Raw genomic sequence first — 135,300 nt, 5'->3', positions numbered from 1 at the left:
CTTTTTTTATTTCAGATAGCTTTTTGCAAATTGTATAGTACCCCATGCCACGAAGAAACTAACGTGGCCAATAAAGCGAGAGTCGCCTTCATTTACAGTCCCAAAAGCCAGGAGGTGAGTTTATGCCGCGCGAAGGACATGAAAAATTCAGCAGGCCTCCAGTGCTCCACTGCAAATGCCGTGCAAATGCCAAAATGTCACTTGGTATATGGCTCTTTAGGCTGGAGCGCCGCCTCATTTGTTGCTTTTTGATGCTGGTTGCACCTACGGCCTATGGGTTGCCTGCTCGCTGTTGCACTGCAACTTAAATCACATCCTTCCCGCTGCAGTAGAACATGTGATTTTCGGTCGGACAAGTTGCATGGTGTGATGGAGGGGGGGCGCAGGGGCAGGATGTGCAGGATATATAAGCATGTATCTGCATGCCACTTGCACTCTGCTACTTTCTTGGCATTTTACGTGCCCCGCCCATTCATCCCGCCCGGGGAAATCCCCTGGCCATTTCTCATCGCCTGAAACAAAGTCGCGCGTGGTTCCTTTCCTTTCCTTCCGCTGCTCCCCCTCCCCCTCCCCAACCCATGACTACATTTTACTGCATGACAATTTATTGAGTTCCCCTCGTGCTTTCCTTTGTCTTTAGGAGGTTTTCCCCCCGTTTTCGGTTTGGTAACTGCTTATTTCGCCTGTTTTGGCTGGTTGTAAATTTTTATTGTTCCCCTTGTTTTTCCCACCAGATACTATTTTATTTGCCAAGCGCAGTGGCTTTTTTGGCTGCTTGGTAACGAGAGATCCTTCCCGAGTATCAGCCACAAAGTATGCTGAAAAATGCAGCTAAGGATGCTTTGTACTCATTTTTCCTTCGTAAATCAGCGTGTTTTCAATGATTCCTGCGAGGTTTTAAGACTCGCTTTTCCTAAATACTTTATCGACGTGTAAGCACTTTCTTAATATTTTTAACTAAGCTGGAATCATTGAATTTTATCTAGAGATACGCAGCGAAATCATACCTTCAATATGTGCCTGTGCATATCCTTTCTTAATTTCATTAGCATTTTTTTTTACTTTCTGCTAGTAACATTTGTTCTTCCAAGATGCACAAATATATGCTTCATCCTCTACTACGAGGCATCTTGTAGTCCGAAACTTTAACAATTTGTACTTGATTTTGTTTATGGTTTCTACACCGTTCTCTTTCTCCCTCATTCCGGTTTCCCTTTGTTTTATATGCAAAATTTAGTAAATAACGCGAGTTGCCGCTGCTTGCTTTAGTTTTATTTGCACGCTTTTATTTGCCGTTGGCGTTGCTGCTTTTTACTGCTGTTGGGAAACCCCTTCGTTCTGGGGAACTCCCATTTTCCCCACTTTCCCCATTTTCCCCTTCTGTCTGCGGCTTGGCACACATTCCCACATTGTATTCCCAGCGATTTTATTTACATTTGCCGTGTGTTTTTCCATTGCACTGCCGCAGTTCGTGAGCAAATAGTGCCCCACCTGCTCCCGTTTCTCGTTCTTGCCCAACATTCTCGTGCTAAAATTACTTTGAGGATTTGATCCATAATGCAGGCAGCAACCGCACTTGACGTATTTATGAGCTGACCGCCGCAGACAACTCCTCGCCCTAAACTCCATTTATAACTTTTCCGACGAGCGCCCGAAAAAGCCAATCAAAAGCCACAAAATTCTGCATGCTCCGACACCTGATGGTGCATGGTTGAGGGTGTGGTGATGTTTCACCGAAAAAAAAACGCAAAAAGCCTGCCCAACAGCTGTGGATATGTGGGTGCATAAAAAATGCACACGCCACCGGCCCGAGGGGAGTGGCACCCACCCACTGCGTCCTCCTGCCACCCGCGACCAGCTTCAGGAACTGACCAGCCACTCTGCCACCCACCAACCACCACCCACCGAAAAGCCACCCAATCTCACCTACAGCTGCGGTCACAGCAGCAGCGCTGAACACAGTGGACCGTAAATTACTAGCTGAATGGGAAATTACTGCATTGCCTACCGAAAAGAAAGTCCCTTTAAACGGGAGCTCTTTGCGATTGGAAGTTTATATATTATATAATCTTTCATAGAATAGTAGAATAATAAGAATATTTATTGATAGTGCAACCAGAGTACTCAATACACGTCACAATTTATTTGAAAGACTGCTAGTCTAAGTGGGCTGTGACAATTTCTAACCATTCTGAGAACCACTCGGATAAATAAAGCCTTTGCTATTATTTTAACCCAAATTGTGTGCACTCGGAGCACATGGCCAGATTTTAAATACGACCAGCATGGCCGATGTCGTGCGCCCTGACTTTATATCCGGTGGGAAACTGGAAGTGGGAAATGGGAAGGGAAAATCGGGGCTGCACAAAAGCCTTCTGTGTGAACCTGCACACATTGCAATTTGCAATTGGTAAGGCGGGTCGGGTTCCAGCATTCCTTCCCCTGGAGCCTGCTGCGGTCATTTGGCGGTAAGCCGCCTTGTCATCCACCTGGCAGGACATCTTCGATTTGGGCATTACATCGCCCCCTTGCCCCATGCCCCTTGCCACCTGCCCCTGTGCCCTCCACCCAGCTTTAAACAAAATATATTGTTTTATTGCATAAAACAAAGTTTAAACGTCGTCCTGGCCACACAAAAAGGATTTTTGTTGCATATTGTCGACTGTGGCTGTGGCAGTGGCTCTCTGGGTTTTGGCCAGTGTGTGCGCCTTGGGTATTTATGGCAAGTGTGGCATACTTTCCGGGGCGGCATCAAGTTGCCTGTTGGCACGTTCAACTAATTCGGAATTAATGGAATTCCCTGAATAATTGAATTCGAATCGCTGGCATCTGTGCAATTAGTCGCCGCTGCCATCAGGCTGCAGCCACACGGACACACACAGAAAACCTCATTATATGTCATGTCATCTCATTATGCTTGCCCCAAAACTCCACATTCCCTCACCAGTTGGTTGTGTGTCCGTACCCCGTCCGTACATTATGTAAGGCCTCAAGCCATCCCATATACATATATGCACATAAATGTGTGTGGCATGCAGATTTCGTGGGCCGTTATTTAGTGCATGACAGCTAAATGAGTTGTGACCTTTATCTGCTTGAGCCCAAGAGAACTCGAGGCTTTAAGTTTAATGGCAAACCATTCTGGTCAAATGCGGAAAGCCAATTAAAATCCGAACTCTCGCATAATTATCCAGGAAGTTTCGCCATTAAGTTCGATGCGATTAGAGGTGGAATGGTGGCCGCTTGGTCCCCGAGTTAATCAGAAATTGCTCCGGAGGAAAGCAAATTGAAGTCCGCGAGGACTGACATGATCCGAGGACATGGAGCAGCCAGTTATTGCTCATTATGCATCCTCGTGTCTGCGGCTGGGGAAAACACAATAGATACTTTCGCTCGCCACTCATGCGCCAGTTGCTATGCGTCCTGGCCAAGGACACCCAGTGTCCTCCGTCACGCATATGTGCTCGCATTTGAGGCAGGTCTGTATGGAAATGCAGTTAACTTGCGAATACCCTGGGCTCTGACGGCATCTACTTTAATATTCATTATTGCCTGACAGTGATGCAGACTTACCATGGGCATTTTAAGTTTAAGTGCTCGAGACTTTGCTTTCAAATTGTGTAAGATTAGGTTGTGATACATATTAGATCGAATCCCTAAAACTTATCGTCTGAAACTTAAAATATTGAAAGGTGAAACTATTTTAGTTGGTAGTCCCAGAACTGCCAGTACATCCCATTTCCATTCAGTACCCGCAACGCGTGATAATCAGTGGCGAGCAGAGCGAATGGAGTCGGGAAATTTTCCATTTTGCAACCGACACACCTTTAATCGACTTCATTTGCTCATTAGGCAGATGGCAGTGCGTGTTTGTGGGCACATGGAGCAGCCCCAATCTGGAATGGGAATGAGAATGGGAACGGGTACGGGAAGGGGAACTGAGAGCCCCTAATGCCATTTGCCCTCCCTTTCCGCGCGTAATTGTTTCCTTGTTAGTTGCCACCTGAGCCCAGATCCTGAGCCCTGCGATTCAGCCTCAACCTGAGCCACGACACGTTAAATGCATTTATGAATGGGTAGCAGGTTGCAGGTTGCAGGTGGCAGGTCGCTCCTGGCAGGCTGCATGTTGCACGCCGCCGTTGCCGTTGGCTGGCTGATGGCAGAGTCTCCACATCCCCATCAACGGCGGCATCGTCAATTGCAATTACTTGCAAGGTCCTGCGAACTCGGTTCTCGGAACGGGGACATTTAGTCCCCGCATTCATGGGCCCAAAAGAACCAGGCCAGGACATTAACGCTGCAAATTGTGTGTCCTTTGTTGCGGTTAGCACAGCGACAGCAACAACAGCACACCGAGAAAAATCACTGATCCTTCTTTTCGGCACTTCTAATCAATAGCATTTGGTTTATAATCACTTTAAACTTATAAGAGTATTGCAAGTAGTGAAACAGCTTAGAGCTTATCCACAAACAATTTGGATTTTGATTACCTTGCTATTTCGATTACCCAACTTTTATCCCATCATCACAGTCGTTTTAATCCTCCAGATCCACAAAAACCAGTTGATTCTTCACCTGCTAGTATTGTGATTTTTGGCAGTGGACCACCAGTGGAAACGGCAGTCGAAACCCGACACAGTTTCCCCTATCTGTTTTGTCATAGAACTGAAGCTGAAGAGACCAGTTCGCATTACGCATACGCCGCGTTACCCGTGGCAGGGCTATTAATTTAGTGGCCCAGTTGGCCGGGCAGTAATTGCATTTTATTTGGCCATAGTCGCTGCTTTGGTTTAATTGGTTTTCGGCCGTGTGCAAATGCCAGTTTGTTTTCGTTTCGTTCGGGCGCTGAAATCTATTTGGAGCTTAATTAAAATGCAACAGTGCGTATGGGCAAAGTTGCAAAAGTCAAATGGCCAACCGAAATAAAAGGGCATCCGAAAATGTTTGTTGTCCCTCCTGTCCATCCTGTCTGCTGTCCGCTGTCACCTGAGGTGCAGTTTTCTGTGGGCGGGCTAAAGATAAAATAACTGCAAAATGTTGACAATCTTCCCGTCTCTGTTTCGGCCACAATTTTATTGACAGCAGAATGGCCCGATTGCTGTTGGCCTGGCCGAAACGAAATGAAATAAAAAGTCCTGCCCTGTCAACACTCGGAACACACGAATCGAGGCGAGGCAGGGAGCTCGGAATAAACGTTCGTTTTGCTTTCATAATTTGCATTGTTTGCGGTGGTCCAGAAACCATTTCGATAAGGGACTTCAGGCCTGTCCAACTGCTGAATACCCTTTGAAATGCTCTCGAAGGTTCTGAGAGCTCGTCCTGAGCGGCGCCAGAGCTATATGAAAGTTCGAGACCGCTTTTGTTTAATTCTGAGGCTTAGATGAATGCAGAGAAAACCCAATTTAAATGTACTTGTCACAACTTGGCGGCTTTAGAAGAATTAAACTTAAATAACGTAGGATAACACTACTTTGAATATTTTTCAAAAGTTACATTTATGTTTTCCAGTGCCTGAGCAATATATAGAGTGGGCGGGAGGTCCTTCTGCAAGGACATCGAAGGGAGGTGGAAAGGGGGACTGCCGAAGTGATTGATGGCTCAGGGGCATGTCAATCGCCGGTTCTCGACTGGCGCTGCAGTTTAAACAGATTAGAGCCACTTTCAGTGGGGCGAAAGCGGAAAAAAGGGGCGGAGGGGCCAAAATAAAAAAGGGAGTGGAAAAGTGGCAGCGCGCGTTTATTGCCGCACGTTGCAACGAGCCTTGCTCAATTTGATGCGACACCTGGCCGAAGTAGCGAAGCACAAAACAACAAAAGGAGCGCGACCGTTCGGGCGGCAAATGTTTTACACGGTGTCCACTTTTTATTTGCCTTACAAATTAAAATCCAACACATGTTGTTTAATTAAAAAGAATGTCGGGCACGTGTACATATTTATGCTGGCACTCGCGCCATATTTATATTTATATTTATGCATATCGCACACGGTCACAACAAGGTCCTGCTGACTGCAGGACACTTGCAACACAATACTTCTCGGCTAACGAGCGTGAAAAATCATGCGCCAGCAGATTGCAACACATTTTGTATGTGCTGCAAGTATGGGAAAACAGCTGCCAGAGTGAAAAAAAGGCAAATGAAAAGCGGGCGTGGGTGGCAACAGTTCAATTAAAAGTTTTGCAAATTACGAAAGTTATCCCAGAGATGAATAATAAACAGCACGGACTCGTTAATGAAAGAGCGCAAAGAATTAAAAGTAAATACGCTAGTTTTGTGCAAGATTCCATTTCATATTGTTACGTATATGGCATGCATAAAACCGTAGATTTGCGTAGATTTAAGTAAGTATTCTTCGGATTGCCAGTTGGAGAGTTGGTTAACATCTACACTCACACCAATTGATTGCAGCCCGATAAAAAGAGTCATCTCAAAAATGGGGTAATCCGTCTTCATCATCAGCTGCTCCATTAAGTGCAGCGCAGTTGAAGTTCATTGGCCGTATCAAAATAAACCCAGGCCGCAGACAAACTTTTCACATATGACGACAAGTTTTCTTTGCTGCCACTTAGCCTGCGTCCCTGTGTCTGTGCCACCCCACTTTTCAGCACTTTCTTCGGCTACTTAACTGCAGCAACGAGAAAGCGAGGAAAAAGCCAGGGAAGTGGCACAGCGGAGATACTTTTGGGTGCGGAAAAACGAGGATAAAAATGCTACAGCTGCAGCTGGCAAAGGGAAAATTACTAATGAAGTTTGCAACTCGGATGCGGAGCGGCACACAAAAGTAAATTGATTGCAATTGGAATCAGTAGCAGAAGCTCGTAACGTCAATCAAATTGAATTCACGCAGCGGCGAGGAAATACCCCAGTAGATCCTGGCCAGAACATCAAAGGCGCCGCCAGGAGCCGCAGGAGCTGGAAAGTGGGTGCATGCATCGTCAGTGTGAAACTTTGTTAATGAAATAGGTGTGAGAGAGCAATGCAATAAAAGTTAAGTGAAGTTGAATGCTGATGTCAGAGCTGCGGAAATGCGGCCGAACCGAAGGGGTTTCCTGGGAGTCCGCCCGCGCTCCCTTCGACAAAGTGATTTAAGACCAGGAGCAACTGCATCTTCTGATTAAAAACGTCAATAAAAATCGCCTGCGAATGCGAAATTGCAGCTGAATGCGAGCGCCAGCTGAATGCCAAATGAGTGCAACTAATGAATTGCGATGCGATTTTAGGAGCTGCATCCTGGTTGCATAAGAGTTTCCTCTGCTGGCACATGTGTAAGCAGAAAAGCTATCAAGCATCTGTTGGCCAAGAAAAGCAACGGGATCCTTTTGAAGCCAGTTTCAAACTTTATTATATATCTCAGGTGTTTTGCGGATTTTTGTTATTTGTGCAGCCATTGAGCTATTGGCAAGATTTGTAGAAAGGAGAGCAGTTGGCGAATAAATCAGTAATCAGCTAAAAATTCTGAATGCAACCTGCATTGCATCTAAACCTGCGACGTTTTGTTTCTAAATATTTCAAGTAAATGTTTAGGAAACTGCATTTATCTGAAGAAATCCTAATCCATTGCTGCCAACTGTTCCTCTTAGATAGCTTACGGTTAAGTGCCCTTTACTACAACAAAAAAATCGCCCTAAGAATAAGTGAAATAAAGAACTGCATAATTGACCTCCATTCGACTTATTTCGCTGCACAGTAGATATCAATCAGTTGACCATAAGCTTTTGCTGAAATTTTCATGCTTCAACTTTCTTGCTGTTGCATTCTTCGTGTCTCCATTGTTTCTGGCTTTGATAATGTCATTGTTGCAAAAGTTTTCAGCACTATCTGAGGGGGGCGCGGGTGGAGCAGCAGGGGCAGCGGGAAAAGCGGGAAAACCACCCGAAGGTTGCTGCAGGATGACGTTCGCATTAAAACGAACGTCAGCTGGGGCCAGCTTATCACGCTTCGAGCATTAGAAACTGTAGCACGCTTTTAAGCGCAACTAAAACTGTCTGCCAGTGGTGGCGAAACGAGGAGGGGGGAGGGGGAGGGGACAGGTGGGGGCCAGGAGACGGCGGGTGTGGCGTGGGGGCGTGGCAGGCAAGGAGGTCAGCTCCAGGTTGATGCTCATTTGTGGGGAAGCTGCAGCAGTCTCTGCACCATTTGTCAACATGCCAAGCGTGTCTCACTCGAGTTTCATCCCCACCACCCCCTAACACACGCTTTTGTTTCCCTGTGGGTGTGTGTGTGTTCGGGTGTGCCCGCGACCCTGTGTGTGTGTGTGTGTGAGCCAGTACGGTTGACCTGGCGCTGTTTTAACTGTGGTTAACATATTTTTCAACAGTTCAATTAAAAGTTTTGCAAATTACGAAAGTTATCCCAGAGATGAATAATAAACAGCACGGACTCGTTAATGAAAGAGCGCAAAGAATTAAAAGTAAATACGCTAGTTTTGTGCAAGATTCCATTTCATATTGTTACGTATATGGCATGCATAAAACCGTAGATTTGCGTAGATTTAAGTAAGTATTCTTCGGATTGCCAGTTGGAGAGTTGGTTAACATCTACACTCACACCAATTGATTGCAGCCCGATAAAAAGAGTCATCTCAAAAATGGGGTAATCCGTCTTCATCATCAGCTGCTCCATTAAGTGCAGCGCAGTTGAAGTTCATTGGCCGTATCAAAATAAACCCAGGCCGCAGACAAACTTTTCACATATGACGACAAGTTTTCTTTGCTGCCACTTAGCCTGCGTCCCTGTGTCTGTGCCACCCCACTTTTCAGCACTTTCTTCGGCTACTTAACTGCAGCAACGAGAAAGCGAGGAAAAAGCCAGGGAAGTGGCACAGCGGAGATACTTTTGGGTGCGGAAAAACGAGGATAAAAATGCTACAGCTGCAGCTGGCAAAGGGAAAATTACTAATGAAGTTTGCAACTCGGATGCGGAGCGGCACACAAAAGTAAATTGATTGCAATTGGAATCAGTAGCAGAAGCTCGTAACGTCAATCAAATTGAATTCACGCAGCGGCGAGGAAATACCCCAGTAGATCCTGGCCAGAACATCAAAGGCGCCGCCAGGAGCCGCAGGAGCTGGAAAGTGGGTGCATGCATCGTCAGTGTGAAACTTTGTTAATGAAATAGGTGTGAGAGAGCAATGCAATAAAAGTTAAGTGAAGTTGAATGCTGATGTCAGAGCTGCGGAAATGCGGCCGAACCGAAGGGGTTTCCTGGGAGTCCGCCCGCGCTCCCTTCGACAAAGTGATTTAAGACCAGGAGCAACTGCATCTTCTGATTAAAAACGTCAATAAAAATCGCCTGCGAATGCGAAATTGCAGCTGAATGCGAGCGCCAGCTGAATGCCAAATGAGTGCAACTAATGAATTGCGATGCGATTTTAGGAGCTGCATCCTGGTTGCATAAGAGTTTCCTCTGCTGGCACATGTGTAAGCAGAAAAGCTATCAAGCATCTGTTGGCCAAGAAAAGCAACGGGATCCTTTTGAAGCCAGTTTCAAACTTTATTATATATCTCAGGTGTTTTGCGGATTTTTGTTATTTGTGCAGCCATTGAGCTATTGGCAAGATTTGTAGAAAGGAGAGCAGTTGGCGAATAAATCAGTAATCAGCTAAAAATTCTGAATGCAACCTGCATTGCATCTAAACCTGCGACGTTTTGTTTCTAAATATTTCAAGTAAATGTTTAGGAAACTGCATTTATCTGAAGAAATCCTAATCCATTGCTGCCAACTGTTCCTCTTAGATAGCTTACGGTTAAGTGCCCTTTACTACAACAAAAAAATCGCCCTAAGAATAAGTGAAATAAAGAACTGCATAATTGACCTCCATTCGACTTATTTCGCTGCACAGTAGATATCAATCAGTTGACCATAAGCTTTTGCTGAAATTTTCATGCTTCAACTTTCTTGCTGTTGCATTCTTCGTGTCTCCATTGTTTCTGGCTTTGATAATGTCATTGTTGCAAAAGTTTTCAGCACTATCTGAGGGGGGCGCGGGTGGAGCAGCAGGGGCAGCGGGAAAAGCGGGAAAACCACCCGAAGGTTGCTGCAGGATGACGTTCGCATTAAAACGAACGTCAGCTGGGGCCAGCTTATCACGCTTCGAGCATTAGAAACTGTAGCACGCTTTTAAGCGCAACTAAAACTGTCTGCCAGTGGTGGCGAAACGAGGAGGGGGGAGGGGGAGGGGACAGGTGGGGGCCAGGAGACGGCGGGTGTGGCGTGGGGGCGTGGCAGGCAAGGAGGTCAGCTCCAGGTTGATGCTCATTTGTGGGGAAGCTGCAGCAGTCTCTGCACCATTTGTCAACATGCCAAGCGTGTCTCACTCGAGTTTCATCCCCACCACCCCCTAACACACGCTTTTGTTTCCCTGTGGGTGTGTGTGTGTTCGGGTGTGCCCGCGACCCTGTGTGTGTGTGTGTGTGAGCCAGTACGGTTGACCTGGCGCTGTTTTAACTGTGGTTAACATATTTTTCAAGCGCTTTTTGTGGCCAGCAGCAGCGGCAACAACTTCATTCTTGCTTTTGTGTGGTTTTTATGGCAGCGGTTGTCCAGCTGCCGTAGCTGCCACTCCCCCTGTTCGCCAGTCCGCCCCTGGGCCCTCCTTTGTTGTTGCCACAAAACTAAAACCAGAAGCTGCGTGTTAATTTTACATTTTTACGCTTTCATGGCCGTCACTTGCGTGCGGCATTGGAATGCATTCATCTGGCTTCCTTCTCTTTTCCCTGACAGTTTAGCTCATTGTTTCGTTAAGATTTAAGCAGTTGATTCCCGGCTTTTTCAACTTTTCCAGCTTTTTTCAGCCTTTTTCGCTCGGTTGCCCATTAACCTTTATGGCCGCAACAGTTTAAGCCGATGGCCGTTTTACGATTGACTTTTCACGCGACCTGACGGGCTAAGCGCGGATTACGCATACGCCACGTATGCCGCCCAACGAAACAACCCACAAGGACTTGCGAATCCGAAAAGAGGCAATACGTTTTTGCCAATAGTGAAAAATTCAACAACATAAAATAAACATTTGGGGCTGTTTGGGAACTAGTTAGACCAAGTTGTTCATTTAAATTTCGCTCAATAATATTTTATTTTACAACAAACAAAGCAAAAATGAAATTATTTTTCAGCTAGGTAAGCGAACATATAAAATAAATGCAAGCAATGCAAATGATTAAAAAACCAAAAGCGAGAAAAAGCATTTAAGCCCCATTATGGAACATATATATATTGTGGCAAATAAAAGCCATTTCCTCACATTTAAAAATCATATTTAAGAGGCTTTTATTTAAGATTTAAATCAATCAATTTACCCGCACAGATTTTATCGATATTTCGATGTCATAATTTCGTTTTTAAATCAAACATTTCATGAATAGCGATTCCAATGGCTTCCGCTGCATTTTTTCGCCATCTCGCTATGCATTTTTTCTCTGTTTGCTCAGCGTGCGGTCGTCTCCGGCGTGGTGGTCCAAAGGGGCGTGGCCAGGGGCGCTGCAGGGGCAGTGGGCGTGGCCGTAACGGCGGCACTTGCAATTGGCACTTGGCAGCACTCGCGTTGCTTTTGCTGCTCGACTGGCTTTTTGGCCGTTAAAACCGCTCGAGTGCCATAAGCTGCTATTAATTTGAATTATACGTCCATAATTTCTCCGCTGACAATTCGAACGGCAACTGTCAATGCAATTTATATGTTATGTGTGCCGGATTTCTTGTGGCACAATAAAAACGTGGCCCACAAAAAATGACAGTCAGCCAGCGATGGGCGCATTATCGGCGAACAGCTGGCTGGAAATGGGCTCTTTCCTGGGAAAGATCGGCCTAAATGCTCCCCTGAATCCCCTTCCAAGTGGCTCGCAGGCCACGCAAAATACTTTGATCGCCTTGGCCAACACGAAACGGAGTAAAATCAAATGATTTCCGTGCTGGCCGACAAACGGGAGCAGCAAAAACGAGGGCAAGACATGGCAGCGGAAGTGTTTTCCCCGATTCCACAGAAGGAGGAAAGCCAAGCAGGAAAATACTGTGCAATTTACCTTTCAACCATTAAACGTCCGTGGCAAGAGCACAAAGCGAAATCAAAGTGGCATGAAAGCGCACCAAACGACCAGGTGGTGGATGGGGCAACAGGGGGCGGGGTAGGAACATGAAAACGATAGCTTAACCCCTTTGCAACATGCGGCTAAGCTAATGCTATTAGCAGAAGGGAGAATCGGAGGCGACACAAAGGACTGAATTGCAAAAAAATATTATTGTATGTGGGGCTTGGTTTCGGATTTGACCATCAAAGGTGCCAGGAGACAGAAGGAAAAGCTCATTGAGCAGTTGGAAAACGTGCACTCGAAAAAACAAGGTGAACTAAAGACAATTTATTCGGATTCAGTTGGATTATACCCCCCATTTTCCGTTACCAATTCTTCTATGAATATACAGTTTGTGTTGCAAACATAGGGCATATATTTTTTCTGTGTGGCTTAGGAAAGTGTGTGCCTAATGTCCTTTGAGGCATCCGAGTGCGAGCTGTCACAGACAGCTCTTCTCTCTGAAGAAGGGAGAGCCTATCGAACAGCCTTAATTTGCCTATCCTGCTGAAATTTGTAAGGACTCCCCGCCTCGTTGGCACATCCCTCAGATTTGCAACTCCAGTCACCTTTTACCAGCCATCGATGCTTTGCTTATTAGCACAAATTGATTTCTCCTGTCGGCAGCTGTGCTTATTTATTTTGCATTAGCACTTTTAATTAAACTCTCCCTCCTCGGGCGCCACTTGAAAGTACCGCCGAGTTTGGCACTTGCCACTTGCCACTTGGAACTTGGCACCTGAAGCCAGGGATCTGTAGCGTGGTATCTGGAGCCTGGAACCTGGCAACGGGCACCTGGCACCTGCAGCTCCTGTTGCAATCATTGTAATTAAATCAATGAATGATTCATGTGAGTGCTGCATTAATGCAAAATCCGTGTACTTAGAGCGGATGGCAGAATAGAGTAGGGCCGCGGGGCCAGCACACTACTGAGCGCAGGAAGCCAGAAGGACACGCAGTCAGCTAAATCAGCTGCCACCGTTCGGGAATGGAAATGGGGATGTGGCGGGGTGGGGTTAAGGACACGGATGCGGATGCGGATGCCTCGTGCTAATTTCAGTGCCAATTAATTTGATGGCAAACACTTGGAAAGAGCTGTCCTGCGGAATGCACTTCGCATCCAGCCATCCAGCTAGCCAGCCAGCCAGTCAGCCAGCCATGCAGGCGGCTAGTCCTTTGCTCCTTTGCGATTCTCATTTTGCAAAAAGCTTTGGCAGGACCAGCGAGTCCAAGCCAACGTGCTGATAATCATGGCGCCTTTGGGCCTCGGCATGAAAATGAAAATAAATTTGCCGTGTTTATTGCATTTGCATTGGGTAATTGCCTATACAATTTAACACGAAATTAAAAAAAGCCGCGCTGGCATTTTATGCAACACTTAAATGGCCGTTTAAATCGGAAGTGTCACACAGACACCGAGATGAAGGATAAAAAGTTCTGAGAACGGCAATGGATGCACTTTATTTCCCTTGATGCAATTGTAACTTAAATTGGTGCTTTTTTTTAACAATTTAACTATGTTTCACATTACTTTCAAAAAGAATTTAAATTTTACAATTTGCAAAATTGGCTTAACTGAAGGGCTTCTTTAGTGGACGCACAAATATCCTCTTACTTACTTAGGAAGACAGGACGAAAAGTCCTCTCAAATTCATTTCAATACGTGTCCCAGGCTTCTTCTCCGAAATTGAAAAATGAACAACTAGCTGAGCAGATTCGGTTCCATTCACTTAGCAGATTCATCTCCATAAATTGCAGCCCCTTGGACTTTTTACTTGCCTCATATCTCGGTGAGGCATTAGTTGCAAAACTTTCGTTTCTATGCAATTTTCTGTGCGACATTTCTCTAATCCTCACCTTGCATTTCAAAACAATTCTCGTGCGTGGCGATGCTTTCTCCCCCATCTTCTCCCCTACCCACCAGTATCCCCCTTCTCCGGCTTCCCATTTCTCCATATCTTCATCTCTTCCTCGAGAAGAGCTGTCAGAGTTGCTCCCAGGTTGTCAGTCAAGTGGCATCGTCGTCGTCGTCGTCTGCTCGTTAGCACACACCTCATGGGCCTGGGCCACCGCAAGGATCCACCGCCCACCTTCTCAGCCAGCCCACCCAGTTGGTATCCACCCCCACTCCCCCCGAGTCTGCAGCTGCCTGTCATTTCTATAACTACTTTTGCTACTTCTAGTTAACCGCGTCTTCTGCTCACACATACATACGCAAATGTTGGCAGGCACCGAAGAAAATATATATTTATTTCTTAGATAACCCAATAAGTGAGGATGCTCTGATGCGAGATTTTCCCCTATTAATTTTCTCAGTGTACAGCTTGCACTCTCCTTGCCACACCCACGTAAACTACACTCTTGCACAATTACATACAATTTTGAGTGCGTTCGTGCCTGGCTCCTTTTGCCAGCTGTCTAACTGTTGTTGTATTCATAACTACTTTATGCCACGCCCCCTCCCACACACACACACACACCGAAAGAAGCAAAGAAGAAGCACAGGGGGATGCTGGGCTGTACTGGCTGCCTTTATTAAAGTTTTATCGCATTATAAATTTCCGCCACCCCTCGCATTTCCACCTCTTTTCCTGGGAAAACACCATTTTTCGAGGGCCAAAAACGCAGTTACCCGAAAAGTGGGGGCGGGCGCCCGAAACAGGGGGCGGGGCAGAGACAATGATGTCGTTTCATGTACACCTGTTCCGAGTCGTTTTATTGTTGTTCCTGCTGCATATTTGAATACACTTTTGCGTTTGGTCGCTTAACTTTAAATCCCTTTTCGTTGAAAGTTTGCCACTCGGACAAGCAAATGACAGTTTTGTCTATAAGTTTTCAGCCAGCTCCTATATCCCTATATCCCTTTATCCCCATATCCCCACATCCCTGCATCCCCATATCGCCACCCACAAACGGCCGCACAGGCGAGCTCACTTCAAATGCAGCCTAATGCAGCAAAAGTTTTTATTGTTTTACACCAAAAGGGGAAAGGGGGATTTGAAAAAAAAAGGCAGCAGACAGAGGGAGAAATAATAATGAAAAAGTCTTGCACATATGAATATAATATTTGTCTGAAAGGGCTTTTGGCTTTGTGAAGTTTGCAATTCATAAAATATGAAGAGCAAGGCGGGCAAATGCTGTTTGTATGCGCCCAGCATTCATTAAATTTAGTTTTCACATCCCTCGGAGCCCCAAACTTTTTGCACTTGCCTCGTATTTAAGTAGCAAATTTTTGTGCTTTTTCAAATATTTGTGCAACGCTTCAGCCCAGTCTGTCAATCGGACAGTTTGTCAGTCTGCCAGTCTGCCAGTTGGCCAGTCACTCATTCGGCCATTCGGCCATTCAGGTGCTTCTCGGCCCTTCGATAAGGACGCCAGCGAACTTGTTAGTTGGCAGCTATCTTGCTGACCACGGCCCTCTTTGGCCCACTCTACAACAATTTCAATTTGAGGAGCACTCACCGAACAATTTCACAAAAATTTCTCTGCCTGCCAAAGATACGCAAAAATGGCAGAAAATGCTTGGCGTACACTCGAAGAAATGCCGATCGTTATCACTTTGAGTGGCACTGATTGAGTTGAGGAAATGTGGGGGAAACATCTTTTAGTATGAATCAATCAGAATGAACGATGTTGCATCGTCCCAAGTGATTTTAGTATATAACCACAAATATCTTCTAAATCCTTACAACACATCTAAATACTCTGAATCCTGTGAAGCGATACTTAAAATAAACCAAAAAATGGGGGCACCCATCAGAAATATCATTATTTTCTGTGTGTGTAGCTCTGTTTTTCTATATTTCTCATTTATTTTTACGCAAGCTGAATTTATGGCCCACTCAGTGCCCCTCTTTACGGGCCTTTTTCGTGTTGCGCGTACAAAAAGCGCAACATTTATGCAATTAAAGCCAAATTAGCAATGAATGCAAGTCGAGTGCTTTGGCTCTACAAAAGTTGCCATCAAACTTTTGGCCTTTTGTAAAGTTTTCGCCTTTCAGCTTACAGGCAGGCGGCTCCCCATTTTCAGTTTTTCAGCTGGTCTGCTGTTTTGTGCATAGTTTTGCAGCTTCAGCTTCCAATTAATTTAATGCCAGGCCGTCTAATGAGCGTTTAAGCTTCGGCTTCAGCGCCCCATTAAGCGCAGCAAAAGTTCTGGCCATGAGTGAAAATCGTGTCACCCAGATTCAGGATCCTCCAGGAGTAAGGATACAGGATGAAGGACTTCAGTCTACAGACCCTGGACAATGGCACATCTGGCCAACAATGCAGTCCGGCTAATAAGCTGGTTAGACCCTTGACTGCCACTTGGCCCCCTGGCAACATAATCAGCTGCTGCGATTAAAGCACTTGTCCCATTGTTTATTATTACAATATTAGCCCAGCTTTTGTTGCCGCAAAAGCGACCCTCCGACCAACTTGACTCGCCCCCATTGTTTGCCCCACATCAAAGGCCCTCTGCCTTTGTGCTGCAGTCTGCGGAGGCACTCAGATCCATCCGGATCCGGATACGGATCGTTCATCAATAATCACATGCCTGAGGACTCAAAGTGAGGCCACAAAAATGTGGCGCCAGCCCCCGCTTCGCCCTCGTGCTTTGCGAAACTAATTTATGCCAGACTAATGACACTTTACAAACGGGCTAAAAGGGGGGTTGGCCAAAAGCGGTGGCTAAGAGTAGGGGGGTTGGGAAATTGGCAAGGCAAAGTTTTCGGTTCGCTTTTGGAGCCGGGCTGGCTGTCAGGCCGCGGAATGTGGAACTCGAACGGGAAATGATAAATACGCTTAGACCTAATTAACTGGCGACTTTAATTAATTTTTAATGAAAAAGTTAATGAGCCGCGAACATATTAAAGCAACTAACGCGACCTGCGCATGGCTAAATCAACTGGGCAGATTTTAGCTGCACAAGAGTTATTACTGATTACTTTGCACCAAAATCGTATACTCTTTTATAAATATTTATTTTCTAAAATGCTGTTTTCCTTTGAAGTGACCCCTGGACAACGAAATAAAGTTCAATTGACCGAACCCTTTGCTTGTTTTTAAAAACCAAAACCAATTAGCTTTGACTTTATATCTTGGCATTCTGTTTCTCGAATCACCACATCCAATTACGAGGGAACACTCGAGGAGTGAACACCTTTTATTTTGGCCACGAGTGCGCGAATATGAAGGATATGCAATATGAAATTTTGACAAAGGATATTTCAGCTGGAAGACTTTTCCATCTTTCCGCTCGGCTAAGCTAAACAATCTCCGCTTTATTACACATACATCGCCGAGCGTCTGACATTCAATCAGGGTGAGTCCTGATCCCAGTTCTCCGCATATCCTGCCGTACTACCATCCGACCATTCTGCCGCCCCCGCCACGCCCACCAGCGACAGCGGCTTTAATTGGATTTTCGTTACTGCGGCCGCAGAACAAAAATAAGAAAAAAGGGGGGCGGCGGGCAAACGCGAATAAAAGAACCCGCGAAAGGAGAATTGCAATTTTCGACAGGCGTCTGTCGCTTTGGTTTTGATTCGCATTTTGCTGCCCTTCCCCGACTTTCCCCACTTCCACCACTTTTCCCATTTTCCGACCCATCCCCAGCAGAACTGAGAGCTGAGCTTTCGCCGCTGTTATTCGTCGGTAACAAAGTTTACATTTCACACATTCATCACTTCTGGCAGCTGCAACTAATAGTGTGCAATGCTGGCTCAAATGGGCGACCCCATTTAAGAAGCCGAAACGAAAAGGGGCCGATATGGCAGGGGGTGTGGCAGTATGTGGCACGGCCTGCCCGCTTTTATTGCACTTTTTGCCATCGGACCCTGCCAACTTGGGGACCCGGCCACTTGCCAAAAACGGATTAGTGTCTTACCAATCAATGTTCGCACTTAAAGCCTTAACGGCGGATTGCCAGTTATCTTTATCGCGTGGCACTTTTAAAATAAAATGGATGTGGTTGTGCTGAGTGAACCTGCGGATTTATGGAGTAGGTTAAGTGGACTGGCACCATAAAGCGCTTCAATTCAATTTAAACTCATATCATAGTTAATTTAGTGGGTTACATATTAAGGTTTGATACTTTCATTGTTTCATTACTCTGCTCACAGCTGGCTGACTCATCGTCACCTTTTCCACTTTGCCAGCGGAAAACACACACTCCATGATGAAGCTATTGGCCCGACACTTTCTTGTCCCTTCTCGATTGGACGGATGGAGACCCAGTGCACCTTCCCTAAGTACTTGTCAATCTTGGTACTCGATTGCGTCCTCGATACGTGCCTTCAATCTCCTTCAATCGCCGGTCATTGATCATCGAAGCCGAGGGGATGGATTCTGATTTATGGAGCTGGCATCGGGATTGAGTTTCTCATCGCCGCCTCGGGAGCAGACTCATAACTCATCTTAATTTTAATTTCCAAGTGATGGAGTGGCTGCCACTGCAGTCAACTCATCCGCCCCGTTGAACTTGTAGTTTGTAGTGGCCCCTCTAAGCTGCAGCTTCATTATCTTAATCTACTCCTTTTTCGAGGAGCCACAAAAGTTTGCCCAGCCCAAACAGAGGTTGGAAATTTGCGCCCAATTGCACTTTGGGTCCAGTTTAATCTGCGGAATTGCCAGCAATTTCCGCAAATTGCTTACATTACGTAAATGAAGAGGCGAATGCAGCCGCATCCATTGTCCTGCCAGGCTTCTCCTGTCCTCCTTGTTCCGCTTTCTATCGCCGCGTGTCATAAAGGCGCTAGAATATTACGTATTCGCAGCGCTGGCCCATGCAAAACTTATTGCAGGGCGATGGGCATGAATGCCCTGGAAAATTGCAGTACAATTAATTTATGACACTCCAGCATGATAATGCCACCAGAGTCACGTTTTGTCTCGCTGGCAATGTGCGAAATTTTAATTAAAATAAAATATTAAATCAATGCCAAATTACGGTTTCACTGTTTAGTTCCAGCGAGTCCAGAGTCCAGAGTCCTGGCACTGGTCGTGGTCCTGGTCCTGGGAATTGGGAGCAGGCACACATAATTCATTTGGCAGAGAGCAGAAAGGGGCCGGCGACAAAGTCGCTTAATTACCAAACGCCGTCGCTGTCGACGTCGCATTAACCCATTAATTAAGGTGACGTCAAAGGCAGCACAGCGCCAAAAGGCGATAAAGGCAAGCGAAATGCGAACGGAGAAAGGCGAAAGCCGAAGGAGGCAGCCACACACTGAATCCTTCGAGCAGAAGAAAGCAGAATGCAGAGCGGCGATACTTTCTCCGCTGCCAGTTCCATATTTATGGCCATTTTTCCAAAGGCTGCAGCTGGAAACGCAGCATATGGGGCGCAGCAAGCGATGCGATACGATCACTAAATCAACCAATGGCACTTGGAAACGGGCACTAAGCCATAAGAACTCTGCAGCTAAATGAAATATTTATTTAAATAAAAAATAAGGAAAGAAATTTGATGCTCTAACTAATTCTAGTACTTCTTTTTTCACATTCAACTCCCTGATTTAGTGCATGTATTTGAAAACTCATAGTGCAATCAGAGCCCACTTAGCAAGCCACATCTGTGCGCCGTTCACTTCCCGTCCGCTGCATTATTAACTGCTTTGTTAGTTGGCTGCCATTAAGGCCAAAAATTGGATGTCAGCGGACAAAGTTTTGTGACCACTTAATGGGCTCCCCCGCCCCGTTTTCCCACCACGCCCCCCGCCCCACGCTGATGAGCAGTCAGCGTTCAATGCCAAATAATTCGAAATTAGTTTTAGCCTTGCGCTTTCAAAATTAAACCAACTAAAAAATCAATGCAGCGGAGGACAGTGGTAATCGCATTTTTCAGTTCAGTTCAGTTGAGTTTGGTCTGGGTTTGGGTTTAGGTTAGCCAGCTGCCCAGTTGCCCAGTTGGCCAGTTGGGCGTTTTTGCCATTTTGCGCATTTTGACCAGTCGGTCGCGTTCTCATGGCGTTTGTCGTGTGTCAGGCCAAACTGGCAGTTCAATAATGAATAATAACGGGCCGAGTTAAAAACTTCTGCCCCTCGTTTCGTTTTCGGCTCTCTGTTTTCAGTTTCAGTTTTCAGTTCGCCAGTGGCCCGCTGGGCTGTCACAACAACAAACAACAGCGAATGGCAAAAACTTTGGCAATATATTTGCAACGCATTACGTGGCATGTCAAGCATTTTATCGCGCGTATTTTTCAATTTTGCTGGAAAGTGGAGACGTGGGGGGGCAGCCGTAGGGGGTCTGCCAATGACAACGCCAGGACGCAGGATGCAGGACTCAGGACGCAGGATGCAGGAGGTGCAGCGAAGAAAGCAGGATGCAGGCAATATGCTAGCTGCAAAAATTAAAAGGGGCAAAAAGCAAAGCAGTATAAACACTGGATAGTTGACGCCGCTTTCTGTGACACCTCCTTCACCTCTCACGTCTGCTCATTTCATATTTTTCACCCACATTTCTAAGCTATACACGTGGAGAAATTTCTTCAAGTTACTTGGCTAACTGGATTGGCGCTCATAGAGCCCTACTCAGTCGCAATTTTTCGCCGTGTACCCGTTTTTTCTAATGCCCTGGTGCCTGGTCATATATTTCTTGGTCGACGCAAAGATAAGAGGACAGCCAGCAAGTCGAGTGCTCCTTCGTGGCAGGCGAATGCAACCTTGCCGAAAAAAACAAAATATGGAAAAAATTCGATGGGGAAGCGGGGCAGTGGGGGGATCTGGGGCCAGGAACACCCATTGAAACACATTTCCGATGGACGCCTCATATCCGGTGGTGTGTGAGCGTTGAGCACAAACAGGAAACACATTATAGCAGCTGGTAGACAGACTTATGTGTGGCACTGTTTGAGAAATTGTTACACACGCTGGTTGCTGTCAGTGACACAGTTGTTGTTGTTGTTGCTGCCAGGATTGAGGATCTCGGATTGTTGCTTGTTTTGCTTGCTCGCTCGCCTGTTGTTATTGCACCATTTTTTACTAGAATTTTGTACATTTTTGGGTAAATAAGTAAACAGTGAGCAATGTGAGTTATGCCAAAAGAACCGCACCAACTCACAAACACACACACACCGAGGACAGATAAACGAGGCAGCGCGAGTATGTGAGTATGTGTTGGATAATGGCCGCCAGGACTCATCTATCAAAATGCGCTACTGGCGAAGTGCAAAAAGTGTTGCATACTTTGCAGCGCAACGAGCTTGAGTCTGAAAAACTGTTGTGTTCTGTCCTTTCGAGTCCAAGCCCAAAAAAATACGTATGTTACCTCCCCTGCCACCCCGGCGTATAAAAAGCTTTTGACAATTCGAGATGGTGGCAGAGAAAAACAGCAACAACCGCAAAAAGTGTTGACTGCCCACTGAGGAATTGGTAATTCGCAAGGATAACAAGACCAGCAGGACGCGGACAGCAGTTAGGTACAAATCGAACTGGGTCGCCTCGGTTTAATTACTGTAATGCCATTAGATAGGCAACTTTGAGGTAGTTTACATACGGGATAGCAGGTAAATTCATAACTTTATTAGCCAAGGAAACATGGGGAAAGCTTAATATCCAACAGTTTGTTTAAGTCTACGAATTTTCCAACATTATTATCCTATTTAGATGCAATATGTGTGCTTTTAAAATTCCCTATTTCACTGAAATATACTGGCCACTTATTAATAGCAGCCAATTTGTTGATGTTTCGGAATCAATGGCTATCAATTCCGAACGAAAATATTTACTGTTTATGGGTAACTTCTTTGCAAACACAAAATACCCTTGCCAGCCCAGCGAAGTGGGCATACGATTTCAGCTTGAAGAATGCTAAATTTAGCACAGGCAGCCAAAGAAAATGGCCCCCGGTAAATTGCTCATTTATTTGCAGCTGTCAATATCAATAACAAATGGTTGTTCTGCCTCGAACAAGCACACATGGAAATGAAAGTGGAAATGGACGTGGGCGGGGAAAAAACCGAGAAAAACCGACACATTCACACGGCTTGGCTTACTAATTTCGTTCCCGGAAAATGGGCCACTATCCACTCACTATCCACTGACGGCTGGAACGAACATTTGCCTTTCCGAGACACTGGTAACTTTAGCCCTCGGCCGCACTTGACGGGACCAGTAATAAAATAAATGAGCCGCCATTCTTTTAAATTGAGTTTAATAAACGTCACACTTCATCGACGAGAGCACTAAGGACCCCGAAACACAATCTGCAACCCAAAAACACGCTTGACTGACCCCTGCGAAAGGAGGCTGCCCAAATGAACTATGAAAATGCTGGGACAACATGCATACTTGGGCTTTTTCTATTTTTTGGCACAAAGGCCGCACACCCGAACACACATACTTATTTATTATTCCCCAAGCGTTTGACCACCGCCAGCAAACTAAGCCCGAACAAAAAATAACACGAAATTTACTTTTGGGCCAAGTAGAGGACGAGCCGCATTCAAATGCCGTCTAATTTAGTTGCCTGCTGCATTGTGCGGTCCTGCCGCCACCTATGCCCACTATATATACCCGGCTATATCCATATATCCATATCCATATCTGGCCAAAAGTAGCCGTCTTTATGACCTCCGAGTTGTGCAACAGCATCGCGCGAGTCGCTTACATGAGATTGTAATTACGATAAGAGGGTCGAACAGGAGCTCGGAGATGTTCTTGCCCATAAACAGCCAAATGAGCCAAATAAATGTTATTTATAAAATCCAGGCAACTGCAGAGGGAGCAGCAGCCGTAGTCAGAATACCAGATACCCATCACTGACATCACAATAAACGGAAAGTTATTTTTGTGCACCTATTTCAGAGCCATTTACTCAAAATGACTCGCTATAATATGTTCCGTTGTGCGACAAGATGGCCTAGAAGTTGGCCTACCCTATCACTTTTGAGCTAGAGGGTATACAACGTTTGAGAATTTGCCGCGAAAGGCTGAGCTCGCCAATCGCTTGAGCTTTGTTCGCAAGCCAATTGCGATTTATGTTTATTTATATGCCCTTCCGCATAAAATTCATGCGATATCAAATCATGCTCGCATATAGGTAACTAAAAATGGCAAACACACACACACACACGTAAGGCCAAGACAGACACACATACACACACACATGCAGACAGATGGCGACCATTCAGGCGTTCGACTTTTGGTTTTGGCTTACAGCTTTTGTGCCACGGCGTTATGTAAACATTCAGGGCATCGGATCGCTTGCCAGCAATGAGCAGGCATGCCATGCATAGATATATCCATCTATATAATAGGAGGGGGCAGGAGGTGCGGCAGGTCGAAGGCGCCGTTTGCCGCGCTCAGACGATTGAGATATATTTATTAAGCGCTCATTCGCAGAAACTCAGTGGGGAAGGCTTGTTTATGGCCAAAAACAAATCTCGCCAGCTTTTTGGAGGGCGGTAAGGTAACAAAAGTAGAGTTGGAATAGCATCGTTCAAAACACATAAATAAAGAGACAATTTGGAGGGATTCTGTAAGCAAACATGCAATATTTATTTATGGTCAAAACGCAAAAGAGATGCAGAAGTAACATTAAAAACAAAAAATAGTTAAGTTAACTTAAGGTATGTGTAATAAATAGGTTTGTATATAAATACGAATTCAATAGCGCCCTTTGATTGCTGTTGACCTCGCTGATCAGGACACTGGGTCCTTTGATTGGTGGCTAATTAAAGTGGCAAATCAACGACCTAGGCCGAGCAAATGTTGACGCAGCACGGTCACAATGGAGAGCCCTGTTGGTGGGGCCGCTGTTTTGGGGCCGCTCAAAGCGGCATTAATAGAGCGTGAATTTTAGCGCAAACACACACAGGCTCGCACACCCACAAGCACACACTGCAGGGCGTTGTGTGTGCGCATTTATAGCCCGCAATGTTTTGCCAATCAAAACCCCAAAGTCATTTCATTATTGGCTTTGCGTAATCGTCGTCAAAGCGTCCCCGACCAAAAGTCAATAGCGGAGAAAAGGAGACCCGATCCGCGGAGCCAGGACCTGGATATCCGAGGGCGTGGAGCCGCCTGCAGCGTTTGGATGGAACGCTCCGGAACGCTGGAACGTGCATGCAGTGAAGCGAATGGAAGGCAAATATTTTTACTTTGACACGGCGACCCAGGGATTGGGAATCGCTCCCGCTGCTGCTCCAACTCGCCCTGCATCCCGCAGCCCCGCAACTCGTCCTTATTGTCAAAAAGTGTAAATGACACAGTTCGTTAAACGCGACATCGAGACATCGATGCTGGATACAAAGATACATAGAACTGGGCTGCGCCAGATGGCAGGAAGGAGTTCTCGGGCCAGATCCGAGGATTATGCACGCTGGGGCGTGGCCCACAGCGGCGGCCGAAAAGGATTGCAGGCAAACATTAATGGAGGGCACAGTCCCATTTGCCCTGCCGATTTTCGTGAAGAATGTATGACAAATATTTTATGTGCCCATCATAAAGGAACCGCAAAAGGGTTTCCAAAAGGGGCTCCACAAACGGATAACTGCAGAAGATGGCGAGTATCTCGCAGATAGCCAGATACAAATCGCAGGACCCAAAGAACACACAGCCAAATAAGGCAAGGGCATAAAAGTCCACAACGAAGGCACTAAATAACAACAAAAGGGAGTCGTGCACCGAGAGAAAATATGAAATACTTTGCCATTCGTGGAAAATTATATGAAATAAAATACTAATAAATATTACTGTAAAACACTTATGTGTGGATAAGTCGAGCCATAATATCATTTTTCGCGGTGTAGAGTGAAGCTTTGATGTTTCTGGGGAAGCCCCAAAAAGGAGAGTGCGGAAGGCAAGCGAAAAGGATGCCAAAGGATAGCGAAGAGCGGCGGATAACAAAAGAGGCGAAAGGTGCAAATAATGCCAGGCCCCAAAAAGTGCGCTACAGATGTTGACATTGCCCGTGCGTGCATGTGTGAGTGTGCGTTGGCCGTGCCTGTGTGTGTTTGCCTGCGCGCAAATGCTTTATTTGTCTGCCGCACACAAACAAACACAAAAAGACACACACATGCGAAGATGTCAGGGAGATACCCCCAAATGCACTGCGATTTCTGCTCCAAATTCGTTTCGATGGCAAAGGGTTTCCCCGATTTGGCCCCAGCTTTTTTCTGTGTGCACACAAACTTTGCGGCCTCCTTTAGTTGTTATAATATAACGAAAAAATATATGTATAAACAGGACGAAGTGAGTGTGTGTTTGAGGTCGAGTTGATTGCTTAAGTAAACGCACTGGGGCAGGCAAAAAAAATGTTCGTGGCCAAGTTGATTCGCTGAAGTTTGCTGGCTGGCTAAGAAAATTGCTCGCTGGCTTTTCTTACTGCGGCTCAATTTCGGACGCCCAGTGATTTTTGCTCATTTTTATTAATAGACTTTTTTGTGAAACGCCAAACAATATTTTCGGCCGTCGGAAGTGTGTGCACTTCAAATTATGCTACATGCTTCGGAAAACCCTTTTCGCAGGACCAGCGGTTGTTTAGAAAGGATACAGTTGCTGGCAAGGATGCCTAATCCGCAAATGGACATTTCGACCGGGGAAGGGGCTGGGAACTTTTCACAACTTTTTATTCTCGCTGATTGCTGATTGAAAACCGAACGGAGACCCAAATTCGGGTTGATTTTCGGCTCGGAGTGATGGTCCTGGAAAGTGAGTAATTAATTCTTGTGTTTGGCTTTCAGGGGGCTGCTGAAATGGGGTCTATATTTATTTCTATATGTGGTTTTATTTAGAGAAGCTGCCTTACACCTTGAATAAGTAATTAAAAGCCTTCAAAAACGCAAATAAACAGATCGTCAGTGTAATTTAATAGATTGAAATCAGTCTTGAGTTTATCATAAAGTATACTTCGTAAATAGCTAGAAAAAAACCAAAATTATAAGAAATCAGTGAGTAGTTTCTTCTTGACGGTTGAGCAACTAACCACTTTGTTGCACTCCTGGATTCAGAGCACAAAATACCAGCTAGTTTCCCCGCCGCTTTCCCCAATCCTAATATGAACAGACAGTCGGTTGACTCACCTTTTTTCCAGGCAGCGGAGACTCCTTCTCGGTTTAGCTCGCTCGATTCGGCAGGCAATTGGGCACACACATCAATCAAGTACTTCAACAAGTTTTTCTCTATTTTGTTTGGTCTCTGGCTTGGTTTAGTTTTGGATTAGTTGAGCTTAGTTTAGTTTGGTTTAGATCGAACTGCAGTTGGCATAGTTATGGTTGAGGAATTTATTAATATTATTGCGGCTCACTCGAGAGAATAGTGTAGTGTTTTCTAGCACATTGCTAGCCAATTAGTGGGTTAACTTTCGGGCTGAAATTAACGCAGTGGGTATGCGGGAATTCGCAAGCGAATGAGCCAAAGGAATGTTCAAGGCAGCGTAAAGGGACAAAAGGACGCACATGTGGCAAGCTTCTCTCTGCTCTGCGGCATTTGCGACCATGTCTGGGTGAGCATTTAAGACCGAGAGACAGATAAATGTCAGAAGGTTATGGTGTTAATGTCGCTATTATTTAAAACGGATATTGGGCGAAGAACAAAGGCGGGCCGGAGCAATAAAAAATAAATTAAATGGAAAATGCACGGAGAGTGCTGCGGACAATGGGGAAAACGGGGAAGAGAGAGATAGAGAGCTAAGGCGCGAATGTGTCACGGATTTCATTGCTCATTGAATACGCATTCATTTCACAAAGGAAAAAGGAGCACAGGACCTGCCAGCCATTCAGGCAGCCGCCTCAATCGAGTCACTCAGTCTGCGTACGTAAGCAGCGAAGGACATTCACACAGATACCACACATACACACACACACAGCACTCTGAGAGCCACACGCACACATACACAAACCAATACAGACAGAGAGTAAGCCACAGAGCCCGCAGAGAAAATCAAAACTACGCGCACACACTGCCCAAATTTCTGTTCAGACAAATTTCCATGTGTATGTGCGCGTTTTGTTGTAATTTGCCATTTTGGCAATTGCAATCCTTTGCATTTTATTGAATTTTACAAACACAAAGGAGCCACGCAGACACACAAGCACACGCACGCGTTTAAAAGCAGGCCACACACTCAAACAATAACAACACTTTTTGTCATAATATTTTCATACATTATCCTGCGTGCCTTTCGACTTTCCACATTTTCCACATTATTTTCGAGTTCTTTGCGGCAAATGTTTGCTTAATTCGTTTAATTTTGGCTCAGCTTGTGTTTTAATTTCCTTGGGGTAAACGGAATTTTCATACGCGTTCGAGTTGAGTGTGCTTAAATCGCAGGATTCGCTGCTACTTGCGGAACCGCCCTAAAACAGTCGGGAGAAAAACTGAAAATGAAAATTGCTGAAAAATTTACCCAAGGCAGGCAGCAGTGGTAGCGGGAAAACGGACAAAAGCTTTTCCGCGCTCCGCAAGCAAAAGTACCCGTATTTTGGCACAGAGAGCGAGCGTGGAAAGCTCAATCAATAAGTCGAGCTGCTCTCTTTCACAGGACATCCCCATCCAGAACCACCCACCCAGTCACCACCCCCTGGGGCCATAGCACATGCTGCGACTTTGAACGAACAGTTTTCTCTGTGCTTTTCCAATTTTCGTAGAAACTAACACCTCATCTCGACTCGCAAGCCACTATTTCGTGTCACTATTTACCGGATGAAAATCTGAGACGCGACCCGTAAACCGCAACAGTAAACCGTTCACGGACAGCGAATCTGTTTGAGACCTTTCCTCCACTTTGCACTGGGGCTACGGCTCTTGGTTTTCCGGACTTGCGATCCACACGTCTGACTGCCAGAATGGCCACAACATGAATGTCAGGTGTGCGATTCCGGCTGAGACTCCAACTCGGCACTCCAAGTCCTCCTCTGTGTAGGCATCTCTCCGCCGGAGAAAATTTCCCAATAACCGTTATTTCCTCGGACAGTCGAAGCTGCCAACTTAACGCCGGGTTGCATTTCGATGGCTGCCAGGACCTGCGACTTCGCAGTGTTGCACGGGCGCGCTTTCGCAATCAGTTGGAGCTTTTGAAGCTTTCGGGCCTTATAAGCAGCTTCATTAGTTTTAAACATCTAAGAGCCTTTCCACGTATTGTTTGTATTAAGTAAATGGAAAAAATATTACAGTTATTCAAAGTTATTCAAATTGAAAAGGCGTGGGGCAACTTTAAATAGCATAGCTTCAAAGGATTTTCGCAGCATTGTAAATGAATTTTTTTAGGACTTTAAGTGCCATGATCAAATGGATTTCAAAGATCGCAAATAATTACCCAGCATGTTAGTATGAAAATATCCTTTCATATCATCTGCAATATCTCCATCTTTAACAGCAACATACATAATAACAATTTGCATATTGAAAAACCCCTTGGGCGGGCAATTCAAAGTGGTCTGCCGATGATGATGGTAATCAAATGGATTACTCGAGTGGTCGGCACTTCAAATCTGCCAATCGCGCTCATCAATCTGTCAACTCCTTGGAGGAGTGCCATTAGAACACATGGCCACTTGGGCCAACAAAGGACCTGCATAAGGTAGTCTCAAAACGGATTTCAAAACCTCCAAGCCTCTCAAGGTGCAAATTAGCAGAGCAGCAGGATAAGAGCCCAGAGGATCTGAAAGGTAGTAAGATCCTTCGAGCAGCTGCCTTTGACCCGCAGAAATGGAGACTTGTTGGACATCGAGCCACCTAATGCGGGTACCACAGTACTGGAATGCCCCGTGCCAAGGTGCAAACTGCAAAACGTATCGGTTTCGAGAACATTTTATTAGTACTTTATGTTTTTTGTTTGCCTCGGGCCTTCGACACAGATGTTGGTGACTTACGGCTGCTGCATCACCCTCTTGAAAACATCGACAGGGTAGTTTTGCGGCATGATTTTACACAATTTTCGCTGTGCGAGGGGAAGGACATCCACATCTTTTGACGCTTTAAATTGATTCACACCGCGCACGCAACTGCCACCCCCGCATCCTTTAGTTGTATTCCGCTGCACCCTCGCATCCCGTACTATCCTAGGATATCCTGGCATATCCTGTTCGGCTTTTTTCCGTGCTGTCATGCATTTGTATTTGATTAAACATTTTTTACGCGTTTCCGTTGAGGGCATCATTAGTTGGGCCCGTTTAGAGTTTCACTATGGACCAGAGACTGAGTTGAAAACACCCTGGGATTCCACCCCATCGACATCAAGTTTCCTCGTCCTTAGCCCAGTGCCCAAATGCATCTGTCCGATTCGATGGTCCACTTCCGCTTTTCCACCTTGGCAGTTAGTGTGTTTTGGTATTTGTTTTAGTCGGTCCCAGATCGATGGACCATGTCAATGGCCCTTAATGGCATTTCATTACTGCAGTTCGGCGCTATTTGGGCATGATTATGAGGAATCACCCAAGGAGCACTCATCATTATTGTTTACCAGACTTGCAACCCCCGCATAGATGATATATGAGCACCTCGCCACAATTATAAAGCAATCATTGGGGGTTTGTTTTCCCTGACAACCCAAAGAGAACCCAACAAGAAGTTTCCATTTTCAGTTTTGCGTTTTTATTCAAGAGCTTTTATAATTTACAATTTTTATGGGTTTTCCAAGATTTGGTTTTGTATAAAAATATATTGGTTTCAGATAAATATATGTCGATTACATCTTAGACTTCATATAATTAAAAAGGGTCTTCAAGAGTTTGTTCTTGTATAAAAATAGATGGTGTATATTACGTATAAAAATACTTGGTTCAAAGATCTGTTTCCTCTTAGCTTATTGTTAATGCACAATCGAGCACAACGATTCTCTTGTAAACTTGAAGCTTAGACTGTAGTATCACAAAATCTCAACCGATATGGTTACATATGATATAGCTTAGAGTTAGTTAATTCCTAGATTGAGCGAAAGTTTCCCTTTTCGTTGTACTCTGCGGTTACAACCAATTTACACATACTGATGCTAAGGAACAATAGCGCTGTGATATTGTCCCGATATCGGGGATTACTTATTCTATTGCTTTAAGTACACAACCGCCGGTTCTGAAGCCTGGGGCCCTTATAGCTAGGTTGTACTGTTCAATACTTTGACTGGTAGTGAGACGCTGGTCCAATGTCCGTTTCTATGCCTAACTAAACTAACTAAACTAAACTGAGAACAAGCTGATTCCGCTGGTATCTTAGGTGGCTAAAATGACTAGAGCTCACACTCGACTTTGGTTCACCAACACTGGGCTTGGATTTGCTATAAACTAGGATTTGGTTTGCTTTTTGGTTTGATTCGAACTTAAACACTATTACTGCACAATTTTGCCTGAATTTTGGTTTCGGTATATAACCAGAATATGACTAAAGCTGTATCCGAAATTGAAGAACGATATATGTTTGTACAAACTTAGTAAGATCGAACTGAAGCTGACTTATAGAGATGATTTACCCTAAGTGACTAGAAGGAATGCAAGAACTTGTGACTAGAATGACGAGAAGTTTCCAGATTGAAAATCTTGTTAAAGGGTTGAATTTTGGGTAGAATATTAACTGGAAAATGATTTGCGAGAAAGGCAAGGATGATACAGGATGAGAGTGAGTCATGAGGTAATTAGTATGAAAGTGTGAAAAGCTATAGAATGATTAGTAGTGGAAAGGATGAAGGATGATAGGGGTGATGAATGATGCAGGATGATGTCGGAGCAAAAGGATTGAACGAGGAGTATATAGAATAGTATTAGTTATAAATCTTTGGTTGGTTGCTTTGGCTTTCGTTGTAGGTTCATTGCACTCCCAAAAGTTCCTAAACTAGCTAAACCTAGAGACTAGTAGAAATGCGTTCCTGGTACACAAGAGACACCCTTTTCGAGATCGTATTGAAGCTGACTAGTGCCAAGATTCTTTGGATTCACTGACTAGAAATTAAGTTACAACTAAATTACCTGTGGAATGTGGGCCGAAGTACGGATACAAACTAGAGTCTGACTAGAATTGAACTCATTTTGCGAACGAAACTGAATCGGTTAAGAACTAAAGTGTATAGCTAACTAAGTATACGAAGTGGAAAACGAAATTTCCGTGGAATAAAACTAATTCTTTGGTCTGTTTTAGCTGCATCGGGTTTGGTGTTCAACTAGAAACTAAACTTAACATTAAAAATAAATCTCACTCGATTTCAGTGGGCCATGGTGGTGTGCTGGATGACGGAGGCGCAGTTCCTCAAGTTGGTCAGAGCCGCGGCAGCAATGCTTTCCTCCTCCGTGAGGCCATGTTCCACAATCTGGAGCCGTCCGTATCCCGCAGATGAGGCAGAGGAGCTGGAGTCCGAGAGGTAGTCGTTGTCATAGTCGTAGTTCTCCCTGGCATTGGACCCCACCACGTAGACGCCCTCATCGGAGTGCGAACTGCTGGCGGAGGAGGAGGTGGACACCGCTTGGTTAAAGTGAAAACTGCCCGTGATAGTTGTGGTGGTGGGCTTCGTTTCCAACTGCTTGTCCACCGGCTTTTCCTTCTTCTGATGGGTCAGCTGGTGCTTCCTCAGGTAGGCGGCCCTCTTGAACTTCTTGCCGCACTCCTGGCAATCGAAGGCCAGTTCCTCCTCCGACTTTTTCTCGACGTGCTGCTGCTTTTCCGGCTGGTTGGTGGTGTTGCGATTCTCCTTTTTGGATGCCTCCTTCCTCGGCTTATGCCACCGGCGATGTGAGGCCAAGTTAGCAGGACAATTGAACTGCTTGCCGCACTCGGGACATCGGTACTCCAGCAGAACGATGCAGGCGCACCTGTGCCGGGCCAGGCCGAAGGCGTCCTCGAACTTGATCTTGCACAGCCGGCAGACATAGTCCCCGATCACGTTCTTGATGGCGGCCAGTTCCGCCTTGGTCTCCTCCGTGATCTCGACTATGTTGTACTTGGGGTCAATGTCACCGTTGCTGTACTGCATCGATCCATCGGTGATGTCTTCGAGCGGTCGGATGACGGTGCCCGAGACTGGGGAACTGGTCTCCTCATCGAACTTCAGCTTGCGAGTGGCTTTATTGCGGGAGGGCTTTCCCGAGGAAGTGGTGGCCTTGTTGGTTTTAGGCGCAGATTCTGCCACTTTGACGGGTTTCGCTGGTGTGGCTTCTACTGTTTCCACCGGAACGTCCTCCTTTTTGGCCATTTTAGCCGGCTGTTCGCCGTCATAGCTCTCCCGGCTCAATTTACGCTTCCCTGCTGGACTCTGCGGTGGTGTTGGAGGTTTCACCGGCAGCTCCTCCACCTTGGACACCTCCACCTGCACCTCGCTGGAACTAGCACTCGTATTTTCGCTGTACACCTCCGCGAATGTGGCCGCCATGGGCACATCGCTGCTGGGCAGTGGTGAGGGCAGCTTCAGCGTTAGATCCAGCGGTATTTCGCACCTGGTTTTCAGGTTCAGGTATCGACTGCGGTACTTGGGGGGCAGCGAGGCCACGGTGGTCAGCAGGCCCAGGCCATGGGGCATCCCCTTGTGCTGCAACTGGATGCCAATGCTGTGCGGGTGGCTGAGCTTTTCAGTGGGCTCCGCGGGGGCTGGAATCGGTATCGGTGTCTGTATCTGGGCCATGGCATCGATGGGACTTTCAACTTAAAACTTCAACGTGGCAAAACGAAAACGGAGTAGAACGGGGAACGTAGAACGGGAACTAAGCAAACTTAACAACAAACTGATAACGCTGATCCTCGCGGACTGGGACTCTATGCAGAAGACCTCCAGTCGGCTCGACGTTTGTGCTGCGAATGACGTTCGGTGGACTCGGTGGCGGCTATTTATGTGTACCACAGGCCAAAGGAAAGCGAAACCGAAACTCGAAATCATTGTTTGTGCCGGCGTCCTGGAAATACATTTCAACCCCCTTTTCGGCCGAAGTCGTTGTCCTTTTTCGACGCCGGCAGAGCCGCAAAAGCCGGAATCTTTTGTTAGCAATCACACACACATTAGTCACCCTTTTTTCCACAAACATACACGCGGAGTGAAAGTCCTACGCACACACACACAGACACACATTCTCCCGTTTTGCGGCCAGGACAATGCACTCGGAGAAATCGGAGACAGCTGTTGTTTCGGGACCCGAAATTGCCACGCACCAAAATCGCAGCACCTTCCTAGGCAAATGTGTATGTTTGTGTATTCAGCGGAAATCTGAGCAGCACATTGTCCGTATTTTTGCCAAAAACAGCTGACACCCATGGAGTCGTTAATTGAGCATGTAACCATAAGGTTCATCAATAGATCGGGGATATCCTTGCGCCAAAAGGTGAATTGTTTCTATGTTGCCATTTGGTGCAAAACAGCTGTTGGCCAAGATGGTTATAAAAGTAAACAATGTAACAAGTAATACCGGCTGGAAAGTACATCCACCTAGAGCACAGTTTGGATTGCTATCTGTTTTTTGTATTTTTCATACATGTTACACACAAATTTGGCGAGGTGTACTTTGCGGCACTGCATTTATCAGCCTCAGACGACTAAGCTCGTCAAGTTCGCTTTTGGTGGGGTAGGTAACAGACTAACAGACTAGCAGACACAACTTGGGTTCGAACTTCGAACTTCACCACCGCGGAGCATGGCGCACAATCGCTTGTATCCTCGTATCCTTGTTGCTGTAACGGTGGCTGTGTCTGTGTGCGAGTATCCTGGACACTCGTCCGTGTGAGTGCTTTGCATTAATGTAATCGAAATGCGAAGCCGACTGAGCTGACTGAGCCGACAGTGGTTGCCATGAAAGGAATGCACTTTCGATTCCCGTCGAGGGCTTTCGTCGCAGGATTCGCAGGACTCTCGCTCTTGGAAAATATGGCATATTATGTTGAACACGTCGCCATTGTTGTTGTTCTTGTATTACGGTAGGCACGTGCATGGCAACGATTGCCACCCCAAAACGGGCTGACAATGTGAGCACTAAAAGAAAATACACCCAAATTGCACCGTTAAACTAAAATTTATATTTATATTTCAGCTTTACATTCAATAGTATAGCAGACTTCCCCAGAAGGTTACAATATAGATAGTACAATCAATGCAATGCGCTACTCGTATTGATTTTCTCTAAGTGCATGGTTGAAAGTGCAGAGAGTATTCCCAAGGCGATCCTGTCGCAGCAGGGTGGCCTTTTGCCAGGGGAATCGATGTTTGCCATGCAGCTTAGAATTAAAATAGCGCACGCATCCGAGGCCAAATCCTGGCCCAAACTTCGGATCGAGTGAATCGGCGGAGAAGGCAACAAAAGTCTCAGAAGTGCGTCAGCCACGCGAGCATTGTCCTGAAGGTCCTGTCGTCCTTCGGCCGCGATGGCTGCCATCCGAAGGACCTGAAAGGCATCGCAGATACTTTGATTCAAAATCCATCCCCGTGCCGGGTGGCGAAAGTCCTCCCCTCCAGAGCTTCGGTGACGCCTTGCCAACTTATTCCTGTCAGTCACAAATGCCGCCTTATTTGCGATTCACTAAAGTGAGCGAAAAAGGAAACGGGAAATCAAGCCATCAAAAAGGACGAAAATTGATTAATCTGAGACAAGCCCATCGAAACGGATTAGTGCGCGTTGGTTAGAGGCTTCTCTGCGGTTATCATCATCCATCAGATCAGAGTGCACTTTTGATATTTCCATTCTCTGCACTTCTCTGCACTTGTTTCTAAAGGGGAACTCTTAAATCTCTAGAAGTTTCCATCAATGGGTAATACATTTCTCTGCGTGTATCCTTCAGAAGTCCGCTTTGACTGCTCCGATTTCTGCGCTCCAAGGCGTTCTTGGCAAAAATTTGCACTCGACAAACACCCACGACAGCCCGTGGAGAAGTTCCCCGACCACTGGGATATGGTCTCTGTGTCCTACCTCGTCATTTCGCCCACATAGGAGGTACGCATTCTGTTTGTTGTTCGGTACATTGCTAACCCTTAAGTGCATCTTTTTATGGTAATTTCAAGGGCTCGGCCCCACCTCGGATCTGTCTGCGTGTCCTGGGCGGTATCCTTGCTCCCTGTGGCGGCTGCTTGGCAATAATTAATGTTCGAAAAAGCATCGTTTATGCGGCATAATGCACTTGCATTTCCATTCTCGTTTTCATCTGGCTGTGTGTGTCTCAAAAGGCTTTTTAGCCTTTCAGCTTTCGAGCCTGCAAGCCGCGTGCACTTTTGCTTGGGCAGCTCCTTAAGGATCCACTCCACTTGTAGCACATGTTGCCCATTGTGGCGATGAGGCTGCCTTTTCGGGGTTCAGTCCTGTCAATCCTTTCCACTGCCACTGAGCTGTAATTAAATTTTTCGCTTTCATAATTTTATGCAAATTCTGCTGCTCGAACGGGAATGTGATTTGGTTTCCAGGGCGCGAAGGTTTTTAATTGCATTTCATTTGTTTCTGGCAGAGGGGAAGTCGAAAAATCTGCTAACAATTTGCCTTACTCCATTGGGTATTAAAATTGAAAGCTCCCAATTTGCCGTATCTCCGGGTGATTCAGTCGCCAATAAGCCAGGCTCAGCATGTGTGGTTTAATAGTAAATACCCCACTGAGATATTTTGGTAAGCTAATCTACAGTGAATAGAAAACAAGTTGCCATAAGATCCAATCATTTTGTGCTTGCCAAAAGCCGATTACCAAAATCTATGCCTTTTGGTAGGACGGTTTTTTGAAGGACACATCCACCAATTACAGTTCTCCCCCGAAATAAGAATTTTAATAATAGTCCTTCAGCTGTGCGTCATGCTCAAATTTGAATAATAACAATTATAATTTTTAGCTGCCATAAGCGTATGCAATTTGCCAATGCAGCTTCGTTTTTTAGGGGTGTGAATATTTATAATTGCATTTCTGGCGAGTGATGACGGGGTGCCTCACCAGTCCGTAAGTGACTAACTTTATTTAGCAGCATCTTAAATTGAAATCCCAATAAGCCAATTGCAGCATGTGTGTGTTCAAAGAAAGTCCATCCACCGGGCTTAAGGAATTTGCTCGCAAATCCCACTTTGCAGCCAACAAAACTCCCCGGAATATGGCAAGTGACTAACCCCGGGAAAAACTGGCATAATTATGGTCGAGCTCGTATTCCTACAGTTGTGCGGCATGCTTAAAAATAAATACACACAATAAAAACGCGCCGCAGGACACAGAAACCCACAGAGCGAGTGAGACGGAGAACTGGCAATTCGCAGAGGGTTCAAAACTGCGAAACAAACAGAGAAAAGCAAAACAATCACAATTCACAATTCTGTCGGGTGTCGAAGTGCTCTGGGCACGCGACCGGCGACCAACGTTCATTTGCCGCTGTCGCTAATGTCCTGTGCCAAGGATTCCAGGCTGCGAATTGGTCCGGTGCACATTCGAGCGAATGTGTATTCATACGGCGGCATGTGCGGCGAGGAAATCACAATGCAACCACCAGAGTCCTCCATCCGAAATCCCAGTTCCTAGTTTCCAGTTCCCAGTTCCCTCCCCGAAAGTCAAAGGCTGGCAATCGAAGCCGAAAATTTAGCCAGGTGCATTTTCAAACACCAAACACAACACACAAGCCACATAGCGGCACCACTGTGAAAAGTGCGACAGGGGTCGACAGTGATGACTGGCTATGGTGCACGCTGGCTATAATATATATAAAATGTTATTAAATATGAAGGTGTTTCTAAGGAATCTATTTTATTTTTGTAGTTTTAAAGTTATCAGACAGATAGATGATTGTGGATTTCCCAACATACTACAGATATTGTGATTTTGAAGTAGCCGAAATCATCCATCCATATTTTCACTGTAAACGCTAGAAAGCAGAGCTCAAGCGTGGCGCGATTTGGAAACCGCTCGAGTCTGAGGCTGTTGCTGATTTCGAATACGGTTTTTAAAGCGCTGCACCCTCGGGGGTGGCAAATGCACCCAGATTGGAAGGAGGGCTGCTCCGCTCGCATATCCGCATGTCAGTCACAGTGCATGAGCGTCTAGGGAGGGTTTTAGGTTTTAGAGGCGGCGGCGAAATATAAAATATTTCATTTTTACCCCTTGGCTCACTTATCAGACTATGCATATAAAATTCCAATTGGACGCGTTCACCGCAGAAGGACGAAGGAAAAGGTGGTGGGGCGGAATACTCCCTTCGCGTTTTATGCCTAAGCCTGCCAAGATCCTGTGCAGGATTCCCCCTCAAGCTGAGGCTCCACTGCGAGAAATAGCGCAACTTTACAGATGTAAATAACACATCAATAACATTTGAGGCATATATTTTGAAATTTAAATAAATAGGATGTCCTCATATAATTATACAATTATGAACAGAAAGTTCTATCATATGTTCAATGCGAACTATGTGCTAGAGCTTGTGAACATAACTGCTGCCAATTTCTCTCAGTGTCCTTCTGCTGCTGTGCGAAAATTGCACGACTTGCGCTTCTGCTTTTGACAATGGCCTCACATTAACTAGTTTCCGCTGCACTCGCAGTCGCAATCCCAGCTCCGAGCCCAATCCCACTGCCAATGCCAATGCCGGTTCCACTTTTAATGAGTAACTGAGCGAAATGGGAACTTCATTATAAAAGCACCCCATTCGCAGGACCCACTCCGACTTCCCGCGACGCTTCCTGTTTGGTTTGTTTCAATTAAATCGCATGTGCGACCCACGAACAGGCGCAGGACACCAGGCAGGCGGCATTAAAGCCGAGGCCCAGGACACCATTCGCCGGGACACATTGCAGGACACATGGCTCATCTGTTACTTAATCATGGCATTGCCATGGATACGCGTACCTCGCATTGCGAGGGTGCCGCCTTTGAGCCCGACCTTTGAGCAGCCAGTACGGATATTTATTGTTATTGCCCGGGGGGAACGAGATTTCTCCGTCTGTTTGGAGAGCGGGAACACTGGCTTAAAGCACTGGCCATATTCCGATTCGGTGGTATTTCCCAGGGCTTCAATGTGCCATTCACGTGGAAATGGTTCTGTGATTGACTTGCAGTTCCATGTAGCAAATAAATTGGGGATTGAAAATTGTTTGATATTAAATGCTAAATTTTAAAAGAATTGAATTATGTTCTTCACGCCTTCGGGCATGTATTTTCAATCAATATATGCTTGTTAAGTAATGTTAAATATACTGGACCAGAATTGCCACACCTACAACAATAACCATGATGTATATATTCATTGCACACATTAATATCTTAATATGATAATACTTCAGAGGTTATAATGGTTTGTTCATAGGGACCCAGTTCCACATTGAACCTCTAGTACAGGTAATCCGTGTAATCGTAGCTCGGAAAGGTGACGTTGCTCCAACCGAACTGATAACGGATAAGGGCGTCCACACCACCCACATCCACGCCCAGCCTCTGGAGTTCAGCGGTGATGGCCTTGCCGGGTGGAGTGGCCAAAACTCTTTCGTAAACTGGACGCAAGGCCACCAGACGACGCCAGAGTTCCGAGAGAAGAGGACTGGTTTGGGTGGCACTGGGTTCCAGAAGGGATCGGATCAGTTGCACTGGGTAGATCTGCACGAACTCTGTCTGGAATCCCTGGATTCCACTGACGATCTGCGACCAGTAGGGATACTTATTGAAGATCTTGATCTCCAGTTCCAGGTAATCAAAGATCTTGGGTCCACCGCCGGACAGGATCAACTGCTGCGTGACCCACTGCTGAAGTTGGCGCACTTCGGGTTGGTTGATCAACTGCCGGTAGAATCGATAGGCGGGTAGGGAGTTGATGGCCCTGATCACACCCTGGAACTCGACGTCGTTGAGGAGGTAGGTCTGCACCAGCTTCTCGATGTTGCCCACCGGTATCTGTCGGATCACCGCCTTCAGCTCCAAGGCAAAGTTGTTCTGCAGAGCGAGGGTTCCATTCTGACCATACGGCCGGAACGGAGCCAAAAAAGCGGGTGTGGCAGGGGTAAAAGCCACCAGGCAACAGACACCGAAGAAAGCACAACCGATGAACCGCATCCTGATCTGTGTTCACTCCAAGAACTAGCCGACTTTGCCTATTCCCTCGCCGCTTTTATAGCGAAGTGCCATCTCTGTTATCTGACTTTCTGTTTGTGACTTAGCTGCCTCTTATCGGAAGCAGTTTGCTTTACAATCTGAAGTGGTCCACACAGGTGGAAAACGGGAATATCTGACAAGATTAAGGGAGTCTATTTACAACCCTTAGTCACTTGGGTTTGCTTAGCAGGCGACCATTCTCATTAGCACGACCAACTGGAATCCAAAAAGTTAGTACCAGGGTACCAGGGTAGAAAAGATGTTCATTCATACATCTGCAAAAGCTAAGAAAGCTATCAAAACAAATCGGTCGGATGTGCATATAAAAAACATTCTATTTGATTTAAGTAAGCACTTATTTATTTATTTCTCCAACTTTCGGACACGTACTTGAGATAACAGGGAATCACAAAAATACTTAACAAATATCTAACTATTCGAGGCAGACGATTTCACAGTCCATAAATCGCAGCTTTCTTACTTGGAAAGAATTCGGTCAAGACAGACAACATTTTATTATTTTTATAGAAACAATGATGTCACTTTTAATTAAATTAAGAGTTTGAAAAACAAATGGAATTCCAGCTGGCTGGGGAATTGATCAAAGCTCAGATTTGGTCACAATCTGCAGCCTAGATCTCCAACACACAAATTTAAAGGACTCCCTGGGTCAAGTGTAGTCCTTTGGATTCTGGAATAAAATAAGCAGCATGTGAGTGCGTAATTAGTTAGTTAGTTTCCTTCACCCGATCGCATATCCGGTCCATGCGACATTAGTTCCACTCGAGGGAGTCCTTTCGGAATGTTTCATTCACGATAATTAGCATTGGCCAGGACACGCCTCCTCTTCAGAGCCAGAAAACAAAGAAGAAAATTCCAATCGAGCAGGAAACTGACAGATTTGCTGTATAATTTGGAAATTATAAAACTTGGCCAGAGTCTGCAGAGCCGGAGAATCCAGAGAGATGCAGGACGAAGCCACCCCAAAAAAAAGAACAAGAGCTGGGCGGTTAGGGAGATTTAGGGTGATTTCGTCTAGGGGGTTGGTTTTAGTCCGCCCGAGCATAAGTATTTCGGTTGGCCAGGGGCGATCGCATGTTTGGTTATCGGAATCGTAAGGGGAGTTGGGCTGGCAGCTGCGAAAAATTGTAAGTATTGTTGAACGAACGAACCCCTTGCAGTGCTTGATAAATCATGTGTAAAGGTATTTGTGCCAAGTTTTCGGGTTTTATTTCCTATCTTCGATTTGCGGCAGCTGCAGCAGGAAATCCCGATGCTGGCGTTGGAAAAGTGGGAAATAGGAAAATAGGAAAAGCCAGTGTTGCCATGGAAAGCATTTACAAAAACGAATGGCTTGCAGAAGGAAAATATTTCGTTTTTAATTGATTTGGCATGCTTCAATTTAACGCTTGGCTGCCACTTCCTCTTTTGCATGCGAGTCCTGCACGTGTCCTTTTTAGTTTTCTATAAATTTCAATATTTTTACAAGCATATATACTATATGTGAAATGCACTTCCGCCGCATGACATGCCAATGAGTCAGAGGCCTGCAAGGAATCCGGGCCTAAGGTCCTTTCCCCTCCTCTCCTTTCCTTGCCCAGCTACAGGTATGTCTTGGGGTTAGTCCTTCGCCTCAATACAACACCCCTTCCCTTCCCCGTTTGGCACGCGTCAAAAAAGCGAAGGGCGAGAAGTCAGTGAATTATTCTTAGGGGTTGCTCATTGGGTTTTTCTTATAAGAAGCATTCCTCAGCCGGAAGGACCAAAGCAACACGTTCAAGACATTGTTGAGTCACCACTGAAATTATTATTATTACCCCCGGAGGTCCGCAGTCGTCCTCACTTTACCCCAGTGTGCTGGCATTTATACCCCTCAAAGGAGCACCGCGAACCTCCAGGATCAGCGTTCTTATCGAAGGCGCCTCCTTCGGGGCTTGTCCTTTTAGGGTCCTTTCATTCAGCAATCCATTCATTCATTCCCTCTAATTGAGATATGGCGCAGAGGAGAGGAGGAAGACGACAAACCAGAACGAGCCCATAACAGGGCCAATTCCTTTTGCCGTCTAAGTGCCAATTGTAGGTTTCACTTTAGGCTACAAATTGAAACGCCCCTTGCCAGGACCCTCGTCCTTCTTCTGCCCTCGTCCTTCTCCCCTTGTTTACCTTTTCTCGGTCTGCCCGGGCTTCCCTTGAGGAGAAGCCATTAAATTGATTATAAGACATTGTTGAAATGTGTAAACTGTTCCGTCTCAGACATTCGGTCGCCGAGGGAAGTCCCCTGTCTGAGTCTCACTTTCTCAGTTTCTCCCTGCTAGTGTTTGGGTTTCTCCGAGGGCGTGGCATCGCTGAGTGAAGTCGAAGCTGAGGAATTCAACTAATTAGAGGGGAAGAACCGGAGTTGCTCGCAATAAAATATGTGTTGAGGGACCATTTCGCTTGGTAATGGGTTCACCTCAAGGGGTTAACGAAGGCAGCGGAGTTCTTGCTATTTTATTGAGCCAAAAAGGTGTGTCTGAGGTGGTTACCAAGGAGTTCCCTCCGAGAAGTCAGCTGAAACCACAGCATTGTTCCTGGGGTTAATGCTCGGAAATGACTTAAGGTGTCAACAAAGATCGTTTTGTAGGGGATTTGGGTAATAATGCTAATGGGTGAAGAAGTAAGTAAAGGGCTATGTGGAAGTAAATAAATAAGTAAACCAAATGAACAGGGACACAGTTAAGCAAAGTTACTTGTCCTTGTTAACCTTAGAAAACTTGTTAGGGTATGAGTCATCTAAAGCAGACACGATCCAAACAATTATATACCCAAACTTAGACAGTTAAACAAGTAAAACCAAATGGAAATTTTATACGAAGGTCCAATGACTTTCCCCGCCCCTAGATCCTGTCTAGCTGAAAAAGTCAGCAGCTGCCGCAGGCGAGCCTTTATCGCAATCACTGATAGGAGTTACGATCCGGAAATCTGTAGGGGACCCGGTGTACGGCCCGTTAACCAGGACACGTGTGTAGTTGCATTAGCATATACACACATATGTGTATATGTGTATGTAGGAATTACAAAAGATATAGGAGCTCCGTTTCGAAAGCTCCCTGCACAAAAAGCCGAGCAAATGGGCGACTATTAGGGGAAACAAAGCAAGCAGCGCAGGCGCGACTGGGGTTCGGAATTCAGATACAGATACTGAAACTGGGTTGGGCACGTTCCAGAGGTTTTTTGGACCAGGACCACCACCCCTGGCTTGGATAGCGGCACACAGGCAGTTCGGGGTACCAGCTGCCTTGCCAAAACGAGTTTATCCTTATCCAAGAGCCCATGGCTGTCTGAACTCGCGTGCCGTCAGTCCGGTTTTAACTCCCCTCCGAGCTCATTTCGTTGCTCATAAATAACAATGCAATGATCCCCAGGTATTTTTCACGTGTTTGGCACGTTTCGCTCGATTTTCCGGTTCTCGATTCCCTCAATTCCCTCACTAATCTCCCCTCGGAAAACGGGCACGCGTCCTTTTTGATAAATTGTGCTTTAAAGCGCAGGGCTCCGGTTTTGGATTCTGTTTCTGGAGCAAGCGCCCTTGACAAATGGCCAAAACAACTCCGGACGACAGGACGACACTGCCAAGAAAGAGACGAACCATTGTCTGCCTTATTGCTGGAATAAATCTTCATCGCTTCCCGGCTCCTGGTTTATTTATCAAGGTGTAGCAATTACATTAAGTCTGGCATGGTTATTGGACACAACCCGAGACCAATATCGCAGCTGAGCATGCATCTTCCGGAAGTGCAGACGTGGGGCGGCTTCAGTGGCCCCATCGGGTAGCCAAAAACCCTTGCGTGATGCAGGAGGAACTCCCAGAGGTCAAAGACATTCCCACTGGCTGGGCGAAAGTTGATCTGGGAACTGGACCAGCAGGCGCCGAACTGAAATCCAACGAATGTTTCCAATTGTGTTTCCATCTAAGAACATAGCCTGATTTCCCTGATTTAGCATGTGAGTTCTTTCCATAACTCGCATTTTCCAGCGGTAAAGTATCTCCCGATTGAACTCTCAATTTAATGTAGAAATATATTTTCTTATGTTCCATATCGTTGATAAAGTATGTAATGCTTGTTAATGAAGGGTTCATAGGCAGGACTAAATGTATCCTTGGATATCCTTGGTTAGTTCTTGTTGTCGGTGACTTGTTGGGACCAATGCTGCAGACGCTCGTTCATCTGACGGAATCCCAAGCGCGACGGAAGAGCCCTCGGCGTCCTGTGCAATCCAAAGACTCTCAGGTAGTACAGGAAAAATTCGAAAAGCTCGAACTCAAAGTCTTTGACATAATGAAAGGATATAGCCGAAGCAGCACAGCAGTCACTTCTCTTAAAAGAGCAAAATATTACTCATGAGCATTGTAGTTATGTGTATAAGAATGCAATCCTACATTTGGCTTGTGGAAGAAGTAGCCCTCCAGCCAGGAGTTAGTTAGGATGGTGGGGAATACCGTGAAGGGATTGACGGGCAGGAAGCGATGGTGTCCCTGGAAGTCCCGGGTGTCTCCCGCTACAACACCCACATCCTGCAGGCAGTGACCGATCTGTACGTCCTCGGGCTCCCCGTTCAACTTGCAGATGGTGGTGCTGTTCAGCGCGAACAGATTCAGACGGCGCAACGCGTCCCTGCTGAGCACGTAGCCTCCGCCACCGGACATGTAGCCCTGGGAAAAATACGCTTTGAAGCGACAGCCAAAGTACACAGACGATTCCGGATCGTAAGGGTATAGGAACAGGCGCAGATTCTCCATTACAATGTAACTGCAAAGATACATTTCTTAGGCTGTGTGCCCAATGGCCAAATTGCATCACTTACGTGTCATCATCGGCCTTCAGAAACCAGTCGTACTCGTTGAGGTAATGCTCGTGTACGTAGGCCATTCCTGTCCGCACTTTGGCATATAGATTCTTCCGGGATTCGGATATGTTTATCTGAAGTATGTTCAGGTTGGGATCTGTTTGGCTGCTCATGAAGATCAGCCTGTTGCACCGGGCTCCCCATGTCCGATTCACCAGTGCCGCTTTTGTGGCATGCGAAGATGGCATCGTGAGCACAAGGCAGAGTATGCGCACCTCCCTTCTCAACCAGGTAGCCAGGTGCTCCTCCGAGGCCACTGGATACTTAAGTAGAGCCGCCTTCTCACTCGCCCGCAAGTCGTTATTCCTCCACAGCTTTAGGTAGCCTATAAAATCGGTCAGTCGAATGCCCAACATAATGCCTAAGAAGAGGAAGATAATGTTCCGAACCATTACCAGGATCATTGTATACTGCGATTGCAGTACTTTCTTAGGTGAGAAGAGATCCCATGCTGTGTCCAATTGGCGCAGCAATTTCGTTTATACATTTCGATTAGAGAGTCCGTGAAACAATACGATTTGTTCGTTGGTAAACTGCTGATGGCAGTCAGTATCAAAGTCTTGGAAGTATGAAAACAATTGGTATTTACTTAATGATATTCTTAAGAGTTTAAAGGCTAATTCTATTTGACTGTCGGTATGCTAATATAAGTCTTAAGTATGTACTATATAGACAGAAACATCTGTTAAATTAACCACGCGTTTGAATTAGTGCTATTTTCTTGAGCCCACTGATTGAGCTGGTTCTGCAGTTCATCGGGACTCAGTCTGGGTGGCAGCGATCTCTGGGACAAGGGAGTTCCAAAAATGTGCAATCGATATAGCAGGTATTCATACATTTCGAACTCGTGGATTTTGACATAGTGAAAGCTAATTCCCGAAGTCGAGCCAGTTTCATTCACCTGAAACAAAAATTTATTAGGGATAATGAGTACATTTTTTGATATACAGTACTTACTGGTTCATAAAATGTCAGTTTGGGCAGCCAATTGTCGGTGGGAAAAGTGGGCAGCATAAACTTGAGGGACAAGGGCAGAAATCGATCTCGGCCTTCCTCATCCCGCGAATCGCCTGCAACTACTCCCACATTTTGCAGGCAGAAGCCAATCTGCCTGTCCTCTGAATTGTTGTTGATCGGGCAGAATTGGCTGTTGTTGAAGGCAAAGAGATTGAGTCGACGCAGTGCATCCCGACTCATGACATAGCCGGCTCCTCCGGACATGTAGCCCTGCGGAAAGGTGGTGCGGAATCTGTGGCCAAAGTAGAGCGCTGCCTCGGGATCATAGGGATAGAGCATGAAGCGCAGATTTTCCATTATCACAAAGCTAAAATATGGTTAAAGTGAATATATGATTTTGGAACTAGCATGATTTCACTTACGTGTCATCATCTGCCTTGAGGAACCAGTCGTAGTCCTCCCCATGGTTCCGGTACACATACTCCAGGGCCTTCCTCATTTTGAGATACAGGTTGTTCCGTTCCTCGGGCACGCCCACATCGATGACGCCCAGTTCCCGATCCTCCTGGCTGCTGATGAAGATCAGTTTGTTGCAACGCCTGCCCCACGTCCCCTTCACTCGTTTCACTCTTGATTGGTGATTCTTCGGCAGTGTCAGCACCATGCAGAGTACCCGTGTTTCATTATGGAGCCACAGCGCCAGCTCCTCCTCAGTCGGCAGCTGGGGCGTGGCCCCTTCCTCCAGCTGCGTGATGGCCGTGCTCGCGAACTGACTGTCGGTCAGCTGGAAGTACTCTAAGAAGTCCGTCAGTTGAATGCCAATGATGAGGCCCAGCGCCAGGCAGAGTATATTGCGATACATGGCGAGAGTGTTCCAGGCTGAAACTAACCAGCTCCAGCTGACATTTGGCGATTCCGCTGAGGGGAACTGGAGGGCACTGGAGTGGAGCTCTTACAAAACGAGCCGGGGGCACAGCGAATGCATTTCGCGGTGTCGCTCATCGCCGCCAGCTGATCGTCGACTGCTCGATGGGCTCGCATCGCAAACGGCTTAAAGAGTCTCCCCCAACTGAGAAAAATGTCGGCAATTAAAGTCACTGAAAGAAACAATTTCATAGTAGCTTCCAACAAAATAATCTTTATAAACATATTAAAGGAAACGGAACCAATTTGTTGAAGGCTGTAAACAAAAACAATTAATCAAGTATATTAATAGACTAGCAATATTTAGCTTGCCGGATACGATTTTGTTTCAAGTGCACCTCTCTCAGCCCGGTCAAAACGAGTTTTCAGCTTTGGCTTGTGAAAGGCATTTGTAATGAGTCACACGTGGTGCGATGAGTTCGTCTTCGCTGCCATGTCGTCGGTCGTCTTCTTCAGCAAATCTTTCCAATACTCAACAATTGGAAACCAAAACAAGACTAAATTTGCTCCAAAGTGGCTGCCCATTATCGGCCGACTAGACGCCGAATGGATTCCCTTTCCCTTTGGTGGGCCAAGAGTATCCGGAGCAACGCACCGGCATCTATTTTTGGGCCCAACCGGTTTGGAGCCTCCTCTTGACCCACTCCGGCACAAGTTAGCGCCTCTCGCCCACTGAAATCCCAGTTAATCCAGAGCACCGGGGCGAACGGCTATGTGGCAATGAAATCACTCGTTTATTTTATTGCTAGATAATGTTCATTTCATTTCGTTCGTTTATGATTTAGCTTTCCATGGTACATATCCGCTTGTTATGTTTACTTAGTTTAACTGAATTCGCTTTACTTTGTAGATTTACTTTAGCATGGTTTCTTTAGACTAAATGTGGACTAATTATTTCACTTCAGATTGTGTTGTTAATCGTTTCGCATTGTTAAACATCTAGTGTCTTGTTATTCTTTGCTGTTCGACCTTTCGCCATTCATACACTCACCTCTGGCCTTAGAAAACTTTGTTACAAAACTTGTAATATTAGTTTGTCAGCTGGCTCAGCGTACTTAGAGCAGCTCCATTACATCCTCCGATTACACGCTAATCCTCGTTATACGTTTAGTAAGTGCACTTGCCAATTTCTGTTTATCGGAGGAGCCTCTGGCCAGAGGCCTCAAAAAGAAGGAAAAGGTTGCGAAATAAACAAAAATTGTCCGGCAAACTTCATTACAACATTCGGGGACGATCCCTCTTTATACCAGGCCATACGCAAAAGGGATTTTTACTTATGTTAGTTAGTTACACAGCCTTAGAAACTACTTAAAACTAAAACATACATAAATCGGGGTCAACAGAATGTGACAAGGGTATTACAAAAATTATAAAAAGTTAAACAGAAAAATCATGTTTTGGTTATACAAAAATTAGGACACAGAACAGTGCGTTTCAAGACCATCAGGCAGTTGGAGCTTACAAAAAAAAAAGGATACTTGGTTAAATATGATATAAATTCAGTTACCGATTCCATTTCCACAATGGCCTTAAAACACACTTTTCGTATTGGACATAACAATAAGTGCTGATTAAAACATACAACTATTTTTGGAGTATTCCACAAATTATATAACAATTACAAAAAAAATAAAATATTTTTATATAAGCGAAAATTTTACAATTTTACAGCTTTAGTTCTATTCTAAGTGTTTCATTCGTTTATGTTTTACATTCTAATTTCGCTTGCAAAAATATATTTAAATGGTAATTCAACATGTTTCAATCTTTTCATTTTGTTTGCTTTGCGTGGTTTTTGTATAAATTGGATTTATAAATTTATATGTATTTGTTTGTTTCAGTTAAATTTTACTGTTTACGGTTTAGCTTTGCTTTAAACTACATATATCAGTAATAATATTATTGTTTTTCAATATTCCTTTGCTTCTACATTTTTCCGTTTTGTGGTTGTATCATATTTTTCGTTTAGTCTTAGGAACCTATTTGTAACTAGCAAAACGCAGACGCGTACATGTTTCTATAAAAATCCTATAATTTCGCTTAAAATTAGTTCATATATGTATAACATCAAAATATATGTATATGTAGATTTATATTTATGGATTCGCTTTTGAGTCCTATTCATAATATATGCGAAATAAGTCAATGCATTCCATTCCACTATTATACAATTATCCCAAGATTATTTGAAGATTTTAGCTTATTCCCTCACCATTAAAGACCTGGTTCTTAAGTGCATTGAATTATTACAATACATTAGAGAACGACTACTTGTCGGGTGAATCAGCACGCATTTCAGTATCTTTGAATGTTTTAAAATGATTAAACTCTTTGAAATCAAAGCGTAATGGTCGAAAAGCCTGCAATGACTTTTTCGCTTTTATAATGTTTAAAAATTGAATTCATCAAAAAAATTATAATAGAAGTTATTAATCGTTAATTAATTGTATTATTCTCTTTTTGTTTAGCCACTGACAAAGCATTGACAAGTTCTAATGTCTTCTTATCGTAATATTTTTTTTTTTTTTTTTTAAATTTTTTAGATGTTTTAACATTGGCACGATACCTATAAATAATATATATGCGTTTAGATTACATAGCTTAAGAAAATATATATGGGTGTATACGTTTGTAAGACATCTATTAACTAGTATGGTTGATTAGCATTAGTTCGTACCCGATTACATTTAATAATTATTCCAATTCAAATCTTACGTTACAATCCCAACACTTTTCTCTAACATGATGTACAAACTAAATGCTCTAGGTCTGAGAAAAGAAAGTTAAGAACTCCAATATCATGAAGGCAAACATCGCATCCAAGCCGGGGAGACAATCCCCAAAAAGTTTCTCTAACTATGAATAACAAGTTCCGTTTGTGTATATATGAATCTGCTCGCCTAACTGATTACGTATAAAACTAAACAACATATAAAATAAATTACAAAATGAACGCGTTGTTAGCTTACTTTGCTGCTTATATGCAATGCAACACGCAGTAGTGGTCTATAAAAGCCGTATAGATAATGTGTTCAGCTCGTTACTTTCATGTTTAAACTTCCATCTACGTGAGCAAAAATTGTTAGCAAAGGAAGTATCTATTTGATTTGGTCTTCGAGACCATTACAAAAGTAACCCAGTTTGGCTTTTAGATGATGAAATGCTAGCGGCTATTGCTCTGACCAACACTGCCTGTATTTACTCTTTGTGTGGAAAACACCTTGGTTCTAAATGTATAATTCTTTAAAGCATATTCAAAGCATTCGATATATATTGTTGCTCGGTTGGTTTGTTTAAATGCATGGTGCATGCCGCGAAACTGATCAACTACAATATATGATTATTTGTGTATATATACAGCTGTAAGCGTTTGTCATAACATATCGCCAAACTCCAAAGGTATTTAAGGGCAGTTCTAACATCCACTACTTCTAACATCTGGGAGGGCTTTTGTGCCACAGATATTTGGGGGTTTCGCTACGCTGAAGGATTTTGTAAATTTAGCACTAAGTTATATGTTAATTTACTCGCTGTTTAGTTTACAGAGTTTTTTCGTTTCTCTTTGTACAAAGTTTTCGCGTTTCCAACGAGTTTCTTTTGCTGCCTATTTTTCTACTCAACCTTAATTCTAGTCTAGCTTAGAGCTAAGTTTCTTTCTCACACAATCGTACTCTAACACACGGTCATGCGCTTTGGACTTTGGGCTTAAATATATACCGCTCGAATATATCTAATTGTTAATTTGTGTATGTATATGCATATAAAACCAATTTCGCATTCTCGCTCACTCGCACTGACACAAAAATATATGCAGTATATCGCTAGCACTGAAAGTTCTTATGTATTTTTACAACGCCCCGTTGTGGTTAATTTTCACTTGTTATCCCCGGCATTCGATGATGAGGAGCTGCTGCCCACGACTCCACCTGATCCTCCGCCATTCTGCTGCTGGGTTTGCTGCTGCTGCGGGGGCAGGGTGTCTGAACGGCGATAGTACAGCAGGTAAGGCACACGGGGCGTGTGCGGCTGGAGGACGTGCTTCTCGCTGACCGGCTTTACCGAGCTGTCGTCGTAGCGCAGCCAGCTGCTGTAGCCCGTGTGGAAAACGTCCGTGATGTAGTGGCCCTTCGATGCCTCCTTACCATCGTGATAGACAACCGCAAACAGGCGATAGGCGCGCTGCTTCTGCGAGGTCTTCTTTGAGCCGAGGATTTCTGAAACGAAGTCGAAAATGAACATCGGTACGGTAATGATGATTTCATGGCAACATACTGGCATCGATCTTTAGTTCCACGGGGAAATCCACCTTCTTCAAAATCTTTGTGCACCCATCAGAGCGGTAGTCGAAGTACTTTAAATGCAATATCAGGACGACGGGTAGTTTCTCCAGCGTCATCTGCTGCCAGGCCACAACCTCCTGTTTTGTTTTGCTGCCTGTGACTCCCTCCAACTGATCGCGACCCACAAGGATCTCCAGTGCCTCCTTCACAGATGCAGCTTTCTGTAGAGATATAACATTTATGAATTTAAATAGCTGATATGGGCAAAATTATCTAAGTAATAATTCTTCTACATTTATTGTCTGTGCCCACTGTTGAAAAAACTATTGAATACAATTATCTCTATTAAAAAGCGGAGCACGTGCATCAACCTCAACGTCTGGTAACCATCGCCAGAACGGAAACAATCACCAAACGCAGGCGAGACTGAGCATTTCATCTTCCACGAACGTAACACAGACGCCGGCTGGGAAATGGTGCCGAAGTGTCTGTTGACTTGTCTGTGGTGATTAAATGATTTAATACCGATAAGGCCATGACATATTTTTTAAACATAAAAAAAATTCTAAAACGGGTATCCATATTCGAAACTCACTTCGATATTCAGTTGAAGCGTAAAGAAGGGCTGAATTACATCCGTGGAGTGTTCTCCCTCACGCTGCAGCCGGGAGCGCAGTTCTCCCCGGAAGATATCGCTTACGGGAGTGCGTCCGAAGTCGGTCTGACGGGTTACGCTGCCCTTATTACGATTGTTGCAAATCATCTGGGGAGTAAAACATTCAATTAAGCGAAATGACATCATAATAAAGCAATTAACTTACCTGCCAGACATCGCCTCCATCCTCTGGTTCCGCGGGTTCCTGACCATTTTGCTGGGGTGTGGGCTTATCAATCAGCTTAATCACCTGCAACAAAGCCAACAAGACAATGAGAAATTTGGAACGCCAACTTTTGCCAAACACTTACCTCCAGCATCTCGTCGTTCAGCTTGTTTAGAACGTAGCCCAAGAATTCTTCGGCGTCCTCTTGACGACCTTCGACATGCTCCTCTCGACTGTCGTTCCACAGCTTGTAGATCTCAGTGGGTTCAAAGGCCATGTCGCATTGCAAATCGGAGCCCACAAACTCGTCCTTGCCCTTGCTTTGCGATCCCTTGTTGAGGTTGTTCAGACGCAGGCGAAGACCGCTGGGCAGCGATGAAAAGTTGGTCATAAAAGACATCCTATAGGCAAAACAGAAGGTTATAAAACAGAAGGTTATAAAACGTAAACGGCTGTGTACTTAGATGTAACAAAGGATAAAATAATAATAGTGTTTGTGCCGCATTTGGCGAAGAAATCCAAAAAACGTGATATCTTCTACTTAAAATCGGAGCACGTGCACCAACCCCAACACTCAGCAGCTACCGTCAAAACGGAGGTAACCAAAGAGCGTAGGGCCGGTGGCATTTCATCTTCCACAAACGTAACACAGACGCCGGCTGGGTAATGGTGCCGAAGTGTCTGTTGACTTGCCTGTGGCTTGACTTCGAATGATTTGATTGAGCTAAATATAAGTTCTATTCCTATTCCCAGTTCGTGCTATAAACTTACATGGCGTTCACAGTGGGCGTTTTGACCTCGCTCAGGACAGCCGCCTGCTTGGGAATGGAGCGCAGCAGGTTGTAGAACGGCGAGCAGCCGAGCAGGGCCTGCAGGATCGAGTTGATGTAGCAGTAGTTGGACCTGTTGGTCAGTCCTCGGGGACGCAGGCTGATCGGCGCCAAATTGGTCTTGTGGCGCGTCAGGTACTCGGCGTACTTGCTGGTCCACTCATCCAGTTGCTGCTGCACAGGACGCGGCGGTTCCGGCTTGAGGGGCTTGACGGAAGCCGACGCGGGGCTGGGAGCAGGAACTGCCTGAGCGGATGCAGCAGAATAGGAGAGCGCTCCTGGGGTGACCAGCGGAACCGTGGGCGCCGGCACAGGTGCTGGCAACTGTGACTGCTGGTGAGCCGTGGGCAGGGGCAAATTCTGAGGAGGCGACGACGGCTGAGCAGCTGGGGCGGCAGCCGCCACTTGAGCTGGCTGCGGCGGAGCCAATTGGAGCACTGGATGGGCTGGCTGCTGCTGTGCAATTTTGCTGGCCTCGTAGGGCGCCACCTTGGCCACGGGCTTGTTGCTGGCAAACAAACTGGCCCACGAAAGCTGCGAACTGTCGCTGCTGTTCTGCGAGGCTGGTGGCGCAGGTGGGGCAAGATTCAGTTGCGGCTGCGGGTTGGCTGATGAACTGGTGGCCACCACGGAGCTCAGCACTGCTGGCTCATAGCTCTGATGCTTTTTAGGAGCATAGTTGCTGTAGGACTTGCTTGGTGCTGCTGCTGCTCCTGTTTGTGCGGCCTGCGCATGTTGCTGTGCTGCAGACTGCTGTTGCTGCGCGGCAGCCACGGCTGGTGATGCACTACTGTTGCCAGTCTCCGGTTGAAATTGATTTGGGGTAGCCGTAATGCTCGCCGTTGAGGTAGTTACTGTTGTGATTGCCACGGGAGCTGCAGACGCAGACGCAGTTGCTGCTGCCGGTGCCGCTGCTGCCTGTTGGCTGTTTTTGCGCTCCGGCGTTGGCGCTGCCCAAGCCACCGGCGAAGAGGGCATCTTCATGGTGCCGTAGTTGCGCACCTGTGGCTGGTTGTTGCTGCTGCTCGAACTGCTGTTGCTGCTGCTTCCGCCGCTGCTGTTGTTGTTATAGCTGTTCTGGGTGTGGTAGTGTTGCTGCTGGTAATGCTGCTGGTTGGTAAAAGTCTTAGTGGTGTGGCTGTAGTTGGCTTTGCCCGCCGGTCCACTTGCAGCACCCACTCCAGGTCCATTGTTTACACTATTGGGAGAAGCGGTGACCGAAACCGACTGCGTGGACTTTTTGTGCTGAGCTGAATTGGTCCAGGACATGGTCTTGGTAGTTTGGATGCCCGTGTCGCTGCTGCCGTGCTGGTGATGATGGTGATTGTACTCTGAGGAGTACTTACGGCGCACCTGTTGCTGCTGCGATTGATTGTATTGCTGCGAGGGTTTGCGCTGTGGCTGCGGTTGCTGCTGCTGCGGTAAATGATGCTGATCATGATAGCTATTCTGGTGCGCAGCTTGTGGCTGCTGCTGCTGCTGTTTTGGCGACACCACCACCGGTGATGTTTGCTGCTGCTGATGTTGCTGCAGCGGTGCCTGTTGCAGCTGAGGTGCCACTGTAGCTACTACAAGGTTTGGCACTTTCGTTGGCGGTTTTTCGGTTTGCAGCGGCTGTAGTTGCTGCGGTTGCTGCTGCTCTTCTTGCTGCTGCTGCTGCTGCTGTGGTAGTTGATGAAGCTGCTGCTGCTGTTGCTGCTCTTGGAACTCGATTTGCTGCTGCTTCTCGTTGGCCAACTTCTCATCCAAGGCCACCACCTCGTTGTTGTTCTGTGTCAAACTCTTGTCAGCTGCAAAGAGCAAGAAAGTTGATTACAATCAATAAAAGCTTTTACTCTGACCTTAAATGGCAATTTCCCAGCACCCGCTGTTGAAATGTGAGAAGAAATTCAATTGCCGCATGCAAACTAATTTACAAAATCAACATAATTGATGCCAATTGAAGCTAAATGCTTAGAACTCCAGCGATCACTGACGGAATGCTTGGCTGTCTGAATTGTAAGGGAATTTTGGGAAGCCATAGGCAATTAATGCTTAATTAAACCCCAAATTGATTCGATATTATGTGAAGAACTGGCAAATATAACAAACAATATCCACAGCAAATACGGATAAGCCTACTAATCTGTCTGCATATTCGAATGCACAGAGCTGATCCAAAAAGAGAGCACGCATATCTTTCCCTTTTCCGGCTCCATGGGGGTTTTCGGTCTACATTTGTGTATGGATGGTCCAATAACTGCCGGCAGGCAATGTTCTCATGTCCCCCTTCTTTCTGCTTCATTTGTTCTGATACTGATAAGCGGGCCATCGATTGCAGCTATCAGTGCAAATAGAAAACATAACTAATCCATGTCAAACTCAAGTAGGGAAAAAACAGCCGAAGCTGGTGGAGAGTAGACCCCATTTGGCCTGTTGCTAGGTGTTTGAACTTCGCACTCGACCCTGATATGAGCCACCAGATAAACCAGCATGGCCACTCGTTCCCAACTCGATAAGACCCATACAATGTAGAGCCGGAAAAAGGTTAAGCCAACACGGGCGAATGGCAGTCAACATCCATGTGATCTCCCATCCCAGATCCAGTTCAAACAGATCGCTCCCTAATTTATACAAAGCGGAATCTGGGTCGGGATCAATATTGGGAAATTTAAACTATAGATTTCGAGAGCATACCTCAGAAATCACTCACTATATGCCTGATAAATAAATCAGTTCAGTTTGACCTCCCTTTATAAGAGCAATGGCGAAATATCAAAATGTTTATGAATTGTTATTCTTGTGTACTACCTACTACTACTGTGATCAGGTTACATACCTTTCCCGCTCTTTTCTCGATTCAAAATCCCGCATGAGTTTTCCCATACACTACAAATTTATTCCTCGGATTGGATCTCATTTCCAAAGACAACTTTCCCAGGGCAGCCTGTACTTGTGCTGCTATCATTATTATTTATATCCCCCTACTGGCCATTTTGAACATGCTAAAATGGATATTAGCGCTTGAGCACTAACCAAGTGCTCTTCTATTCGGAGTTTTGTCCATTGCCAGTTGGTGTTAAACGCCCATTTATTATTGGAAATATTTCCGCCCCCGCGGGCTCCATCGATTGAAGGCATCATATGACAATGAGCCCCCTTCCGCCTCTTCCCTCCGCGGAATTTCGAGTGCGCTAATTAATTTCAATTAGCGACCAACAAGCCGAGAACTAAGTGTGCGCCGTGTGTTGTTCAATAAATATAAATATAGGAGAAATCGAGCAAATCGAGTGCAAATACTGTATGGAAATGTGTGGAGATTAATGCATGTAAAATAGTGGCAAGTGGCGCGCTGAGGGGGCGAAATCTGTGCCAGGGTGTCGTCGGTTTGGGTGCAATAAAAACCGCTTTGGAACGTGTTGCCATAACGATTCAATAGAGAGGGACGCACTGAGCCGGGATTGTGCGAAAGAGAGCGGCGATCCGCACTGTCACAAGGTTGGATGGATAATTACAGAGCTGAGTGCACAGGTAAATTGCAATGGCTTGACTGCTGCAACAAAAGCAAACAGGGAAATTGTCAGGCACGAAACAACAATATAATACGTAAGGCGGCGGAACTGTACTCAATTTCCATTTGTTATTCCATGTTCCATGTGATAAATGAAAAATCAACCGGGGCTCGGGGGTCGGGACTCGCTCGCAGCAATGTCAATCCATTAGAATACTGGCATTCCCATGTTGCCCCCCAAACCGAGTCGTCTTCAAAAGTCCGCTTTCGGTTTCATCTGTATAACAGTTGGCCCGCCAAGCTTCATTGGTTCAAATGAATTTGTTTTCCAGTCTCAAATTCCACTTGATATATATATATATAAATATTTGGAGAAAAGAAGAAAGATTTCGTAATTGTTTCCGTTCCCTAACCAAACATAAACATCCAATGAAAATATGTCGCACTAGGTTAAGTCGCTGGCATTCCGAGATCCTCCCCTTTTCCACAATTCATTTGTTGCTGTTATTGAACGCGCGATTTTATTCAATTTTTTATTAGCTAGCAACAGAAATCGGAGGAACCGGTGGCCGAGACCCGCTCTATGAGTAATTTATGCTTATTGAGCTTCGATTCGATCCGAGAGTCACCAATTGTAAACACGATGTGGACGCCTTTTAATTGAGCGAATCAGCAACAAAACCATATTTTCACATATAAAAGTCGCACCGCAAACAAATTATCAGGATCTAAATATAAAGTCATAAAAATTAATTATTACCCTCATCTAACAGAAGCTTCATATATATATGCTTCACCGATTTGAAATATACTTTCAATATAATAGTTGGCGTACAAAGTAATAGTTATTTAAACAAATGAAACAATAACACCATGTACACCAATCTATTCAATAAGAAGTTATTCATTTTGTTGATTAGTTATTTTAATCAGCTCCCTGACTCACAAGCAAAATGAAAACAAACCAAAGTGCGTGGCGGCTAAAGTTTATTTTGGAGAACAAAGAATCCAGTATAAAGAATACAGCAGTATATGCAAGTATGGCACATATAGATAGCAAGAAATTGCTTTCTTGTGCTTAAATTATACAAACGCTGCACTTCTCGATATACATGGATTTATACATTCACCACATATCGAATGTCCGTTTAGTAATGCTTTTAAGTTTTAAGTTATAAAATCTATACATCATTTAATGAAATTTCGTTCTCAAAAATATATGTATAATTTACCTTAAACGCAAAGGCATAATAGAGAAGATGACACTTTTTCATTTTTCAGCCCACGCGTCGTATGCGTAACGTGAGTCGCACACATTCACACACATTCATTGTTGATTGAACTGACCCGTATGCAATGAAACGACTGGTCTTCCCATAATGGAGCTCACTGCCCATTGAAATTGATAAGTAATCTGCTCAAGCGTTGGATAATTCATGGCGGATGCGAAGCAACGTAGAATTCAATGAAGAATGAGCACAGTTTCCACCGCCTGGCAACAGGGCCAAAAACGAATTGTTGCAGGCAATTCAATTGAATTCATTTGTGTCAATTTGAAATAAATAATACCCCGCGCAAGGAAGACAAGCGGGAAAAAGCTTAGAACAATAAGTGAAATTGAATGCGAACGAAAATTGCATAATTCTATGAGCCACGCGACCTTCGCCGCAGAAGAAAAACAAAGTATTTGGTGCGGATAGCAACGGATAGAGGGGTTAGTCAGGGTTCCTGGCCACCTTATCGCCAAGTTATTTACAAGCTGTTGACGGTTTACTTCGAAGTGGCTTTAAAGCATCAACTGATAGGCATCGATGGTGCGGCGACGAGCGACAGAAGTTAACGTGAACTGACAGCCGTGGAATACAAGGACACGCGCTGAAATGTATCCTGTGCCCACCGCCCCCACACGCCCACATTAACATATAAATGCGAGTAGCAGATTACGAAGGAGCGGAGCTCGCTTCAGTGTAACCCGTACATACAGTAGAACTCTGGGGAGAAGTCCGAGCACTTCACGAGATAAATTTAAACGTACCGACTTAACTGGAACAAAAAACATGTCTTGGAATCGGTAGTTCCGCACATCAAAGTCTTTTGATATGACAATTTCCCACAATTCGGATTGATTATGGACCAAGTTCGACTGTAGCTGCCAGATAGGCAATGTATCTGACAGATACTGAGGCAAGGCTCATCGGCAAAACGGGCGCCGCATACCAAGCAATGCAACAAGTTGAACAAGCAAAAAACAGCAAGGTAAAACAGTCGAAGCAACAAACTGCGTCATTTTGAAAACACAATATTCTACAATATTTTCGTATCTGTCGCCGTGTATCTGTATCTGTATCGGTACCTGAATCGGGGCAATGGCAATGGCAAGGAAAGCGTTGTCAGCGTATAATAAAACGCTTAGCAGCCAAACAAAGCGAGAAAAGCATTGACTGCACAACACGGCGTATGCGCAATTTTCATTTTCATTAACAAAGAAGGCATGGGAACTAGCAAGAAAGGGGGTGGTGGACATGAAGGGGTGCTCTTAGTGGGGTGCTGCGAAGAGGGTGGGGTGACAATAATTGAAGAGTCATCACTGGTTCATTCAACCTTTCAGCAACGAGGAAATAAAGAACTGAGGAAAGCTCTTGGCCTGGAGAAATCTTTTGTGTTCTTGTCTCTGCAAAGCTCTGTTCCCTCAGCAAAAAATGAATAGTTCAAGGATAGTTTATTCGTTGCACAAAGTGAACATCTGTGACAGTGCGAAAAACAATTTACGCTCATAAAGAGGAAAGAAGAAAGTCCCTTTTATCAAACTTGTCACGTTTACTTAAAATATTTAAATTAAAACTTAGTATGAAGCTAAATCTTATGGCATTTCATATTATCTTAAGTAATTTTTCTTAGTGCATTGCCCTATTTCACCCACATTTCACTCGCTTGCGTTTGGTTTTTTGGCACACTGTTTTAAATGGGCCAGCTAATTTCCCAAAGACACCTGGTGCAAACGGCCACTAATCCATCCCGCTCAGTTTGGCCCCTAAAACTTTGGAGATCGGGTGTCACGGGCTACGTCCTCGTTTTCCAAACGTCCTGGGTGCATTGCGTTTTGCGGCACATGCAATTTTAATAAGAAGAACTCTAACCGCACACATTGCGGTATAACAGTTTTGCTGCGATTACCGCTATTTCGGATTAAATTTCAGTTAGGTTAAGTGTGATTTGCAGGCACACGCAGTTTGTTAGCCAAGATTGGAGGCGTTGGCCATTTGAGGCCCCACATAATGCGTTAATAACACAGCAGCAAATCGAGTTAGCGAATCGGAACACAAAAAAAAAAAAACATGAAAGAATCGTGGGAAGAGCCAAAGTGGCGCCCTCTGGCGTTGACCCACAATATCGGAGGGGTTTCATTTTCCTTCCATGTGAGCGTGTGTTTGCCATGGAATTTTTATGAATGACATTGACCAACCACCCAAGAAGAAGGAGAAAAACTCCTGCTCACATCCCCCCGAAGGAAAGAGAGAGCCCAAAGAGAACGAAAGAAGTCTCTTACGACGCCTCACCGCAACAAATACTACGAAAAAGTGCTAACCAAGCCGAAAAACTGTTATAAACAACCAGAAGACGAAAAGCACATTTTTACGATTTTACGACCTGGCAACAGTCGAAAAAGTTGATAAACAAAATAACTAGAAATATCTCAAAAGGCCTTCTTATCAGCTGCGTGTCGAATGCATTTTATTATTAAAGTGAGCCAACTGTAAAGATAATGCGCGGATTATACAATGGTCGGCGCCTAAAAGGCGGCAGACAAACGTAACACTTTCACCCGAACACGCACTTAGAATGACAGTAGAACTTCCCTAAATGAAACTTACAGTTCGGAAGTTGCACTGTTACTAATAAAAATAATTAAAAATATAAATATCTACACTATGAAAGTGATTTGCCTTGATATTTTGAATGCGCAAATATTTTCAGTAATGCATACAAGAATAGGAAAAATATCCGTATGTTCAAAATGTTCAAGATGTAATTTCCGTGCAAGGTGTCCTGTAAGATTTGGCGTAGCTTCTGAAAAGTAAAAGTTAACCTTTAACCTAAATCGGCAGTAAAGAGCAACAGTTTCTGCGCTCTTTGGTTTAGGAACATTATGCAGTATAACAGTTTGAACAATTGCTGTGGCCATGTGGCAAAAGGCGGTTACCGGTTTTTCAGGCTTTACCTTTTCAAATTCAAATCAAATAAAAGCCAAGATAATAAAAAGAAGGGAGAAAGACAAAAAGGCAACCCTTGGGCAAACAAAGAGGGGTTGTTTGGCGTGGCTCTCCCTATCTCTGCCGCTCTCTCGCTCCCGCGGCGATTTGTTTTTGTTTCAATCAGCTGTTTTTTGCGGACGAGAGCGCGAGTGGAGCTTGCGCTCTGTGAGCTTGAACTTCAAATGCAACAAAACGGGCGAGAGAGCGAAGGAGAGAGGGCGAGTGTTTTTACAGAAACTTAGAATTTGTCTTTGTACATCGTATAACAGTCGCTTTTTGCTGCCGTTACGAGGAATTTTCATTTTCATTTCGCAGCGGACGGCGCAGCAGTTCAGAACAATACTCGGGGAATTCAAAATCGCAATCGGAGATTGTTAATTTTCGCCAGATTCGCAAAAAGCAAACGAAAATGTCGCCCAAATGCAACTGCAGCTAAAAGTTATCGAGTAGTGTGTGTGCCGCCGAGTGTGTGCGTGGTGTGCGCTTTTTATCGATCACACTCCGCTCTTCTTCTTCCTCCTTTCCACCTCACCTCCCCTTCCGCACACAGACACTCTGCCACGCTCTCCAATCGAATTTCAAAGCTGAAAATCGGAAAATTATACAATTGCATTCGCAAATTACGACGTACACACGTACGTACGTACGTACAGCACCCCCAAAAAAGCTGAGGAAATCACAGAAACGCAAAATCAAAGTCAAAGAAAAATCAAAGCAAAGAACCAGCGAAAATCGGGCAAATTTAAGGAAAACAAACATTATCTAGTGACCTCAGCTGCAGCTGCAAGTGTAAGTTAAAAATAAACAAAGCGGAAATAATCGAAAATAAGGCACAAAAACCGCAAGGAAAATAGTAACGGTTAAACTGAAACCAGCACAAAATAAAGTCAAACAGCCCAACTGGAGCTAAAATATTAATAAACAGGCCAAAGGCAGCCGTCGTCTAATATTTGTTTAAATACAGGCAGCCCACGCCTTTTATCGCTAGTGAATTTATGAATTTATCAAACTAAACGAAAACAAAAACTCAATAACAATTGACACACACTCACACAAACGACAACTGCAGTGGGAGAGCAGCGAAGAGTGAGCTTGCAAAGAGCGAGAGTGAAGAGATAAACTTGGGCTCTCTCCTTCGCATTTGGCATTCACACGCGGGCAGCGACGCCAAGCGGACGTTCCTCCTCCTTCTCCACCCTTCGCGCATCACACTTTCTAGCCCACTTTTTCAACTCCACCAAAACCGCGTGTGTGCCCGGGAACCCTAACCCTTCGTCCCGCCAACATGGTGGATACTAACAGTTCAAATCCCGGCATCGTGGGTGGAAACTCCGCCTCGTCCGCCAGACTAAGGAGATTCGAGCGGACGGACAGTGAGCTGGCCTGTGAGGAGGCGGCCAGGCTGACGGCGGAACAGAGTCCAGAGGACGAGGACAACCAAGATAACGACGAGGATGACGACGACGAGGAGAGCGTCTACGGGGAACTGCCGCCTCCGCCGGACGGAGGATACGGCTGGGTCATCTGCTTCGCCAGTTTCATGTGCAACATGATCGTGGACGGTATCGCCTACACGTTCGGCATCTTCCTGGAGGAGTTCGTGGCCTACTTCCACGAGGGCAAGGGCACGGTGGCCTGGGTGGGCAGTCTTCTGTCAGGAGTCTACCTTAGCGCCGGACCCATCGTTTCCGCCCTGGCCAACAAGTACGGATGCCGAGCCGTCTGCATAGCTGGGAGCATAATCGCCTGCATAGCCTTCGTCTTGAGTACCTTCAGTACCAACGTGAGCATGCTGATGGCCACCTATGGCTTCATGGGAGGATTCGGCTTCGGCATGATCTATCTGCCAGCTGTAGTGGCCGTGGGCTATTACTTTGAAACCAAGCGGAGTCTGGCCACAGGAATCGCGGTCTGCGGCTCTGGTTTTGGCACCTTTGCCTTTGCCCCGCTGGCCACCTATCTTCTGGAGGAGTACGGCTGGAAGAACGCCCTGCTCATCTTTGCTGGCCTGATACTCAACTGCGCCATCTTCGGAGCCATGATGCGACCCCTGACCTACCCGAAAAAGAAGAAGCAGAAGCCCTTGATGCAGAGGATGTACGAGGAGAAGCAGCTGCAGCTGGAAAGGGGTTCCTTTGCGGGCTCCCACTTCATGGTGCAATTACCGGATGGAACCATCGAGCGGAAACTGAAGATGCCGCTCAATGCGGATCCCGGCGTGCATTCCAGCTTGAATTTGGAGCTGCTGGCCCAACAGGCAGGCGGCGGAGGTTTGCACCCTGTCTCCACCCTGCCCACCATCACGGAGTCTAAGGTGGTGGATGTTCATCGACAGAACGGCGCGCAATCTCCACCAAATGGCGACAGCAATGGACAATTGTCCGCTCGATCCGCCGCAGGGGCCGTCGGCCGCCGCCCTCACAGGAACTCGGAGTCGGAGAACAGCCCGTACCACTCGCAGGATGCCATGACGCGGAACGCATCGCAGCCCGCCTTCCTGGCCGGAGATCATCAGAGTTTGCCCAAAAACGGTTCCGTGCCAGCATTCAACACGCGAGTGAGGAAAACATCCGCCTCGGAGCGCTTCCAGCCTTCGCTGGCCGCCATCAGGGCCACTTCTCGCGGAGATTTGGAGGCAGGAGCTGGCGGTGACTTCGCCTCCTCGAAGTTGTCGCTGTCACAACGGCAGGGCGGCAGTCAAACTGGCAGCAGCGGCAGGATGGTGCGACCCATGTCCCGCAAGGATATCTTCTACTCGGGATCCGTGACGAACCTGCCGCAATATCAGTCCCAGAAGTCCCTGGCCAACTACAGGAATTCGGTGCTGTCGCTGACCAAGTACGAGAAGAGCATGCAGAGTGTGGCTAAACTAGATCCCTTGGCCGAGGCCGAGAAGCACCGCGAGGAGTATGACCTGTGTCCCTGCCTGGGCATTCCCGATTCCGTGAAGTCCGTGGTCAACACCATGTTGGATGTGAGCCTGCTGAAGGATCCCGTCTTCATGCTGATCGGCGTCTCGAATATTTTTGGAATGGCCGGGCTGTACGTGCCCTTTGTCTACCTGGTGGATGCGGCCAAGGAGCACAACATACCCAAGAACGATGCGGCCATGCTGCTGTCCATCATTGGCATCACCAACACCGTGGGCCGTGTCTTCTGCGGATGGGTGGCGGACCTGCCGCAAGTGAACTCGCTACTGCTCAACAACTGCTGCCTCCTGGTGTCAACCATAGCCGTGACATTGACCCCATTGTGCTACAGCTACGCGGCCTACATAACCATGTCCATATTCTTCGGACTGGCCATCTCGGGCTACATCTCTCTGACGTCAATTATCCTGGTCGACCTGCTCGGCCTGGACAAGCTAACAAATGCCTTTGGACTGCTGATCCTGTTCAGGGGATTTGCCGCCCTGATCGGAACACCCTTGGCGGGAGCCATCTACGACATGACGCACACCTACGACCTGCCCTTTTACATGGCCGGTGCGTTGTTCGGCATCTCCACGATAACCAGTTTCCTGGCGCCCTGCTTGAAGAGGTGCAGTCCCTCGGAGGAGACTCCGGTGCATGTGGAAACCCTCACCCCCATCGACGAGGAGCAGGGCGAGGATGCCGAGGACGACGAGGATCAGCCCATCACCATAGTGCCCAAGATCATCAAGACACTGGCGAGTCCGCAGCAGGAAGAGGGACATCCGCAGTTCCACCAGAAGACAAACGAATCGAAGCTCTAAGGAGATTCGATCGGTTGGAAAGGAGAGAGAAGTGAATTTACAGGGGGCAGTGCGGAGCTTAAGAGGATCCGGTGAGATATTTTTCTATTTACTTATACAGCAGAGAAGGAGATCAGAGATCGAGCACACCTATATACAAAGTGGAGAAGACGGATGGATATATATAGCCAGCCCCACACCATATATACCTTTAAGCCTAGGCAACAGCGGAGTATGAAGTGCGGAAAATTCACTTTTCTACCAGGAGAACTCAGCTTAGCTTGCGATAAGATATAGAGAAACCTTCGGCTATATATAAAGTTATACTACGCTCATAAATTAACGATCGAAAACTGATACCGATCGCTGGTAGATTGCAACTGTTATACAGCAACCACAAAATATTGTAAAGTAAATTCTATTATTATTATTTGTTTGTTAAACCCTACGATTACTATAATTACCATTATGATAACTATTAAAGATTATTGTGTACTTCTAATAGTTGTTGGCCAGGCGTTATAAATGTGTCATACCGTAGCGATATAGCGATAGAACTATACATAGCGTGTGTGTAACTAAAGTGTAGCTAAGTAGAGGTGGCCCGATCAACTTAAAGAACGGCAGCAGCAACTATTTCGAGAAATAATAAATTGTATATTTTTTAAGAAGGAACGCTACACAGCAAAACTCAAAGGCGAGAACACAAAGGACCGCAGTAAGAACTAAAATTGTTTTCAATTTTACACTAATCGTTTAGGTGGCAAACTCAAATACAAATTTACGGCTCATTTTTGTAAGTTACTTACTAAACTAAAGTCCAGCAACAGAAAAACCAAGAGCTAATGATTTTTAAGGCTTGTGTGTGTCCGTTTTTAACTATCCAAACATATAGCCTAGTAGCTACGAACCATAAGCAATACGGCAAGTGCAGTTCTATACAAACGAAATTGTTCACGCGGCTAAACTAATTAAACAGTATAATATGTACCACAAACAATATTCTAAATCTGTTTTACGCATAAGAACGGGACAGCAAACAGTGAGCGAGTGGGAAACACATCAATGTAACATTTAGAACAATAAGTGTTGAGAAGGAATGAGAAAAGCAGCCAGAATAGTAATAAAAGATATTGCCATACATTTTAAAAACCGTCGAAACCAAGGCGTTTTTGTGGGTGCATCTGGGGGATATGGAGTTTTTCACTCGCGACCTTCGCAACGTTCGGGGAAACCGAGAGACATGGACTCAATGAACTGCGCTCTCTTTGAATAAGTGTAAGTACTTGTATAAAGAGGTAGCTCGTGAAAGCTTTAGCACAATTATAATCTCCCTGGGGAGCGTGTGCCGCTCTAAAAGCCATCGATCAAAAGTTCGCCTTGGACTTAAGTTAAAGCGTTTATCAGGGAACGTGAAACCCTTTCGATGTCGCGGAAAATCAGATCATAACGAGCTTACTCGTAAAACCCTCGACCCAAATGATTAGCCTAATCAATTTGCCACGAAGAGTTATGGCTTCACTAATTGTGGCGGGCCAGGGGAATAGTGTAGTGTGTATCATTCCAGTCAGTGGACAAACACTTGGCGATATCGCCATATGAAAGCCGTCTGCAAAGCCAAGTGCTTCGAAAACAGCCAACGAGCACTCGACTAGACGGTGCTCGTTGAACCAACGTAGATACAGATACGGTTATGAAAACAACTGGAACCCAATCAGTTGGCAAGACCTCCTCCATTTCGTGAGAGATTCCCAATTCCCAGTTCGTGTGCATTCAAACACGAGAGGCAATAAAAAAACCAATTAAATATCGCTAGAATAACCTTAAATCAATCGAAATCTTGCAATCTACTGTGTTAATAATCAATGGAGTAATACCTGCTACCTCTGTTCAAGTCAACTTGCTTCCATAAGGAATTAGGTGCCGAGCCAATCTATCATATTTTATACAATTCTTCAACTGAAATGAATCTGCAGTGGTCAAATAGAACCGAATAAATACCCTACATCTTCCCTGTCCACTTGTCCTTTTGTTTAGCAATTAGGCTTGACAACAGGCAAATAGAATACGCCAGGCGAACCGGTTTAGATGAATCCCCTGCATGGGCATATGAAACTCTCGATTACGATTAGAATACGAGTGGTTGGGAGTGGGAGACGTCCACTCCGGCATTTTCACTCGGATTCGTCCGCCCATTCGATTGATAAGCGTGAACAATGCACACAAGAAACGAGCAAACTAAATAATAACAAAGAACTGGACGGAAGCGACTTGTGCTGCTGATTAGAGAGTGGGTTGTGGGTGATTCAGTGGGTGGTTGGGTGGTCAGCAAGTGTAACACCTGTTGGCGACTACACGACGGTAGATGAAAGCCAAGCCCAAAGCAAAAGAGCAGCCGAAAACAAAGGATAATTAAGGCCCAGAAACTGTGGCAAAATGTGATCACATCATATATGTACATATATGTCATTTGACACCTTAGAAGAGTGTAAGGCAACTGAAGAGAATATAGTTAATGAAAGCGTGCAAAAGCAAAGCCAGCAAAAACTGCATATGAACACGGGACGAGGCAACGCTATCGAAGGCACGCCATGACGAATTCCAATATAGTCGTACAAAATAGAAAGAATGCCTTTGAATAGGTGTAAACACGAACCCCAGATACTCTGTGCTAAATTCGGGTTAAAAGTCCACAAAATGCTCTCGCCGCCTTTATCGCTGAGCTTGCTCCAAAACAATAATAAGACAAACGCAGAGTTACTTTATAGTTCTGATAAAAAACATGGAGCCATCGTAAATGGTGGGCTTATGTACCCAGATGAAGAGAGAAAAACACAACATACTTCTAAATCGACTATAGTTAAGAATTAGTTGACAACGAAAAATCATAATAATAAGTTAGTGAAGTGGCAGTGAGAAAAGTCATTGACCTACAAGGAGGAGATTATTCAAATGCTCATGACACTCAGTCAATATACAATATACATTTTCCAACTGCTCTGTGCAAAGTCTTAGTTTTAATTCAATGATTGATTATTCCTTATCAAGCACCATCGGATGATGCAAGATTATGAACGTTCGGAATGAAAAATGGGAAATTACACCAAGTGCAACTCGGCTCGCATAATGAATTCCAATTCCCAAATGAATCACTAATCAATACTGAGCACTAGCACTCACCCGTTTGCTCCTGATGTGGTTGTTGGTCCTGCTGTTGGGGAGTGGGTGTTGGTGGCTGCGGAGGTTGGGCCTGAACCAACTGGGCTGGCTGTTCGATTAACAGGGGCGACGTTTGCTGCAAAATGTGATGCGGCGGCGGCGGCAGCAGGGCTGGCTGGACTGCATCCGGAGGGAGGGGCATGGCAGTAGTCCAGGTCATCGGAATAGCGCCTGGCGGCGGTGCTCCGCACTCGCCGAGCTCGTCCTCGTACTATTAACGATAAGAAATGTTTAGTATTGCGATTGTCTTTAGCTTCACGGTATGCCAGGCCAACTTACCTGCGGCAGCGGACCCGCTCCTGGATGGATTGGCTGCAGGGCGGCCATCTGACCATCGTCAAAGATCTGCATCACGCCCATTTGCTGCTGCATTTCGTGCATCTGGGGATCGTAGATGGGGTAGTTCGGACTGATCATGCTCGACGTCTCCGAGGAGGGCAGGGATGTGCTGTTGTGGTTGAGCTCATCGGCTACACTGACAGCACCTCCATTGGGATGCACAGCCACCTGTTGCTGTTGTTGCTGCTGCTGAAGCGCTTCGAAGTCCTCTGCGTACATGGGGGCCTGGTGCCAGATCTGGGTCATTCCGCCGTCCGGCTGAGCTCCGCGTTCATCCACTCCCGGCTGGCCAGCGTCTTCGGGTACATACTGGTACTCGGCCGGGTGCATCATGGGGTAGATGTACCCACCGTGGTTGAACCACGCAGGATTATACATCACCGGTCCCGAGATAAAGAGCGGCGTCCCAGTGGCCTGTTGGGCAGCCGTGGCATTGGGGGGAGGCTGCATATTCGCATGTTGCGGTGTGAAGTAGGGAGAGGGATACGGCCCGTAGGCGTAGGTAGGCGGCGCCGCGTAGTACTGCTGTAGGTGCTGCATGTGCGCCTCCGGCGGCGCCAGCTGCTGACCCATCTGATCCGGCTGAAGCTGCAGCCCGGGATTGGTTCCGTCCGGCGGTGGCAGTTGCTGCTGCGGCGGAAGGGTGATCAGTTGCTGCTGCTGGAGGTGACGTGGCCCATGGTAGTCATTGCGTCGCGGTCCACCTCCACGGGGGCGACCGCGTTCCCGCGTCCGTCCGCCCATTCTAGGACCATGGGGATTCGGAGATCCGCCCTGGGGCGCCAAATTGATGGGCACTGGCTGCAGGTGCGGCATCACCGCGTTGCCCTGTGCGGAATAACAAGTACGAAAGTCAGTAATGTAGAAGAAGGCACTATCTAGTTACATTGCTTAGTGATTAGCGAAATTATCGAACGGATTATTATAGGATCCTAGATCCTAGATCACCCACCTGCTCCTGGGGCATGTCGCCGTGTCCAATGTAGTGATGCTGACCTCCGGGTGGCATATAAGCCGGAACCCCGTGCGGCCAGCCATGCAGGTTCACATTGGCAGTGACGTTGTTCACGTAGACGTGGTTGCTGGGCATCGGAGCGGGGATCATGGCCGGGTAGTGGGCTCCGGCGTGCGGGTGTCCTCCGTGGGCGGACATGTAGACGGGTGGATTGTACACTGGCTGACCGGTTGGAGTGAATGCCTGGACGGGCGTCATCAAGTTGTTGTTCCCGGATGGTGAGACCAGGGTGCTGTTGTGATGGTTGTTGTTGTTGCCATTATTGCCGGGTCCGCTGCTCACGCCAGACGGCTGGGGCGTCGAGGGCGTTGAGATGGGCGTGGCTGCTCCTCCGCCTGCAGCTACGGAGGATCCCGCCGTCGTGGAAGCCGACGACGACGTGGACGCCATGGCTTTGAGGCCAAAGGTGAGAAACTTGGCTCAGATCCCGGTTGGATGTACTTGCGGATTTAGACGAGTCTCAAGAGTCGCAGCAGGCGCCAAACATTGAAATTGGTTTTTGCTGATCGGGAAGAGAGCGCATACCAATTCATTATTAGTACAGTCAGGAGATAATTATATAAGACTGGGCAATCAATATTCATTAAGCACGGAGTCGAAAGATGAATAGACCAATTATTAGTGTCCCCTAGTTAAATATATTAATATAAAGTATAGGAGCACATAAGGGTAATGATTCAAAACAATTTCTATTGACAAGACTAACTGTTGAATACTATGGCTGGTACTACAAAACTTGAGCCGCACGTTTAGAAATATCACATCAATAAAAAAAACTTAAATTCCAACACTAACTTATGCAGCTGGAGCGCACAATTTCATTATATTTTTTCCGACACAGGTTAAATTCTAATTAAATGCGATTTTCAATTCACGTCACTCCGCGTGCCGCAGCCATAAAAACGATCTGGCAAGGCCGCACAGCTGTCGGTGTAATAAGAAAATCAAATAAACAAAGCAAAAGAGATTCATTATTTAAAGAAGGCGTACAAGGGGATTATCGCAAAAGTAGACGCATTATAAATGCATACTTATCAAACAAAACTAACTGCCGACCATTGCATTTTACATTGTCTGAACGATTTTATGGTGCCACACGCCGCCCGCTAGAGATGAGTAATTGCGACGATTTGCCGGCTCACGTAAATATCGGTCACGAATGTAACAGGTTCAAAGGGCTCTTTTAATAGGGTTTTTCTGGATTAAAAGTTGGCCGTGGAAAGCGAAAATGACTAGGGCATGGAAACTGGTCGTTCATCGTGAAAAATGCCTGCTTTTAACAGGCATTCATTGCTGTTCATTGGGAGTTTTAAAATTACTCATCTCTGCCGAACACAACACATACACTAGCGCATGCACGCACTCACACACACGCACACATGCACACACGGAGAGGCAGGGCAAATGAAAGAAATGGGAAAATAACGTTCGCTGGAAGCAAAAAGTCCACGATTCCCTAGTAGTTTCCAGGTTTACTTCTTCCGAGTTTTATGTAAATGGAATAAGCCAGGTGTTCGGTGTTATTATTGGGCTAATTTCGTGGGCGCCGGGGCGGGTGTATCGAACGTACCTTTTGTTGAGTGGCCAATTGAAATCAATTTTGCAATTTGATCATATTTTATGCGTGCGGCAATCTCTCTCTCTCCTGCTCTCTCTTTCTCCGCGGTGCCACGATAATTCCGAAACTTTTTACACGCTGCTGCTCCAAATTCTGCTGCTTTTGAAGCCACAAATTAACATTCAGGCGGACCGTTGCGCGGGGTCACAGGTCACGGGGCACGGGCGAGAGGTCACCGGTTAACACGGCACTCGGCGATCCCTATTTTGCTGCGGGCCACAAACGTTTTATTGTTCTCTATTTTTCGGCCGAAAAACCTTCCTGCTCCCAGGGTTGTCGCAATTCGATGACAGTGCGATTATCGTCGGCGCGTGCTATCGATGGCCAGGGTGACCACCCGTGGCGCCATCTACTGCAACATGTGGCAACGCTGTGGAAAACTGGCGGGTGGTTTGAATGCTTGACTATGTTATCAAAACCCATTTCGGACACATTTGACAATAAAAAACCAAGACCATATATTAGACACACATTGTTTGCTTTTATTTATGCAATATTAAACATGCAATGAACAATTATATAAAAATTCGCTGCACATCAACAGAGATTCGTGTTCGGCCTTCCATTTAAACCAACTCGGGCATTTTGAATTTTCGGATTGCTGTGGGATTTTCAACATCTATTATGGAACGAGAAACAAATAAACACTCAGATATATAATCGTAAAGGTACATATAATGCTGTAATGTGGGGATTAACACTGAGAGCGTACAACTAATTATATTTGTGCATCGAACTTAATCCGTGTTCCGATTGCTCTTCATTGACATGTTTTCCATTCGCCGTTGACCAATTTTGTAAATCAATTTGCCTAATCAGTCTTTACTATAAGCTGATTGTACTTTTTACAGGGTATGCACAAGTCAGGCATTTATTTGGCCTCGCCCTCGTATTTAGATCGTTGTGAGTACACATCCTCGTAGAGATTAGCATTAACAGTAACCGATAAATAGTATTGATAACAACGGTACACCCACAAGGACCTTTCGGCTCCAGATATGGGATGATAATAACGTGATATATCTCATATTCTAACAATAGGAAGACTAGTGACGACAGCTGCGATCAAAATAATATCTCAGTGTGTTTTCCAACCATCTGCACTTCCAAGAAGAAGAAGATGCTTTATTTTGATTCACAAAGATCGTTTGATTCTTCAGCTCTTTGAAATATATGCACTAAAAATCGTTAATCAGTTGGAAAATATATATTTATGCTGAAAATAAATCTGGAATTGTTTAAGGAAATCCAAAATATTTATACCAATCCTCCGGAGAATACGTTTCATACTAACACCTATAATTATTTCGATCGCAACTGAAGTTATATGTTTAATAACATCAGTTTATCAAGTTAATAGACGTCGTTGAAGTTAGTTCGTTAGTTGATTGCTTAGGCCCGAGGCAACACAGAGATAATTGCTGGTATATATATATACTCGTTTAACACTTATTTAGGTACGATCTAGGGGTTATAAAAAAAAACGACACGCACACGCACAAAAATACATATACAAACATCAATCGAGTTGCTAAAGTAATTGTCGATGGCTGCTGGTTAAACGCTATGAAGTGGGTGTATCCATTCGATCCTAGGGATCTTGATCCTGGATTGATTCAGTTGCTTGGGGATTGACCGGTGGTGGAGGAGGCGGGGGAGGAGAAGGCGGGCTACTTGGATGCAGCTCATCCGCATCCATTTCGATCTCAATCGAGTTCTCGCGCTCCGTGATCTCCGGCATTTTGAGGGAGAAGCTGCTCAACTTTCGCTCCGCAGATCCCAAGGAGCCCTGGGAGTCGGCTTTCAGCAAAGTGGTCCTCCTCTCGTTGATGACCTTCAGGGAATCGTACATCTGCTCATCCGCACTGCCACACGCACCGTTTCCAGCCAATCCCCTTTCCATGGATCGTATGTAGAACACGGAATCATCCCGCTCGTTCGGCACTCCTTTCTTGGGCCTGTAGAACTGGCGGGAACTATTGCTCCTGTACAGCGGATTGGCCACTGGTCTCGGATCCTCCTCCTGCTCGCTGCGCGCGAGGGGCAGGAATCCCGGACGAGCCTTCTTCGGCGGCAAGCTGCTCGTGTGGTGCTGCAGTTCGGTGATCTCCTCGTAGGACGTCTTGGGCTGTGTGTTCTCCTCCTGGTCCTCCGACTGATCCAGACTCTCCTCGGGAACGGCCGGCTCCATGCTGGACTGGCCCGACAGCTGGTGCACCGGTGGCGGTGGCTCCGAGCATACTGATAACTGACTCCTGGATTGAAGGAAAAGGAAAACCGAGTTAAAATCTCCGGTATTGCCGGCAAAAGCTCGTCGTATTTGGAAACTTGATTTGGAGGGGTACGACAAGGACATACCGAAACTCCTTCTCCACGGAGGGCGTGGCCGATGGACCCGAGCTGTAGCGCTTGGGCGAACGGAGAATGGATTTGGGCATCACCTCGGGACTATGAAGATCCACTTGAACTCGCCGAGACTCGATACTGGATGTTCGACTGGCAATGGAAGCACAGCGAGCCGTCCAGCGGCCGCTATACGAGGAGTCCGACATTGTGGAGTTCCTGTAAGCAGTGGTATATGGTATTAGCCACCTAGAGAATCTATTGGATGCCTAGAACTCACCGTCTGTGTCCCAGCGGACTGCGACTGTGATCCCGCGCCTCCTCCTGCTCGATGGGTCGTTGCCGGGAGAGAACGTGCCGTTTGGCGGTGTCCGACCGCTTGTTCCGCTCACTGCGCTTCTCCGCGCCGGAACTCATGCCCAATCCGGGCGGATGATTGCTGCCGCCGTCAAAGGAAGAGGCCTGCCAGTAGACACGACTGGCAGCGGGGGGCTGGAGTAGGGAGCACTCCCTGGTGGCCCTCTGGATCAGGCTGGAGGAATTGCTGATGATGCGGGCCGACGAAGAGGAGCCAGCTCCTCCTCCTCCTCCACCGTAGGGTTGCGATCCCGATCCCAAGCCCGGTCGCACTGGGCGCACTCGTCGCACACTGCTGCTTGAGGATTTGTGGTGGTGGTGGTGGTGGTGCGAGTGGCGGTGGTGGTGACGACGGTGACGGCGGTGCGAGCAATACAGTTCCCAATCCAGCGGCGACAATCGATTCAGTGAGAGCAAATTGTAGTAATTAGTGGTGACTGTGGTGGTTGGGTTTTGGTGGTTTGTGGCATTGGTGGAGTTGGTGGTATTAGCATGAGCATGGGATCCGGACAAATCCGGAGCGGAACCTGCCCCCGAAAGGCGGCGCCACTGGGGACTAAAGCGATTGGATGCACTGATGGTTGGCGGAAGCGGGATGCGGATTTCAGATTTCGGAAAGCGAAAAGCGGGCGGTAAGAGCGAGAAACAGCCAATCGTATAAGTGAATTTCGATATATACATATATTTTGGGTCCTGTTCCCAATGAGGTGATCTCCCCTAATAGCCCACAACTGTACCTGAGTGACCTGGAGAACTGGACCAGTTCGGCGGTGAGTGCCTCGCGATCGAATGGCTGCTGCGGATGCGAGTGCTGATGCGGATGTGTGGTGGAGATGCAGGCGGTCTGCGGCTGCTGGTGAGGATCGCCCGGCGAGGAGCGGAACACCCCGAAGTGCTGATCCCAACGACTCGACTGGTACTGGGCACCTAAAGATCATTACATCAGAAGCAGTACTATATTTATGAATACTTTTTTCCTTTCACCCAAGTGTAAAGGTGTGTGAAGTACTTACCCATCCCGCGACGCTGTGACGCGGAGCTTCCTTGGTTGCTCCGCGAGGGATTCTTGCTGCTGCCGCCTCCTCCAGCTCTCAACCGTGCTGGAACGACCTTAGCGGCGGAGTCCCGTGCCTCGAAGGTCATCACGCAGGAGGCCACCACGATGAAGCCTCCGAAGCCCATGACAATGGGGCCCACATACGCGAAGTTGTTCAAGTGGAAGCCCTTGAGGTCGTTCTTCACCCGCACCGTGACATTCCCCCGCAACTCGGAACCCATCGAAAGGTGATCCGCGTAGTAGCCCAAAGTGGCCATGCCGGCGCCGAGGAGCATCAGGGTGAGACCCAGGATCAGGGCGCGACAGGCGTGCCACAAGCACTTCGAGGACATCTTGCCCCGCACCACCTGGACGTTCCATGTGGCTCCGGAGGCGGGATGAGCCCGTCGCAGGTTACCCAGCGAGTGCTTCCTCTTGGTGGTGCCACCACCACCGCGACGAGAGGGCATCGCGACTGCTGATCAATTCCCTTGGCCCGAATCGGGTGTCATCAATTTGTGTCCTGGAAAAGAGCATTTTTGGGATTCTCAAATATGTTCCTCGATTATCTAACAATAATATCCTATGAATTCTTCATGCATAACCACACAGAAAAAGTGGAGATTTTGGGGAGTAGGCACTCCCACTCCCACTTCCATCGCCCCACCTGTTGCCCGAGGAAGGTCACAATGCATTCTCTATGCGGTGCTCACGGCTGTTTGCAGAAGGGGAGGTGGCATCCTGGGGAGGTGGCATCCAGAGGTGGAGGACCACCGGTGCAGCCTGCGAGTGCCGAACAATTAAAAGCCAAGGCACAATGCCAGCGACGAGAATAGCTGAAGCGGCTGACAACCGCGTGACGGGGCTCAAGGAATGGCCAGGAGAATGGCCGACGCTCCTTCAAGGGCCCAGAGTCGACTAAGCCGCAATTAAAGCCAAACAAAACGCAGAAAAGCCCGATAACAAGGTCCGCAATGTCCTCTGTCCCGCGGTTTTCCACGAGTGCCGCACTTGACACGCTTGGCCCGCGAATCTTCTTAAATTTAGACATACATGATGCACTCATCATTAGGCAGGGAATACAATGCTTTATATCATTAATAATAAAAGCGATTTTTTTGACATTACTAAAACCCACAACACGCATTTTTAAGAATTCCGAACTTAAATCAACCGCTTTCAAAAATTGAGAATGCAAGGATAAAAACGCTTTTTAAAAAATGAAATATGCATGCAAGTCAAGTGTTACGATTTTGCATTTCATGTATATTTCATGTTTTGAGAATTCTGTGCCTTTCGTTTGTTTATAATTGAATGGGATTTAGTGAGATACTTTTTAAATCCTTTTTAGATCCTTGTAACTTTCAACTTTCACTGAAACCCTTTCTTCGCTCACTTTTCACTTCATCCGCTTGAATGGCAAATTAGTGCGTAATTCGAATCGAAATGGCTATCAGGTTGCTAACCCCCCCATTCCCACACATCCTTTCTTAGAAGTCCTTTGAAGTCGAGGAAAAGGACCAGAGGATTCTAGGACGACGGCATTTGGTGGCTTACTTGTTGGCTCGTTCTTGGAACTCCTTGGAACTCCTCGCTCCTCTTGATGCTGGTCCCGCTGCTGCGAGAGCCTTTTGTGTGACCTAAAAGCAGATTTGCCTTCGCTCCGTCTGTATGTATCCTGTGTGCTGGCCGTGCATATATTTTCGCGACTTTGAGTGTGCAAAGGCCACTTGTCATCGCCTTGGCTGCCCTTTGAACGTGGCTGCCAGCATTGTGGCTCCCGAAGCACCAGTCACTGGATTCCGGCGATTTGCTAATTGAGAATGCGATTAATTTTCACAGGTGAAAACACAGGTTCCCGCAGGCTGTGTCTGCTTTTCCCGATCCGCGCTAGATTTCTGACAGCTGGGCGAGACGTCTGCACACGAGCAGCTTCCGCGCGCGTCTGATAAGACGAGGTCCGTCTGAAATGGAAGTCCGAGATACCAGACCCACAACAGAGGCCAATCATCCCCCGTGCTATCCACTATAACTACTCTTCAGCGAGTTGGTCTAAACGCACAGTGAAGACCCACATTAATCAATTTGTTATCACATATCCTTGGGAGTTTGATGCCTAAGAAAAGTCTGATGCTGTGACTGCAACAATTTTATATTTTCCTTTGGAACTTCGTTTTTATAACCTACTCCTTGGGATAAGCAAATAAGGGAGGTTATACTGTGTTCTAAATAAGTGGCGCCCTCTGGTGTAGCACAGCACGTTTATGGAAAGTGTGTTATACTCCACTGCTTGCTTCTATAAAAATCCTAGAAAAGAACCAGCCACTGCTTTATAGCATTGTGTTAGCAATTGTTCCAATACACCCATATATCCTTAGAAATTTTTTGAAAATGTCGAAATTTTTCGAAGAATAACTCATGTTTGATTATGATATGTACCTATTAATATTTATAAATAATTTCATCTAGTGCCATACCTTATTAATTGACTGCCTTAAACTGCTTATTCCGACACGAAAACCCCCACATAAGCACCCCCTGCAAACTCCGAAAGGTGAGTCCTTTCAAAAGGTCCTGAAGACACCACAGAGGGGAAAAACTTAACGAAACAAGGACATGCGCAGATGGGAAAAGAGCGAGCATCCTGTGGTGAAGCCGAGCACAGGACGAGCAGGACATTAACAACAATTGGGACCCAGTTCCTTAAGCAGTCATTGGCGAAGCCTTCAAACGCGTAGACGTTCTTCGCAAAGAACCGGATGCCGAGTGATCCGTACTCCCGATTTCGACCAAGTCGGTGTCGTCTATTTTGTGCGTGATGCAGTCCGAGCCGTCCCTGCGACCTGCCTTCGTTTCGGTGCAACTGAAGAATGCATGACGATTAGGTCCGCTGCCCAATGCATTTCCCCCAGATCCTGACCGGATCCAATCCTTGTGTCCTTGTTCCGTTCTGTGTCCCCTGTGTATATTACAAACGGGCGTGTGCATCAGTGAGCCCCGAAAGTGAATGAATCCCGAATATGATTCGCAATCGTAACGATCGTTCATAGAGCACATGTTAAGCTAATCAATAAGGATATCCCTGCCTTATGTGAATTAATCAAGTTGATATCTACGTGACGCCGAACCCAAACCGAGGAGGCAAGCAAAGACAAATGGCCAAAGTGCGTGAGACGCCATAGGTGACCCCGAAAAGGTGACCCACAAAAAGAGGAAGTGTCGGCGACAAAGAAATCGAGTCCAATGCAGTTTGTTAGAGCCGACTACTCCAGATTGCAAGATGCGTTTGAATGAACCAGCTGCAAGAACGCGACCCACAACAAAATCAACGACAGAAGCCACCAAGTTCTCATCATCCAGGGGTGACCTTCACCTCGAATGCTCCGTGCCCAACCTGATCAGGCTGCTCCTCCTCATCGCAACGATCATGGGCGGCGGACTCGTCCAGGCCAAGACAATTTACGACTCGGTTAACATGATTCAGGCGCTGGATGCCCTGGTGGAGCCACGGGAATCGACCAAGGTTCCACTGCAAACATCGCCAGCCACGCCCACTGCCCACGACCACGCCCACATCCGGGTGTCCACGTTACGGAGTAGTTACGGTAGGCAAATTGCAAAATTGCTACCTGCTAGCTTTGCAATGCGGTTAATGCATAATTATATAATTGGTTTTCAATTATCCTGCTGACTCAATTGCTTCGCAGCCATTGTACGTGCAATCATCGTGTCCGAAATGCCTTCTAGAATTCCATATACCCTTTATTTAACCACTTGAAAGGACACCTCTTCCAGAGACTGAAACTTATGGTTTCCGAAAGGAGGTCAGCCTAATGAGGGTTATTTAAGTGAAATGAAAGAAAGAAACTTCCAAAAACGCAGGAGGTGAAATTGCAAGTGAAAGTGTATATATAATTAAAGTAATGTGTCTGTTTTTGGGTACAGAAGCCCCACAACATTTTAAAGTTTATTGGGGCGTGAAAAATATAATAAACTAATAAAGTGCCTTTGATTGAAAATATTGTGCAAATTGTTTCTGTATAAATTGAACGACAGTTCTCTGCCAGGAGTAGCATAATTTGATGTTCTCCTTTTTTGGGATAAAAGTGCTCATACTTGGAAATACCATTGTCCTACTTATTTTCAAACATATTCTATAAAGAGCCGATAAATAAATAAATTAATTTTTTTTATGTTCTAAGGAAGTTCATATATTTTTAGTATAGTTTTCAATAGTTTTTAAACTTTCACTTCTTTGTTCATATTACTAGAACCCAAAACCATCCAAATTTTAAGTTTTCTATTTGCAGAAGCAAAGCATCTAAAGTTTAAAACCGTAGAATCAATTTTCTGCCAGAAAATTTAACTTTCCTAAATTTCAATACATGACTGCGATGACTGTGAAATATTTATTTGCTTAGCTTTGGCGTAGTAAACTAAACATTTGTATTGTCCCAGTGTATTCGCAACAAACAAACAAACTCCGCCACACATATCGGCCAACTTGGCAGTAGCATATAGACATAAAGCTATAGATACAGCGGGGGCCAAATTAATAGGAGCGAATCTGTATTGTAGTGAATGCAACTAATTTGAAATTTTGAATTCCGTTTTGTTATAGTTAATTCATGCCAATTCCTCTAGAGAGTTTAAGTCTGTTATATTTATTGACTATTGGTATAAAAACCATAAATTAAGTTTAATTATAGTTTAAATGTAAATGCAATGCTAGTTTTAAACTCAAAAGATCATCAAAATGGTATATTCTTCTTTATCAAAGTACTTCAATTGCAAAATGGTCACAATAAAAAAGTGCAGAAACGCAAGAATAAATAATCCTTCAATCAAATGCTAATTTTGTGAACATAGCTGTTCACACACTTGAGTGGTTGAGCAATGTCATCAATTCTCCCGCCCACATCCAATCCTCTCCTCCCGCAAAACCGAAACATAGATTCCACTGAAATCAATAACTCCTTTGCAGAGGATTCAGATGATGGCGTAGATGGCGATTATGTCATCCCAGAGAGCCACACATCTACAGTGGCGATCCTGGATCTGGATTCCCCCATGAAGGTCCAGGACATGGAGTCGTTATCCCTGCAGGCAGGATCGGGCACAGTTTCCCCAAAGAGCAGCCCCGATTCTTCCGGGCACAAGAAGAACGCCTCCTTCCAGCAGATTGGCAGCCAGAATGTAAACGCCTTAGTGCCGGCCACAGTGGCCACCACATCATCCGGCCTCCCGTCGAGCAGCAACTCCTCCTTGGCCACGCCCACGGAGCCGGCGAGGAACCGGAGCACCGGCCTCGTCCGCAACTCCGCAGTCAAGGTGGACAGCAAGCATCCACTGTCCAAGGGCCAGAAGACGGACGCACCCATGCTGAACTACATCTTCGACACGTTCTCCTCGGCCAACAAGCACCATCACCACGATCAGAGGTGAGTTGTATAGATTCACTAAGATCTTTATTAAAACTACATCAGCAGTAGTACGGTGGTAATAGGTTATTCATCGTTTTAAATGAGCTTAGTCAGATTTTAGAAACCTTAAATTTCCTTTTTTTATTCAACCACCAAAAAGATTTAAAACGAGCTGATTCCGTGATTCTGTGCAGGTATGGCCCCCACTTCGAGGATGTGCAGCGGATTGGTCAGGCCACCAATCTCACCGTGCAGGCGGGCTCCAGTATCCACCTGAACTGCAGGATTTCCCTGCTGCAGGATAAGACTGTAAGTTTGGACTGTGAGATGCGCACTATTTGGGCATCGAATTGATTGATTTTTCGGGGTCACCATATTTAGGTTCATTATTTAGTCTCAAAAAGATAAATCCTTTTTAGTTGGTAAAACATTAAAATGTATGTTATTTAACTTTGAAAACAGGTCTCTTGGGTGCGGCACAACACGCAGGACGAGGGCAAGGACAATGGCAACGCCCTGGACCTGCTGACAGTGGGCATGCACACGTACACGGGTGATAAGCGCTACAAGATGGAGTTCCAGTACCCCAACAACTGGCGACTGAAGATAACCAATGTGAAGAAGGACGACGAGGCCATCTACGAGTGCCAGATCTCAACGCATCCGCCCCGTGTCATTCAAATCAACCTGCACGTGAATGGTGGGTATCCAACTCTCTAAAGGGTCGCAAGAAAGGGACTTAGTATGCTTTAACACAGCTCCGAAAGTGATGATAGTGGACGAGGTGGGGGATCCGCTGCAGGAGAAGTACTACGAGATCGACTCCACGCTGCAGCTGTCCTGTGTGGTGCGGAACGTGGCCATGACCAGTTCCGTGGTCTTCTGGAAGCACATGGACAACATCCTCAACTACGACGTTACTCGCGGGGGAGTGAGGTGAGTGCAATAGGCTTGGTCGGGGTCACCATTTAAGGTCCATTTCTTCCGAACCCTCGCAGCGTCAAAACCGAACTGATGGAGGATGGAGCCAACTCGACGCTCTCCATAGCGAAGATCAGTAAAACGGATTCCGGCAACTACACGTGCTCCATCAGCGAGTTCCAGAACTTCACCATAGTGGTTCACATTCTGAACGGTGAGTTGGTATATATTGGTGTATACACATCCATCTAGAGTAGGATCACATTTCATCCGCAATCTCTTCCAGGCGAAAGCTTCGCCGAACTGCACCATGGTGGTGCGGGTGGGATGCACAGCACGTGGTGGCAGCTGGTGATGCTACATGTAATGGCACTCCTTGTGCTAAATAGTGTAAGGGGGGAGTTTAGCTAAGGTAGCTTAACTAGGACTAGGTAAACTGAGAGAACATCGTTTTCCCGTAGCTCTTTTTGTTGATTAATTGTAAAGATTCTGAATTGGAGGGGCAGTTATTGGAAATAACTTAAAACGCAGCCTAAGTTTAACTGGCTATTATAGATATGTTTCTACATCTATCATCAATTTGTACATGAGCAGGCACGCGTAGGATTAAGCTAGGATTAAGGACTAAGCTCGAGTGTATTTGAAATCCGGAGAGAGGCCAACGAATTTCCCTAGCAGAGTGTCTCACAGTCAGAGTTCTTGGTCTAGATCTGACCTAGATCTAGATCTAGATCTAGTTGATACAGGAATGTAAAGCGTAGTGTAATCTAAGTCACCACCAGTTCATTCATAATCACGGCTTTTGCGGCAACGATCTGAGCTCCTGGGGGAACTACTCAATGTTGAACTAATATAAAATGCAATACGTTCATATACATATTATATACATACACACTCGCGGCAGAAGCATCAAAGGATATGTTAATAAACGAATACTCGTATGTACGCAATAATAAAGTGAACTATAAATGAATACAACTCGAATTTCAAAGGGGCGGGAGCATCGATGCAAATAATATATCTCTTTATTCATATATTTAACATTCTATTATCTTGACCACAGCTGTGCGGTTCATTCACAAACAGGTAGTGGCGTTCTTCAATTGTTTTTAATCAGCACTTCGACAATATATTGGAACATATGTACATACACAGATAGTGCAAGAGATTAACCTATGGTTCTGGTGCAAAAAGCACCCATAATGCCTGTAATCTAATCGCTAAGAAGTCCATTTGTTTTGATGTTTGCGCCACAAGATTTAGCATTCATATATCTTGGGTTTAAAAATAGGCGGACAAAATCACTGAGGCGGCAATAAACTTTAAGCGTATTTACAATTTCGCCTTGTTTTTACGGCTGGCAAAGTCCATGATGGCCTGGAAAAACTCGGGATGCTGGAATTGCTGGAGCAGCTGCTTGCACTCCTCCTCGTTGGCCTTGATGAGATTCTCCAGGAAGCCCTTCTTGATGAGGCGCTTCCCTTGCAGAAGAGAGTTCGCGGGCAGCTCGGAATACTGACGCAGTTTGGGCCAAATCACCGACACCAATTCGCTGGCCTTGAAGATCCTCGAAACAAAGTTGAACTGATAGGCCTCCTGGGCGCTGAGAGGTTCGTTTAGCAGCAGGATTTCCGACGCCTTGGAGCGCCCCAGGATCAGGGGCAGCATGTAGGAGGAGCCGCCCTCTGGCACCAATCCCAGCTTGGTGAATGGCGTGTAGAAGTAGGTCTGGGATGGTATTTATTAGTCAAGTCATGCTTCCATAGCAAGTTTCAAGCAATACCCACCGTTTCGGAGCACCAGGCCACATCGCACAATCCCACAATGGTTGCTCCAATTCCGATGGCAGGTCCGTTCACCAAAGAAAGCACTATCTTCCTGCAGTTGACGAAGCTCAGAACCATGGCCTTCAAGTAGAGATTGGATAAATTATAAGATAGGATGGGATTTGCAGATGTGTCACCTTGAAAGTCGCATTGGACTGTTTAAAGAAGGCGTCGATGTCGTCGGACTTGGAGGATTGGGTCAAGTCGTTTCCGGCCGTAAAGATGTCGCCTACGCCGGTGAAAACCACCATGGTTACGCCCTCGTCGTCGTTGACCTCGGTCAGCACCCGGGTTATCTCCTGGTAGGTGAAAATGTTGATGCAGTTCTTCTTCTTGGGATTGTTGAACTTGGCAACGAGCAGCTTGCCCTGCTGTTCCACAAGCAGTTCCTTGTATCCTTGGTACGCCATCTTGCTGCAAATGCTGCGCGCGGAATGAGAGACAAAGTCCAATCAGTGGATCATTTTACTCTGATTGCCGGTGGCTATTGTTGTTTAATTCATCCGATTACTGGGCATCAGGGGTATTCCATCCCAAACAGTCGATAAGCGATAGTTGGTGAACTTATCACTGTGACTGGGAAATGGCTGAGTGTTTTCCTAATCTGGCAAAAGATACTTTATTTCATGGTTTAAATATATATTTAAATATAACAGATCCTGTAGAACAAAATTCAGGGGAATATATTAGCCCACCGCGGTCTGGCAACCTTGCACTGGGCGCCAAAATTCAAAACAGCGACAGTGAAAAAAAACTTTAGTTTTATTCCTCTTTTTCCTGTACAACATTCATCTTATGATCAATACTGGTTACTCGCTGATTTCATCGATCACGGGCACATTTTGCAGTTCGGAGCACTTGCGTTTCCACAAGGCCAGCTGTTCCCTGAGGACCTTTTCCTTGGCGGCAGCACGGGTCAGAAGGACTTTGGCCTTCTGCAGCAGCTGCGTCTTTTTCACCAACTGCTCCTTGATGAACTTAAGCTCCTCGTTGGCAGCGTCCTTTTTGAAATTCCAAATAAATTAATGCTGAAGGTGCCCAATTTTGGGTGGTACCTACCTTACTGCGTCCCCCGCATTGGCTGCACTTGGTTCGCTTTTGCAGCTCCTGCTGCAGAGCACTGATTTTCTCCAGCGCCTCTGCATGCTGCTGCTGCAGACGTGTCGCCTCTGCAGGCGTGGAGTCCATGGAACTGCGGGACTCCGTGGATCGGCGACCATCCTTCAGGAACTTGTTCTCCGATCGCAACTTCTCTACGAGATTGCGCAGCGATAGGATCGTCTGCTCCGCCGATTGGCCCTGATTGGTGCTCACCTTGAGGCCACTGCCCAACTCTCGACGGGATTCGTTGCGAGCCATCTCCTCTTTCAGGGCGATGATGTAGCTGGAAAATGTGGTGCATAAGTCGCGATTCAGACGTAAGAAGACTGCAGCTACTTACTCCTCCAAGTGCTTGATCCGCTTCTGCAGCCGGTCACTGCTGTCGCCCTGCCTTAAGAGATCCGAGTCGAGCTGCAGCTGTAGGTTCCTGGCCTCCAGTCGGATGTTCTGGGCCTCGATGGCCTGGCAGCGCTCTTGCAACTTTTCCAGCTCCGTGGTCAGGGCATTGCTGCCCCTGCCCTCCAGTTCCATGGCGATGATCTTGCGCTGCTGCAGCTCAATGCGCGACTTGAGCGCCTGTATGAGGTCCACCTGACTCTGGTCGAAGATCTGGGTGTGATGATGCGCCGGAGAACTGCACTCGCTGCTGGGACCGGTGTAGGTCTCCGGACTCTCCGAAGGCGATGGAGCGAACTTGCCGACACCCACGTGCTGGAGATTCGGGCAGGATGGAGTGCGGCAGCACTTGAGGTTATTGCCACCGGAGCTGTTGCTTGACGGACCGTTCCTGCCCAGCTTGGACTCCAGGATCTGCTTGTCCTTTTCCAACCGCGCTATTGTGGTGCGGGCTGCCTGGAGAAGGGCTCGGGTCTTGTCCAGTGCCAGCTCGGTCTCCTCCAGCCGGGCCTTGGTCTTCTCCGCCTGCTGTTGGTACCGCTTCTGCTTCTCCCAGAGCTGCACCTCATTGGCACTCCTCGTGCGCTTGGCCTCCAGGAGCGTCTGCTGTCGCTGCAGCTGGCCACGTGCCTCGTCCAAGTCCAATTCCAGCTGCTGGATTCTCTTCTGCTGGTTCTCGTTCTTCACCCGGGCATTCAGTTCCGTTTTTATGGAGACCACAGGGCGTTTGAGCAGTTGCTGGCGCAGCGACTGGCTGAGATCCCTGGCCTGCTTTTCGCGCTGGGTGACGTTGGCCAGCTGGCGGCGAAGTGCCTCCATTTGAGTGTGATAGATCTTGTTGGTGGCCTCGGTGCGGTTCAGATCGGCAGCCAGTTTGGCTATCTGGTCCTCTGAGAAGTTCGAGGTGTCTTTGATATAGCGCTGCTGGTCGTCCTGCGGATTAAAAACTTGTATAAATAAGTTAGATATGATGGTATTGCTGAGCATTACGTGAAAGTTCTTGAGCGTATCCATAAGATCCTTGATGTGCTTGTCCTTCTCATCCAGGAAGATGCGTAGCTGATCCAGCTCGGGGTTCACGGTGCTTTCGACCGACTTCTCGCGCTCCTGGCACAGCTTCAACCTGTCGGATGAAACGGATTAAAATCAAGCATAACTATTTACTTTGCAACATACTTCTCTTTTAGTATATCCACTTCCTCTTCCCTGGTCTTGAGGCTCCTTTCACTGTACTCCAGTTTGTCCTTGAGGTCCTTGATTTGCTTGTGCAGCGTCGGCACTTCCTTGAGCTCCTCGGTGTCCTGCTTCTCCTCCTCACCCTCGGGCTCTTCGGTAACTATGTTATCTGGACCTGCTTCCACTGGCACTTCCACCTCTTCCTGGGGTGGTCTCTCCACTGAGCTGCTTTCGAAGAGCTCCTCGATCTTCTCATCCGTCAGCTCGTTGACCGAGCTGTCGGAACTGGAACTGGACCTCGAATCCGTCGACGGGTTGCGCTCCACGTGGACCTCGGGCTTCTGTCTCAGCTTCTCCTTGAGGCCCTGAATCTCTGCATCCTTCGTCTTGATGTTGAAGTTCAGGTTGTTCACCGTGGCCCTCAGGGATTCGTTTTCAGCCACCTGTTTGCTAAGTGCTTGCTGACTCTGATCCCTCTCGGTCTGCAGAAGGTCCTGGTACTTTTGAATAGACTGGTCCTTCTCCAGGAGCAGGGTGTGGAACGATAGTATGGTCTTCTCCACTACTCCACCTTGCGGACTCCCGGACTCGCGACTCTCCGATCTGGAAGCCTCCAACTGCTTGCCAAGGACCTCGATGCGCTGGTTAGCTTCTTGCAGACTGTTGGGCATCACCATTTATAGTTGCAAATAGTTATTTAAATATTTACTTGGCAACTTACGTTTCTTGCATTTTCTGTAGCTCCGCGCGTGAATCTCTCCTGCTGTCCTCCACTGCATCCGCTGTCTGAACGGCTTGATTCTGCTGGCCGCGAATGCCATTGGTTTGGACTGCCGTCTCCGAGAACTCAAGTGGCGCCTCCACCGTTTGAGTGGCTGTATCCAGGTGCGGATGTTTGTGGAGAGGAGACCCAATGGGCGAGGACTCCCTGTCTATCAACTGGACGGCCCTTCTCATGGCCGGAATAGGAGCCACTGCGTCCGTATTTGTCTCCGCATCCACCTTGAGTTGACTTCTTTGCTCTCCATCGCCGAACAAGGCCTGGATGGTGCTCCAGTGCTCGGTGTCGGTGGCCTGGCTCATCCTCAACTCACCCAATTCCCGAACGAGCTCCTCCTGTTTGGCCTGCAGGATCTCACAGCGCTGTTCCAAGAGTCTCGTCTGCGTTTCTGACTTTATGAGCTTCACCAACTGCTGGGAACTCTCCTCGTTGAGACCAATTTTGGTCCGGACCACGGCGGTCACTTCATCAACCAGGGCGGTGTGATCTCTATGTCGCTGGTGCACTTGCTCCTCCTCCAGGCGACGCTGGAACTTTTGATAGGCGAACACAAAGTTGGTGAGGAAGACCAGTGGCGTAAATTTGGCATATTTATCTTTGAGCATAAACAATGAATGCTGCAGGAATCTGTGGGATGTGGTAGAAAGTTAGATCTGCTAGGAATTATCCACCACTTGCTCTCACTTGTGCTTAATATCGCTATTGGTGCGCTCCTGCTGGAAGTCCTGATGTGCCTGTTTCAGGGATATCTCGCTGGCCTCCAGTTGGGTTTGCAGGCATTCCGCCTTCAGATGCAGTTTTTCTCGCTCTGTTTCCAAGCGGGAGCACTCAGCTTTCACTGAAAAGAGAGTCATACAATGGCCAATCCTTTCCTGGAATAAGTCTGTGCTTACCACTATCCAGGTCCCTCTGGACCTTGGCCAGCATTAGCTTCTCGTCGGAGCTGCTTTGAAGATCGGCCACCAGGTGACGCAGATTGATGTGGTTATCGGTGATCTCGTTGAGCAGCCTCTGCTGGGAGTGAATCTGGAAAGAGGATGGGAATTAGGTCCGTAATGGGTAGGTATCAAGGAGGATCTCCAACCTGCTCGTTGGCCACATGGAGCAGACCTTCCAGCTGCTTGGTCTCCCTCTGCAGCTCCGCCTGCTTGGTCCTCCAAGTGAGCAGCTCCTGTTGCTGCTCCTCGAAATCCTGGGCCGTGATGTAATCCAGCTGATAGTTCTCCCTGATTATACCGTACTCTGCGCATATTTCCGTGGGCTTCAGCTCGCCCAGCAGTTGCTCCACCGCCTGGCCGAGTTGCATGCTCATTATGGCATTCCTGTGCTCCAACTTTTGCTGCTCCTCCGCAGTGTAGGGATTCCTTTGATTCACTTTCTCCAACTCCTCTCTAGCTCCCAATACTTCACTCTTGCTGTGCTCCAACTGCCTGGCTAGAGACGCCTTGTCATCTATAAAGCGAAGTTCCTGTTTTCGGGTCTCCGTCAGCAGTTGATCGTAATCCCTGCGCATGTAGGAGTAGGAATTCCTTTGCTGCTCCAACTGCAACTCCAAAGCGATCAGTTGATCGTGGAGCTCTTGGTTGCGGTTCATCAGATCACTGCCATCGGCGGACATATGAAGACGAAGTTCGTCGTAGTGCTTGCGCAGAATGGAGAGCTCAGCCAGGACCTCGTTCGTGGGCTTCTCCTCGGGATCTGGTACTGTGGGTCTGCGTAATCCCACCGTGGCTTCAGTGGGCGAGCTTGGCCTGGTGGCTGTGTTCAGCACAGCATCCTCTTCGACAGGATGTTCTACTGCAATCTCAGGAATCTCGCACAGACTATGCACAGAGGACAGTTCTCCCGTCTCGGAGTCACTGTAGTTCTGCTGCTCGAGCAGCTGACGCAGTGCCTCCTCTCGGGCCTTCAGCTCCAGGAGCTGTCCCTGAAGTCGCTGCGGAGTGGTAGTTCCGCCGGGAAGAGCTTCGATGAGGCGGCGCAAGAGATCGGAATCTATGGTTATGTGCTCTGAGGTGGCTACATGGATAATGTTTTAATAAATATAGTTATTCAAGAAATATGGTATCCTATCTCACCATCATATTCCCGCAGCTTCTCCAGAATCTCGTACATGCCGGAGCGAAGGGTTTCATTTTCCGCCAGGACTTCGTCGTAGCGATTCTGCATCTCGGAACTGGCTGCCCCGTCGCCTTGGCCACGTCTCGGCGAATTCTCCAGGTGCACACTATTAGGCACTTCACCCACTTCGCTGGGCGCCTGCAGGGATTCGTTCAAGGTCTGCGGACTGTCTTGCTGTAACTCCAAGAGCTTCCGCCTAAGTTCACTCTTTTCCAACTTCAGTTGCAGACGCAGCTCCTCGGATGTCCTCAGCTTGAGGGTAAGTCGATCGATCTGCTTGTCCTTGTTGCGCTGCTTGGAATGAACGTTCTTGGCCATGATGACCACATCGTCGGGGATGTGGAGTTTTCGCCGCAGAAGCTCGTTCTCCTGGACCACCTCATGCAGGGAGTTCAGCTCCTGGATGTAGCTCCTCAGCTGCTTGTCGCGTGCTGCCACCTTCTGCTCCAATTCCGAGCAGCGTCGCAGAGCGGGAATGAGACCATCTTCGTCACGCTTGTAGGCATCCAGCGCACTAATGGCGTGCAGGGCCTGCTGGGCCTTGAGCACGTTGTCCTGCTCGGCGACCTCCAGCATCTCCGAGAGCTGCTGACTCCGGGCGGTGGCTTCCCGCAGGCGCTCCTCGATCATCTGGCAGCAGGCTCGCGGTTGCTCTGGATCATGGGCGCGCTCCTTCTCCTGGCACAACTGGTTCATCGCCCGCGTGGAGCTAACCATCTCCTCCGCCATCGACTTGATCTTCTCCTCCAGCTTCTCGATGCGCTGTTCCCGGGATTCCAAAAGCTGCGAGGGATGAAACAAAGAGAGGTCAAGATCTAGATAAAATATATCGAGAGAAGTTCCTCCTTACTTGTCTCAGTTTGGCTTGCTCCTCCTCCTGGTGACTCTGACTGTTGGAAGAATTGGTTTGGGCAGAGCTGATGCTTTTGCCCTCCAGTTGTTTCTTGAGACGCTCCACCTCCTTGTCCCGATCGTCGAGCGCCTGCCTCCAGCCCAGCGACTTGGCCTCGTACTTGTCCAGGAACTGACGCATTTCCACCTCCTGCTTCTTGCGCTCCACCTCCAGGAAGGTAAGATTTCCCTCCAGCCGAGTGATTTCCAGCGCCTGCTGCTGCTCCTTTTGCTTCAAGGACTTGCGCTCCTGCTCCACCTTGGTGATGTCCTGGCTCAGTTGCACAAGATTCGCCTTGATGGTCTGCAGCTCCCGCTCGTGGAGCACTATGGTCTTCGATTGAGCTATGTTTTGGTTTTGCAGTGACTGAACGGAAATAAATATAATATATATTTAATATATTTAACGCAAACCATCATACGACTCACCTCGATTTCCTTAAGCAGCCGCTTGATATGCTTGTTCTTGGAGTCGATGTTCTGCAGCAGCTGCTCCTGCTTGTCCAGCTCGGACAGGGGATCCGATGAATCCTTGTCGCTGATCTCCGCCTGCTGCGCCGCCTCCTGCAGACGCAGCTCCAACTGGCGGATTTCCTCGCCCAACTAATGGGAAAAAAACGCATGCTTGAGCTTGGGTACTTGGTTCTTTACATGATCTACTGCTCACCTCCTTGGCTTTGCTCTTCAGGCCATCGCGTTCGTCCTCCAGGTTCTGGAGCATTCGCTTCAGCTTCTCATTCTCGTCCTGCAGGCGGCGGTCGGAGGAGAGTCCTCCGGCTGGCGATTCCTGCAGCCGCTGTACCTGCTCGCCCTTGTACTCCAAAACGGCCAGGGTGAGCTCCAGGGTCTTCCGCAGCGACTTCTTGGGCAGCTCATCGATGGACTCGGCCAGTTCGAGGAGCGTTTCGTAGAGCTCCTGCTTCTGGCGCGCCGAAAAGTCGCGGAACTTGCGCAGGGATACGGTTTCTGGTATGTCCATGCTCATCCTGGTGGCTCATGGCCTCGCTCCTCGGCGGTTACTCGCGTTCTGCGTCCAAATGTTCCCCGATTTTCCACACCAGCTATCTAGTTTTTCGTCCCGTTTTCGATTTCCGAGCGGTTGCCATGACACTTGGCCCAAAACAAACTACGACTGAAAATCCACTCGGGGGTTGCCTTTCCGGAAACGAGGGTGCCGGTGCGCTCCTTTCAAGTGACCGACCTGAGCAGCCTTTGTTTTTGCTGGCGTTCTGTTTTGCTAGCTGCTTCGGCTGCGTAGAAAGTTTCCTGACAGGATAATTGCCTCCTCGGGGCCTCCAGCGGCAAGGATTGGCGGTGGGAGCAGCCGGTGGCCCACCACAAACAAAAATGGCAATCGGTAACCAGGAAAGTGTTAATTGGCAAAGTGTCAAAGGCCGAGTTCTGAAATTGAAAAGCCATTTCTGTTCGAAGCGACTTTTCCGCCGCCTTCTCGTGCTTTTGTTCACTTTTCCTACACTCGAAAAAATTGTATTTAATTGGTAGTTATTGGTCCAGTTTCTCTCACACCAAGTGGCTTATAAAGGGTGAAGAAGTAGGCAGTAAAGAGATTATTATTATGATTTTGCTATCGAACGTATTTTTCAGTGTACTCCAACTCCTTTCTCCTTTCAAAACTCATCGAGTTGCCTTCAAAATTACGTTTGTCTACATGTGTAGCAATAATTGAAACTAATGGCAAGCGACTTTGGTTGCCCTCCCATTTGTGGATTCGCCCTCGCTGAATGACAGCTGGCCAAAAATTGAAATTGAAATGACACTCGGAATGGCCAATTATCCTGGAAGCCTTTTGGCCATTTAATAACCACCCGAGTCGGGTTGGCTAAGTGACTATTCCTCGAAGAAATCTACCCTTTTCGAATCTGATTATCTGACTATTTTATTATACATTCAGTTAAGTTATGCATCCATCCATCCATGCTGCATCCATTTGCAGCAGCATAAGTTCGTAGGTCACCAGGGTGGCTAGCATCTGGGGAGGATGGCTGGGATCAGTATGGGAATCTTGACGATTGCAGTTTACCCACTCCGAAGAGACTCTTTCTTGTCAAGCAGAAGAGACGATAGCCAGACAATCCGACAAACTCGCTGGTCAGCTGGTCTGCGAATCTCTGCACCTCCTGGTTCCAGCCATCACTGGGCACCAAGTACAAGGACCTCAGTGGCAGAAGCGAGGCATCGTGGATCTTGGAGGCCGTCATGAAAACCAGACTCGTCCTGGCCAGCAGGAAGATCAGCGAGTACCAGAAGTAAACGTAGTTTATGGGATGCCGCAGTTTGCTAAAAAGAATTTAAATGAGACTTGGGCAGCTACAAAATCGAAGTTATAAAGTAGTTTAAGCTCACGTGAAAATAGCCAAAGCCTGGTTGCAGATCACATACACATTGTTAGCACAGGATACGAACACTATATTCGACATGCTGGCCTCCACCAAACTGGCCAGCTCGCAAAGGCGAATGTGATCCCTCCGGATGTCGTACCACAGGGCTTCGGGAACATGCTGAATGGGAAGGGGATTTAATTGGGAAACACTTCAAAATATCTTAGATTATTTTACACGACCCTCCAGAGCGCCAACTCGAGCGGCAAACTGCTGAAACCTTTGCGCCAGTCCAGTACTGGTCATCACAATAAAGATGTCCATGAAGTTCCACAGAAAGGTGAAGGCTCCATTCAGCCACTGACACAGTGAAAATTATTCAAACAGTTGCTAATATATATAGTTTACTTACAAATCCGTAGCACATGGAAAATATGTTGAAGGGCATGATGGACATGATGTCGGAGAACTCCTTCTCCAAATAAAGTTCAAAGGTAATCTGCGAGTGGTTTGTGTGGCACTGTAGGATGTGCATGCTATAGCTGCAGTATCCAGAGGCGTAGTACAGCATCTGGTCGCCTGAAAGGAAGTTCTTTTGGAAACCATTGAAAGGATACCCCAGGAAGCTCACCTACTGCCAGGATGGCCACACTAAAAGCAAGGACGTTGACCTTTGAGCGAAGGCTTCGCTTGCCACGTTTGTAGGGCGGAAAGAGCATCAGAATGTCCACCGAACTCCAAGGCAGCATTATGTGCGACCAGGAGCGAGCGAAGCCCACGAAGTTTAGCCAGTTGACCATGCCCACGATGAGGAAAACCAAACCCACTATTGAGCTTTCAGTTGCGTTTGGGATTACGCTACCATACCATCTAAAACTCACCCATATTCTTGGCATTCAGACCCGCTGTGAACAGAATTTTGGCACCGACCAAGGTCTTGATGCCACCGAGCAGAAGGAAGAGACCGGTGACTGCCAGGCCAATGCTCCTCACCTTGAACTTCACATCCTGGGGATCGCGACTCCAGATATTCGACAAAGGCATTATGCCGAAGAACTGCGCCACACAGAGATCTGTTGTCCATTGCGGTGTGTTTAGACATTTATGAAAGTAATTTTAAAGGTGGTCTTACATGGCCTGATGGCTCCGTAGAAGGTGTCCAGCTGCTCGAACTCCAATCCTCCCTGGGCACAGCGCCATCTCATGGCCAAAATGGCCCTCTGCTTCTGACGCCGCACTTTCAGGTGCTTCCGGATATCATCCGAAGTCCTCGACATGCTCCTCAGCTCTGACCGTCAGTAAGCCCACTTTCCGGGTTCCTGTCTCATGATTGTTGTTTACAAACTCCAGCCAGCTTAGTCTAAAACCCGTAATTAGTGGCACTTGGGGGCACACAATGCCATTCGGGGTCCAAAACGGCGGCCATAACTCCGCCCATGGAAAGCTCTGCACCCATTTTCATTTCGTGCCAGTGCAAAATGTAACTACACCATGGATGGAACCACTCGGAATGCTGTAAAAACGGAGCTACTACTTGTAATAATTATAAAACTTATAAAACTATCTAAACGTTTATTTGTAAACGTTTTAAGTATTAAATTTAAGTATCATAAATTTGTAAATACAGTTTTAAAAATCGATTAAGAAACCGTTTGACTATCGAAATATTTACAGCTTACAAATGAAATCTGGCAACGCTGAATGTTAGCTAAAAAGTAAACAAATAATAGTTGTTAAACATTCTATGGATAGTGGTTTCCTTGAGGTGACGCAGCAGCTGCCCCGCTGGCTGGACCTGGAAAATGTGGTCCGGGGTGAAGTCGAGGCACGCTACATACTCAAAAGAGCCGCGGATCACCTGGCGAACTTGAAGTCTGGCGGACATTCCGGCGCGGAGGAAACCGGATATCTAGTTGGTGCGCTGGTGGACAGGAACTGGGAACGCATTCACACAGGGCACTTCAGCCAGGTTCCCTTGGTCACGAGGAAGATATATGCAATAGCATGTTGCTTCAAGGTGGGATTTAGATGCAAACTAAGCCATACAAACCAAAAATATATTTTTTAGATTTTTTTCCTTCTCTTGGAGAGCACTAGTCCCGCCCAGAAGGATGCGTGCAGTGAGATCCTGGATGAGGCCCAACTTTTGGGTTGTATGGATGACTGGTGTGAACTTAAAGTCGCCCTAATGGATTATCTCGATAAGGGTGGAGCAGTATCATCAAATTCCGCACCACTTCCTACTCTAGAGCCATTAACCCGACTAACCTCCAACTGTGATATACCCCAACTGGACGCTCCCAGTCTAGAAGAGTTCCAGACAAAGTGCTTCGAGGCAGGACAACCCTCACTCCTGCTGAACACCATCCAGCATTGGCCTGCCCTGCGCAAGTGGCTGGATCTCAATTACCTTCTCCAAGTGGCCGGGAATCGTACCGTGCCCATTGAAATAGGTTCCAACTATGCCAGCGATGAGTGGTCCCAGCAGCTCGTGAAGATCCGCGACTTCCTGAGCAGGCAGTTCGGAAAGGAACCAAGCAAGGCTGGTCAAAATATCGAGTATCTCGCCCAGCACGAGCTCTTCTCCCAGATACCAGCTCTCAAAGAGGATATATCCATTCCCGACTACTGCACCATCAGCAACGAAGATATCCCAGGAGCTGTGGACATCAAAGCCTGGCTGGGACCAGCTGGAACCGTTTCACCCATGCACTACGATCCCAAGCACAACTTGCTGTGCCAGGTATTCGGTTCGAAGAGGATCATCCTAGCTGCTCCTGCAGACAAAGACAATCTGTATCCCCACGACAGTGAGTTCCTGGCCAATACAGCGCGAATAGATGCTGCTCAATTGGATCCTGAAACGTATCCCTTGGTAGCCAAGGTGAAGTTCTACCAGCTGCTCCTGCAACCCGGTGACTGTTTGTACATGCCACCCAAATGGTGGCACTATGTGAGATCTGAAGCTCCTAGCTTCTCTGTAAGCTTCTGGTGGGAGTAAGCATTTTAATGGAGTTTATTGAACACCGAATTCATGTAGGATCTCTGTTCAAGTTAAGATTAAAGTATGAACTGAACTGATCACTAAATAATTTAAATATAAACGCTTGTTATCACCGTATGTACGTGAATTTGATTAGCATTTCTGGGTTATGCTCTATTCTCACACCGATAATGTAACGCCTCCGACTTCTAAGCTTCGAGTAAGCAAACAGGTTGCGTCTGACGTCAAGGCCGTGTACTATCAGACATGATGTGGACTCTCCGCGCCAGCAGATGAATCATCGAATCGATCACAACTGGATGGGTACTTTTTGGTTGTTCTTTTAATAGCCACGACGCTTTTTGGGTGTGTTACTGTGGCAAACAAAACTTAACACATACGAATTAAATACAAAACTTCGGGCGAAACGAACAGTTGAGTTGAGGGACCATTATCAATATACCCCATTATCATTATCAAATGGTATAGTTGTGTGAATGAGGATTAACAATTAGATGTGTGTGCTTTCTATCGATTTGAAATCGTTATAATCTTTTAAATGTGCCTGCTTTCGCTGCCCCACCGCCATGCTTATAAGTCTTATCGTTATTTAAATGTTGGACTTGGCTCCGCAGAGTTTAATCATCCTTGTTTCCGCCTCCGCCGATGGTTATCTTCTTCTGCAGCTTGCTGTACTCCTCGGTGAGTCGGTCGTACTCGCGGTTGATGCTCTCCGCCTGCGACTTAACCGCCTCCTTGTCCTTCTTCTCGCGGTTCAAGTCGGAGGTCAGCTCCTGGACGCGCTCGCGCAGCTTGTTGAGCTGCAAAATTCGGATTTCGTTTGAGTTTCGATTGGGTTTTTGTTCGCTTTGGGTGTTTGGGAATGGATATGAGGTGGGGGCTCTAGGTGGGGATACTTAGGACACTCGGGCGGTGAGTCCTTGCACACGTCTCCGCAGTCTTGACAGCTGTTTAAAGAGTTAACAAGAGGTTTAAACTTTCGAGTGGTGGCTTCTGTTTATCGAGGCCCAACATTTGTGTTTGGGTGTGGTTTCGAAACGTTCAGCTGCGGTCAAAACAAAAGCAGTAAGCCTATGACAAATTCTGCGGTCTTCAAACTGATTTAAGTTAACGTTTAAGATAGGAGCACGGAAATAAATGTATTAATCATGATATAGACTGGTATTTAAAGTTCAATATCGTTAATTGACTACATTTAAAGCCTTTTCGTATCTTATATTCAATAATATTATAAAAAATGTACCAGAAAGTGGAATGAATTATAGATAATTCGAATTATAATGGGAATCTTGTCTAGCTATGCGATTATTTAGTCGGCTAAAATGGTATTTATCACATTATCTCGCCATATTTTGACCGCAGCTTCTATATGCATTGCCATATCTTTACAGCTGGTAGTAGCCAATTGAACTCCAAAGTCTTAGGTGTTAGCTCTCTAGACATGCCATTCCTGGGGATCGGATGCAGGGGTTTGGGACGTGGACTCACCTCGATGAGAGTGGTATCCTCGCCGGCTTCCTTGGCTTTCTCGGTGTTCTTGTTCTCCAGCAAGGAACGTGCGGCAGCAGTGGCGCTCTGTGCCTGCTTGAAGGAGGCCTCGCTCTGAGCCAGGAGATTGGCCTGGGTGCAGATCAAGTTTACCAGTCGTCGGATGACCAGGGCCAGGAAAATGGCGAATCCGGAGATGTAGAAGTTCCGCTGGGCACGGAACAGCTTCATGCTGTGCTGCATCTCCACGTTCAAGTGGACCTCGTTCGACTGCTGCAATCCGGAGTACTTGCGCATCTCGCGAATGGCCTCCAGGAGGAAAATGACCAGGATTCCCATGATCAGCAGGAAGTATATGTGCGCCTGCTGTCCCAACATCGATAGGAATTTGGACTTGAAGAACCGGTTCCAGCGGTAAGGAGTGAGCACCGGCAGAACCAGCAGGAGGACCAGTGCGATTTCCGCATAAAGAAATCCGGCGATCAAAGTCCACACCAAACTCATTTTTAATGTTTAATTAATTCCCTTTTTCGTAGTTCGATTTTCGCTTTTTTCGTCTGCCGCCTGTAAGCACAAATGCGTCCAAATTAGCTGCTAGTTCTACGGATTCGGGACGGAAGGTCTAGTGGCTATTTATAAACTACGGCCGGAGTGACCGCTGCTTACTTTAAATAGCAATAATTAAATCGCTGCCGTGATGAAATATGCGAATATTTTATGTAGTCACTGCGCCGGCCACGTCAACTCTGTTTTTTTGTGTACGCACGGGGCTGTCAACTCGAGCACTAGAACCCACTGTAAATTGGGTAGCCAGAAAAAAGCTGAATTCATTAAATATATTCGAATTTCAAAATGAAATTATTTGTAACTAATATAAAACGGCAAGATTTAATACGTATTTTGCAATTAAATGAACCATTACCTCCAAATATTACAAGACAAATCGATCATCAGGTATTGAATGTGATGTTTAGAAGTGCCTTGGCAACCCGGCTTGCGATGTAAACAAACTGACAGCTGGGTTGCCAGGTTTCCATCGCAATGTGCTTTTCAACAAATTTTCAACTTTGCGCCATCGATCAAATTTTCAGCTGCTTTCAGTTGTTATTTTCGAATCCCCGGAGACGTGTGCCTAGGTAATCCAATCCACCAATTCCCAGAGATGTCCTACCAGAGCTGGCTAAACTACCTGCAGACGGCGGAGAAGAACTCCATGATTAGTGGCCGCGCACGGAAGGTGCTCTACAAATTCACGGACGGCAGGCAGATGGCCGAGGAGTACAACATGGACACGGGAATCGTGCAGCGGCGGGCCTGGAAATCGAAGAGCAACAAGATCATGGGCGAGTCGGAGTGGGAAATCGAGCTGGGCGATGAGCCGCGTCAGCTGAACTGGTCGGGCAACAAGCCACCAGGATCTGGCGAGGAAACCGACTCCCTCGCAGGCGGAGATTTCACCCTGCGGGAGAGCAACACCGCGCCACTGCTGACCAAGCGGATCACCAAGAAGAACATCGAGTGGCGCATCCGCAACATGCCCTACTCCCTGGACACCTACAACGTAACCGCCGATCCCGAGAAGCGCGCCATAGTCGTGCGCACCTCGAACAAGAAGTACTACAAGGTCATCCCGGTCCCGGAACTGGACCGCTGTGGGGTCAAGCCCGCGCAGGAGAGCCTCTCTGTCCACCACCAGTTCAACACGCTGATCATTACCTACCAGAAACCAGATATCCTATGCGAGATGGAGGCGCAGGTCCTGCTTCTGCTCAAGAATGTCGAGACCGAAACCGACATGGATGATCTGCTGAAGGGTCTGATGGCCAAATAAACGACTTAGATTGTAATACACAAAGTTATGTGCTGTTTTATTATTATATTTAAAGTAGAAGTGCTCATTTTTTTTAAATTTAACGCTTCGGTTTATGTATATCAAAGTATTATTGCACAATATAATGTGAATTAACCTAATTTCATTTGTTTTTTTTTATACGCTTCACAAGGGAACTGCACAAAACGCTGAAATAAAGAACGTGCCTAAAATTAAATTCTAATCACGACTCAGCGGGCACTGCCAGATCCACCACGAGATCTCTCAAATGAATTGAAGTTGTACAAATGGATCTTAACTAGGCCTATTTCTGGAAGCTCTCAGCCATGCCGGCATAGCTGGCCAGCGAAGGAGCCGAGGAGCTGGTGAACAGGCTGTAGTCGAAGGAGGGCAACTCCAAGGGCGCCAAGGAGGGCAGGTCCAGGTCCCCACTGCCGCCCAGTCGCTGATCGTAGGTATCGTGTTCCTGCTCCTCATGTGCAGAATCGCTCTTCTTCAGCGTCTCCATTTGGGGCTCCGAATGGGCCAGTGTGCTAGAGACCTTTGCCACCAAGGAGGAGGTGAACTTGGCATCGAAGTCCTGCACTGTTTTGTCGATTGCCTTGGCCATCGACTGAGCGGATCCTCCAGCTCCTCCACTGGCTCCGGCTTCTGGTCGCAGGGGCAGCATGAGACTGGTTTCCTTCAAGGGAGCATAGTCCTTCAGCTTGTTCAGACCGTGCTGGGTCTTTCGCATCTCAATTTGACGCAGTTTGCGCTGAAAATCGAGGGTCAATGTGTCCAGAACTTCCTTGGATTTGGGCAGAGCCACCCGTTTTTGGGCATCCTGCATGTAGATTAGGGATGTTTCCAGCGCTTTAATGGCCTCTTCATAGCGGTGATTGCGTATAAATCGCTCCGACCTTCGCTCGTGGAAATGAGCCTTTGATTTGTGTTGTTAATTCCATTTAAAACCATGTAAATTTAAGTTTTCTTCGGGGTCTTACCAAGTTCAGAGGTGCGCAGTCCATGTTTTTGGCTGTTTTCCCGTCCTGATTTAAAATTAAATGTTTGCTCTTGTAACGGTAAAATTGCCAGGCATCTAAATTTTAATAATTATATTGCCAATTGCATTATTGCCTGTTTTATGCAAGCAAAATGTCTATTCTTTTGCAAGAACGCAGTTTCCAAAATTTCACTTTTGTTTACATATGTTTTATGCGCGAGGTATGGCAGCTCTGTCATGACAACAATCGATAAGAGTCGTATGTATCGTTTTGAAATCTTTAAAACCAATCGAATTCAAATTGCGTTTGAAGGAGTTTTCTTTAATAATTATAACAATTTTGTGTAGACCAGTTTTTGAAAAAATCACATAAAATTTATTTAAATAGTCTTAACGCTTATTGGCTATTAAAGCGGTCTTCCTGTTGCCTGCTTACCTTCGGTAAGTGCAACTGAAGCGTGTACAAACACAGGCACATTGATACCCTGTAAAGCACAGACATTAAAGTCAGGACAAAATCACATTATCCATTCATGCATACCTGCATTTTAGCTGATCTCACAAAGGCCTTATTCGAGGTCACAGTGAAAATTTGCCTGGCCATGCCGAAACTAAAGATTTTCAGACTTCGCTCGTTTACGTTGGCAGTGAAACGTATGTGGGAGAATTCTTCGGGTATTGTTTCCACATCCGGATAAACGGTGACCCGTTTCATCAGTTCCTCGGCTCGCTTCCGTTCGCCCTCGCCGCCGACAATATCCAAAATACTCTGGAAGGCCTCGTAGGCTAGCTGGCAGCAGACCAAGGTTTTTCCCTCTAGGATTTTCTCCAGGAGCGGTTTCAGCGGCGAGGCTCTTTCCCTTTCCGCCTGTTCGGTGAGCAGGGGTTCCTTGTAGACCCAGTTGGCGGATCCGTTGGTCAGCGCACTCACGTAGGCCAGCAAAGTGGTCACATCTAGATTTAGTTCATTCGAGGTCGTGGCGTACATATCCAAGTCGGTGTCTGGCGAGTCCAAGGAAGCAGTTTGCACGCCCATTTCCATGAGCTCTTCGTGCAGGGAATCCTCGATTTTGTTGGAGAAGTAGAATACTATCTGAAAGGCAATATATAAGGTGGTGACGGGTGGGGTACTAGGAGCCATTACCTTCGGCCTCTGGAACATGCAGAAACTCAGCTCGCTGGCCTCCAGATAATCCTCCGCCTGGTCGATGACACTTCGTGCTCCGATGCTGACACATCCCCTGGCCGCGTCCTCGACGGACTTCGAGTTCCTGGCTATCACTTTCACCCACTTGAGTCCATTGTTGGCCACGATGTCGACTCTCAGGGGACTATCCCTAGACTCCAGCCGGAATACGGCGTTGATGTCGACTACTCCTTGTTGCAATCGCAGAGTTTTAATGAGAAAATCGTAGTATACAAAGTTACTGCTGGTTATGTGGTGTTCCTTCACGGACTTTGTAGTAATCACCTTGAAGAAAAATGCATTTACTCAATGCTTTTACCGTGAAAAAGATGCAACAAACCTTATTGAGAAACTTGAGCTCTTGCTGAATTTTTCGCTGCACTTTGCTGACGCCAGGCAGATCTTCAAAGTCTTTCAGCGCTTTCTTCAGCTCCTCGCCCAGTTTCACTTTCTTGTGGGCTTCTTCGTAAAGCTTTTCTCGATCCTCTTGCTCCTCCATATCAAAACGCTAGCAATATTTACAAAAATCACGAAATATTTGTTTTCAACTGTCAGCTGTTTTGAGGAAGCAAAGATGGCAATGACATTTCAGGTTTTACAACACTGACAATTCCATGGCAGACTAGAGATGTCGTGAATCTGAAAGTCGGTATATCGATAGTCACCAAACCTAGTTTCCTAAGTAATAATATAATTCCTAATTAGTTTACTAGCATAAGCCTATGATGTCAAGGAAAAATATACTCAAGTAGAAATCGAATAAACAGAAAGAATCTAGTAGGGGGCCGATCTATATAATTTTTTAAATCTCTTTGAAGCTCTCCACTTTTTCATGTCAAATAGCATAATGTATCCCAGTCTATGAGCCACAATTTTGTGCGTGGATTTGTTTTAATTTTAGCCCATGCAAACAATATACTTAATTAAAGAAAGAAATAACGATTGAATTATTACTTTTTTTTTTACAAATCCTTGCAGTTTTCCATTATTTTTCACAGAAAAGTGCATATTATATATCTAGCCTATGAGACCCTTTTCTATTTATTTAAATTATATTCAGTCTGAACAGAGCCTATTATCGATAGTAAGATCGACGACCGCGCGCTATCGATAAGTCAAGCCACATTTTATGCACCACCATTTTTACTTTTATAGTTCTTTTACTTTTTGTCGGCGAACGGAGCAGATGTGAAAATGAAGATTTCCGAGTAATCAGGAAAATTAGAATCCGAAGGCATCGCTGGTGAAATGTGTTAATTCACCCATTTGACCGGCCAAAGGTAAACAAATACACGTGCTAGCACTGATATCTGCTATTATTTAAGCGCTTTCCGCACGAAGTATCTCCAGAAATCAGAAATGTCTGTGCTTTGGTCGCATTTGAAGCGTGCTAAACTAAGAATTAAATGCTGCTTACTAGCATCGTTAGGCGACACGACTCTCCATACTGTGGCCATGGTTTTCAAAGTAGTACAAATTCACTAAAAAAAAAACGTGACTTTTTCCTTGTCGGCAACTGTACCTAACCTCAACTGTACTTCTCTTGCAGTCGTGGACAAAAGTGAAAGAGTGTAGTGCTCCACCATGTATCTGTACAATCTGACCCTGCAGAAGGCCACCGGCGTGACCCACGCGGTCCACGGCAACTTCTCCGGCGGCAAGCAGCAGGAGGTCCTCCTGTCGCGTGGCAAGTCGCTGGAGCTACTGCGTCCGGACTCCAACACCGGCAAGGTGCACACCCTGCTCTCCACGGAGATATTCGGCTGCGTTCGCGCCCTGATGGCCTTTCGATTGACGGGCGGCACTAAAGGTGAGTCTTTCAAATGTAATTTAGTTTTAGTTGGGAGCAATGTAATGCTCCAATATAATCTATGTAAATCGCACAAATCCCTATTGAGGCAACAGCCGGATAGTTGACCCCAGTAAGACCTTTGAATGCGTCTAAGTGCGAGAGAAACCGAAAGACTTGACGTCGCATTTGCCATAAACCAACTCAACGGAGTGGCGAATTGAAACTTCGAGTTACAAAGTCAATATAATAGAATTAAAGTCATTAGAAAGTTTTAGCTATATGACCCTAACCTCGAATATCGCTACTTTGCTTTGCAGATTACATAGTTGTGGGTTCCGACTCGGGACGCATCGTGATCCTCGAGTACAATCCCTCCAAGAATGCTCTCGAAAAAGTGCACCAGGAGACGTTCGGAAAGTCGGGATGTCGCAGGATTGTGCCGGGGCAATACTTTGCCATCGATCCCAAAGGCAGAGCCGTTATGATTGGCGCCGTGGAGAAGCAAAAGCTGGCCTACATCATGAACCGGGACACGCAGGCTCGCCTCACGATCTCATCGCCCCTGGAGGCTCACAAATCGAATACACTGACATACCACATGGTCGGCGTGGATGTGGGCTTCGATAATCCCATGTTCGCCTGCCTGGAGATCGACTACGAGGAGGCCGACATGGATCCATCGGGTAAGCATAAACTAGGTGGCGTGTAGACCCTAGAAGGCGCTTTAATTCACAGGTTTAGTGGATCCACACCACGAACACTGACTGTACTTAGTGCCAGATAAATCGTGATCACTGAACCATTGGTGTTGCTGTAACTGCCTAGCCACACTTCACTGATTTGTGACCCACACTCCCAAATCTCAATTGAGAACATTTTGATAGTTCATTGCTATAGTCATGTACCTAATCAGCGTCGCATCCATTTGTTCCAGGTGACGCCGCCCAGCGCACTCAGCAAACGCTGACTTTCTACGAGTTGGATCTCGGCTTGAACCACGTGGTTCGCAAATACTCGGAGCCCTTGGAAGAGCACGCCAACTTCTTGGTCTCCGTGCCTGGGGGCAACGATGGTCCTTCGGGCGTGCTGATCTGCTCGGAGAACTACCTAACGTACAAGAATCTCGGCGATCAGCACGACATCCGCTGTCCCATTCCGCGCAGGAGAAACGATCTGGATGATCCCGAGAGAGGCATGATCTTCATCTGCTCGGCCACACATCGCACCAAGAGCATGTACTTCTTCCTGCTGCAGACCGAGCAGGGAGACATCTTCAAGATCACCCTGGAAACGGACGATGATGTGGTCTCCGAGATCAAGCTGAAGTACTTCGATACAGTGCCGCCGGCAACTGCCATGTGCGTCCTGAAGACGGGTTTCCTGTTCGTGGCCAGCGAGTTTGGCAACCAGTAAGTGTCTACAAATCATTCATAAGAATATGAATGGGTACTAATTGGAGGTATTTGTGCAACTTTTAGCTACCTGTATCAAATCGCTCACCTGGGTGACGACGACGACGAGCCGGAGTTCAGTTCGGCCATGCCTTTAGAGGAGGGTGAAACCTTCTTCTTTGCGCCACGTGCCCTGAAGAACCTGGTGCTTGTGGATGAGCTGCCCTCTTTCGCACCGATCATCACCTCTCAGGTGGCTGATCTGGCCAACGAGGACACCCCGCAACTGTACGTCCTTTGCGGTCGAGGACCTCGTTCCACTCTGCGGGTGCTGCGCCACGGCCTGGAGGTCTCCGAGATGGCCGTTTCCGAGCTGCCTGGTAATCCCAATGCGGTTTGGACTGTGAAGAAACGAGCTGATGGTGAGTGTCTGCGGGCATTAATCATGATTCCTAAGCTAAGATTAGACTAAGACTGAAACGTGGCTAATAACTCAACTGGTGCATTGATACAGATCGAGATATAGATTACACCTAGCTTTACACACGATTCCAAACAAGTCCCACAAGATATCAACCACCAGTTCTCTCTTATTTCAGGCGCTTAAACACAGACGGCAATATGTGTGAACTATCGAAAAAGACAAGCAATTAAAGAGAATTTCTCTCGTTTGTGTAAATTTAAATTGTCTTTTGTGAAGCGATAGGTAAGGCAACATTTACTGCAGCTCATAAGTCAAACAGATACTACCACTACTACTATACCAATGAAAACAGAACAAAGCAAACTATATTTAAGCCCGTCGGACATTGAACATGATGCGATATTTGTCAACCGTGTTTCAACTGAATTATCCATTGATTACAACTTGATAAACTGATTATTCAATGTCTTGTGTGATACGCAAATCTTTGCCGCTTACCTTACCCAGTTCAAACTCAAGTACTCACGTTCCAAGTATTGTTTTGCTCCCCTATTTTTAGACGAGTTTGATGCCTATATCATCGTGTCCTTCGTGAATGCCACCCTCGTTTTGAGCATCGGCGAAACCGTCGAGGAAGTCACGGACAGCGGTTTCCTGGGCACCACGCCCACGCTCTGTTGTGCCGCCCTGGGCGACGATGCGCTGGTTCAGGTGTACCCCGATGGCATTCGACATATCCGATCCGACAAGCGTGTGAACGAGTGGAAGGCTCCGGGCAAGAAGTCCATTACCAAGTGCGCAGTGAATCAGCGCCAGGTGGTCATCACCTTGTCGGGCAGGGAGTTGGTCTACTTCGAAATGGATCCGGTAAGCATTCTATATATTACACTCAAATGTTCACTTCATGCTCTGATGACAAAAACACGAAAAGAACAATCATGTTGAGACACTATGTGTCCTGCAGTGCTGAGCTTCAAAATCAACCAAGAGCCGTATCCTTTACTTAACCGCGGAACTAATAAATACATTTTATCCTTGCAGACTGGGGAGTTGAACGAGTACACAGAACGTTCCGAGATGCCTGCTGAGATTATGTGCATGGCCTTGGGAACTGTTCCGGAGGGCGAGCAGAGATCCTGGTTCTTGGCCGTCGGGCTGGCGGATAATACCGTGCGCATCCTATCGCTGGATCCGAACAACTGTCTCACTCCCTGCTCCATGCAAGCCCTGCCTTCGCCAGCCGAATCCCTTTGCCTGGTCGAAATGGGTCACACCGAGAGCACGACTCAGGGAGGTTTGGATGACGATGCTCCCGCTCAGCGCAGTGGCAACAATAAGGGAACCATTTACCTAAACATTGGCTTGAGCAACGGTGTCCTGCTGAGAACTGTGCTCGATCCTGTTTCCGGAGATTTGGCAGACACTCGAACGAGATATTTGGGTTCTCGGCCCGTAAAGCTCTTCCGGATCAAGATGCAGGGATCCGAAGCGGTGCTGGCCATGTCCAGTCGAACCTGGCTGTCGTACTACCATCAAAATCGATTCCATTTGACGCCCCTGTCCTATGAAACCCTGGAGTATGCTTCTGGCTTCTCCAGCGAGCAGTGCAGCGAAGGTATCGTGGCTATATCCACCAACACCTTGAGGATCTTGGCCCTGGAAAAACTGGGAGCCGTCTTCAATCAAGTGGCGTTCCCCTTGCAGTACACTCCGCGTACCTTCGTAATCCATCCGGACACGGGCCGCATGCTGATTGCCGAAACCGATCACAACGCCTACACAGAGGATACGAAGAGTGCCCGGAAGGAGCAAATGGCGGAGGAGATGCGCAGTGCAGCTGGCGACGAGGAGAGGGAGTTGGCCCGCGAAATGGCCAATGCTTTTATCAACGAAGTCCTTCCCGAGGACGTGTTTTCATCGCCCAAAGCAGGACTAGGTCTTTGGGCCTCGCAGATCCGCTGCCTGGACGCCATGCATGGTCAGACGATGTTCAGTGTGCCGCTCACCCAAAACGAGGCCATTATGTCGATGGCCATGCTGAAGTTCTCCATAGCGGCTGATGGCCGGTACTATCTGGCTGTGGGAATCGCCAAGGATCTGCAGCTGAATCCCAGGATTTCGCAAGGCGGCTGCATAGATATCTACAAAATAGACCCTACCTGCTCCAGTCTGGAATTCATGCACCGCACGGAAATTGACGAGATTCCTGGAGCCCTTTGTGGCTTCCAGGGTCGTCTACTAGCTGGCTGCGGTCGAATGTTGCGAATCTACGATTTCGGCAAGAAGAAAATGCTGCGCAAATGCGAGAACAAGCACATTCCCTACCAGATTGTCAATATCCAAGCCATGGGTCACCGTGTTTACGTGTCCGATGTTCAGGAATCAGTATTTTTCATACGTTATCGTCGCGCGGAGAACCAGCTGATTATATTTGCCGATGACACGCATCCTCGTTGGGTGACGGCCACCACCTTGCTGGACTACGATACCATAGCCATCGCCGATAAGTTCGGCAACCTGAGCATTCAGCGATTGCCTCACTCCGTAACAGACGATGTGGACGAGGATCCAACGGGCACCAAGTCTCTGTGGGATCGTGGCCTACTGTCAGGTGCTTCGCAGAAGTCTGAGAACATTTGCTCCTTCCATGTGGGCGAGATCATCATGTCGCTGCAGAAGGCAACGCTAATTCCTGGAGGATCGGAAGCGCTTATTTACGCCACGCTAAGTGGCACTGTTGGAGCCTTTGTTCCGTTCACCAGTCGCGAGGACTACGACTTCTTCCAGCATCTGGAGATGCACATGCGCAATGAGAATCCTCCGCTCTGTGGACGCGACCATCTCAGCTACAGGAGCTCGTATTATCCGGTCAAGAACGTACTGGACGGCGATCTCTGCGAGCAGTATCTGTCCATTGAGGCAGCCAAGCAGAAGAGCATCGCTGGCGACATGTTCCGCACTCCCAACCAGATCTGCAAGAAACTGGAGGACATTCGCACGCGATACGCCTTCTAAGGTGAGTTGGAATCTATTTGTCTATGGGACATAAGTTGGGTTTTTGTGATGACATAGCTATTTTACCTTGGGACACCTATGAAATGCCTTGATTAGCGTAAACTTCAATACCTGATAAATACTTTGATGAATTTAGTCTTTTAAGCTTATTGAACAGAAAACTAACAATTGTTTTTGTTTTGCAGATACTAACAGCAAAGGAAACTTTTCTTTTTTAACTAGGTAAGTTGATTTCTATTCATAGTTGCTTTCGATGATGATTTTCGATTTTTACCTTGGGACACCTATGAAATGCCTTGATTAGTGTAAAGTTATGTTTTTCTGATAACAAACTAACGCGTTTATTGATTAAAAAGCAAAGGAATATTATTAATGATGTATCCTTCTTTTTATTGCAGTTTCCATGGGCAAAACCAACAAACGCTGCAGCTGAAACGTTTTGAAGGTAAGAAATTAGAACGATTACACCCACATTTCTTTTGAGTTAAACAATGATGTTATTTTACATATGTTAGACTAATGAAATGATTTGATTGTAAATTAGTAACTGAGAAAGTTCTTAAAATTTAAAATTGGAATGTGGAATACTTGTGTGTTTGAATTACTGGATCGATTAGTAAACTTATGCTTTCCTTTGCAGTTTAATCGGATAATTCCAATGACCATTAGACCATTACATTAGGAACACTTTCCAGGTACGTAATATAACTTTAATCCACTTAAATTTAAATAAGCTCAATGATGTTATTTTACATATGTTAGACTAATGAAATGATTTGATTGTAAATTAGTAACTGAGATTATAGCTAAATTTCACTGTGTTTATAATGTTAATCGTGGTAAATTCATAACTAATTTCCTTTCTTCACTTGCAGATCTTCTTTCGTTGGGGTATGTGCCGCTTAATTCTAACTAAATTATACACTAGGTAAGTGATTAAACAAACAGTGCGCTTTGAATTGAGACTAATTCACGTTTTCCTTTGCAGATCGTACATCTATACTAACTAACTGCACATTAAATCACCGATCAACCACTAATCGACTGCCGCATATTTAAACTAGCATATAAGTGCAAACTCGACAAATTGCACAGCCTAAATATAAACCTCTAATCTTAAGCAATTTTTAACTTAAATAAAGTAACTGAAAACGAAGAATGCGAGGTGATTTGTGGTGTGGTTCTGGCGGAGACGACGACACGCTTTGCATAATTCCACTTGAAGTTCGCCTGTCTTGTTGCGGCCTGATTGTGGCCATTACCATGTGTCTTGGCCATTGCATCTCGGCCTTGTTTGCACTGCTCTTCATTTTCCCGGCACGGAGAGTCCCGTTATGGGACGGCAGATATTTGCTAAACGCCTCTCTTTCCATCCATCCGCCCGGTATGTACATACGCAAAATCGTTGTAATTTGTTATGTTTGCGGCATAAGCACGGTAGTTATGCAAATTGTCTGTCGGCCCGGTGGTCGATCACTTGCTGCTCACAAACGGGGCAAGTGGGGCCAGTAATGGCCACTTGGACTTTAACTAGCCAACTCTCGAAGTGGAGAAGCAGCATTGGTCTGGATCACCCAGTTAAGAAAATCGAAGTAGAATGTAGAATTATTAGGTTTTTAAAGGTATACTACCTGGTAAATTGGATTCAGTATCCAAAGTATATAGTATCTACATGTGTATAGTATCCATATATGGACTGATTGGATACCTATATCCAATTTTATATATATTCCTTTTTTTAGTTTATTTAAATCGTACATCTCTGACGTTCCAATATGTCTGGTTCCTGAAAATCCACAGAAGCAGCCTTGTTTGCGATCTGGAAAAGAGCTGTGGCCATCTGGTTAAACGATTTATTAACTTCATTTCTAGATCATTAGATCGCATAACACGGACATTCATCACTTGGCACTGGTTTTTCTCGGCTAGCCTCTTTTTGCCCGACTGGCACGCAAGTGCAGTCTGCAATCGCCAATCTCTAGGCAGCATCTACGCATGCGATTCGCGCCGCCTTTCTGTTCGCTTCCTCTGGCCAGGCGATCTGTGCCTTCGATAAGGACAATCAGCGCTTGGCGCAAACACTTGGCACCCCCGGACAAAGGAAGGGGGGAGATGGATGGGGAGAACAGTCAGCCCTGCAACACCTGCCACGCCCCTTCTGCGGCGCCTTGCAGCAGTTGCCATTTCTTCTGGGGGGAATGGAATGGGGGGATTCGCGGAGATGAGCAGATGCCCAGCTGGAGATAAGACAAGGCCAGGTCCTCAGTCTGGGAAGTTCACAGTGTTGGCAGGCTGACTAAGTAGAGTATTAGCTAAATCTAAACTTTGCAGACTCTATTTAATAACCTAATCTCCAATACTTTCTGCAATAAGAAAGTAAGGTAAGAATTTAATAAATATTTTTAGTTAAATTTATAGATTCAGATTTATTTATTTCAAGTTGGAGAAGTAGCTAGCGATTTTAGGCCATATCATCACTGATCCTTTGTTGTCGGGCGTGAGTTTGGATCGCGATATCAGAGCTTGGGATCGCTATCTGTTGGCCAGATCGCGGATTCGGATTCGGATTCCGAGTCCACATGCGCAGGGTTTCCGCTCCGCAGATGCTTATCAACTCGAATGCCTTGCGTGATAAAATTTCGCACGAAATGCCCCACGATCATCGGCGGACTTTGGAGGCGATGGGTGTTAACGCAGCAACTTTTCAGCTGTCCGCCGCTTGCGTGTAAGAATTTTCTGCGAAATCCTGCCGGACACGCCGAGATTTTAATCAGAAGTCTGCGCGTCTGGACCCGGGGTCTGGATGGCCTCGTGTATAGTGGACGCTGGATAGAGCAGACTGGCAGCCAGCTAGACCGACACTTTCGCTGTGTGCGAGTGCGAATTAAATGGCCATTCGCTAGTCACGTCTTTTCACAGTTAGCAACTTTATTAAAACTAACGGGCATGGCAAATAATTAAAACGCAGCGGAAAATTGCAAATTGCATGCCGTGTAATAAATAGAATCATCAGAGTGGCTGCCTCCCGAAGGGGGAGTTCCTGGGAGAGCCGGCCTCATCAGCATCGCCAACAACATCATCACCATCATCATCGTCGTCGTCGGTGAAATGCAGCAGCGGCAGCATTACTTTAATTCACTTAGCATCGCTGCTGACGTTGGTTTTGGACACACGCGAAAAAATGGGAGAAAACTAGTAGCCATAAGTCATATGAAGAATCAAAACGCGAATTCTTTAGAGACTGTGACAAGGTAATCAAATCAGATTTACTTGAATTCTTCAGAAAGAGACGTTGCCGAGGGATCTTTCCAAACTTCAATAGATCAAAGCACTAATAAACGTCAAAATGAATATAACATTTAGCACCTAATTTCTCCCAGTGCCTGTCTTCGACCGGCTTTTCTTCTCCTGGCCTTGCACATGTGAGCCGGGCTTGGCTGACTGAATCCGAGGCTAAGACTCCGACTGCTGGCAGCTCGACAAACCAATTATAAAGCGTCGAGTTTGATGTGCACGTGTTGGGAGAGATGGCGATGGGCAGCGGCTCCGATCGCGATCTCTAACCCGCGGCGGGTATATCCAATATATCCAATATCGGAATTAGCCGCTATCTGCGATCAGCGGGGCAAAAGTAGGTGAAAGATGGCCAGTGCGGCGATAAAGGTAAGTGGATCACAGGTAATTTCAATAGCGGTCTGTTCGAGCTTTAAATTAAAGTTCAATTACTATGATAAGCCACTGCTATTCCCAAGATATGTGCTATATATCAAAATGATCTTTACAGCTTGGAAACATTTTGGCTAATGACTGCATTTACTTGGCCCCCAAACTACTATGCTTCCCAGTAGTGTATATGGTTGGATCTGCATCACACAAAACGGCTGATTGTCGAAGGAGGGGGGGAATGGGTGGGGTTGGCGAAGGGGCAGAGTGACACTCACATGCGGCAGAGCCCCAAGTCCACCACTGATTGCTGTCAGCAATCTTTCGCCATGATTCAAGCTCGTCGTTCGTCGTTCGTCGCTGCTTTTGCGGCTTTTATTTTGTGGTTCTTGGGAGCTGACCCCATTCAATGTCATTAACTCGGCCCAAGGTCTGTTTGCTTTTCAGCTAGCCAGCCCCGCAGACGCTGGCAATTTCGCATAATTGGCTGAAAATTATGAAATGCTACGAGGAGGGACCAATCGCTGGCTCCTCGTTGCGGTGGCATCTTCATTTCAGTCGCAGCCCGTTGAACTCCAATGAACTCTCTCCAGCAGCCAGCAGCACTGGGAGAACTTCCCCTACTTGTTCTCTTTATATGCTTCCTTGTTCTTAATGCGATCGGGAATTTCTGTCAGTGTATGTTCTTTGGCCAACCAACCTGTCAGCGGCTCGTCCAACTGTTCGCCCCCGGGCCAAAAAAGATCTTCATGGGATCGGACTGCTCGACTTCCTTTCACCGGCGAACTCAACTGTAAACGTTCCAGTCACTTAGTCAACAATCTGTTGCATCTAATTGTCTCTGCAACAAATTACTCAATTCCAGTTGAATGCTGAAAGGAGATCGGCACTCAGAATCCCATCCAGACGCAGATGGACACAACGAGATCCCAACGACGACCGGCTGGTCAACAGGTTTGACATAATTTTCACTTTAGTTTGTTTTTAAAAGCACACATTTGCACGCAGCTGAGGGATAGCCAACCAATCCCCATCCGATCCCCGAGAGCGGATCACTGCGAGGACGATAATGATAATGATGATGACGCTGCGCCGAGTAACTCAATCGCAAAATCCCACATGGTCACCCAACTCCAGCTCCAGAGCCCCGTTCCATCTTCCCGATGAGTCAAACGGGCACTTTAGTGGGCGTGGCGCACTTCCGCAAGTAATTTGCTGCGGTTCTGGTGAGGATCATCGGGGCGGTGGTCTTATAATGGAACATTTTAATGCTGAAACCGATGCTTAAAAACAAAGTCATAAAAGCGAAGTGGGAAAAAAGTGTGGCACAGTGGATGGGATGAGTATCATTTATGTAGCTCAAAATTGATAAATCTGTAACATTTCCAACAAAACCACAAAGATTGGCTTAATTGAGATGAAATTCCTCAACCCTTTCGATTCCAAAAAGTTGAAAACTAGGTTACTTGTGAGCACTTTCAGTGCCATCGTACTGCGATGATGGGGACAATAATGGTGCTGTCGAGAGTGCAGTTGCCACAGTCGCAAGATAAATACTCAAGGCAACTTGATCAGTGGCACACGGAGATCATCAGCACAGAACACGAAACATGGCCCAGATGGAAGCGATGGAAGCGATGGAGCCGCTGGCTGGTTAATGGAGGAGGGTAAAAACTTGCCAACGGAGACACGTCAACAATGAGGCATAAAAACGGGAGCACAGTCGCATGCAACATAATTGAAAGCAATTTGTGGTCCTGAATCTGAATCAGAGTCTCTGTCTCCCGTCCCCAGATCTTTGGGAACCCGGGCCCCAGCGTCGGCATTACATTGATTGCCATTGCCCCACACTCGCTGCGCACTTCACCCAATCCCCCAACCGGCAGCTAGTCGTCCATCCATCCGTTCATTCATTCACTCATTCACTCACTTGCCCAGCCAGTCACTCACTCGCTCACTCCATCAGTCACACGTGTTGTTTGTCAATCTGGAGCATGGGGATCGCACACTTGGGCACTGAGAAAAATACTACTATATACTATGCTATTCATAAGAAATAAGATCTTCTAGTTTTAATTCAGAACATTGGCTTTCTTCAGTGCATGAAATCATATCATATCATATCATATATTATCATATTATGTTTGATTCACAATCCCCAGTTGTGAACAGAGTTTTTTCTGAGTGCACGGCTGCATGAAATCACCAGAAGGTGAACGGCTGTTCGAGTGGAGCGGAAGTCGCTTAGTTCCGGCGCGAGGCAGCCCCATTCGCAGTCCATCCTCGCTTTCCTGCCACCTGAGGCGCTCGTTCTCAGCTCCAGAGGCGAAGATCTTGGGTCCCATGGCTGGATGGGGTTGTGTCGGCGGTTACGCAACTGTGGCAATGTCTTTGATTTGTATCTCTGACGTCGCGGTCGCCGCTACTTCCAAAAAGTAATTGCAAACAGCTGAGCAGCATGTGCGGCCAGTTGGTTTTCCGTTTTGGAATTGCCTTTCCCAAAATTCCTGAATTGTGCAATTTTTGATTGTGAGTGCTCTATTTGCGAGCTGCGCCATGTGATTACAAATATTTCGGGGAACTGTTTTAGTTTGCTTTTACTTTATTTGAACTTATGATTTCCTTAGTTTTCATCATGAAAATAAAAATTATCTGCCATTCCAATGAATTAAATGTAATGTGCAAATCATTTGACCACAACAAATGGCAATCTGTGAACCATTAAATTCAGGGTCGAATCCGTGACGAATTCACTCCTTGCTGCCGCTTGCAATCGCATTTTTGGGGTCATTTCGCTCCAGATAAGCTCCGCTGAGCAATCAACATGGGGCTGTTGGATATGTGTACATATGAGCACTGTACCCACGAATCCCCAGTACACTCACTTTATGTGCGATATACGTACAGTAGCCACTTCCTACAGATGTGGAGACTTAATCATTGTTGCTTCGGAAGGAAACTCCGCCGTGCTGAAACTGCACACTTGGCTGCACCTCGTCTCCAATGCAAATATATGCTGAAATTAATTTAGAGGAATTTTTCAGATTTTTCTGCAGGCTTCCATTCTCGTTTATCGTTTCTTTCAGTGCACTGCGAATGTCATCTGCACGCATTTCGCCCACTTAGCATTTAAGTTGCTAACTTGAACGGCGAACACAAGGCGAACTGCAGTGGGGCTGAACTGAAATCCAGGTGGAGCAAGTTGTGTGATCTTTGGCTTGGAGCGAACAGCTGTTGCCATGTTAATGCTAATGCCAAATCACGCATACGCCTCGTTGTGCGGCCAAGCGTGGCAAATCGGCTGTGTTTGCTTAGGTGGCCGCCGCGATTGCGATGCCCCAGCAATTCAAGTGCAGTGCCCATCAATAAAGTGAAATTTGTTGGATGGCTGCGGAGCTTCTGCCGCTGCCACTGGTGGCACTGGGTGCCACTGGGTGCCACTGAATGCGGCACGGTATCCACATACTTACTTGTATTTATTTTCATCAGCAGCAGCTGAGCCGCAGCAACCGGACGCACGTGTTCATTTTCATTTGGCGCAGAGAACGCAACAATGATAAACAGCCGCAGCTGTGCACTTGGAGAAAAGTCGGTACGGAATGGGGGGGAAATTATGATTATGTGTTTTAGTTATGATCAAGTAGCCAGTTGCATGCAACCTTATAGATACAAAGTCAGCTGATTTGATTTCTTATATGAATTTCCACTATTTACACTATTTGTGCTTTTTTTTCAGTGCTGGCAGAATCTTTGTAGACGGGGCCCAGCGGAAGACGCGACTGGCAACTGCGGAAATTATTCATTCAAACTGCTTGACTGCGTCGGCCGAGCGGCTGTTTTCACTGGGGTTTTTTCATATTCAATGCTGAAGAAATTTGAAATTCATACAAATTGCAGGGCGCAGCAACAAAGGGGAGCCACCCACGCAGCTCCACAATGTCCGGCAGTTGCGATAGTTACTACAACAGCCATCCATTCTCGTGACGAGCAACTGCGGCAACTGTCCGTCAAAAAGTCAGCGAAGCGCGGAGGAGCAAAAACGCAACGCTTTTGTTTGGCTTTGGCCCCCAATAATTATTGCTGCCCCTTTTTTTGTTTTTCGGTTTCTATGTTAACAATTGCATAACACAAAGGCCCCAGATGAAAGCTTCGTGCTGGAAGCCCCAAGCTTTCTCCTCCACTCCACTCCAGTCCAGTTCACTTCAATCCAATCCAATCCATCAAGATCGGTTTTTTGGGCAGTGAAACAAAGGCGAGCGAACTTGGCTCGTCTTTCACACAGGTGTGCTCAATCAATCAACATGAGATCACATTAAACCGGAGGGCAACAATGGCCACGATAATCACACTCAGCTGGGCCGAGTCCAAGTCCGCCACAATACAGTCGATCCTCGCTAAGATGGGCTTCTCAAGGAATAGCAAGGTCACACGGTGCCTTTTCAGCTAATTAACTTTCATAGAGACTCACCTGATCGATACTTGAAATATCATTAATGTCCGCTTTGGGCAAGCTTCACTGTCACACGTTTTTTTGGAGCTACGCACCCGCAACGTGGTCCATGGTCCACGCTCATGTGTGTTGATAGCTTTTGTTGCCTTTTTATATAATGTAACTGCTTGGCTAAGGGGGCCTCATTAAGACCCTCACATTCAATGACCATTTGTGGCCACCTCGAGTGATTTGGGGAGGGGAAAGGGGGACCAACGTGACCCCGCCGCCTGAATAGACCCAGCTGATTGCTGTAACATTCCACACTTAATTAGCGGACCTCCGAGCGGCGGTTGAAAGAGTTGTACGCGGGCACAGACATTTTCGACTTTGTTTTCTTTATGGCTAAAAGTGTACGCAACATGGGAGAAAAGTCGAGATTGCCGAGGCTGTGAGTCATTAACGTGGCCATAGCCAGCAGGAAATGGAACTATTAGACTATTAACTATATCAAATCAGTGCTCTGTACTCAGTATAAGTGGAATATTCTTTAAAAATATAGTAGGTACCATGATATAGGCACCGCCTGTCACTCGATTTCCATATGAAAGTAATCATCCGACTGCCCACTCCAGCTTGCCCCTCTTCGCCAGCCGAAGGGAGTGGCATCCACATGAAAGAGCCGAAAAGCCGCAAGTCAATATTTGTCGCAGCGCTGAGCAATTTTAATTGGATATTTGTCGCAGCCCCTCTGCAAAAGCCACAAGTCAGAAAACGCGACAAGTGTCCATATTCTGTGTGTTAGCGCTAAGCCAAATTAGCATATGAATAAACTTTCGGGCGAGTGTTTTGGCCCGCTCGCTTGGACTTGGACCTGGTTTCTTTCTCGTCTCGTGTGTCGCACTGTAGAAGGCGGCACTGCTGGCTACATCAAAGGCGGACCACACCGAATCGCTGGCAGGAGGAGGGGAGGGGGAGGGGGAGGGGCAGCATGTGCACTTTAACGCACATGAAACTGATCCCAAATTGGAGGTCACGTAGTCGTCCGCTGCAATGGCCAGTGCGGCACACTCGCAGAAAAGAAATCCAGAGACTCGAAATCCACTTTCGTTGCCCAGAGCTACGAATGAGTAATTAGCCAAGTTGATTTTGCTAACCAAAAGTGAAAATTGTGAAAAAGATCTTGCAGGTGATTTGCTGTAATTTTATAAAGGCGAAAGAACAGATCTTAGCAATGCGAGAATTTATATAAAATATGTAAACAATATGAAACTACTGCATTAATGGTGCGTTATCTTAGGGGGATATTTCTCTGAGTGCAGCCGAACGAACGCCTTCGTTTTGGCCCGGCTCATATAAATTACACAATGCTGCCGCCGAGATGCAACAACAAATCGAGTGGCAGCGGACCGCAACCGCCGATGGAGGCAAGTGAAACCCTGTAAATGCAATGAAATGGTTTTTAGCTTGTGCAATTTTTCAAAAGCAGAAGACGAAATTGAAGATCGCCAGGCGGCCAAAAGCAGCGGAACAGTCGGCATACCAATAATATGGTTTTGATGTTTCAACAAGGTCAGAACAGCTGCCACTCCCCCTGACCCCTTGAACGCCACCACAATCGCAGAGCAAACAAAGGCCATAAACATAATGCGCCGCTTCACGCAATTTTTCGAGCCACGGATCGCTACACTGAGAGAAATCGCACACCCTTTTATTGTAAAAAAGAATATTAGTATGTACGGACTACATTTGATTTTAGGAAGCAAATAGTGCAACTCAATATTTAAGTATCTATTTTTAATATACTTAATTATCTGGAAACCACACATTTCCACATATTATTCTACGATTCCCTTTCGGTTTAGTTAAAGTTCGAAGGTTTTGGCCTGACCATCGAATTGTATTTGGCCCTGTCCTCGGTTCGTCTTGGTTAACTCGAGTTAAGTTCGCTTCGCTGGTTCTTTTGAACCCGAGTCTTTCTCTTTGAACCTGAAGCGCCGGGCTCGTGGTTTTGGGACCGGGATCGGGAAATAGGGTCTTGGGGCCTGGGACCTCTGATTGGCAGTCTTTTGGCCCATCAGGGGATCGATTTGGCATGCTTGGGGATTTGCATCGGATGCAGATCGTGAAATCCCAAGGGTCACAGGCAGTTGAAAAGCTATTAGTGGTAATGGTTAACGATTTGAAGCAACAGACTGGGTGGATTCCGAAATGGGACCGTCAAATTGCTGGCTTTCAAATCAGCAATGTATTTAAATGTGTATTTTATGTGATATTGCGATATTAATGCGTTTTGTTTTATAATAAAATCACTGGAAGCTATTTCATAACGCATAAGAATGGTATTGTAATGAATTTAAATTTCGGGAATTTTCCGTTCCAGAGAGAGAGTTGGCATATTCCTCTCATTTCCAGTAGTTTCCATGATCAGAGCAAAAGAGAGCAAAGCTCCGTTATATCCTCGCTGATGCCTTCTTTTCCAAGCTCGACGCCATTTGTCATTTCACAGGTGCGCATTACTCTGACGGTCGCGTTTTCGATGCACGTGTTCTAAATAGTTTTATTAAACTATAAGCGCTCAGTAAAAGTTAATACTTGTGTTAATACTAATATTATCATTACCTACGGACATTTCTCTTTTGATTTTGCGTAATCAAAGCCACCTGCAAGAAGTAAAACAACGCGGTTCAGTGCACACGTGTGTATGTGTGTGTGACCTTCAAACAGTTGCAGTGCCAATTTTACGCGAAAGAGACATCGAAAAGGGAGTATTCTACTTAAAATGAATGTATTTTCGGTTCATTAGAATATTATCGATAATGTGCAAATTCAAATTGCAGTGAATAATTGCAATTTATGGTTTTTAATTTAAGCATTCACACGTGTGACGTGCGTTTTCTTTGGTGTGTGTGTGTGTTCCCGATGCGACGACTTCGCCGTGATTAATTCCGCCGTGCTACTACTTCGCCGTGGCTTAATGTCGATATGGTTATACTTCGCCGTGGTTAATTGAAAGTGTGATGGCAATGATTTTAAATTCGCCGCAAATAGTGTTTATGATTTGCGGCAAGTTAAAATTAATTAATTTTTTTTTCAGTGTCGTTTTTTTGGGTGGTATTTAAATTTTATAAAAATTTATTGTTTTCAAATAAAAGTGAAAGATAAATATAGAGGGAAATGTCCCATTGTAAAGTGTTTTTTGTTTTGTTTTTTATTTTAATGTGTTCAAAAAGTGAAAATCCATATATTCTCTTTAACATTGAGCTACAAAGGTAAGTTTTAATGAAAAGTTTTTGAAAATTACAAATGTCAATATGTCTTAAAATATTTCGAACCATTCTATTTTTTAAATTATACGGCAATTTTCAGGCCTATAGACTTTCTGCAAAGCCATTAAATCGGCAATCGAATTTTAGTTTAGAGTAGGTACGTCCCAATGATTTTCCACCTAACGCAATCAATAAAACGGAAAAGCCCACTCCTGCCAGGGAAAATTGATCAAAGGCCCGTGGTCGGGCTGTTTGTATACGAATAAGTATCAAAATGTATATGTTTTATTGACTGCGGATGCAGTTCATAAACAATGCCATTGGTGGGCAACCCGTACTCGCAGTCGTAGTCTGCGATCCGGAGTCCGTTGTCCGGAGTCCAAAAACAGTCCGTGATCCGCAGCCGCAATATGGCGCGCATCTGTTACATGTTACCATATTTTTCCCAGCCGCCGATTCGAGGAGAATATCGTGTATTTATGAAATCAAACATAAGGTAGCCAGTCGATTGGTTCTATATCTTCTCCCCTTTGCAGCTGCACATTTGGCACACATGACAGCGGAAATTTTCAGAAAAAAGGGGGGCGGCTGGGGCGGAAAACCACACACATGGCCCGGCACCCAAAAAAAGGGAAGATTTTTATGCATTTCCAGTTAAATCGGAAGTGGAAATCAAGATCCAGAAAGAAGGCAAATGAGCATGCCGCGATTATCACGCTATTTCTGGAAGATCGGGGTTGCCCGAATGGTACCCACATGTCACTCTTCTTCCTCTTCCCCCCGAGGCGGCGGGGTGTGGGCGGGGGCTTTTTCGACGAGCTGCTAATGATGCCAACGGGTTAAATTGCGTGTTGTCCTCTATTTTTGAGCAAACAGAACTGTTGTTCATACCCTCACCTGAATGGGTACGTTGAAAATTTAATAACTGGGAAATGTAAAAAAAATATTTTTTAACTTTTAAATTATAATTGACTTTACTGACACGAATTAACTTAATAAGTATATAAGTAAATTCAGTGTGAAAGTCTTAGAGCGTACGTCAAGTTCCAAGTCCCCTGGGAAAAATGAAAATCTGCTTATGTTCTCTTAAGTTGTTTGTTATAGTCCACCTAGTGTTGCCCAATAATTTAGCCATGTTTATGGCTTCTTGATATAACCAGCGTGTCATATTTTACGATCCACGAAATGGGCGTGCTCTTGGGGACACTTTTCTCGACGTTATGAGCTTTAAATTTAAACTGGCAGCGTGAATTTGGAGGCCTCGAAAGCCGTGCGGTGTGTCAAATGATTTCTTCGACAATTTCGGGCCCGGCGATATTCGGGCATTCAAAATGCGTTTTGACACAAAATTGACATTTAACAAACTTGTTGGCCATGTTGAGGCAACTGTTTAGTGCAACGAGCCGCGACAAGTGCATAAAACACGCCCAAAACGACGACAAGTGCGTTGTCAATGTCTGTAGATGCCGCGGAAAATGCAAAAAAGGAAAAATGAGCAACGACGCCAAAATGGTCAGCACTGGGCGAACAGTTGGCCACGTTTCGATGCGATGCGATCCGATCCGAACCGATCCGACCTGCCACCGCCATATAAAGCGGCATATGGCGGCGCTGTCTCTGGCTCTATAAGGCCATTCGACCGATATTTCAAATATATACTATGTCTGCCTTTTCGTTTTGCCGGCCTGCGTATTTGGCGAATGATTTCAGCCAGCTGCCGCAATGCGAGTCCATAAAGTCATATAATCCTGCAGCTGGTGTTGGAGGCCTTACACCTTTCACAATCTGACATAAGCTTTCATAGCCAGATACTCCGAAGAGATACTTTCGTTTTTAGGGCATCCAAAACGAACAGGTAATCAGTATGAAATAACTTGTGATGTCAACTCTAAGACTCTGAAGTCTACGACTTTGGTTATTGAAGCAACAGAAAGATGGAAACATATTTTTCAATTAGGCTTGAAGCTAGTGGAAATTGAAACCCCAATTAGAATCCTGTTTATCGCCTGTGATTAATCCCAGAACGGCAACATCTCAACATCTCGCATCCTGCAATCTCGGTCCTAAACATTTGCAGCGCATTAAGCTGATTAATTGAAGTCATCATGGACTGTGGCAGACTGTGAGCAAGAAATTGGAGGCCGGAGACGCCACCAGATTGCCACATAAATTCACTTAAGATTGCAACAAGCTCCGCCGCTGGCAATTTGTAGACAGTGCCATCTACTGTGACTCTCTGCCTTCGACTCTAACTTTGGATTCAACTCAAAAGGGGGGGCACTTGAGTTCTACACTCATCGAAAATTACAAAGTTTCAAAGCACTAGGACTACTTATACTCATGCCTTGTTTTTCTGTGTGTAAGCCAGCACCCGGAAAGCAGCTGTGACAGACTTGCAGGGGAAATGATTAAGCGAACATTTAGTGGCTGCTAATGAATGTGGTGCAGCATCAGCAGCAGCAGCCAAGTTGCAGTTGCAATTGCAGGGGCAGCAAATGTCACACGCGATGTTCGGGGTCGCGAACTGCTGCGAACGACAAACGGAGGCGTCTTCGCAGCCAATCAAGAATCCAACGGAGCCGGAGATGTGGAAATGGAGATGTGGAGAAGCCACAAGCTTGCACTATAGAACTCTTCGTCAGCTGCGTTCGGCTGCAGACAAACTGCAATTGACTTGAGCACTGCCATCCCATCGCTCCTCCTCGAGTGCTGGCGCGTCATAATCCCACATGGTCTGGGTCTGGGTCTGGCTTTGGATCCAGCCGTAGTATCTGCATCTATTGTTTCCAGGCCTCAGTCTGCGGCGGTGTCTGCCGTTTGCCGTTGACTCGTCTGGAATGCAGATGTGTGCAGTTGCAGTCGGACAAACGGCCAATCATGTGGTCAACACTGCGGGAAATTAGGAACTATAACTCATGGCAAGCATCTGTTAGGTATGGTGAAAAATTAATTTGGTCCATCTAATCTTGTAAAATCATTTTTTTTTTTGGCTTTTTCGAATTATTATGATTTGCTGCCAGTGTTCAACCCACTTGCTGCTTACAGTTTTATATCAACAACGCTAGGCATTCAGTCAAGGAGTCGTCATTCTAGCAGTCGTCCCCATTCCGTTTGCCATTCCCATTCCCATTGCAATCTCATTCCCATTCCACAATTTCACTTCCCACTTCCTTGGATGCAGATGATGCAGCTGCGAAATTTACCAGATTGTACAAATATTACTTCTACACTCGAAGACTAATTAAATTTGAATTTTTGTATTAAGCGAGCGGGAGCGAGTGGGATGATGATGGTGTGCTGGTGACTCAGGGGAGGCTGACTTATAGAGGACCACTCGAGCTCCAAACTGTGACGCAGCTGCAGATGTTATGCGAGATCCTAATAAAAGACACACTTGCAGAGGCGTTTTGCTCGCAGACAACTTGGACTTGGCTCCCTGCGTTGCTGTTTTTGCATTGGATTTGGCTACATGCATATACAGCCGCACAGACCAGATCCCCACCATCCTGCATCCCCGAGCTGCCGACTTGCCACTTGGCTGGTGGTCCAAGGCGTCTAAATTTATGGCTTAATTTGGCGCTCTTGTTAAATGCGTGTGTTTGTTTGTTTGTTTGGATGTGGGGGGCGGCTGTGTAGGAGGGCGGTACTGTCAAAATTTTTGACATTTTAAGTGTGTTGTTCTGGCGAGTGGGCAAATGTTTTAACAGCAAAGTGCAGCTGCTTAATTGCCAAAGATGGAGAGATGCTTAAATAAGATGAACTAGAATATATGTGTGTAATTATGGTATCACAATTAAAGAAAATGGGATCAGATCAGAAACTCTCATGATAGATTTGTATATCCTTCATTTGCGTTTTAAAGACTAATCGACGGTAAAATATGCTGTATACTGAAAACATTTGTATATTTGTATACATGGCCAAGCTCCAAAAATGGAGGTGGAGAAATCTAACCTGAAAAAGCAGATACACGTGTGTAAGTACACAAACTTTTACGGGGCACTGTAATCGGCTTTTCAGTGGGCCGTGGTAAAAACATTTTCGCATATCGATCGATTTGCATAGAGTTTTAGAGCCAAAGGTAGGGTTCATTCGCCGCCGAGTCTTTCTGGCAATAGTCGATTGGTAATCGCGGATTGTCCGAGATACTGGTGAATGTCTTAACTGGTCCCCCAATCCGAATCGCTGCGAACCGCCAGATACGAAATGCGGGGGCGTTCGTGGTCGAACCTTTTCTAATTGTCATGCGACAGGGCAGCTCCGGATGTCAACAATGTACCAGCGATGTTGTGTTTCTCGTGTCGCCGTGCGTGCCTTGTAGTTGGAGCCCGATGTGGCCGATCGGTCTGCCATATTCTGGAGGGGTACTTTTCAGCACTTTTCAGTGTCAGCTGGGCCTGATTTGAATGCGCGTTTGGTCCGGCTTTGTCCATTTTGGTGGGCCATTTGATTGCCGCGCCGGGCAGTTAATAAATCGGGCTACAATTAAGCCAAAAACAACGGCGACACGACAACAACTTGATGTCTGCGCTTTAAAAATAGCCACGCCTTGTCTGGCTGTCTGTCGATTTTTACATAATTATAATTAGCCCCAGCCGGAAATCGGTCAGCCACTTGACGGCCTTTTACGGAATTGTCGCATAATTGAAATTTAATTTGGGTTAACAGAAGGCAGGGGCTGAGCTCCTTGTAATTTATGCTATATTTCTCAGCGCCTGAAATCGGTTTAATTTAAATTAAATACATTCTGGCATCCACTTCCTATTGAATCCCAGTGTGTTTGTGGTTGGGGGTGTGTGCCAACTAGTTTGTCGTGCCAGAAGAGGTGCAAAAGTTATGATTTATTCCATTCGAAATTAAAGATAACACCCGGCCGTGGTTCGTGGCAACGGGGGGCAACAGGGGGTAATGTCGTGCCGACGCCAGCAGCGCTAAGTCTGGCACAATGGAGGTGACAAATCTTGGCCAGCCAGATGGATTAGACACCTGCGGATTGCGACACCGGCAGAAGCAGGAAACTAGGATTGCCCAAATGGTCATGGATGAGATGCATCTCGAACATCTCTGTATGGAGTGTGAGCATGGGGCCAGAGGAGCCCCACACCATCTTCAGACTACACTTTCGAGTTAGCTGCATTGGCAAAAGAGATAATCATGTCAGCAATTTAAGAAATGTTAATGTGACTTTTGATATTTGCCTCAGACATTTCAGCCAAGCAAATCTTAATTATTTCTAGGCCAAGTGTTTGAAAAGTTAATCGAGCAATAACCACTTATGCAAACTGTTAAGATATTATCTAAAGATTATTTTAATTGATCGCTCATAAGCACTCTAAGTACATATGTACTGAGTGCTTGTGTAAACTGTGCTAGTTAAAAGTTATAAACTGATAGATTGCATATTAAAGCCGAAAATACTTTCAAACTAATCAAACTAGTGGTTGTTGAATGATATGCCAAACAAAGTCCATCTTTGAGTATGAGAAAGCTTTCAACATATTTGAGTATCCGACCCGACGGCTTTTCCTACAATAAATTCTTGTCTTCCCGCATTTAAAGAAAGAATGATGAATTTCGATCTGAGCAATTTTCCAGCTTTCTGCTACGTGACCTTATACAAAAAACCCGAGGCAACTGAATCTCGGTAGCCTCGGAGCAAATTAGAGACGCTCCTTCTCCACTTTGTTGGCCAATTTGTGCACAATCTCCAAGGGAGCTAACCCAATCAAGCAAATTGATTGCGCCGCTCTTTTCTAGGACACAAATAAGAAGGCGTTCTCTCCCATGACCATTCAAATCAAACAAATGCGTCAATTAAGTTTGTATAACCAAATTGAAGCGACACACGACCTGGACGTGCGTCAATTAGGGAGAGGGCTGCGATAGGACATGTAGAATGGTGTTCCTATGGTGACGGTGGTTGATCGGATCCCGGCCACACGCCCACTTTCCACGGAAGGTGGCCACGTGGCCGGGAGTTTGTGCACTGAGTCAACAAGGCTTGGGATCGGACCTCATTAGTCTGTGCACTGCGAGAAATCATGGCTGATACCTGAGAATAGCTCAAGTGCATGATTGTGACTTGCTAGAAGAGATCTAAATAAAAATGTTACCAAATATCGTTGTATTTCACTAAACTAAGTCATCATATTCATGTTATGGTGGATCGTGATTGATAAGTATTTTATGTATTTATTTTCATAAATTTATTTAGTTGAGTGGAGCAGGTAAAAGTTAGGCCCGACGGAACATAAACGCGCCCGCAGCTGCTTTGAATTCCTGGGGCCACGTGTCAGAAATGCACGTCCACCCCCTGCCCCAAAATATATATGTATATACCTATATACATACATATATGTAAGATTGTTTATTATTATTAATTTAATTATTAGTTTAATTCTAAATGCGGTAATTATATAAAGTATTCTTAGTTTGTGACCGAACGACTGCTGCTGAGAACTCGACTGACTGCTACGCTGACTTCCACCCAACTCCACTGCTGCCTTGCGATCGTTCCTTCGATGACTGATTGTCGATAACTTCCATTTCCGACAATCATGTTGCTGCTCAACAGCGCTGCCAACCGGGTTGTTGCCAGCCTTCAGCCTTACTCCATGTTACATTCGGCCCTCCTGATCATCATCATCCGACCCGGATGACAATAGGTCTGCATTTTCGGCTATGTACTTCCACAACTTCATGTTGTCACAGCTGGTGGATGTGACATTGGGTCCTTCGACGTTTGCTGCTTTTTTAACGTCATATCTGCCATTGTCTTTGACTCCTGTGACTTCGTATGGACCTAAATACCCGCTTGCCATCTTGCGGCCAGCTACAAATTGGGTCCTTTTAATTGCAACCAGATCACCTGCTTTGTATTTGTATTCAGCTCGGCGCTTTTTGTCGTAATTGCGCTTGTAGTCCTTCTGCGCCTGCTCGATGTTGCGTTTTACCAGCTGTCTCATCTCATAGCGGTCCTCGTTGAATTGACAGACCACTTCTTCTTGGAGCAGTTCCAGTAACCGATCCTCAACTCGGGTGTACATCTTGGTGCCAAACATGACCTCAAATGGTGACAGCTTCAGTGATGAATGCACGTGACAGTTGATCGCCTTTTGTACCTCAGGCACATATTTGTACCACTTCGACGGTTCGTCTGAAGACAGCTTTGATATTATTGCCAAAATTAAACGATTTACTCGTTCTATCTGGCCGTTGCCTCTGGCCACTCCAGTAGTTGTGCAGACGTGTTCCACGTTATGGCTGCTCATAAATTGTTCGAACGCACCACTCGTAAAGGCCGTTCCTTTGTCGCTAACAATTCGCTTAGGGAAACCAAAAATGTTTGACCAGTCGGTCAGCCTCTTGACCACTTCTTCCTGTCCGGTTGATTTGGTTGGGAATAACCAGACAAACTTTGAAAACGCATCGACTGTTGCCAGAATGTATTTATACTGTTTGGCCGATGAATCCATTGGCCCCAAATGATCGATGTGTAGTGTGTGCAACGGTGCGTCTCCTTTATCTATGCAATTTAGATATCCCTCCTGCTTTCCCAACTTTTTGCTGTGGATGATACATTTTATACAGTTAGAAATTAGCTTTTTTACCTTGTATTCCAAATGAGGAATAAAAAATTGCTGCTGTATGCTATGCATCGTCTTTTGCAACGACGAATGGCCCACTTCATGTGCGCTTTGAATCACCTCCCTCTCCATTAGTGCAGGGACAACCAGTAGTTCATTGCCATTGACCATACTATACAACAGGCCACCTTTTAGCTTGTAGGGTTGGAATAGACGATCTTTTAGAATTTCCAGGATTGCTCTAATTGAATCATCGTTCTGCTGCGACTTTTTAATACGTGCTGTCAACTCGGATGTTATCATCATGCATGCTTGGGGATGGCGGCTTAAAAAATCAACGTGTCTCATTCTTTCTCCTGCACGATGTTCGGGTTGAAAATTAAAATCCTGCATATAGAGAATCCATGGGCCAACTTCTCTTGGGACATCTGCTTTTTTTGTTGTCTGTTTAAATGCGACACAGTCCGTGACGAGCTTGAAAGGGACTCCCAATAAATAGTGTCTGAACTTTTTCAGAGCTAAGTATGCGGCTTTTACTTCAAGGTAGTAACTATGACGATTTGATTCGGCTTTTGTAGTTTTTCTGCTCCAAAAGCAGACTGGGTGAAAACTGCCTTCGAACTTCTGCAATAAAACGGCTCCTAACCCGTCCTTAGAGGCATCTGTATGAAGTTCGGTTTCTGCTTCTCGTGAGTAGATCCTCAATACTGGTTCGTTTACCAGAATCTCTTTCAGCTTATTCACCGACTGCTGCTCTACTGGTCCAATGTTGAAAATGGCATCTTTTTTTAATAGGTCCGTCAGTGGTCTCGCAATTTGGGCGTATCCAGGTATGAATTTTCTGAAGAATCCTGTGAGACCCAGAAATCCTTGAACGGCTTTTACATTCTGAGGTGTTCCAAAGGAATTCACTGCTGATGTTTTCTCTTTTCCAGGGCATATTTGTCCACCTTCGATAATATGTCCCAGGAAATGAATTCGCCTCTGCATAAAGTTGCACTTCTTCCATTTTATTTTTAGACCAAATTCTGCAGCTCTCTTAAGTACCATTTCCGTCTTTTCCATGCATTCTTCTGGGGTAGCGGCATATACAATTATGTCATCCATATATAGCTGCATTATATTGGAATTAATTAGTTCTTGAAAAATAAATTGAACGAACCGTATAAACGCTGCTGGGGAATTCTTAAAACCAAAGGGCGCTTTGTTAAACTCGAATAAGCCTTCTCGGGTAACAAATGCTGTGTACGGCTTGCTGGCTTCTTCTACGGCCACATGAAAAAATCCGTTCTGTAAGTCCATGGTTGTAAACCATTTGGCACTCTGCAGTTTTTCAAGCACCTCCTCCATTATGGGTTCCGGAAAACAATCCATCAGAACCATGGTGTTCAATTTTCTATAGTCCACGCAAACGCGTAGGGTACCATCCTTTTTCTTGACAACGACTATGCGACTGGCAACATTTGATGTAGATTTACGGACGATTGACTGCTCGACCCATTCCTCTACCTGCTTCTTTACAGCTATAGCTTCTTCTTCAGATAGTCGGGTGTGTCCATGGCGAAAGGGTTTAATCACGCCATCAGGAATAATTTTGAGTTCGACTGGACATTGCTTTATCTGCTTGGGTGGTGTTTCGTATGTTCTCTCTATCATGCGTTCAACGTCTTCTCGGTATTGTGGTGCAACTGTAAAAGAAGATTCTTCACAAATATTAAACATTTGGGAATACTCAACCGCTTGTTTTTTATCTGCTTCCAGGTCAAGAAAAGTATAGCCTTCTGCACTACAGATAAGACGAAACTTGCTGATAAAATCGTGTCCCACTATTCCATCGCAACTGAATTTAGAATCGTGGACGACTAAAACGTTGTGGCTTGCTTCCACCTGGTCGGTCTTGATTAATGCTCTGAAGCATCCAATCGGCTGTGTTGAGGCATTTCCCAAACCTCGCAATACTGTTGCAGTGCGGTTTAAATCAACATCTTTCATCTTCTTGAATATAGCTTCTTTAATTATGGTCACATCTGATCCTGTGTCCACCAGACAGTTGATGATAATCCCATTTATGATTACTGGCTTTGTTCGTGCACTATCAACGTGAATGCGCATGCTGTTTACTTTTTCCGGACACTTGCTTGAGATATGGCCCTCTTGATTACAGCTGAAACATTTGGTAGGAAGTGTACAATCCTTTCGTTTGTGTTCCCTCGAACCACAGTTGAAGCAGTGATCTGCTTTTACACCTTGTGTAATTTGCTTTGGTTTTGGTTGAATATTCGGCTTGTCAACAATATTCAGACTCTCGTAGATTTCGAATTCTTGCTTTAATTCCTTAAGAGTTTTACAACGGAGCATAGCACCCTTATACTCCTTTTTAATGTCGAGGCCGTTTACGATATGAGTTATCAAAGCAACTGTTTCAACTTCACCTAAGGCTGCTATTTTCTTCATTTGTAACAAATAGTCGTGTAGAGTCTCCTCCCTCTTCTTCTTCCTGTCTTGCAACTTTTTGTGAATAACGGCGCTATTATAGCTGCCTGAAAATTCTTCAATTAGTAACTCTTTGAGTTCAGTGTATCCACTGACACATTCAGATTCTAAGAAAAGTTCTGCTGATCCAATCATCTTACTTCTGGCTTGAACATATTTTTGTTTCTCCGAAAGTTCATATGCCTCGGCATTTTTCTCAAAAATTTCAAACCATTTTTTAATAGGAATTGATTTGCCATCACAGTCACTTACAACTTTTTCAAATTTTTCTGCAGCGATAATTACTTGCCCCTCTTGTTTAGATTTTGCCAACATGCTCTGGGTTAGAGTATTCATCATTTGTTCAAATTTCTCTTCGACTTTAGCACTAGCGTCTTTATTCTGCTTCTTTGCCTCTGCTTCTCCTACAGGCGCCAACTTTTGATCTTCTTCGTTCATTTTTTCTTTTCTGCTTTCGTCCTCGCTTTCGTTCTCTAGAATTGCTTGTATTTGGTCGGTGTTAAGTTTTTTATTTGTAGGTGGTGTACGTGTGAACATTCCGCGACAAGGCACTAACACCAGCAAACAACGACAATGTTCTAACGGCGCGACGGTAGTCGATTTTGCAGACGGCGCCACCGGTTAAAAGACAAATTTTGATTTTCGTTAGAAACGAATTTCACCACCTTTGCAATTTAATTGTTTTAAATTCCACAACAGCAAAACGACTTGAGTCTGTATGAGTTCAACCGATTTTTTCAACTTTCAATGCAGTAGACGTAGCCATAACTTTACAACTTTAAAGACTAAATCCACGCACACGACAATTTCAACTTTATCAGTTCTCTCTAGCAGCTTTCCCGACTTTTACCGACTTGTGTTCAAACAAAATCTGTACAACTGATTTTTCCAACTTTAAATGCAATAGATATAGCCACAACTTTACAACTTTTAAAGACTATATCCACGCACACAACAATGTCTTTTTTCTTTAAACAACTGCACCTTCATATAACCGATTTAGGACTGGACGAGCCCCCATGTAAGATTGTTTATTATTATTAATTTAATTATTAGTTTAATTCTAAATGCGGTAATTATATAAAGTATTCTTAGTTTGTGACCGAACGACTGCTGCTGAGAACTCGACTGACTGCTACGCTGACTTCCACCCAACTCCACTGCTGCCTTGCGATCGTTCCTTCGATGACTGATTGTCGATAACTTCCATTTCCGACAATCATGTTGCTGCTCAACAGCGCTGCCAACCGGGTTGTTGCCAGCCTTCAGCCTTACTCCATGTTACATATATGTAAGTATAGAGTCTATGCTATAGACATTCCCCCTATTTTTGCACTCCCGGCTCTCGTGTTGTGTCGGCGAACAAATGTCGCCAAGCGCTGCTTGACCCAATTGCCGTGCTGGGGTCATGATAATTTCAGGAGCTTTGGCTTTTGTGTATTTCGTGATCGTGAGTCGAGTTCAGGCTATATGAATCTGAAGTCGGAGGCCAACAGCAAGGCGCTCCTTCTGACGGTTGCAGTCTTGCACGTGGTCCAAAGGCCCGAAGACAACTGCAATTCGAAGACAATTTCTGGCTCGTTTCGGCTTCCCATTTGCATAAAAATCAAAGTATAGAAATGCAATGTCTCTTGGCATGGATTTATGGCCGGGAGGAAAAGAAGGCAGCGCCAAGGTGGGCGCCACACGATGGAAAAATCAATAGGAAAATGTGTACACAGCGTTTTCTTGTGGGGGCAATCTTGTACATTTTGGGGGTTGCATTTTCACTCTCTCGACTTTTTATGAATTCAAAATGGCCGCCGTCTTGCGCCGTGAAAGCAGTCGGAAAATGCATTTTCAGAGAGAGCATCGATGCCTGAGAGAGAGTGGAGAGTCTCCAAAAAGTTTTGTCACCCGCACAACAATTAGGGGTTGCTGGGCTCCAAGTCCGAGGGGTTGTTCCCTGGGAAAGCTGCGAAATCGATTAATGTGGACACCAGATGCAAGGCATTTCGTTGGCTCAGCTTTAAATGGCCTGGGTTTGATTGGGTCCTAAAATGATAGCGGAACTTTTGCTTTAACCACCTCTATAAGGTGTTGGTGGGAAACACGGGTACTTGGCACCAGATGCAACGCTTTCCGTTGGCTCATGGATGAAGGGATAGAACGTAGCAATCTAAAATCCTATTGGAACGTCAGTAAACTCCCCAATTTAGTAGTACCTCTAAAAAATCCCAATATGATTGATTCCCAGCTGTCAATGATGATATGGAACTTCCCGTGCAAAGACCAATCCCAACCACTTGACAGCAAGGATGAAGAGAAGAAAAGCTAAAAATAAGGGGCGGACTATAGCCGAGCACACGTGACCTTAACAAAAACGACACGAGGCCGCGTTCTGCTCATTAAGAGCGTCTGACAAGCGATTTTCGTGTTCCGATATGATCTTTGCAACATCCCAAATCCGGAATCCCAGAGCTCAAAGAAGCTGGGTTCGGAAAAATCGAATTTTTGAAATTTAAAAGCTGGAATCGTTTGCCCATTTTTTGCCCATGTTTGCCCACCAATTAGTTTTTTTTGCCCACGTCCAGTTTTTGAGATATGAATTTTCGAACAAGTTCGAAAATTTTCGAAGATCAAAAATTTCACTTTTTTCAAAATTTTTTTTTTTTAATCGCAATAACTTCGTTTGCCCACGTTTGCCCACCCTTTAGAATTTTGAAATTTTCGAAAATTTTCGAAGATCAAAAATTTCACTTTTTTCAATTTTTTTTTTTTAAATCGCAATAAAATCGTTTGCCCACGTTTGCCCACCCTTTAGAATTTTGAAAAAATGTATACTTTAGAAAATATAAGACATTCAAGTTTACCTCGGTCTACTTTGCCCACCCTTCGAAATTATTTTTTTTCGTTTGCCCACTCTTAAAAATAAAAAATTTCGATTGCCCACCTCTTAAAACTAAATAATTTCGTTTGCCCATCCTTTAAAATTAGTTTATTTCGTTTGCCCACCCTTTAAAATTAGTTTATAATGTTTGCCCATCGTTTAAACTTAGTTTTTTCATTAGCCCACCTCTTTAAAATATATATTTTCAGTTAAAAACGTTTGCCCACCCCTTAAAAATGGTTTTTTCGATTTTCCATCTATAAAACCAAATTTGTACAGATGTATGTAATAACTGTAAGTTGTGGCGCCAATTTACATATGTATCTTAGGATCGGCGGACAGAAGCACTAATATTATTTGATTATGATGAACACATATATGTATGTATGTACATAAATATATATGTATATATACAAAAAACTATATATATGTATGTTCATCAACACTTGCATGAAATTTATTAATGATTAAGAAAATTTGATAATTGGTCCGCCGATCCGGTGGGCTAATGAAAAAACTAAGTTTAAACGATGGGCAAACATTATAAACTAATTTTAAAGGGTGGGCAAACGAAATAAACTAATTTTAAAGGATGGGCAAACGAAATTATTTAGTTTTAAGAGGTGGGCAATCGAAATTTTTTATTTTTAAGAGTGGGCAAACGAAAAAAACTAATTTCGAAGGGTGGGCAAACGAAAAAAACTAATTTTAAAGGGTGGGCAAACGAAATAAACTAATTTTAAAGGATGGGCAAACGAAATTATTTAGTTTTAAGAGGTGGGCAATCGAAATTTTTTATTTTTAAGAGTGGGCAAACGAAAAAAACTAATTTCGAAGGGTGGGCAAACGAAAAAAACTAATTTTAAAGGGTGGGCAAACGAAATAAACTAATTTTAAAGGATGGGCAAACGAAATTATTTAGTTTTAAGAGGTGGGCAATCGAAATTTTTTATTTTTAAGAGTGGGCAAACGAAAAAAAATAATTTCGAAGGGTGGGCAAAGTAGACCGAGGTAAACTTGAATGTCTTATATTTTCTAAAGTATACATTTTTTCAAAATTCTAAAGGGTGGGCAAACGTGGGCAAACGATTTTATTGCGATTTAAAAAAAAAAAATTGAAAAAAGTGAAATTTTTGATCTTCGAAAATTTTCGAAAATTTCAAAATTCTAAAGGGTGGGCAAACGTGGGCAAACGAAGTTATTGCGATTAAAAAAAAAAAATTTTGAAAAAAGTGAAATTTTTGATCTTCGAAAATTTTCGAACTTGTTCGAAAATTCATATCTCAAAAACTGGACGTGGGCAAAAAAAACTAATTGGTGGGCAAACATGGGCAAAAAATGGGCAAACGATTCCAGCTTTTAAATTTCAAAAATTCGATTTTTCCGAACCCAGCTTCATTGAGCTGAATCCCAGCCCTTTTTTATGGTACTACGCCGCCTAAGATGAAATCTGCTAAGCTGACAACGCTGCACTGTGGGCTAAATGCGTTAATCGGGGGGAGATTTCCCGCCCCTCAACTGTTGCCACTGTTTTCCACTCCATTGCCTTTGTTTCCGCATTTTGTTTCGAGCTATTGTAAAATGCGATTTTGATTTCATTAAGATAGGGAAATGTGAGAATGACTGATGAATACATATATGTGAGAAATTAGACATGGAAAAATGTTTATAGAGTTTTCTTTTGCAATAGGATTGTGCAAATGTGGTTTTTCCCATTTCGGGCTTTAGCCTTTTAAGTATCAGTAGTCCCTCGATCATTTGTACTTTCTTTAAGGCTATTCTCTTGACTAGATCTGCAACATCTGTTCGTGGCACATCCGTATCCTCTGGAGTCCAAGCCACGTAATCATGTTACGACATAAAACTGACATGACATTTTCAGCAAAAGCGATTAATATCGCACACGACTTGGACTTGGAAATTGGACTTGGAAGTTGCAAGTTGCAAGTCGCCCGATTGCGGATTGCAAGTTGCAAGTCGGGAGTTGGATTTCGAATTCGTATTGTTGTCGGTGCCACTTCAGCAACTCTTGTTGCTCCTGGGGCAACTTGGAAAAGAGTCTTTTAAAATGACTTAATGGGGCACAGCTCATAAATTCACGAATTTGCATAAACCAAGACTATTTGGGCAACATCCGAGGGACAGTTGGAGGGAAGAGCCTTCAGGGCGAAGTGAGTCAGCTCGAAACTTGAAACTCGAGGCCCGAACGACGCAAGAGTCGCATTGTCTGACTCTGTGCGACTGTGTGACTGGCAGCCTAATAAACACAATTAACTTCATCATTTTGAACTCAAATTATTTCATTTCAATGCGATAAAATCGCAAATCACGAAGCGAAAGCTGATCAGACAATAGAGCCAGAGGACCACGACCACGACAAACAGGACGGTCGGTGAAAATTAAGTCAAACTAAGGCTGCAAAACGTTTACCAATCGGAGCGATCGGTACAAGCCAGTTACACAGGGATAAATAGCCAATTATTAGCCAATACAAAATGAGTGCAAATAACATTCTAAACCAAGTTGCAGGAACGTAAATGTACCCTGTAAATGTGGTTCTATTCAAACTTTTTAGTGTATTTATTTTTAGAATTTACGAACGCAATAATGATTTAATAATGTATTGAAATACATATGTGAAACTAAGAAATACAATTAAATGAATATCCCTAATGCATTCTGCTTTGTTTTGAGTGTTGAACCCGGTGGTGGAATTGTCTGTCCAGAGTTGGAGCAGCCGCCCGCGCCACTTTCAATTGGAGTTTGCAGCCTGCTGCAGCTGCAACTTCGGGAATGGGAATTGGAATGGGGTGCGGAATGGGAACTGGGAACTGGGTACTGGAGTCCGGACTAGGATTGGGGGATCGGGATCGGGATCGACGGCCTCGAAGGAGCAGAAGGAGAATAATGTTGCATGTCGCGCCAATTGTGTACACGATTTGACTTGGCAGCCTGACAGTGCCTGCTGCCCACTCTTTGGGCCTGTTGCTGCATTGCTGATTTTGCTGCTGCTGCTGCAGTTGCTGTTGCTGTTGCGGAGTTGCTGTTGCTGTGTCAGCTAATCAGACGGCAAGTATCTCATCTTCGAGGACTACTAGCAACTGCCAAAACACAGGCAACACAGACAACAACAGCCAAGAGCCAACAGCAACATGCACACAAAACAAAACTACCAAGTCATGTTCGCTGCCTGCAAATAAATCTCTCGGCTGCTGGTCGGTTCAATTGGGCACCCAAAACCAACAGAAAAACATGAAGGCGAAAAAAAGCCAAAAAAGAGGTGGACACAACACAATCAGAGCCAAAAGCGAAGAAAGAGTTTCCTGGAAAGAGTTTCCTGCATTGGTAATATCTATGTTGCCAGTTGCCATTGCCAGTTGGCCGCTTTCAACTGATTTAGATCGCTAAATGCTGGCAGTTGACTTTATGAGGGTCAATCAGGCTAAGCCGAAATGCAATGGCATCCGATGCATAGGAATGCCATCTGTGCACCGGCGAATTCCCGCAACTGGAGCAATGATTAAGTGAAAGAATCGGTGGCCAGCTCTCCGATTACTGGTAATAGATGTTCCTTTGTGCACTTATGTGGGATAAGGATGGCACGGCTTCCAGATCTTTGACCTGCCTGCAAAGATTTCCATTTGCGATAGCTTTATTGGCCAAGAAGTAGATGAGAACGGCTGTTTGGAAGCTGGGAGCTTACATTTAGATTGGGAGCATTCCTGCTTGGGAAAACGTTTCCTCAAAATCTTAATAGCCGAACAATATAATTAGTTGTCTAATTTACACCCTACCTTAGTTGCAGAAATTTAAAAACTACCTAAGTTGGAATTAAACTATATATTAATGGAGTCCTAATACCCAGCGTTTACCCTACTTCCATGTGAGTTCAGTCCATTGCAGTTCATTCATCGAGTTGATCTCAGGTGTTGACTGGTGGTATTCATATTCATAGATGCATCTATTCCGCAAAGTCCCCCTGCTCCGCGCGCCCCTTCGTCCACTTTGTGCTCTGTCCATGTCCTCCTGCGCCGGCCACTGATTACACTAAACGACTGCCGAGATAGCCGCCTTGGCTGCTTGGCTCTTTTGGCATTCCGAGCGCTTTCAAATGCCCATAAAAAAAGGGGGCAGCGTGAGGAGCAGGGGCGGCGGCAGGGGGCCCAGGAAAGGTGGGGCAACCGCTGCGCAGGCGCGTGTTTGGAAAGAGTTCAAGTCACAGCTGGAGACTGCACTGCTTTTGGCGCATAACTGGACAAGAGCTGCAGTCGGAGTCCAAGACTGAGATTGAGCCTAGACTGGATGGCAATGCACGGTGAGAAAATATACCTTGGGTTGGTGAAAGTAATTTGTTTTATTTCGTTGGTATGTACGTTTATAAATAATCATTAGGAAATAACCCTTTTAATGACATGGGTTGATATTTGTATAGTTGTTTCTCTCAGTGTATCAAGCTAGAGTGGGAAAAGCGGAAAAGAGGCGGCTTTCGGGAGGTGGCCAAGTTTACCTGCGCTGAGTTTTGAGTTTTCTGCTGTCGCCGCCGTGTTGAATAACAGGCAGCTGAGCTTTGTTGGACAAGGCGGGAGTTGGCCTGGCCATAAAAAATTGGAAAATGTTGCGTTAATGCGACGTTTGTTCGAACACAATTTTCAAACATATCGACGCCGGCAATTGTTTGGACAGCCTGTGTCCCAGGTTTTGGGCTGAGGTAGGATCGATTCGGAGCTCGAATCTGTGCCTGTGAGCCAGACAGATGTAGGAAATCGTTGGGACAATTGGTCGGGCTTTGAGGTTGGAGTTTCCAATTTAAATTCATTTGTTTTTATATCTGATTAGATTCTAACTACAGATACCTACATGGATTAGATTTTTTCCCTTTTTCCATTTAGCTACAATCCAAAAATTGCTCATACGCATTTTATAAGTTTTAAATATTTTTCAGACAAAAGAGGGGAAAGTTAGGGGCACTACGTGTGCAAAATTCGTAGTGCTGTTTGTTTTCCTTCTATTGAACTCTCCACTTTGGGGCTCTCCCTGTTTCTCAGTTGTTCTCTGTGCGTTTATCCTTTGCGCAGCAATGGCGTCTGCTCCACCAGGCGCCACCCACTGAAAAGGGCGGTGGGTCAGAGTAGTGGAAAATGGGCATGGTTTGGGGTTCTTGGCAACAGGATGCGTGTGTCATCGATTTTCCAACGCGATAGGGTTTCACTGCGGCCAAAAAGGGCTTCCGGTGGCATTGGCAGCCGAATCCTTTCGACGATAAAGACGAATCCCAACACGTGCACCGCATAACGGCAGATTCCGGGGTAAGTCTACGGCGGAACACGTGTCTTGTGATCAATCTGCAGAACGGAACTTCCAATTGGGCACGAAGTACAGTGGTTGGTCCGAACAAAACAGAGGAACAACAGTTGGCTTTGGTTGCATAATGATTAACTTAATAGGGCATAATTTAAATAAAACTTTTTTTGGGAAATTCCTTTATCTTTTTGATATAATACGTATTTTACAATAGTATAAATATGTATATAATATATATAATTATCTGAGACTTTTAAAGTAGGAACCCACTGTACATTGCTGACGGTCGGAAGTGCATTCGCAGGGGTGGTGATTCGGAGATTCCCCGTTCTTTGTGATGATGTCAGCAAATGCGGGCACAAAAAAGGACAATCGATTGTTGTGACACGGCTTGTGTGTGCTGTGCACTCCCATTCGCATATCCATTCCCTTTTCTCTCTGGGCAATTTATCCAGTTTCATGAGCGTTCAATTAACGCTGCCTGCCCAGTCTCGGAGAACCCATACCATTCCCATTGCGATTCAGCTTCCCATCCCCGAGT

General features: G+C 45.9%; 17 protein-coding genes, 2 long non-coding RNA genes and 4 other non-coding genes across 31 annotated transcripts in view; 9 read left to right on the top strand and 14 right to left on the bottom strand.

Annotated features, from left to right (window-relative positions):
* The window catches only part of LOC116801294, a 30,448-nt gene extending 2,621 nt beyond the window's left edge, over positions 1-27,827 (bottom strand). The window contains exons 1-2 of the long non-coding RNA XR_004361921.1: positions 27,683-27,827; positions 26,065-26,235 (exon numbers count right to left, since the gene is read on the bottom strand). This is a non-coding gene — a long non-coding RNA (uncharacterized LOC116801294). The remainder of the gene's footprint in view (positions 1-26,064; positions 26,236-27,682) is intronic.
* A 1,745-nt stretch (positions 27,828-29,572) lies between these two features.
* On the bottom strand, positions 29,573-32,743 carry LOC6610249 (transcription factor Sp5). Its single transcript, XM_002034808.2, has one exon. The coding sequence runs from the start codon at positions 32,580-32,582 to the stop codon at positions 31,173-31,175; it is 1,410 nt and encodes a 469-aa protein (XP_002034844.1). The 5' UTR covers positions 32,583-32,743; the 3' UTR covers positions 29,573-31,172.
* Positions 32,744-38,017: 5,274 nt separating this feature from the next.
* On the bottom strand, positions 38,018-38,959 carry LOC6610248. The gene has a single exon (XM_002034807.2). It carries the CDS (start codon positions 38,933-38,935, stop codon positions 38,219-38,221), a length of 717 nt encoding a protein of 238 aa, XP_002034843.1. The 5' UTR covers positions 38,936-38,959; the 3' UTR covers positions 38,018-38,218.
* A 4,056-nt stretch (positions 38,960-43,015) lies between these two features.
* LOC6610247 (glycoprotein-N-acetylgalactosamine 3-beta-galactosyltransferase 1) lies at positions 43,016-44,337 on the bottom strand. Of its 2 annotated transcripts, none has more exons than XM_002034806.2 (3): positions 43,820-44,337; positions 43,395-43,764; positions 43,016-43,332 (listed from the first exon to the last, which is right to left on the bottom strand). In XM_002034806.2, the coding sequence occupies exons 1-3, from the start codon at positions 44,263-44,265 to the stop codon at positions 43,129-43,131; spliced, it is 1,020 nt and encodes a 339-aa protein (XP_002034842.2). In that variant the 5' UTR covers positions 44,266-44,337; the 3' UTR covers positions 43,016-43,128. The 2 variants fall into 2 exon arrangements, with proteins under 2 accessions (XP_002034842.2, XP_032575028.1); XM_032719137.1 differs by having other exon boundaries at positions 43,243-43,327.
* A 91-nt stretch (positions 44,338-44,428) lies between these two features.
* On the bottom strand, positions 44,429-45,984 carry LOC6610246 (glycoprotein-N-acetylgalactosamine 3-beta-galactosyltransferase 1). Of its 2 annotated transcripts, XM_032719136.1 has the most exons (4): positions 45,709-45,984; positions 45,241-45,613; positions 44,819-45,185; positions 44,429-44,762 (listed from the first exon to the last, which is right to left on the bottom strand). In XM_032719136.1, the coding sequence occupies exons 1-4, from the start codon at positions 45,965-45,967 to the stop codon at positions 44,547-44,549; spliced, it is 1,215 nt and encodes a 404-aa protein (XP_032575027.1). In that variant the 5' UTR covers positions 45,968-45,984; the 3' UTR covers positions 44,429-44,546. The 2 variants fall into 2 exon arrangements, with proteins under 2 accessions (XP_032575027.1, XP_002034841.1); XM_002034805.2 differs by having other exon boundaries at positions 45,241-45,826.
* Positions 45,985-46,453: 469 nt separating this feature from the next.
* LOC6610244 (trithorax group protein osa) lies at positions 46,454-69,607 on the bottom strand. The gene is made up of 10 exons (XM_032719132.1): positions 69,275-69,607; positions 67,642-68,206; positions 66,630-67,517; positions 66,312-66,561; positions 51,615-53,463; positions 50,989-51,244; positions 50,844-50,927; positions 50,618-50,785; positions 50,015-50,243; positions 46,454-49,956 (listed from the first exon to the last, which is right to left on the bottom strand). The coding sequence occupies exons 2-10, from the start codon at positions 68,092-68,094 to the stop codon at positions 49,616-49,618; spliced, it is 4,518 nt and encodes a 1,505-aa protein (XP_032575023.1). The 5' UTR covers positions 68,095-68,206; positions 69,275-69,607; the 3' UTR covers positions 46,454-49,615.
* On the top strand, positions 59,713-64,292 carry LOC6610245 (monocarboxylate transporter 12). Its single transcript, XM_002034804.2, has one exon. The coding sequence runs from the start codon at positions 60,702-60,704 to the stop codon at positions 63,150-63,152; it is 2,451 nt and encodes an 816-aa protein (XP_002034840.2). The 5' UTR covers positions 59,713-60,701; the 3' UTR covers positions 63,153-64,292.
* Positions 69,608-69,781: 174 nt separating the features above from the next.
* On the bottom strand, positions 69,782-75,000 carry LOC6610243 (histone-lysine N-methyltransferase Suv4-20). Of its 2 annotated transcripts, none has more exons than XM_032719134.1 (6): positions 74,616-75,000; positions 73,036-73,581; positions 72,760-72,949; positions 71,946-72,596; positions 71,681-71,884; positions 69,782-71,577 (listed from the first exon to the last, which is right to left on the bottom strand). In XM_032719134.1, the coding sequence occupies exons 2-6, from the start codon at positions 73,526-73,528 to the stop codon at positions 70,914-70,916; spliced, it is 2,202 nt and encodes a 733-aa protein (XP_032575025.1). In that variant the 5' UTR covers positions 73,529-73,581; positions 74,616-75,000; the 3' UTR covers positions 69,782-70,913. The 2 variants fall into 2 exon arrangements, with proteins under 2 accessions (XP_032575025.1, XP_032575026.1); XM_032719135.1 differs by having other exon boundaries at positions 71,946-72,317.
* Positions 75,001-75,780: 780 nt separating this feature from the next.
* Positions 75,781-80,375, top strand: LOC6610242. Its single transcript, XM_002034801.2, has 7 exons — positions 75,781-76,663; positions 78,043-78,499; positions 78,676-78,790; positions 78,944-79,181; positions 79,240-79,417; positions 79,480-79,616; positions 79,689-80,375. The coding sequence occupies exons 1-7, from the start codon at positions 76,339-76,341 to the stop codon at positions 79,811-79,813; spliced, it is 1,575 nt and encodes a 524-aa protein (XP_002034837.1). The 5' UTR covers positions 75,781-76,338; the 3' UTR covers positions 79,814-80,375.
* An 11-nt stretch (positions 80,376-80,386) lies between these two features.
* LOC6610241 (enoyl-CoA delta isomerase 2, mitochondrial) lies at positions 80,387-81,722 on the bottom strand. The gene is made up of 3 exons (XM_002034800.2): positions 81,366-81,722; positions 81,190-81,309; positions 80,387-81,130 (listed from the first exon to the last, which is right to left on the bottom strand). Exons 1-3 carry the CDS (start codon positions 81,636-81,638, stop codon positions 80,735-80,737), a joined length of 789 nt encoding a protein of 262 aa, XP_002034836.1. The 5' UTR covers positions 81,639-81,722; the 3' UTR covers positions 80,387-80,734.
* A 250-nt stretch (positions 81,723-81,972) lies between these two features.
* Positions 81,973-88,795, bottom strand: LOC6610240 (centrosomal protein cep290). The gene is made up of 13 exons (XM_032719181.1): positions 88,362-88,795; positions 88,124-88,297; positions 87,654-88,061; positions 86,761-87,586; positions 85,767-86,701; positions 85,576-85,708; positions 85,367-85,520; positions 84,623-85,309; positions 83,902-84,561; positions 83,716-83,848; positions 82,670-83,658; positions 82,288-82,612; positions 81,973-82,229 (listed from the first exon to the last, which is right to left on the bottom strand). The coding sequence occupies exons 1-13, from the start codon at positions 88,677-88,679 to the stop codon at positions 82,038-82,040; spliced, it is 5,934 nt and encodes a 1,977-aa protein (XP_032575072.1). The 5' UTR covers positions 88,680-88,795; the 3' UTR covers positions 81,973-82,037.
* Positions 88,796-89,329: 534 nt separating this feature from the next.
* LOC6610239 (gustatory receptor for sugar taste 61a) lies at positions 89,330-91,638 on the bottom strand. Its single transcript, XM_002034798.2, has 8 exons — positions 91,166-91,638; positions 90,915-91,106; positions 90,665-90,859; positions 90,446-90,612; positions 90,271-90,393; positions 90,059-90,213; positions 89,740-89,992; positions 89,330-89,684 (listed from the first exon to the last, which is right to left on the bottom strand). Exons 1-8 carry the CDS (start codon positions 91,308-91,310, stop codon positions 89,607-89,609), a joined length of 1,308 nt encoding a protein of 435 aa, XP_002034834.1. The 5' UTR covers positions 91,311-91,638; the 3' UTR covers positions 89,330-89,606.
* A 116-nt stretch (positions 91,639-91,754) lies between these two features.
* On the top strand, positions 91,755-93,169 carry LOC6610238 (bifunctional peptidase and arginyl-hydroxylase JMJD5). 2 transcript variants are annotated; one of them, XM_032717803.1, is made up of 2 exons: positions 91,755-92,050; positions 92,123-93,169. In XM_032717803.1, exons 1-2 carry the CDS (start codon positions 91,778-91,780, stop codon positions 93,032-93,034), a joined length of 1,185 nt encoding a protein of 394 aa, XP_032573694.1. In that variant the 5' UTR covers positions 91,755-91,777; the 3' UTR covers positions 93,035-93,169. The 2 variants fall into 2 exon arrangements, with proteins under 2 accessions (XP_032573694.1, XP_002034833.1); XM_002034797.2 differs by having other exon boundaries at positions 91,756-92,050; positions 92,102-93,169.
* Positions 93,170-93,341: 172 nt separating this feature from the next.
* Positions 93,342-95,303, bottom strand: LOC6610237 (B-cell receptor-associated protein 31). Of its 2 annotated transcripts, none has more exons than XM_002034796.2 (3): positions 95,192-95,303; positions 94,526-95,089; positions 93,342-93,837 (listed from the first exon to the last, which is right to left on the bottom strand). In XM_002034796.2, the coding sequence occupies exons 2-3, from the start codon at positions 95,027-95,029 to the stop codon at positions 93,655-93,657; spliced, it is 687 nt and encodes a 228-aa protein (XP_002034832.1). In that variant the 5' UTR covers positions 95,030-95,089; positions 95,192-95,303; the 3' UTR covers positions 93,342-93,654. The 2 variants fall into 2 exon arrangements, with proteins under 2 accessions (XP_002034832.1, XP_032573696.1); XM_032717805.1 differs by lacking the exon at positions 93,342-93,837 and adding an exon at positions 93,855-93,984.
* A 246-nt stretch (positions 95,304-95,549) lies between these two features.
* Positions 95,550-96,496, top strand: LOC6610236 (protein DPCD). The gene has a single exon (XM_002034795.2). It carries the CDS (start codon positions 95,688-95,690, stop codon positions 96,354-96,356), a length of 669 nt encoding a protein of 222 aa, XP_002034831.1. The 5' UTR covers positions 95,550-95,687; the 3' UTR covers positions 96,357-96,496.
* Positions 96,367-97,545, bottom strand: LOC116800948. The gene is made up of 2 exons (XM_032717806.1): positions 97,343-97,545; positions 96,367-97,278 (listed from the first exon to the last, which is right to left on the bottom strand). The coding sequence occupies exons 1-2, from the start codon at positions 97,364-97,366 to the stop codon at positions 96,661-96,663; spliced, it is 642 nt and encodes a 213-aa protein (XP_032573697.1). The 5' UTR covers positions 97,367-97,545; the 3' UTR covers positions 96,367-96,660.
* Positions 97,546-97,694: 149 nt separating this feature from the next.
* On the bottom strand, positions 97,695-99,114 carry LOC6610235 (UPF0415 protein C7orf25 homolog). Its single transcript, XM_032717804.1, has 4 exons — positions 98,868-99,114; positions 98,486-98,812; positions 97,883-98,434; positions 97,695-97,826 (listed from the first exon to the last, which is right to left on the bottom strand). The coding sequence occupies exons 1-4, from the start codon at positions 99,024-99,026 to the stop codon at positions 97,749-97,751; spliced, it is 1,116 nt and encodes a 371-aa protein (XP_032573695.1). The 5' UTR covers positions 99,027-99,114; the 3' UTR covers positions 97,695-97,748.
* Positions 99,115-99,679: 565 nt separating this feature from the next.
* Positions 99,680-106,305, top strand: LOC6610229 (splicing factor 3B subunit 3). 3 transcript variants are annotated; one of them, XM_032717876.1, is made up of 12 exons: positions 99,681-99,807; positions 100,077-100,337; positions 100,637-101,002; positions 101,254-101,728; positions 101,798-102,132; positions 102,694-103,001; positions 103,176-105,150; positions 105,335-105,371; positions 105,548-105,594; positions 105,790-105,844; positions 106,025-106,077; positions 106,138-106,305. In XM_032717876.1, the coding sequence occupies exons 2-7, from the start codon at positions 100,112-100,114 to the stop codon at positions 105,147-105,149; spliced, it is 3,684 nt and encodes a 1,227-aa protein (XP_032573767.1). In that variant the 5' UTR covers positions 99,681-99,807; positions 100,077-100,111; the 3' UTR covers position 105,150; positions 105,335-105,371; positions 105,548-105,594; positions 105,790-105,844; positions 106,025-106,077; positions 106,138-106,305. The 3 variants fall into 3 exon arrangements, with proteins under 3 accessions (XP_032573769.1, XP_032573767.1, XP_002034829.1); XM_002034793.2 differs by lacking the exon at positions 105,335-105,371; XM_032717878.1 differs by lacking the exons at positions 103,176-105,150; positions 105,335-105,371; positions 105,548-105,594; ... (1 more) ...; positions 106,025-106,077; positions 106,138-106,305 and adding an exon at positions 102,310-102,416 and having other exon boundaries at positions 99,680-99,807; positions 102,694-102,784.
* On the top strand, positions 105,188-105,269 carry LOC6610228. Its single transcript, XR_048477.2, has one exon. It is a non-coding gene; the product is annotated as a small nucleolar RNA Me28S-Gm3113 (small nucleolar RNA).
* On the top strand, positions 105,394-105,479 carry LOC6610227. The gene has a single exon (XR_048476.2). It is a non-coding gene; the product is annotated as a small nucleolar RNA Me28S-Gm3113 (small nucleolar RNA).
* LOC6610226 lies at positions 105,633-105,706 on the top strand. Its single transcript, XR_048475.2, has one exon. It is a non-coding gene; the product is annotated as a small nucleolar RNA Me28S-Cm788 (small nucleolar RNA).
* Positions 105,879-105,953, top strand: LOC6610225. Its single transcript, XR_048474.2, has one exon. It is a non-coding gene; the product is annotated as a small nucleolar RNA Me28S-Cm788 (small nucleolar RNA).
* Positions 106,306-111,394: 5,089 nt separating the features above from the next.
* On the bottom strand, positions 111,395-112,763 carry LOC116801190. Of its 2 annotated transcripts, XR_004361828.1 has the most exons (3): positions 112,283-112,763; positions 111,698-111,828; positions 111,395-111,642 (listed from the first exon to the last, which is right to left on the bottom strand). It is a non-coding gene; the product is annotated as an uncharacterized LOC116801190 (long non-coding RNA). The 2 variants fall into 2 exon arrangements; XR_004361827.1 differs by lacking the exon at positions 112,283-112,763 and having other exon boundaries at positions 111,698-111,892.
* Between the last annotated feature and the right edge of the window lie 22,537 nt (positions 112,764-135,300).

This window comes from Drosophila sechellia, chromosome 3L (assembly GCF_004382195.2).
Source record: "Drosophila sechellia strain sech25 chromosome 3L, ASM438219v1, whole genome shotgun sequence".
In the NCBI taxonomy this organism is placed as follows: domain Eukaryota; kingdom Metazoa; phylum Arthropoda; class Insecta; order Diptera; family Drosophilidae; genus Drosophila; species Drosophila sechellia.
The sequence above is the reverse complement of the archived record's forward strand: the minus strand, read 5'-3'. Positions and strand labels throughout refer to the sequence as shown.

What these genes read in the sequence shown, in the direction of transcription:
- LOC6610249 (XM_002034808.2), bottom strand. Translation starts at nt 32,582, where the DNA reads ATGGCCCAGATACAGACACCGATACCGATTCCAGCCCCCGCGGAGCCC.
- LOC6610248 (XM_002034807.2), bottom strand. Translation starts at nt 38,935, where the DNA reads ATGCGGTTCATCGGTTGTGCTTTCTTCGGTGTCTGTTGCCTGGTGGCT.
- LOC6610247 (XM_002034806.2), bottom strand. Translation starts at nt 44,265, where the DNA reads ATGATCCTGGTAATGGTTCGGAACATTATCTTCCTCTTCTTAGGCATT. An exon ending in CTGAAGGCCGATGATGACAC is followed by an intron (nt 43,765 to 43,819) that starts GTAAGTGATGCA and finishes GTATCTTTGCAG; the next exon opens with TTACATTGTAATGGAGAATC. An exon ending in ACTTCTTCCACAAGCCAAAT is followed by an intron (nt 43,333 to 43,394) that starts GTAGGATTGCAT and finishes TGCTCTTTTAAG; the next exon opens with AGAAGTGACTGCTGTGCTGC.
- LOC6610246 (XM_032719136.1), bottom strand. Translation starts at nt 45,967, where the DNA reads ATGTTTATAAAGATTATTTTGTTGGAAGCTACTATGAAATTGTTTCTT. An exon ending in CCAAATGTCAGCTGGAGCTG is followed by an intron (nt 45,614 to 45,708) that starts GTTAGTTTCAGC and finishes CGGACTTCTTAG; the next exon opens with AGTACTTCCAGCTGACCGAC. An exon ending in AACTGACATTTTATGAACCA is followed by an intron (nt 44,763 to 44,818) that starts GTAAGTACTGTA and finishes TTTTTGTTTCAG; the next exon opens with GTGAATGAAACTGGCTCGAC.
- LOC6610245 (XM_002034804.2), top strand. Translation starts at nt 60,702, where the DNA reads ATGGTGGATACTAACAGTTCAAATCCCGGCATCGTGGGTGGAAACTCC.
- LOC6610244 (XM_032719132.1), bottom strand. Translation starts at nt 68,094, where the DNA reads ATGGCGTCCACGTCGTCGTCGGCTTCCACGACGGCGGGATCCTCCGTA. An exon ending in ACGCCCACTGTGAACGCCAT is followed by an intron (nt 51,245 to 51,614) that starts GTAAGTTTATAG and finishes TTTTGCCTATAG; the next exon opens with GATGTCTTTTATGACCAACT. An exon ending in TGAACGACGAGATGCTGGAG is followed by an intron (nt 50,928 to 50,988) that starts GTAAGTGTTTGG and finishes GCTTTGTTGCAG; the next exon opens with GTGATTAAGCTGATTGATAA.
- LOC6610243 (XM_032719134.1), bottom strand. Translation starts at nt 73,528, where the DNA reads ATGCCCTCTCGTCGCGGTGGTGGTGGCACCACCAAGAGGAAGCACTCG. An exon ending in CAGTTCTCCAGGTCACTCAG is followed by an intron (nt 72,597 to 72,759) that starts GTACAGTTGTGG and finishes GCCAACCATCAG; the next exon opens with TGCATCCAATCGCTTTAGTC. An exon ending in AGTCCGCTGGGACACAGACG is followed by an intron (nt 71,885 to 71,945) that starts GTGAGTTCTAGG and finishes CACTGCTTACAG; the next exon opens with GAACTCCACAATGTCGGACT.
- LOC6610242 (XM_002034801.2), top strand. Translation starts at nt 76,339, where the DNA reads ATGCGTTTGAATGAACCAGCTGCAAGAACGCGACCCACAACAAAATCA. An exon ending in CCCTGCTGCAGGATAAGACT is followed by an intron (nt 78,791 to 78,943) that starts GTAAGTTTGGAC and finishes CTTTGAAAACAG; the next exon opens with GTCTCTTGGGTGCGGCACAA. An exon ending in AGTGGTTCACATTCTGAACG is followed by an intron (nt 79,617 to 79,688) that starts GTGAGTTGGTAT and finishes AATCTCTTCCAG; the next exon opens with GCGAAAGCTTCGCCGAACTG.
- LOC6610241 (XM_002034800.2), bottom strand. Translation starts at nt 81,638, where the DNA reads ATGGCGTACCAAGGATACAAGGAACTGCTTGTGGAACAGCAGGGCAAG. An exon ending in AGTCCAATGCGACTTTCAAG is followed by an intron (nt 81,310 to 81,365) that starts GTGACACATCTG and finishes CTCTACTTGAAG; the next exon opens with GCCATGGTTCTGAGCTTCGT. An exon ending in TGGCCTGGTGCTCCGAAACG is followed by an intron (nt 81,131 to 81,189) that starts GTGGGTATTGCT and finishes ATACCATCCCAG; the next exon opens with ACCTACTTCTACACGCCATT.
- LOC6610240 (XM_032719181.1), bottom strand. Translation starts at nt 88,679, where the DNA reads ATGAGCATGGACATACCAGAAACCGTATCCCTGCGCAAGTTCCGCGAC. An exon ending in AATAGCGATATTAAGCACAA is followed by an intron (nt 85,310 to 85,366) that starts GTGAGAGCAAGT and finishes CACATCCCACAG; the next exon opens with ATTCCTGCAGCATTCATTGT. An exon ending in GTGGATATACTAAAAGAGAA is followed by an intron (nt 83,849 to 83,901) that starts GTATGTTGCAAA and finishes TTCATCCGACAG; the next exon opens with GTTGAAGCTGTGCCAGGAGC.
- LOC6610239 (XM_002034798.2), bottom strand. Translation starts at nt 91,310, where the DNA reads ATGTCGAGGACTTCGGATGATATCCGGAAGCACCTGAAAGTGCGGCGT. An exon ending in CAGGCTTTGGCTATTTTCAC is followed by an intron (nt 89,993 to 90,058) that starts GTGAGCTTAAAC and finishes AATTCTTTTTAG; the next exon opens with CAAACTGCGGCATCCCATAA. An exon ending in CAAGAAAGAGTCTCTTCGGA is followed by an intron (nt 89,685 to 89,739) that starts GTGGGTAAACTG and finishes CATCCTCCCCAG; the next exon opens with ATGCTAGCCACCCTGGTGAC.
- LOC6610238 (XM_002034797.2), top strand. Translation starts at nt 91,778, where the DNA reads ATGGATAGTGGTTTCCTTGAGGTGACGCAGCAGCTGCCCCGCTGGCTG. An exon ending in CAATAGCATGTTGCTTCAAG is followed by an intron (nt 92,051 to 92,101) that starts GTGGGATTTAGA and finishes TATATTTTTTAG; the next exon opens with ATTTTTTTCCTTCTCTTGGA.
- LOC6610237 (XM_002034796.2), bottom strand. Translation starts at nt 95,029, where the DNA reads ATGAGTTTGGTGTGGACTTTGATCGCCGGATTTCTTTATGCGGAAATC. An exon ending in AGGATACCACTCTCATCGAG is followed by an intron (nt 93,838 to 94,525) that starts GTGAGTCCACGT and finishes CGAATTTTGCAG; the next exon opens with CTCAACAAGCTGCGCGAGCG.
- LOC6610236 (XM_002034795.2), top strand. Translation starts at nt 95,688, where the DNA reads ATGTCCTACCAGAGCTGGCTAAACTACCTGCAGACGGCGGAGAAGAAC.
- LOC116800948 (XM_032717806.1), bottom strand. Translation starts at nt 97,366, where the DNA reads ATGGACTGCGCACCTCTGAACTTG. An exon ending in ACTGCGCACCTCTGAACTTG is followed by an intron (nt 97,279 to 97,342) that starts GTAAGACCCCGA and finishes CACAAATCAAAG; the next exon opens with GCTCATTTCCACGAGCGAAG.
- LOC6610235 (XM_032717804.1), bottom strand. Translation starts at nt 99,026, where the DNA reads ATGGAGGAGCAAGAGGATCGAGAAAAGCTTTACGAAGAAGCCCACAAG. An exon ending in GCATGTTCCAGAGGCCGAAG is followed by an intron (nt 98,435 to 98,485) that starts GTAATGGCTCCT and finishes ATTGCCTTTCAG; the next exon opens with ATAGTATTCTACTTCTCCAA. An exon ending in TGAGATCAGCTAAAATGCAG is followed by an intron (nt 97,827 to 97,882) that starts GTATGCATGAAT and finishes TGTGCTTTACAG; the next exon opens with GGTATCAATGTGCCTGTGTT.
- LOC6610229 (XM_002034793.2), top strand. Translation starts at nt 100,112, where the DNA reads ATGTATCTGTACAATCTGACCCTGCAGAAGGCCACCGGCGTGACCCAC. An exon ending in GCCAGCGAGTTTGGCAACCA is followed by an intron (nt 101,729 to 101,797) that starts GTAAGTGTCTAC and finishes TGCAACTTTTAG; the next exon opens with CTACCTGTATCAAATCGCTC. An exon ending in TCTACTTCGAAATGGATCCG is followed by an intron (nt 103,002 to 103,175) that starts GTAAGCATTCTA and finishes TTATCCTTGCAG; the next exon opens with ACTGGGGAGTTGAACGAGTA.